The sequence below is a fragment of the Podarcis erhardii genome (genome assembly GCF_964252035.2).
Source record: "Podarcis erhardii genome assembly, chromosome: 11".
Taxonomy (NCBI): Eukaryota; Metazoa; Chordata; class Lepidosauria; order Squamata; family Lacertidae; genus Podarcis; species Podarcis erhardii.
The window spans coordinates 23,136,602-23,280,780 of NC_138501.1; the positions used below are offsets into that span (position 1 = coordinate 23,136,602).

A 144,179-nucleotide genomic window follows, 5' to 3' on the forward strand; every position below is an offset into this window, starting at 1 on the left:
TAAAGTTAAGCCAACACAATTCCTGCCATTCCTTCTCATTTTTAGAAACCACTAAATCCTTTCTTCTTTTCTTTCTTTAATCGGGATTGTGTGTTTTAAATGTGGCAATTCATAACCTCCTACAGCATCTCGGTTGCTTCATCTTCCTATCACCCCTTTCTCCCACTGACATAGGGTGTACTGACATAGGGTGGGGAAACTCAGGCTCGAGCTCCAAATGCAACCCTCCATGTTTTTCTGTCTGCCCTGGGGACATTTTTCAGACAATAACCTTCCTCAGAGGACGCAGGTGGCGCTGTGGTATAAACCACTGAGCCTCTGGGCTTGCCGATCGGAAGGTCAGGGGTTCGAATCCCCGCGACGGGGTGAGCTCCCATTGTTCTGTTCCAGAAAGCACGTCAAAGTGCAAGTAGATAAATAGGTACGGCTCCGGCGGGAAGGTAAACAGCATTTCCATGCACTGCTCTGGTTTTGCCAGAAGCGGCATAGTCATGCTATCCACATGACCCGGAAAAACTGTCTGCCGACAAATGTTGGCTCCCTCGGCCGGTAAAGCAAGATGAGCACCACAACCCCAGAGTCGCCCGCAACTGGACTTAATTGTCAGGGGTCCTTTACCTTTTTATATATATATATATATAAATATTTATTAAAGTTTTTGAATACAAATGCACTAATAAACAACCTTACTTATATCATAACGTGGTTTCATCGCTTCTTTGGACTCCCTCACGTCTCCCGCTCCCATTTACATCATAAAAAGGTTTTTCCAAGCAAATTATCAACTTGTTTACGATCTTATATCCACTCATTTAAATATAATCTAGCAATTCTCCAAAAAAATTATGTTTTCTTTAATCTCACTTATCATCAAATTCAAATCTAATTTAGTGGTGGCCAATTTTTTATACTCTAGCATCCTTCTTAACATTCCTTTACCTTTTTAACCCTCCTCAGACTACACTCATCCATGTCCACAGCAAAACACTGAAAGGAGACAATAGTGTGAGAGAGAAATAAGAACATTGCCCTATATCTCAAGTTCCACAAGTGCTAGAAACCTGTCTTTTTTCAATGAAAGATAGGAATCTGGGAATTTACCCCATATGGATGTCCATGGTAATCACCACCCTACTACTCCTGTTCCATGTCCTCCTATACTACTAGTTGGAATTTGTCCTTGAACTATGGTAATACCTTTTGCTTGCCTAGATTGTGGATTATTATTTTTTGTAGGGAGCAGGAAGGAGGATACAGAAACTTCTAACCTTTGTATGACTGGTATGTGGCCTACTGTACATGGGCAAATCATGTATCTGCTGCTCTTCTCAGTATTTGCCTCCATGACTGGCACATGGCTGTTGGAAGGCTGTTTATGAGGGAATATGTCCCTCAGATTGAAAAAGGCTCCCCACAGTTCGGCTGATGATCGTATTGTATTGCCAATCATGGAACCTCAGACCCTCCAAGTGTCCTTATTTTCCAGGGACAGTCCTGGATTTACAGAAGTCATCCCGGTTTCTGATTTGCTCCCAGAATGTCCTGCTTTTCCTTAGGATGTCCCTATTTTTAATCAGAGAAATGTTGGAGGGTATGGATTTATGCAACTCCCGAGTCAAGGAGATAAGATACCACCTTTAGAAGAAATCTGAAGGCAGCCCTGTGTAGGAAAGCTTTTTTATGTTTAATGTTTTATTATGTTTTATACGTGTTGGAAGCCACCAAAGTGGCTGGGGCAACTCAATCAGATGGGCAGGGTATAAATAATGTTATTATTTATAAATATATTGTTTGTTTGTTTTGGAATAGGACGTCCCTATTTTCATTGGAGAAATGTTGGAAGGTATGGGACATTCCTGATACCTTTACAAAAATTACCGTAAGTCCTCTGTCAGACGTATGGGGCCGTTTTGCACTCTCCTGAGAAAACATACAAAAGGAAAGCCGAGCTTGCTCACTGCAGCACTTACTTGGGCATCTTGTGTGCAGCCAGCAAGCACTTGAAGCCTGGAGAGAGTATTATCCTGTCAGGATTATGGATGTTTCCACTGCCCCAGAGACCAAAGGAGACTGCCTGGCTGACCCACAAAAGACAGACTCAGTCCCTTTCCAATGCTTTATTATTACACACATAAGTATAGGTTCCCCTAGCACACAAATCTTAACACTAATAATCTAGCAGCTGATAATATAAATTTACTCGATCAGTCTGAAAACACTCTGGCTGGTTGCTCAGACCAACCAGAGGGCACACATCTTACCAAACACTGCAGAGAAATGGGTGCCAGGAGAAATCTGAAGAGCTGTTTCGTGGTAAAACACAGGGGGCTTTTAAAGGGTTAGAGCTTGATGTCCCCAATAAGTTGGTCAGATGACGAAGCTCAGTATAAATTGCCTTGGGCTTAATGGAAAAGGAGATTCCTAAATTAATCTATTAATTATTAGTAGTAGTAATAATAATAATTTAGTAGTAGTAGTTTAGTTGTAGTAGTAGTAATAAATGGCTCAGTTGCTCTTCAGTAAAGCCCTCTTTAAAATACAGGTATATATAACAGACAAAAGCCCAAACTCTGTAACACAGAGGAGGTGTTTATTGTGCAACCTATAATCATTTGTCTGTTGCATCAGCAAAGACTGGTTCCAAGGGTGGCTGAATTATTTATTCAAGAGTCAGAAACTGCATTGTAAGCCACAGAGGGGGAGAAACGGTCTTGAACAGTAGCCACCTGGAGAAAGCACTGTTATTGCATACATACTCAGGAGAGCTTCATTTGCAAATTGGGAGGGTTTACGGAAGCATCATGGGAGTTGAGTTCAGGTGCTGTAAGCTGCCTGTCTTAAGAGTTAGCTGATGTTTTGGGAAATTAATTTGGAGGATGTTTGGAATGTGGCTCTGCTTTTTTTTTTTCCCCCTTTACAAGGAGGAATCTGCCTAAGAAAGCACACAGGCTTTCTTAAAAAAGCGCAATAACGCTTCTTTACAAAACAAAAAGCCACTATTCCAAACCAAAAATGAGGGTGAGGTTGGGGGCTCTCTTATCTGACAACAATTGAAAATTGACTATGGTTGTCACAAATTCGAATGCAAAGCTTCCTTCTCTGAATCCTAATCCACGGTATCAAGTTGGGCTTCCCACAGAGGATTGCTAGCAAAATGACAAGAGAGAATCCATGCTTATTAAAAACGCAGAACAACCTTGCTAAGCCGTACACCTTATGATTCACCAGACGAAAGCTCTCTCTAATTCTTAGCAAATACGGTACAGCTAAAAAATCTAGAAAGGTGTTCCATTTCCAACATGCCCTCTTATTGTGGTGTCCCTCTCTTTATTCAAAAGTTCAAGCACTCTCAACCTTGGGGTGTTTTAACCCACTTGAGCGTGTGACACTTGGCTTAAAGTTGTGAGAATCCAGTAGGAACCACACCAGGTTTTTGGAAGATCACCCCTTCTACTGGGGTGGGCATGGCTCCCAGATTTATTACGTTCTTATTCCAGCTTGTCTCTAAGAAGCTCAGAGCAATGAGCCATGTTATCTTCACAATCATCCAGTAAAGTAGGGGAGGCTAAAATTCTTCTTTTTTGCTCTGGCAAGCCTGCTCAGATGTGTACATCTGACATTTTAATATCTAATTTTATTTTATAGTGTATGCATTTTTAAAACAGCTGATTTCATTAATATTTTGTCATTTTTTTTAGATCAACTTGTGTTTAAAATCTTCTTTTATTTGTATTTTTAATGTATATTCTATGTAAACTGCTGAGGGGTTTTTATTATTAAGCGGTGTTTAAATCCTGTTAAATAAAATAAAGATACTGGGGTCACATTTGCACATTATGCTGAGCTATAGTTAAGACACAACAAGCTTTGTAAGCTAAACAAACTGTGGCTTATGTTAAGCTGCAGAGCTAGGCTTGGATGATCAAACAAACCATGTGTATTTACTACTTAAAATGTTAGTAAATCATGGCTTAGTGTTATGTGCAAACCAGTCCAATGACTGTCCAAAGGTCACTCAAAATAAAAATAAAAATCCTCCCAGTAGCACCTTAGAGACCAACTATGTTTGTTATTGGTATGAGCTTTCATGTGCATGCACACTTCTTCAGATAAACTGAAACAGAAGTCACCAGACCCTTATATATAGTGAGAAAGTGGGGAGGGGTATTATTCAGAAGGGTGGTGGGAATGGGTGATTGGCTGATAGGTGTGGTAAACCTGTTGACGACTGTTAACGACTGCAATTGGTCTTACAGGAAAAAGCAAGGGGTGAGATGGCTCAAAATAGCTTTATCATGTATAATGAGATAAGAATCCAATCCAGACCAGGTCTCTCCATGGTTTTAAATTTGGTAATAAGTTGCAATTCAGCAACTTCTCTTTCCAGTCTATTTCTGAAATTCTTTTGTAATATGACAACTACTTTGAGATCTTGTATAGAATGTCCTAGAACACTATATTGAAGTGTTCTCCTACTGGTTTCTCTGTCTTGTGATTCCTGATGTCAGATTTATTTCCATTTATCCTTTGGCATAGGGTTTGGCCTGTTTGTCCAATATAGAGAGCTGAAGGGCACTGTTGGCATTTGATGGCATACACAATGTTAGAAGACGAGCAATTAAATTGTCCTGAGATGGTATGTTTGATGTTGTTGGGGCCAGTAATGGTGTTGTCCGGGTATATGTGGCAGCAAAGTTGGCATCTGGGTTTATTGCAGGCTCTGATACCGGTGTCTATGTTAAATCTGGTTGTTGTATTATTGTGGGTGAGGAGTTGTTTAAGATTGGGTGACTGTCTGTAGGCAATGAAAGGTCTTCCTCCCAGAGCTTGAGAAAGAGAACTGTCATTGTCTAGGACAGGTTGTAGATCTCTGATGATGCATTGAACTGTTTTAACTTGGGAGCTGTATGTGATTACTAGTGCTGTACCACTCCCCACCCTCTCACTATATATAAGGGTCTGCTGACTTCTGTTTCAGTGTATCTGAAGAAGTGTGCATGCACACGAAAGCTCATACCAATAACTAACTTAGTTGGTCTCTAAGGTGCTATTGGAAGGAATTTTTTAATTTTGTTTTGACTACGGCAGACCAACATGGCTACCTACCTGCAACAAAGGTCACTCAGTGAGATTTATCATCAATGAGGATTTGAAACTGGCTCTCTCTGCTCTTAGTCCAATGCTCTAACCATTATGCAATAACTGCCTCTATTTGTGTTCAATAAAATGTGGTAATAGAAGTGCAGTTAAGGCTTTTGCATGATAATGCTTTTTCTTTTTTTTTTTTACGAGATATGTAGGCATTCCCTAAAACGCACACTGGCTGTGCTAATTAGCACATTGTAATTTGAATAGCTTAAATGTACAATTATTTCTATTATTCACATTTGCTCTTTCAGGACCACTTCATGAAGCAAACTGTGTCATCTTTAACGGCCATGAAACTGGATTTTTCTCAGCTGGTGTCTTCATTCCTTTAATTGAACTATTTAGCATTCATACATAGAAATGATTCATTTGACACAAGCCACATAATTTATATTTCAATAGTCAGCTTTGCTATCAAATAACTGGCGTTGTTTGGAAACAGGGCTTCCATTTCTTGTCACTTTTGTACCTTCCCACCACTGGAACACAACTTAAAAATCAGAGTCACACATCTATTGGGATACTCCACTTCACAAGTAACACCCACCCACCCACCCACGCAAGTAAACATATCTCACAGCTTTTGGAGAACTGTTATTGATTTTATTATAGGCTGAGTTTGGAGATGGCTTGTGCAGTACATTATTCTGCCTGAATTATTTTTTTGTTCAGTAGATGTGTTTTGAATTGAAATAAACATTATCTTTGAAAATTAACCATATATCTTGTGTATGAATGCAATGGGACTCTTATAAGTGCATATATAAAATTGCTCCAGAAACATGTCACTGGTTAATTAGCTATATAATTTGACATGGAATTTTATTTTGAATTAAAGTTGAAAATACAGACAACAAATACTCAAAATACATGTGTTTACTACTCAACTATGCCATGGTTCAGAAGTAATGTTAAATCAGGGATAGCCAACATGGTGTTCTGAAGATGTATTGGGCTACAACTCCCATCATCCCCAACCAATGAGTATGCTGACTGAAGATGTGAGAGCTGGAATCAAAAAGGTCTGGAGGGTACCACATTGACCATCCCTGTGCTAAACCATAGTTTCGTGTTACCTGCAAGAGTATGGCCATGAGGAGGAGACAGGACACTTTTGCTTCTGTTTTCAGTTGACTGGTTTCTTATTGTTTAAATTGGGAACTATGGTTGGTGCCACCTATAGTTTATTGAAAGAAGGGGTAATTATCATTCATGGTTCAACGTTGGCTTATTTCAATCAATAGCTATTAATTATCTCAGTTGGTCCAGATTTGGATGGAACAAGAAACTGTGATTAGTTGAAAATAGAATCAAAGCTTCCCATCTCCTCCCTCTTACAGCTGCAGTAGAGAAGGGGAGAGGAGTGTGCGTCAGTCCAAGGCTAGTGTGTGCAATGCTGAACTCTGGTTGGGTTTTATGTTGAATCTAAGACACAGATGCACCCATCACAGACTCTACTAATAGTCCTCACAGCATAGGAGCCAATTTACAGGGGCTGTGGGGGACCCTAGAAATAAAATATTTGAGCGGGGCGGGCCCCCACAAAGTTGATGGGCATTCCCATTCAAATGGGGTGTGTGCACTGTGTCATGCGATCAGTGCTTTTCTTCTGGGGGTGCACAAGGGTACGCATACCCCTAAACATTTTGTGAAACTAGGTTTGGCCTCACTGAGGGGCAGTATTTCAATATGAGTAGGAAAATGAGAGTACCCCTAAACATTTTTTTCCAGAAAAAAGCACTGCATGTGATGAATTATGTGGGGTGGGGCTTACCTGGGCCCCCACAATATTTTATTCAAGTTGGCACCCCTGCCTCACGGTTGTCCAGTTAACATCCCCAGCCATCTCAAGCAAGAAGAATTGGGGTAGGTATTTCTAGAATGGCCCAGCCTTTGAGCCTGAATTATTTGCTCACTTGTCTTTGAATGTTTTTCTATACCACTGAGTCCCAGCTATAAGCAGCCTGGAAGTTTGGAATGCAGCTTAATCCAACCTAAAAGCCCTTGAAACCCGTCCTGGGTTGTCTGTTGAAGCTTGACATTCAAAGTCCACGCACACGGATGCGTTTATTGAACACGGTTATATACAACTCCAAGGAAAGATTTCTCCTAGTGGGATGGGGGGGGGGGAGAGAGAGAGAGAGAGAGAGAGAGAGAGAGAGAGAGAGAGAGAATGAATGGAGGCTGGGCTGTATTTACAGTGCACCATAACTTACTGCACCTCAATATAACACAGACCCAGCCGTGAGTCTGCTCCAGGCTGCGTTGACAGCACAAGCTTTTCGGCACGAGACCCTTAACCTCAGGGTCGTGGGTTCGAATCCCACTTGGGGCGAAAGATTCCTGCATTACAGGGGTCGGACTTCAGATGCGTCCTCTCCAACCATCAGTTGTCGTTCACATCTTTCGGGTCTCTACGAACAAAACCGGGCAGCGAGCTGCAACTAAGGATCATTCCTCCCGAGTGCAAGGCAGCAATCCTGCGCAAGCTCCCTAAGCCCCGCTGCGTTCATTCAGAACTTATTTCCGAGCAAAACTGCGCCCCGGGACTGAATTGCAACCCCTTAGATGGAAGAGATGCTGCTCGCGTTCTAGAGATCCTTTTTCCTCTCCGCTTTGGCGAGCAGCTCCGAGCCGGGAGCTGTTTTAAAGTTCGGGCAGGCGCCGTCTCCGCCTCCTCTGGCCCCCTATTGGCCGGGCTCGGCTCATCATTTCACCGCCAGGAGGAGGGCGGCGCTAAGTGACGCCCCGGAGACTGGCGGCTGCCGCCTCTGCTGTTACCTAAACTGGAAGGCAGCGTGAGAGGAGCGCGGAGAGGCTGGAGCGAGGAGCTCGCGGGAGCGCGTGGGCAAGAGGACTTTGCCCAGGGGAAAGAGCCGCCGCCGTCGCCTTTGATCCCTCCAGCATCCCGCCGGCTTTTGATTTTTTGCTGCTGGTCCTTAATTTGATCCCTTGCTCTTTTTCTCCTCTCCTTTTTCAAAACCCATCCTGCCAAACAAAGGAAACAGAAGGAACATACACACAAACGCGCGCACGCCTATTTGCCGGAGGAAGGAGACATGCGTTCGATTCGGAAGAGGTGGACTATCTGCACGATAAGTATCCTCCTGATTTTTTACAAGACAAAAGAGATTGCGAGAACGGAGGAGCACCAGGAGACACAAGCCAACGGGTAAATGCAAAGAGTCTGGATGTCTGTCTGTTTGTGCACACCTTTTATTTTATTTTTCTTGACCAAGGGGGAAAGAGCGGGTAAGATGCAAGCGCCGCGTTCGGCTTGCCCCCCTGGACCTCGCCGCTTCCCATTCATCAGACCTGCCTCCTTTTGATGATGTTCGTGTGCTTTGATCTGTAGCCTGAGAACAACCCCCCCCCCCAATTAAGCGTTCCGATGGGATCCAGGAGGAGATGCGGGGGTAAAAAAAAACCGTGGTCTCAAATGATTAATGCCGGTTGGGTTAATTTGCAATTGATGAGCTGAACAAAGCGGAGGGATGGGGTGCGGTTTTTTGCTTTTTAGAAAATAAATTAATTTCTAGCTTTTGGTACGAAAGTAGTGGGAGGTTTGCAATGCAGAAAGCGGTGTCACGCCGGCTTTGTTATGTTTCTGTGTTGATAAAGGGGGAGTGGCATTTCTTCGAAGTTTGGCTGGCACCGATCTTTTTCCCGGAACTCCTAGCCGGATCCTTGTCTGCTGTGCACTGGGAGTTACTCCCAAGTAAGTGTGCACAGGATGGTGGGCTTTGCCATCTCTCTCTGCTGTCCCAGAGCAGCGTTCCTCATAAGTCCCCCTTGTACCCCGCCCATAGTAGGGGAGTGAGCCTTCCAAGAGCCGTTGCGCAGCACGATCCTAAGCGTGCTAACTTCGAAGTAGTTACCCTTCGCAAGTTACCCTCAGAATGAAATGAATGGGTCGACTAGGAGGATAAGAAGGCCGGAAAGGCGATTTATCTCCAGGTCCCACTGACGGGACTTGCTTCTTAGCGAGCGTGTTTGAGATTTCGGCCTCTCTTGATCCCCTTGAAGTTTTATTCTTAGCTAGTTCAATGGCACGTAGGATAAGTTCCCTGGGACTCTAAATACTATTCCCTCTCCGTGTTTGTCAGTGACTCGCTATAAAAACACGCGCCTCATCTCTGACAAAGACCCCCGTCTGTTTCTTTCTTGTCGCTCTTTTTTATTGCCCCAAAACAAAACAAAAAAACCAAAGTCTCTTGCGGGTTCCCACTTAGGGCTTTGTTGTCCTTTCTCTTCTGTCAAGCGTGGTGAGTTGTTTTGTTGTTGTTTTTTGTTTCGTTTTTAAAAGCTTTAAAACCTCCTGTGGAAAGTTGCTTTGGAATCACAGAATCGTATCATTGCAGAGTTGTCTGAGTCTTGGAACAAAACCCCCACTTTTTAAATTTATTATTTGATTTTCGCAGGCTTGCCGAACTAGCTACACCAAGGAGAGAGGGAGTGGTGGGGATGGTGGAATCTGGAGGTTGTTCTATTTATGTCGGCGGCGGCAGCAACAAACCGGAGAGCTTTGATAGCTCCGCGGAGGGTATTTGTTGCTGCATTATTTCATTGACGCCTGCAAGCGTTTCCAAGCGTGGCAATAATAGGTAATTCTCAAGCAGGCTGGTTTGGCGTGGGGCGAGTTGGGATGTGTGTGTTTGTGTGCTTGCCTTGCACAGATGCTGTGGAGAGGGTATATGAGGCGCCTAGGAAATCCAGCATGGATCATTGTGCAGGAAAAGAAAAGCAAGCCTTTAGGAGTAACTGCAACCCTCTGCCCATCCAATGTGCGATTTTTTTATCCTCCCTCTCCCTCGCCTTTCCATGCGTGGCTAGGCGAAGTGGTAGCGCCTCGTTCCGAGAAGGGAGGGATTGAAGGCAAGCGTGCGCAAGAGGGCATCGCCTTCCCTGTATGGGCAGCCTCATCCCCGCAGCATCTTTCCTCGAGTCTAATGGGACATGCTTCCAAGAAGGCTGCAACACCCCTCACTTACCCGGGAGTAAGTAAGCCCCGTGAGATTCAGTTGGATTTGCGCCTGTATAGGCGCCTTGAAGTTTATGCGCAGTGCGTTTAGGATCGCGCGCGGCGCTGCCCCTCCCACGCGGCATCATTGCGCACCTGAGCCCAGTTCCAAAATTTGCCGGCGAGCTACGGATCGTGTAGTCTGTGCTGGCGCTCTCTCTCTCTCTCTCTCTCTCTCTCTCTCTCTCTCGGCTTCACGGCTTTCTAGGCAGCCTTGCCAAAAAGGGGAGGCGCGTACGTTTGACTGCCCACCGCTGGGGTTCCTCCGCTGCCTCCATCTCTCCTGCCTGCCGCTTGCATCCCGGGGCTACGCCAGGCCAGATGCGCACAACTGGTTCCCAGCGGAGAGCACGCAAGCAGCAGAAGCCAGCCCTCGGCAGTGCTTTTCCGCGAGCAAAAAAGAAAAAGAAAAAGAAAAAGAAAAATAGGCGGGGGAGGGGGCCTTTGCGCTTCCTCTGCCTAAAAATCCGCGCGGCGGTTTTGCGAGGTTTGCACAAACAGGAAAAGGCTCTCCGCTTGGCTTTAGATCGGCGCTGGTTTCCCGTGTACGAAAGACAAAAGACGAGACTCTTTGTTCCACTGCAAGCTAGATAGGAAACCTCCTGCTTCTCGTCTCCCGTGAAGAGTTTGCGCAACCCATAGAGCACGAGGCCTCTTCCTCTATTAGTCAACTCATTACAACTCTGGAGGGGGTAACACATTGTGCAGAGAACCCTTCTTTCATTTTTCACCCATCCTTCCTGTTTTGAGTTCGTTTGCAAAATCAAAAACTCCCAGATAAGACTTCTGGAGGCTATTTACTCATTCCAACCCAGAAATGAGGAACTTGTGGTTGAATTAGTTGAATTAGTTCCCATTATCTGTGGCCATTGATAATGCTGGCTGGGACTGATGAGAGTTGGGGTTCATGAGTATCACAAGTTCTCATCCCTGTTGGCTTTCCTGTCCAAACTTTGCTTGCTTCCAGGTGATCTGTTTATTTGGCATTCAACCTGATGTTTCTGTCCAACATTTGCAGGCAGTTTAGATGACCTATGTGATCTATTGATTCCTTCCAATTTTGTTTGCAGGGAGGTTATATGACTGTGCAAAAAAACCAAAAACATTATCCCACACTGCAGTACATTTTCCCCCTGCTGTTTCCGACTTTGTGGAGTGCCAAATTGGCTTTAGTTGTAACACCTGAATTTTCCACTATGTGATTGAATCCCACCTGATAATAGCGACAGTTTGAAAGTGCCCTTGATGTATTAAAAGCATAGGTTGAGTGCATATCAGGGTGTGTGTTTTTTTTGGGGGGGGGAGGTCCTCCAAAGCTTTTAAAACGACCTTCTGTGCACAAGATCTCTTTAACACCCTTTTACTATTAGACTCGTAAAGGCCATGTGCTTTCCCCATCCTTTGACTGCAAGGTTTCAAGAGAAGGGAAAATAGGGGCAGAGATGTAGAATCAAGAGTTGGTTGCTCTTTGCTGGGTACTTGCGATGCTACTTAACTTTACAAGACGTAATTGGCAGGGCAAGGACTTGCATAAGGTGATGGGACCTTTCAGTGGAGCTGCAGCTAATCTTGTTTCCATCGGTGACAAAAAAACCACAACCACATTGTGAAACACATGTGCCCTAAATCACAGCAAAACTGGAGTATGTATTCCCTGTCTCCTTGTTGCTTGTAAATGGAGCAATCAATACTCTTGTTTTTTTGGAAAGCCTTTTGCTCCCCTGCTAGCTTCCTCCTGGATCATGTATGCTGATGTCACTTTTCTGTGGGCAGAGGAAAACAACAATCCACCTGCCTCTTGTTTACTAACCAGAATAGTGGATTTTGTTACTAGCTCTCCAGTCTGAAGCCCTTGGCTTGAAAGTTCCATGAACACCAGGAAACTTTCTTCCAAGTCCTTTAAATATTTGTTTAAAAGATTGGCTTTTTAGAGAGCTGCAGCTAAATAATATTGCAAATAGGAGCATCAGCATATATTCATCCTCCGTTTACATTTTCTCATTTTATATCTGCTTTTGTAATTCTTTAAATGCTTATTTAGTATCTGCTTGAAAGATTTTATGGAATTCATGGAAAATAAGCCTATTTTTATAACATGAAATAAAAACGCATTGAAGTAAAATAAATGTATCTACAGACAGCTTTAGCATCTTCTGAATGAAATAACCACTATTTCCTCTTGCATAGTTTTAGTCATAGCTTGCTTCCAAACTTCTGTTTGCCTTTGAGATATTTTGTAGTGCAACTTGGTATAAGAAACTAAGACTTCCCTTTTTACTAAGATACCTAATCTCAGTAAAGGCTGTCTGCTAGATATAAAACCTACATTTTTTTTGCATGTGGTGCAGATGTTGAACCTGGTACTGTTTTTGGCATGATGACATCTGCCTATCTCAGGAGACAATGGAGGATGTGACTTTGGAGGTGAAGTCAAACTGTTGGACCTGCTATTTGAGAAGTAATGTTACATGGTATCCCTCACTCTAGACTTCTGGTTAAGTAATGTGCAAGAGCCTTTTGAAACAAACATCCATAGCAATTAGTTTTAACGGTGTGCTTCTATGATTTGTCTTTTAAAAGTTAATATCCTTTATGTTGTAGAATGTACATATGATGTTGTAGAAGCAATGGTCAGGGCATTGGTCCTAATCCTGCAGCCATAGCTTGTCAGCTTGCATTCCAGGGTTGTGTTCTGTTCATTTAGTTGTTGACCTCAGTGACACCTATTTCTGAGTAAACTTGCTTAGAATCAGGCTGTAAAAGTCAAGTTCAGGGAAGACGAAGCAAGGACTCCTGCCCCTTTAATAGTTGTATAGGAGAGGGAATTTCAAGCAAGTGTAGATTGCGTGAGAATCTACATGGGTTAAAATCCCTTCTTCTATGCAGCTGTTATATATAGCCCTATGCACCATTGAAGTAGCACTTGAGTTACTTTTTGGACAACTTCCTTACAAATCTGGAAAGACATTCTTGTTCTGTGTATGCTCTGCTACTTGCCACAAACAGCAAAGCATGCTTTCTTGTGTTAAGAGTGTTGTGTTATGCTGACTGCTGATAATATGGATGATGCGTCTAGATGAATTGTCTTACTAGATTTGCCTTGGGTTTAAAGCTAAGCCTGGTTTGCCCTTTTGTAGGATAAGAGAAGCTTGCTTTTAAACTAGGGTAAGGCTTTGCTGTGGTGAATAAAATAAGAAGAAGAAGAAGAGAAGAAGAGTTTGGATTTGATATCTCACTTTATCACTACCCGAAGGAGTCTCAAAGTGGCTAACATTCTCCTTTCCCTTCCTCCCCCACAACAAACACTCTGTGAGGTGAGTGGGGCTGAGAGACTTCAAAGAAGTGTGACTAGCCCAAAGTCACCCAGCAGCTGCATGTGGAGGAGCGGAGACGCGAACCCGGTTCCCCAGATTACGAGTCTACCGCTCTTAACCACTACACCACACTGGCTCTCTAAGCAATACATAAAGAGAGATTTTGCTTAAAAACATTGGTGGGGGTCATAAAAATTATGCTCAGTAGCTCAAGTAAGAGAGGCATGATCCAGCTAACATTAAGCACACTGAAGTCCCAGTGGGATTTAAAAGCAATCAGATATTGCTGAGATCCCAAGGACAGTGTCACAGTTTTGCTGGTTGAAAGAATGTCTTTTAAATGACAAAGTGAAAGTAAACATGAACCAAATGCATCAAGAACATCTCCTTGAGTGGGGATTTGGAGAAATGTCTTAATGATAAACAGTTGGGACCTGGAGTGCCCACAACAGATTTAAGGTTGCTTTAATGTACTTTAAATCTGTTGGTGGGCACTCCAAGTAAATTGTGAGCTCCTGGGTCTGCTGTATTTCAATGAAGCATTAGCACTTTTACGGACAAAAACGTTGTGAAAAGCTAACCTCTGCTCCCCATGCCATTCACTTCCTGAAAGTTCTAATGGGCTATACTTAGTCCAGCACAAGCAAGAATCCTTTCCATTGCAATTTAATGCATTTTCTTTCTTTCTTTCTTTCTTTCTTTCTTTCTTTCTTTCTTTCTTTCTTTCTCTCTCTCTCTCTCTCTCTCTCCCCCCTCAGTGTATATTGCAATGCGGCAGAGGATAAAGAGGGAAAATCAGTGATGGTTGTTTTGTGAGGACTTTTTGGAATATATTGCGCATTGAATTAGAGGACGGAAAAACATCTTGTAATGAATCTCGATATTGCTCTTTCCCTCTGGATTCATATAAGTAGTGTTCAGTGAAGATCATATAATTTTTCTTCACGGCATGACACTTTAAAGACCATGGTTTTTAATTTGAAAACCTTCCCCATCCCACAAAAATAATTGTGTCTGAAATGAGGAGTAAAGTACGTTTGGTTTTTCAGTAGGTGGCACTCTTAGCTGTAAATCAATACTGCATATCGGATGAGGTGCAAATCCAGTATATATTAATGTATGATCATTGATCCTATAATTTCTTCACATAGTCAGGTTCCTGGATGCTTTTGAGCAAACTAAAGCCTCTATGCATACCAATGTATTGGGAAAGATTTCTACCTGTAGCGCACAGAATTCCACTGACTTTTAAAGTGACTTGCGATCTGCTGATGAGAGGCTGCTTGCGGATGTTCAGACCCAGGTTTGGTGTTCTCCTTCACTTGCCAGCACAGGAGCTGCTGGGCTAGTGGAAAGGCAATAAAAGTGGTTGAGCAGTATGAACTCTAGTGCCACAGTTGAACCAGCAGAAGCTGGTTGTGCAACAGGAAGTATTAGGGCTAAAGCAATCTGTTGAGCAACCAGCCACATGAATTGTGATGGCTTCTTGCACTTTCTTTTGCAGAAGTCATTCCACAAGCACAGCTGGTATACTGCTAAAGGACATTAACTTGAATCCCAGTGTGGTGTAGTGGTTCAGAACAGTGGACTCGTAATCTGGTGAACCAGGTTCACGTCCCCACTCCTCCACATAAAGCTGCTGGGTGACCTTGGGCTAGACACACTTCTCTGAAGTCTCTCAGCCTCACTCACCTCACAGAGTGTTTGTTGTGGGGGAAGAAGGGAAAGGAGATTGTTACCCACTTTGAGACTCCTTAGGGTAGTGATAAAATAGGATATCAAATCCAAACTCCTCCTCCTCTTCTTCCCTCCCTAAGTACACACACACACACACACACACACACACACACAGTGAATGTTTGGAGAAAGCACCACAGTTCATGTTCCAGGTTGAATAACCAGTGTCTCTAGTTAAAAGGATCAGGTTGTAGGTAACAGGGAAGACTCTCCTGGGAGCTGCTGGCAGTCACAGTGAACAATACTAGACTAGATGGACCATGTAGTTAGACCTAGCATATGCCTACCTAGAAGTGGCTGGACTTTCTCAATTGGCAAAGAAATATTCCACGTACGTATTTGATAAGAAAGAGGAGGTCTTTTTGGTAGGAAGAGCTTTCTATAGGTAGGAAGGTCAGTCTTACCTGTTCTTGCTCATTCTACTAGTTTTAAACATTCTGAATTTAAGAACTGCTCAGGTTAGAATGCAGAGAGAGAGAGAGAGAGAGAGAGAGAGAGCTGTGTTGCCTAATGCACGAGACTCTTGCCTCCTGTGGTTAATAAAGGAAAATAAGAAAATAAGAAGTTTGTACGTTGTTAGGAAGGAAGCCAAACAGGACTCCTACTCATACAGCCTAGCCCAATGATTTCATACAGAATAATTTCAGAAAGCGAGGCCATGTTAGTCTCTTGTGGCAAAAGACAGCCTGTTAGCATGCTATAGGTTTCTGCTTCAATGCTATGCAGGCTTGGGAGTAAGTTCTACTGTGTCAATTTGGCTGGTGAGGGCATGAATATAGAGTGGAGACTTAGTTAGTTTATTGTGACGTGAATTTCCAGGGGAAGATGTCAGCCAGATTTCAAAAACAGTTTGGCATCAAGGTGGGAACTGGGAAGTTGCTGTTTGTGTTGTCAAAATGTACGTTCAAGTTTGGGGCCATTGATTTAGAAATAGATAACAAGATTGCAGAATAGCTGTATGAATTCTTTGCATCTGTTTTCACTGTGGAAGTTGTGTCAGTTTCTCAACCAACTTCACATATGGAGTGTCTCGGTTCACACATAACACTAGCTACAAGTTGTTTCTTGGTGATAAAACAAATCATGGCTTGTTTTCCCCTCAGAATTTTATTGTTTCCCAGCTGCCGTTGTCTCATGTCATTATAACTTGGCAAGCACCTGCGGTGTGATGGTGAAACAAACCACGGTTTGGGAAGAATGCTGGGTTTACACGTAACACCAAGCCATAGATAAAACAAATCAAAGTTTGTCAGCCAGCAACATACTGGCTTCAGAACACATTTTGTTGGCAGGAAACAGACAATGGAGTTATGCTGCTGGGCAAGATTCACAATAAAATGCAAGCAGAACTGAATTTCTCTCCCATCCCTTAATAATGGTATTGTTGCTAGAATAGTGGTTGGTGGCTCTTTGTTTTTGTGGCAGATGAATGGGCTGGAGTATCCCTTTCCTTTGCTTCTGCATTCCCAAGAAAATTGACTGTTGGAGCCAAGGATTCTTCCTGGCAGGGAGAAAGAAAGCAAGTCTCTTGTAGTTGCTTCTTTCTGGCTGATGGATGGAACCATGTTGGTTTCCCCTGTTCCATTCCATGATATTCTTCCTGGGAGTTCAATCATCCAGTGGTCTTTGGTCCCCTTGGCCAATGTCTGAAGTCAGAGTGTGCTTCCTTTCTGCTCTGCAATCCGAGAGCAATGTTGGCTGCATTCAGACTTCACATCATTCTGCTTTTCCTGATATTTCCTCACTTTGTGTGTTATGTAATCTTTCACACAATGTAGAAGCTACCTACAAAAATCTATCAGAAACTAGTGGATGTTCAGAGTTTAAAAAAATACACAACCTTGTTCTTCTACCGCAGCAGGGAAACAGCCAACTTTCCTATAGTACTTGGAAAAAAACAAAAACAGTTTATTGTAGCAATAGCTTTTTGTGGGCAAAAAACTAATATTTTTTTAGGATGCAGTGATGCTAGAGGGCTTGAGGGGCAACACCCTAGCAGGAAGCTTATATCTCTTGGGAAGGTGGGGGCAAATGTTTCTGAGGGTTGTTTCAGCCAAATAGAAAACAGTTTGTTTCTTTGAAGGAAGAGAGAGGATTTTTGGTAAATTCTGTCTCTGTAGGACAAGGAGCATAGGAAGCTGCCTTATTCTGAGCCAGACCATTGGTCCATCTAGTTCAGTATTGGCCACACTGACTGGTGGTGGCCTTTCAAAGTTTCACACAGGGTACATTCCCAGCCATACCTGATGATTCTGGGGATTGAGTCTGGCAGAAGCTCTACCACTAACCTACAGCCCTTCGCCTGAGTAAATTTCACAATGAGTAGGGCTGGGCGATATCAGCTTTTCTGCATCGCAGTGTAACACCAGCCAAACATCACAATATAGTGATACAGTGGTGCCTCGCAAGACGAAATTAATTCGTTCCACGAGTTGTTTCATCTTGCGATTTTTTTCGTCTTGCGAAGCACGGATGCACCCTGGTACTGTATTATGAACATTATTACAGTACTCCTTTTATAATGGGATAGTGGGCAAAGCACAAAGCGGGTCGCTCCCCAGCAGGAGGAGTTTCCCCAGCCTGGAGGATCTGTTGCCGGGAAGAGGCAAAGACACCCCCTCCCACCTCCCCACGAAAACAGCCCCCCTTCCTCTGTCGCCAAGCCTTGCCGCGTCTTCGCTCCGCCAAACCGCGTCCCACATCAAAGCCCCAGCCCGCTCCTCTCTCTCCATGAGATGCCAAAGGAAGTTTGAGCCCAGGAACCAAGGGCGGACGCACGAAGCGCCCGGCGCGGACTCTCCCTTGCTCCCCCCGTTACCTTGTGCCACGCCGCCAGGCTCCCCACAGTCTCGGCAGCTGCTCCCGGCTTCTTCCCACCCCCGCAAAGGCACCTTCGCGGCGGCCCAAGCACAGTGGATGCCTCCTCCTCCTCCTCCTTGGTCCCCCTCCTCCTGCCTTCGCGCAGTTAGGGCAAAATGGAGCAGCCACGTGGGGAGGGGGGGGAGAGAGAGAGAGAGAGAGAGAGAGGCAGAGGCAGAGGCAGCGGCGGCGCAGAGACCCAGCCAGATCCGCTGGATCCCAGCCCACCTGCCTCCTCTGTGCCCTCTCCAGAAGAGGATCCCTCTGCGTCATTCTGCTAGATCCCGCTTCTGTTGCGCCCAAGTCGGTTATTTGTTCTTTGGCTCCTTCTGCAGTCTTTCTTTCGTGCGCTTTTACGCACACGCTCTGTCTCCGGAGTCTCTCTCTCTCTCTCTTGCATTCATTTGCGGAGCGAGACGCTCTCCTTCCCCAAGGCTGAAACTGGAAAAGGTAGGTCGCTCCCTCGCTCGCTCCCTGCCAGCTCAGTTCCCGCTTCAAACTTGGTATAGTATTACAGTAACAGTTTTAAGAAAAAGGAAACAAACTCCCAAGACGTTTCGTCTTGCGAAGCAAGCCCATAGGGAAAATCGTCTTGCGAAGCAACTAAAAAATCGAAAAACCCTTTCGTCTTGCGCGTTTTTCGTCTTACGAGGCATTCGTCTTGCGAGGTACCACTGTACATTACAATGTTGAAAAGCGGATGGAGGAACAAGCTGCATCATCCCCGGCCCCACGGGGTGAAACTGTCTCAGCTCCCCTCATGGGGCCAGTGCATCTTGTTCCTCTCTCTGGGTGCTGGCGACAGAGGGAGTCAGGTGCAGGCAAGCCCCACCTGTGATATACTGTGGAGTGAAGGTGCCATCGCACTCTGGCCCTCAAACTAGTCCTGGGCAATGTATCAATACATTGCCCAGGCCCAACAATGAGTACAGAAGGATTTATTCATTAACTATATCCGCCGCAAACATATTTATTCATTGTGTTTATATACTGACTTTCTGCCAAGACACCCAAGGTGGCTTACAAATCTTTAAAGTCCTAAGATAACATGCAAACTTGCGGGGGGGGGGGGGGGGGAGAAGGAGACAGTTTGGCCGGAGCACGCCTTAATGTTGTCTGTGCCTGCCTCCCTGACATGCTTCTTCCTCATCACAGGGCAGGTAGTTACCGTTGGCCTTCAACATATAAATAGGTCTGGTATCAACAGTTAGCATTCCAGACCTGGTACTCTGGTTGGGACTACAGTGGTACCTCGGGTTACAGATGCTTCAGGTCGCAGGCTCTGGTAACCCAGAAATAGTACCTCGGGTTAAGAACTTTGCTTCAGGATGAGAACAGAAATTGTGCTCCAGCGGCGTGGAGACAGTGGGAGGCCCCATTAGCTAAAGTGGTGCTTCAGGTTAAGAACAGTTTCAGCTTAAGAACGGACCTCCAGAACAAATTAAGTTATTAACCTGAGGTACCACTGTAGTTGTGATGTTGACATCTGCCCTGTTCTTCCCATGTGCTCTCCTCAATACCTTGAAATGACCCCAGGTAAGGTGCCCCAGGGCATTGTGAGAAATTGAAAGGGTGGCTCTCAGTTACCCTTGGAGTAGGAAGTGATCCAGTGGGTGCTTGGTGCAGATCCATGATCCTACATGGATATAAATAAAACACCACTGCTGTTTGTGATGTAGATAGGGCAGGAAAAAAAGGTTTCTGGATGGCTAGTGCCAAGTGTCAGGGAACTGCCATTGGAGCCAGAGAGAGAGGGAGGGCTCCAGAGGGATTCCGGAGAGCGTACCAGGAGGGAGAGAAGCAGCCCATCTTCTGGGGAAGGAAATCAGCGTAACACTAGTGGAGAAGGGGGGCAGATGGGGGAATTGGTGAGGTGGCTCCATGACTCCTCGCCAGAGACCAGCGGGGAGAGCACGGGTCCTCCGCTGCCCACACCCTCCCTGCGCAGAAGGCTTCCACGCAGGGAGAGTAGGCGGAGACTAGGTGTCAAAGAGCTTCTTTGCTGGAAGAAGTTCAAGAAACGCCCACTGACGGATTCTGCCAGTGATTGAGACAGCCACGGGTGAGTGGCTGTCCGGACAGAAAGGGTTCACCCAGGTAACTCAGCCAAGCGTGTCGCCGATTTACGCACGAGCAACCCCTAGAACCATTACACCAAGCTAATTTTTAACGCTCTCTTTTTGTATTGTGTTTTCAGAGACGGTGAGCTAAGTTTAAGTAGATCAATGGTCAATAGCTCTGATAAAATAAACCAAAAGAGTGGCTCTTCAATGTTCCAGCATTCCGTAGAAAGATGGAAAATCAATTCTTCCTTGGTACTGGAAATAAGGTGAGTACCTTAAATAACGCACAGAACTCATTTATACATTGTGGTAGCTTGTAACTGGGTATATGCAAGTGAGGACTGGCAAATCTGTCTTTCTTTACAGCTGTTGGTCTTTACCAATGTGGAAGACAAAAGTTTGGGGATTCCAGTGTAAAAGGTGTCTCTTTAATTTTGAACATTCCTTCAGTAAAAACTGAATCCTTTACTAAACTAAATTCTTCATGCAGAATAGGGTCTGTATAGTGGCATCCAGTAAGTTTGACTGGATTGGTTGCAGCATTTCAATGTGCTGCATAATAAAGCACAAAAAAAGATATTAATGGCATACAGCTAATTAATATGTGCAGAGTTGCATTAAAAGAAATCTTCAGGAGGCCTCTAGTTTGATAGCTCTTGGAAGGCTTCGCCTGTGAATGATCCCACTGTTTCATCACTGTAAAAGCAAATGGCCAACAGTGATTCTGACAACTTGTACAGTATTTCAGTACACTTGACTGACTGATCTTTTCTTTTATGATCTTACTAATATCATTGTACACACTTGGTTAAGAAAAAAGTATTAGCAAATCACTTCTGTTAAAATCAAGTGTAGTTGCTTGCTTTTGAAGAGTTTGTGTCTCTGAGTCATATCTTTCGTTTTCCGTTGCATCAGTCTAAAACCACAATGGCAGAACGGGGCTGAGGAGGGGGGATTCCATTTTCTTCTGTGAGAAGGAAAAGGGACATCTTTTAAAGTGAGAAGTGTTGGGGCTCACATCTGGCTGCAAGTCTCTCCCTGGATACATCCACACATCGGTTTATTCTTTTCTCCTAATTTAATTTCCATGCTATATGTGAGCTTTCGCATGGAAACCATTTCTGGAAATCTAATGAAATATAGTGGGAGTTTAGTTCTCATTTCCATGTTAATTTCTTCCAGAAAACAATTCCCTTGCAACCCCATTATTTGCAGGAATAAAGTGGCAAAATTTGGGGTGGTATGTTAGCATATGGTTCTTTCCTGCTTAAAGCAGCATCATAGCACTTTAAATGTATGGTGTGAAGGTGACCTTGGTTACTCCTACAGTAAACACGATCAGTTCTTAGTGGTGCAGATTATACCCTGGACAGGACTCAGGCCACCAGGCATTGTGCAGCCTGATGTTTTACTATGAACTTTTCCATTATTGGTTATTTTTAAGGGCAGTTAAGGACTGTTTTCTGCTGTGCTGGGAGCGTTCAAACCCTTTGCTCTGAGAAGGCTAGTGCGTGTATCTTTTAAAGGTGGTTCAGGGTCAGATTTCAAGCGTGTTTTGGTCATATCTTCATCTGGGATTGATAGTTCATGCAATACTAAAGACTAAGACTGTTGTTTTATTATGCTTTTGTATTTGTTGGAAGCCATCTAGAGTGGCTGGGGAACGCAACCAGTTGAGGGGGTACAAATATAGGAAGAAGAAGAAGAAGAAGAAGAAGAAGAAGAAGAAGAAGAAGAAGAAGAAGAAAGTTCAGTTTTCTGAATGTGGATCTTTGTGTAGGCAAGACTGGGCCATCCCCACCCAAGAGGGAAGTACTGGCTGACTTGAAGAAACCTCAAAGTTTTCAAAAGACCAAAAATACTTTACTGTCCCCTTACATTTTCTTATAGCACCCACCAAGCAGATGAATAAGCAGAACTGAGCATGCTTATTGGTCATGGAATGTGGGGGCAGCAGGGTGAGGAAAAACAGGGTGGGATGGAGTGTCCTACAAGAGGACATAGCTGTGTGTATGGAACCCCAAACTGGATCACTGCACATAGCAACCTTTTGTTCGTGGGTCCCACTTATCCTTTTAGTTTCAAAGCCAGTTTGAGTCAGTCATAGGATGGCTGTAGCCTAGGAGGAGTTGCCCATTTAAAGGCAGTAGGGGGCTGGCAATTCAAAGGACACAAGCCATGATTGCTGTCAGCAGACATCTTTTTAATCCCTGCCATTATGGATTCATTTACCTCCTTTCAGCCTCATCCTTTCTCCTTCACACAAGAAGCAGTTTGCAAAAGTCAAAGTTCTGGAAAAGAAACCGGGCTGGGCTGAAAATGAAAATCTGTTATAGCAATCTGTTCATTTAGCATAATTTAACTTAATTGTAGAATTGAGATTCGATCATTGCTGGGTATTGATAGGTGTGAAATATCTTGACTAAAGCTGCGTGTCAGGCGTTCTCCTTTGTAGACATTGTGAACAGATGGCGTATCAGTAACCAGGCAGTCCAGATCAGTAGTGGCAGAAGAAACATTGCCTCACGTTGTTGCACGGCACCTATCACAGCGTCTTGGACCTGACAAGTGACAGCTCACCTGGATGTTACAGCATAGTCACTACTCCTGCCACACTTAACAGTGATGGTGTAAGCACATCACGGTAAACCAAACTTAATGGTTTACTATGCATGGCCTGATTGTGCCTGCTCCATTCCTCACTGCTAGTGCTGGTTTAGCATTTTGTCTGAATGAGGGGTTGTGTGTCATCATGGTAGATGAGCCAAAATCAACTCCCAGCTTTTCATTATGGTTTGTTGGGAGGAAAACATGCCCCTGAGTCCGAAAGTAATGATAAGCCATGCATTGTGCTTTGTTTCCTCAGTGTGATGTTGGGGAGGACCATTAAGTATGCTTTACTGTGGTGTGTGAACTGCATGGCTCTGCAGCACTGTGTGATGGCTTGGGGTATGTGCAGACAGCCTCTCGGTTGAGACTATAGCCTGATACACTTTCCCCTAATGGGTTCTATTACAATGGGTGCTGATTTCCATTGATCAGGGTTATAGGATTAAGCCACTACGAGTCTCTGTCCTGTGTTGGGCTGGAGTGAAGTTTTGCCTTCCATCTATAGAAGGTTTTTCATCCAGTGGAGTGATCTTACTGTCTGGGAATGGGTGACTTTTGTTGATCTTTTTCCCCCTGTCCCCATTAAAGGTTTCATGGAGATGGGGGAATCAGAAGCATTAGCTATCACTGGGACTAAAGTCTTCATACAACCTGTATGTATATTGTAAGCAGTTCTGTTCAGTGACCTCATACAGACAAAAAATAAAATAAATAAAAAATAAAGCATTAAGACCAGCTAACTGCCCAGGCTGCAAAGGTTGGGTTCAAGTAAAAAAGAAAAAAGAAAATAATTCACACATTTATTATTTGGGACCTATTTGGTTCAGAGGAAGTGATTTCAATTGTTAGAAAAATGATCAATGAAGTGAAGGCTTTGTTTACAAAGGTGCCTCATAGGATAAGTAAAATAATGTGGAGTTAGTTATAATAGTGGCCATTTGTCTTTTGGTAATCAATAACTCCTAGGAGAATCTAAACATAAATCTTCCATTTTCAATCCTCACAATAAATTAACTGCAACTCCAAAATACGGGAGCTTTCCTAAATGCACCTTCCGTAAAGCAGTTGTTGGGCCGTTTGTCTTCTTGGCAGTGTTATAGGGGTATGTACTAAACTTCTGATCTGCATAGCATAAGCCTTTAAAGAAGGAAATAATATCTTGAAACAAAAAGCCGATCAAGTTAAATGGTGCATTTTTCATTCAATGAAAAGCATTACCTTAAATTGTTAAAAGTCACACATTTCTTTCATTTGGATGCTGAAGACAGGACAGTTGGAATGCATTACCCCTTAATTATTTTCTTAATGTAGCCTCTTCATATAAACAGTCAAACTGAAATTGTAAGATCAAGAGCAACAACAAAAAGTCGCTTTCTGCACAACTTCCTTTTTCATTATAGTATGCAGGAGCTGTATCTCTCTGTGTTTCAGAACATAATGTTATCGCCCATTCATGTTTGCATAGCAATGTGCAATTAGAAACAAAGGTAATTTAGGCTACAATGTTGTGCACACTTTTTCTTGAACTTAATGGGGCTTGCTTCTGAGTAGTTACGCATCAGATTGCATTGTTAAGACCTCTGCAGTTTTGAGAAACTTACGTTTAATTGAGTACTTAGCTGTTTTACCCAAGACTGGCTACACACAAGCTGCAGCATTTCAGTAGAGAATGAAGGTCTTGTGTCTGCATGTTTGTTGTATCTGAAGTTGAACAACAGCCTGGTTGTTCTTGTTGAAATACTTTTAGAGGCTTTAGAACCAGCTTGGAGCTCCCCCCCCGCCCCCGCCCCCAGGCAGAAACTTAGTGAGTTTCTTTTGACTTCTGGCTACAGAAGCTACTTTTTAAAAAAAGCAGGTAGAGGCAAGACAGACAACTTCTAAAATATCTGCATACAGTCCATTTAGAAACTTTGTCAGCCCAGTTGAGCTTTCTTTAGACGATAGGCGAAAACATTCCTCTTCAACCAGGTCTTTGGCTGATTAATAGTCTACAGCCTTTTAAACGTGTCAGTGGGAAGGGGTGGTTATTGTTTTGCTGTTTTGCTTTACTTATTTTCATGTTTTTATCCTGTATTTTACTCTGTGAATAGTCCTCAGTAGACCCGCTGCATGTTGTTCCCTTTTACAGTGCAGGCATTTGCAGAGAGGGGGCTTTTGCATGTCTCTGCGTAGCTGAATCCATAAAGGCTTCCATGGGATCTGGGACCATAAGTGAGTGAGTGCAGATGCACGTGCAATTCCTCCCTTTCCCCACAGTTGTTTGCATTGCATTTGCAAATGCCAGGGGAAGGCACTACAGTTGTACCTTGGAAGTTGAAAGGAATCCGTTCTGAAAGTCCGTTCAACTTCCAAAACATTCGGAAATCAAAGGGCAGCTTCTGATTGGCTGCAGGAAGCTCCTGCAGCCAATCAGAAGCCGCGGAAGCCCCGTTGGATGTTCGGCTTCCAAAAATAGTTTGCAAACTGTAACAGTCACTTCAGGGTTTGCAGCGTCTGGGAACCAAAACGTTCAAGAACTAAGCTGTTTGAAAACCAAGGTATAAATGTACTTAGCAGTGTGGGGATACTCAGCACCTTCTGGTCATACCAGTATAACTTCTATATGTGTGTCAAGGCCCAAATGCTAACCAGACAAGGGAATTAAACTTTACATCCCATGAGAGGTCTGGGTTGCAAGTCAATTAGGATGTAAGGCTGCCTGCACAGTGGGTCTGGCTGATTAGCTGCAACGACTTGGTACTTCTGTTGAAGATTTCAAATGCATGACCTTGGAAATCTTTAAAGCATCCCCATAAGACAGGACAGCATGCTTATCACCATCACCATCTTGCCAACGGTAGGCTGAAGGAACTGTGTCTTGCCCAAAACCACAAGCAAGCTTGAATCTGAGGTGAACTGTGGGGGTTTCCTAGCTCCCACTCATATCCACCATGCTGCAGCAGCTCTCAAGATTAAAAGATCAAAAAGTCATTGCCTTCTGTGAGCCTTTTGAGAAGCTGTGCTGTGTGCTTCAGCTTGCAGAGCAAAAAGGCCTGTGCTCTGTTCATAACTTGATCTAGAGATAAGGTTTTCTCTGAAACTTATCTTTGATGCTGCACAGGTGTTCTGCTATATCAATAGGCCTCATTTCCTCCTTCGGAAAGCCACAGATCTAAGGCTTCTGTGTAACTATGAATCGGGGGGGGGGGTGTTCAAGAGTGTTTCAGTGTCAGAAGAAGCACGGGAACTCCCTTAGAGTTGGGGAGAAGCCATGGATTGGTGTTAAAACTTGTGTGTTGTGATCCTGGGTTCAGTCCCAGGCATCTCCAGATAGAGTTGTGAGATTGGTCATCTTTACTTAGTTTAAAGCAGCTTCCTATGATCTTCTTCTCTAAGAAAATATGGGTTATTTTGTTAGATGAGATCAATGGTCCATCTTATTGATAGGACTGATATCTGATTTTCAACACTGTGATACATCACCAGCTAAGCATCGGGATATACCAATACATATATCACAATGTCTAAAATAAGGATGGAGCTATGTAGAGGCATAGGGGACATGGGTAGCGCTGTGGGTTAAACCACAGAGCCTAGGACTTGCCGATCAGAAGGTTGGCGGTTCGAATCCCCGCGACGGAGTGAGCTCCCATTGCTTGGTCCCTGCTTCTGCCAACCTAGCAGTTCGAAAGCACGAAGTACAAGTAGATAAATAGGTACCACTCCGGCAGGAAGGTAAACGGCGTTTCCGTGTGCTGCTCTGGTTCGCCAGAAGTGGCTTAGTCATGCTGGCCACATGACCCGGAAGCTGTACGCTGGCTCCCTTGGCCAATAAAGCGAGATGAGCGCCGCAATGCCAGAGTTGTCCGCGACTGGACCTAATGGTCAGGGGTCCCTTTACCTTCACCTTTATGTAGAGGCATTGGTGATTTTTGCCAGTGCCTGCTCTTGTGATTTGCTGCCCCTTGCATGAAGCAGGGGAGAATTCACCCGGCAGAGTTAACAGGAGCTGCAGAAATTGAAAGAAGCATTGACTGGCTTCGTGGTTTTTTGCATCGCATGCACACACACACCTTGATATATTGCCAGATCAAAAATTATGAAACCAATGTCACGATATGGACTTCAAACCGCTTTGGGACAGTGTATCAATATATCGCCCAGCCCTGCCAACTGACAAGGGAGACTGTTGGCCCATCATTCCCACAAGGATTGCTTAGGGCAATACTGTGCTTGGCCTGACTCAGTTTAGAGCAACTCAGTTTAGTATGCCTGACCCTTTATAGCATGGACTCCTACCCTCATGCGCTCTGACTGGGGCTGATAGCAGTTGGAGTTGAACAGTATCTGGAGAGCCATAGGTTCCCAAGCCTTGCTTTATAAGGAAGTTTATAAGTCAGGAGTTGGCAATCCTACACAGTTCTCTTGCTATCTCATGTATTGTCCTATTTTAGGTCTTTAGTGCATTTAGATCAGTTCATTTCCTTCTTAATGTGTTTTCTCCAATATTTGATGGTCTTGGCATATTAGGCATGAGCAGCTTTTAAACCCATCTGTGTACAAGATTAAAAATATGATAAAAAAAATATAGTCTTTAGGTTTCAGAAAAGCAAAAATCAGGGAAAGGGAACCTTTGCCTTGACTTATCATTTATCTGATGCTCTAGGCACTTTGCATCTTAATATATCCCATTCTGCTTCATTACTATGTTGTCACACAAGCTCAGTTGTCAGATATTCTCTTCTCCAGCACGGCTTCAAATCTACACCAATATCCTAAAGAATGTGTTTTTCCTCTTCTATTTTACTGAAATGTAAGTTCCAAAATTCATGGCTCAGTTCCCTTAGGCTTAAAAAGTAAGCGTAGCATCCTCATTGTTGTAAAACCAAGTATCAGAAATCTCTTTGTGACTTGAAGCTTTGACTATGGCTTGTATGATATTACGATGCCATTTCCCTCTTTCCCAGAATGAACAAACACACTTAGGAAGTTTGTAGAGCCACTGGAATAATTAGGAGAGTTGTTAGGAGACACCAATTGCCCTGACAGATCTATAATTCCCAGAGTGGTTTAACAGTCAACCCCTCTTCCCAGGGAACTGTGGAAAGTGTAACTTTCTGAGGGGAATGGGGGTCTCCTAACAACTCTCAGCACTCTTAACAAGCAACAGCTCCTAGAATTCTTGGGGGGATCTGTTTAAAGTGGCATCACGGTGTGAATGTGGCCTGACTCTTCATGACAGCAAAGGAACTGTTACTATGGGAGGTGAACACTGCTGTCATGTTTCTAAAGACATCATTCACCAACCTATCTGCCTCTCTCGGCTTCTCCTGTTCAGCTACCCTGACTTCAAGGGAACAAACTTGTTTTCTGAGAACCAGGCGCTCTTTATTAGGGTTGCCATACGTCTGGGTTCCCCCAGACATGTACTGGTTTGGGGGGGGCAGCATGCCCACCTGGGCAGATTTTTATTTTTTAAATGAAATGTCAGGGCTCTTTGGGAGTGGGGGCAGACACATGCCACTGAAGAGTGGGAGAGGGCAGGCACTCTTCAGAGTCCGCCACTCTCCACTGCCTTTCTGCACTGCGGCTGTGCCCCAGAAGCAGAAGTGCTGCAGAGGGATCTGGAGCTCCACCACCACCACCACTCCTTTCCAGTGCCCGCTCCTGGCTGTGCTGTTTGCCAGACCTTATTTGTGCGAGGCTACAGCTTGCTGGTGCCGGGGGGTGACTCTGGGCCGCTGAGTGGCTCCGCTGTGGAGCTGCCTCTTCCTTTCAGGCCTCCTAGTGGTCACTGGCAAGGTCATGTCCAGGATCTGGCCCGGGGAGGAAGGCTCATTGCTTTGCGGCTTCTCTTGTCCTGCCTGAGCCTTCCCCAGCAGCAGTGGCCCCCCAATGGCTGCTCAAGTGTGGAAGGGGACACAGCTGCAGGAGCTCTATGGTCTCTCGGGTCCTACTCAATGCGGTTTTCCCTTTTCTTGCGAGGAATCCTATTTGGAATAAGGGAATTTCTCTTTAAAAATGGGAAACGTTGACAGCTATTGTTAGGGGTGCCACTGCTGCTGCTGGGGAAGGCCCAGGCTCAGTGAGGCACCAGCAAGCGGAAGCCTCTGCGCGAAGGGTAGGTCTGTCAATATGGCAACCCTAAGAGAGGGGAAGGGAAGGAGGGGGAGAGCAGGTGGGTGAGGAAGGGGTTAGCAGTAGGGAAGGGGGTGAGCGACAGAGATGCAGGATGGTGGGAAATACCCACATGATGGGAAATACCCAATGATGGGAAATACCCACATATTCTGTCCAGCTGGCAGACAGGCTACATATAGTTAGTTCTGCAGTACATTGGAAGCCACCCCCTTTCAATGTCTACCTAACTGTTTATTGGCCTCATTTATTTGGAAAGTTGAGTTATGAAAAACTCAATGTTACTTTCAGTGTCGTTCTGTGGGAAATGTCCCACTACTATGTCATATCATAGAAATGCTTCCATTTCAATAACCCTTTTGAAAGTAAAATTTATTAGTAATAATTGATAATCTTTAGTCTCTTGTCATGAATTCATGGGTCCCATCCTTTTTCCTGAATGAGTGGTTTTTCACCCCCTTCATGGAATAAGCACCTCTTTTTCAAAAGGATGATTTAGAGTGTGGAATTTTCTGTTAGGTCTGTAGGCCAATCTGGAGTTATGGGGACAACTTTAAAGGTAGAGGATAAGCCACTGGTTAGCTGTGAAGCTGTCTTCTAAGTAGGATGTTAATTACTAAGGTGCCAAGGGAGAAGAAAGGAATAACTGTGCTAAGACATAGATGTTCCTTAAGTATCTCTACTTGATGGGACATTTATCAGGTGGGCAGGATGTGTACTGTGTTTGAAGAGATAATGTGTGTGAGAGACAGTCTCCTGGGGCACTCTGTCTGTTTCCTAAAAAGTGACGTACCAGCCCGTTCTCACAGAAATCTCAGGCTGGTCTTTAATTTATAGATGTCTGGAATATCAAAAGGTATTCAAAAAGGCATTTCTCTTTCAGAGACCTTAGTTGCTCTGAGCAGTGGCGTATTGTGGGTTGCCACTTTCCGGGGCCGCACAGAAAGGGGGGAGGGAGGGAAACGGGTGGAGCACACCTGGGCACTGATCTGCCTAATGGTGTCTGCATCACCCAGGAGATCTCAGCTGCAGAGATAAAAAGAGCCATTCCATTGTCTGGAGAGGTCACTTCCTGGTTCACATGGAGAAACCGTTTCTCAACGGAGCCCAGCAATGGAAGCACACAGGTGTATTACTGAGGCATCACTGGCTGCGCCTGACAATTTTGCACCGGGGGTAACCTCCCCTGTGCCCCCACCAATGCTGCACCACTGCTGTGGATAGTTTGTGTGTATTGTAGCAGAAGAAATTGCGCAGTTAGCTCAGGGCAGAAGGGAAGAGTCTTTCTCATCTTCCCAGAGCGGCTGAATATTTAATACAATGGCTGTGCCATCTCCTGTCTTCAACCCCAAATCCACAGAAATGTCACGGGTCACCTCAGTGGTACTCAAGGACCTCTGGTGGTCCAGGGCCCACAGTTTGGGAACTCCTGGTTTAGGCCTCAGTGCTAATGTGCAGGATTAGCTTAAATGCGACCAGCATGTATCCATGCCTTGTGTTCATAAACAGTGCACTAATCTGCACCTCTGGAACTAATGTGCATATTGAAATTTCGTTATCCCTGGGATTTTCTGTTTCTCTGAATGTTGCAATATAGTCCTCTGGTGTTTAAATGTATCATAATATGCATTCACAGAAACATTTTGAGAGAGAACTTGAGAGAGCATGAACATTTTTATAGGTACTCTGAGAGGACTTTTTAAAAATTGCAGATTGATTAGGAAATGGGTAGAAATGTGGAAGTGGCCAGACCAGAATTTAATTCACCTATCTCTTTCTTTGCACAATTACTTAATAAGATGAGAATTTCATACGAGCCTATAATTTAGAATATTATAACCCTGCTAAAATCAATGACCATGTTGCTGCTGACTTCTATGAGGTTTTTTATTGTGCCTTATGTGATTAGAAACCATAAACATGCTGGTTTTGAGCCTGGGCTCCACATGTTACATTTATTTTCTCAACAATATTATTGAACCTGATTCTTGCTCTAGAACTGTTGATTGCTGTTTTGATTTTAAAAATAATAATCAATATTTTTTGTATAAAAAAATCAGTAAAGATGGATCAATGGAAACTGAGCTTTGACATTTTAAAATCAAGTGGTGGCTTTTAAATCATAGGTTTACAAATGCAGTCTCATCACGGTTTAATGAAACCCACAAAGTAACAGTTTTCATGCTTTGTTTTGTTTTTAAGATGTGTCAGCTGTTACTGGAAAAAGGAAAGTGATGTTGCACATTGAAGGCTAACTTTGAGGAGGCCAGAATTAGTGTGATCAGATGGATGAAGTGTATCTGTGAAAGGGTGGTTGAGGTTGGAATGCCAAACCATGGCTTGGTTTCATTTCATATGAATGAACAATCAAGGATTCTCATTGCTGTCCCTACCTCCTGATTTCCCTATGGTGATTCCTTCCTGGTTTTAGTAAAACATTTCATTTCTTTTGAATTGGAAATCTTCGATTGTGGCACTCGCCTTGGATATCAGTACCAAGCCATGGTTCGATGTTGCATGTAAACCTTTCTAAAAGTCCATGCAAGATTACGCTGCAATTTTGCTCCAAGCAATGGGCTACTCTTTTGGAATACAGTGGTACCTCAGTTTTTGAATGTAATCCATTCCGGAAGACCGTTCAACTTCCAAAATGTTCAAAAACTGAGGCGCAAAGGGCAGTGTGCAATTTCAATGGAGAAAACTGGAAAAAGAAACTTAGCGGAAACTGTTTGACTTCTGAAAAGCGTTCAGAAAAGGAATCGATAACTTCTGGGGTTTTGGCGTTCTAAAACTGAAACATTTGGCTTCCCAGATGCTCAGAAACTGAGGTACCACTGTATACTTTGCAGAGGTATCATAAATTTTCATTCTTGTTTTCAATACAGGAAGAACATTCTTCGTTTCTTGGATGCAGAAAGAGATGTCTCAGTAGTCAAAAGTAGCTTCAAGCCAGGAGATGTAATCCATTACGTGCTAGACAGACGCCGCACACTAAATATTTCTCAGGATTTACACAGTCTTCTTCCTGAAGTTTCACCAATGAAGAACCGCCGATTTAAGTCATGTGCTGTTGTAGGAAATTCTGGTATTCTCCTTGATAGTGGCTGTGGAAAAGAGATTGACAACCACGAGTTTGTTATAAGGTGAGCATTCATCTCTCACTTGACAGGTTGTCTTTTACTTCAGCAGTAATGAACACAAATGTTTTAACTTGGAACAATGATTTGGAATTGCTAAATGATAACTTTCACTGTGTGGTGCCCAGAGTTAAATATATTTCACAATAAAAAGAACAGGTCCGTCTTTTATATTGCAAATGAGAATTTGCACTGTTGGAGACCGCAGTGAGATTTGTAATATTGTTTTGTAGGTTCTGGTTTTGCTCTTTATGCAGGCAAAAATCACTATTCCAATAGCAAGCTGGCTCTGCAAAATGAAAATGTTTTCATTTTCTCCTTTCTGCCAATAGTCATAGCAGAAAATCACCACCTTTACTTATTATATATGCACTGTATGGGGTACAATTTATGTGAAATGCATTGAGGATTAGCCAGATAGCTCCCATTAAGGGAATTGGAAGTCACACATCTAAACCCTTGTGTGCTGCACCGAAAATATATTCTGGCTGCATCTGCAAATGTATTCACATATTTTAGTTTAAATAATTAGTTTGTTTGTCCAAAACAAAGTGTTCTACTTTGTCAAAGGTCAGCGAGAAATTGAAAGGAGTTGTGGGCACTGTTTAATAGACTGTCACGTACGAATGTAAAACAAGTTTTAGTTGGAAATACAAGGCATTGGGTGCCATCCAGAACCATTAAAAATCAATCTGAGTCTTGCTGTTGGCTTGAGTGGAATATGGTTTATGCCCACTATGCTTTTAGCAAGTCACAGTTTTCCATGCCTAATAGAATGGACAAGATCCTGCCACTTCTATCTGTCTGAATAGCATATTCTCAGCTCTTGTATTGAAATCAGTGGGCCTAAGTCTGCAGTCCTAAGCAAGTTCAGTATTATGAAGGCTCAAGTTCAGTGGGACTTACTTCTGAGTATGTATACCTAAGTCATAGCTGTCAACGTTTCCCTTTTTTTAAGGGAAATTCCCTTATTCCGAATAGGATTCCTCACAAGAAAAGAGAAAAGTTGACAGCTATGACCTAAGTACTTACTATGTAAGTAAGCAAACACTATTGAAATCAGTGTGAATTGTTGCTGTGCCTCATTTTTGTGAGGTTTGGCTTTTGATGTGAATGTTGTTGTGTCAGACTATAGAATGAAGATGTCTGTGAAAAATTCAAAACTTGCTCTTTGCACATTTATGGCACCTATTTACTGCTATTGTTGCCCTAATATACTGCTGCTTCATCGCCCTGTACATTCTGGCCCAGTTAGTCATCTACGTGTGACTTGGCTGGGACAAGGGGAGAACAGCCAGATTGCCTTGGTCATGGTGACACATGCCCTCATATTGGATGTCCTGTCCCCTCTGCCTCCCAGAACAGTACCCGTGCTTTCACAAAAGGCTGTATGTTTCATGGGAAGTAAACATTTTCCTGAAATATGCCCCATGCCATTTTAGCTTTGCGTTACTGAAATCATGCATAGGATTTCGCTGTTGAAAGCGCAGATGGATTGAACCTCTGCCCCCTCTCATCACTGATAAGTACATCCAGGACTAAGTGCAGTGAGAGATGGAATGATATCTCAAAATATTACTGCACCTTTCTTTTCTTAATTGCGGAATGCTGTTCTTGATTAAGGGACTTTAAAAAGATCAAGAATGCAAACCCAGAACCCTGCAAGGCACTCCTTAGTCTACATGTTAAACGTGATGTTTTCTCAATTGTTTGTTAAGATGGGTGCACCTGATACCTTTTAAGAGTTTTAGACCTTAAAGCATGTAAGATAAAAAGAAGTTAAAATGTACTTGCTTTTTCTATGTATACAGTGAAAGAAACAGTAAGTGAAACAAACATTAAATAACTCCAAGACATGCGCTGTTCATCCATCGACTCCATCTAGGGTCTTTCACAAGCATATACAATAGATTTTTTGAGCTTATATTAGAATAGCACAGGGGTCAGCAAACTTTTTCAGTAGGGGGCCGGTCTACTGTCCCTCAGACCTTGTGGGGGCCGGACTATGGTGTGTGTTGTTGTTTTTTTTGGGGGGGAATGAACGAATTTCTATGCCCCACAAATAACCCAGAGATGCATTTTAAATAAAAGGACACATTCTACTCATGTAAAAACACGCTGATTCCCGGATTGTCCACAGGCTGGATTTAGAAGGTGATTGGGCCAGATCCAGCCCCTGGGCCTTAGTTTGCCTATCGATGGAATAGCATATTTGAGGCCAGGGTCTTTTATTAGTGCCACCACCTGTTCTCCTAACTTAGGTTCTCATATTGCTCTATTTGGACACGGAATGCCCTGTGATTTACTCTTCTTTCATCTGTGACCAATGCAGACCCATTCCTGCTAGCCATAATCTGGGAATGCTCTTCTTATTTGCATGTGTTCAGAAAGGGGACAGACTCACAGGAGTCATTGCTTGTCTGAAAAATATAATGCAGGCAGCTGTCTTGGGATTCAATTTTGAAAATAATATCACATTCAATACACTGGATACAAGTCTCTCAATGTGTTAGTCAAGTTAACTACTATAGTTGGCATGTTGGAATCCAGGGATGTATAAACTTTTAATATCTGCAGAGTAATTCCAATTTATCCAGCAGTGAATCTGCTAAAGTAAGATGAATGCATAGTATAGGATATTCAAGGATGCCGTGTGCGAAGTATTTGAAATCAGCAATGTATGCATTTATTATATTCTATTAAATGAATCTGGATTTCTATTTTTAAAGGGGCTAGACTTGATAGATCTTGCACTTCTGTAAGATAGCACAAAAATACTCCTGTACTGTTCCTAGGGCAATTCTCTGGAAGCAGTCTGTATTACAAAAGATAAGAAAATTTATTGCTAAGTCTCTGTGCATCTGTAAATGGCATGGTTCTACTTCATCCTTTCCCTACATGCTCTCTTGCAAGAGATTCAGTCAAGAACTGGCTAGATAGTTAAGTTGAAATACCTACCATTAAATTGATCAGATAGGTCACAACTGACTTTATTGATGAATTATATGAATAAAATGATAGGAAAGTTGCACTCCCCCACCAGAAACGGCAATCAAACATTTGTTCAGTTGATTAGAGCATCCTTGCTAGTGTGAGCACAAATCAGCTACTGACTTTCTGTTGCTCTTCTGGCTCCAATGTAAGAACTGAATCAGGCATATGTGAAATGCCGTAAGGGAGGACAAATAAACCTGTATGTATGTAGACAGGAATGTAACATAAGACTGAAATAACACAGAGATGAAGTCAAAAGATGGAACTTCTGTAGATTCCGTTTAGATATACTTTCTTTCTCCCTCTCTTTCTCCACTCCATCAAATTTCCTGCCCACTGTTTTACAGGCAGAGTTTAATAAACCTGATTCTTTAAGTGGCCTGTGTACCTCAGAAGAAGCCGCATTTTTCATTCTCTAGATTGATGTGTGGTCAGTGTTTTAAAATTTTTTATGGGGTGTCATTGTTGTGCTAGCTAATGATGCCATTGCACTCTACATGGTGGGAGAAACTTGCTAGTATTATTCGAGATAGTCTTAGTGTCTGCTACATGGCCAAGTATAATGTCTAGATGGGCTTAAGCTTTCTTGACTCAGGAGGAAGGCCCATAAAATAGCCATACTTAGCGAAGACTCGGGAAGTAACAGATCCCTTCTGAATAAAGGAAATTGGTCTTCAGCATATTTGGTTGCAAGCAACACTTGTGCTCTGCCTGCGCAACAGATTTTCACTTGTACAGTGGGACTTCCCTTTCCTCTTGATTGCAGACACCACCACACCTCAAACCCTCAATATCTGTTAGGGAGAAGATTAAGGGGGATACAAGGAGATGAGGAGAAGGAGGAAAGTTCTGTTGTGTGCTCATGCAGTGTTGAATATAGCCCATTATGTCTGTGTCTAAATATCACTCAATAACAAGCATGCATGCAAAAAGATGGTAACTTGTTGGTTATGTAATTCCAAGCAAGTAGTTTATCTCTGCTTCACAAAATACTATTGAACTAGTAAAAGGTAAAGGTACCCCTGACCCTTAGGTCCAGTTGTGGATGATGCGGTGCTCATCTCGCTGTATATGCCAAGGGAGCTGGCGTTTGTCCACAGACAGCTTCTGGGGCATGTGGCCAGCATGACTAGACAGCTTCTGGTGAACCAGAACAGTGCACGGAAACGCCATTTACCTTCCCGCCAGAGTGGTACCTATTTATGCACTTGTACTTTGATGTGCTTTCGAACTGCTAGGTGGGTAGGAGCTGGGACCGAGCAATGGGAGCTCACCCTGTCGCGGGGATTCGAACTGCCAACCTTCCAATTGGCAAGCCCTAGGCTCAGTGGTTTAGACCACAGTGCCACCCGTGTCCCACCACTATTGAACTAGGTCATATTTAATAAGTATGCTTACATTTTTATTATCACTAAACATACCTAGAATTCAATGTAACACCAAGGAGACAAAGCGACGCTCCCCTGTACTGATTATAAGCGGCTGGTCAGAAATGTCATAGCAGCTGCTGCCCATGGTTCTGATGTTTCATGGCTCTTCAATGGAGGAGAATGTACTATTGGAGGAGAATGGGGTGGCATGGCAGGCAGAATTTGGCCCACAGGCCTTAAGTTCCCCTCTGCTGTACTAAATCATGCACTATTCTGATTCCCAGTACCTCTGCAATTTCCACAATACCTGTTGCAGATTATACCCCAACATCTTACATTTATATTATGTGGATCTATATTTTCCATGCAGCAGATCTTTAGCTCTCCAGCTGGTGGTCTCATGGGCATATAAGTATTATCTGTATAATCTTTACATAGCAAAGCAGATAGAATGATAATGTGTATGTAGATTTGAAGAACTGGATTGTAAAGTTAAAAAACAACAACCAGGAATAAAGTGTCTAGGCCACATCTGCTTGTTGAGGCAAACACTCCAGTCTCTCCTACAGAAAGCATTAAAGTAATTTCAGAAGGTAGATGTATAGATCAAGGATGACAATCATTATTTGATGCCGTGTTATTTTTGCTACCTGTTATTCACATGGAAAAACTAGCCTTTGAAGCTGTCACACAAAAGGCCATGCAGGTCCCCAAAGACTCTTTTATATCCAAAACGGAAAAAGTCACTGTAAAAAAAAATTTAAAAAATGAGTGAACGTGTTGTTGGCCCTCCAAAAGAGATGAGATTTTGCAGATCAACAATGAGAGACTGAAATGAGTGACAACTATTTTTAAAATGTTCATTTTCGTTAAAAAAAGAAAACAGTGGTTCAGCCTGTTCTTCATATAGTCTGAAAATGTCTTGCTTTACCAGGCAGGTTTTTAATCTTGCCTAAAGACCAGACGGCAGGACTGGAGAGGCTTTCACTCTCAAGAGACTTGGGTGAAACATGGGTGAAACTGGCTACCTTATATTCTCTTTTCCCCTGAAATTTAAATATATCCCTTTTGCTTATTTTTTTCATGCCCTTACAAACTACTGGCTTCAACAGATGAAACAATCTGAGAACTATGTTTAGCATCCTTCATGCAACTCAGAACTGAGAATGTGAGTTCTTTCCCCCACTTTGTTCTTTCTTCCTCAAACTAATCAATTGCAGCATGCTGAAACCACTGCCACTGTTTTTAGCAAAGCAACACACTGTCCATAAATAGGTACTGTAAAAAGATAAAATTCACTTTCCTAAATTTGTTTCTGCACAGCATGAGTGGCCTCATGTCTGTAGATTTACTTACTGCATGGTTGCGAGAGTGGGGACTCTCAAGTGACGTTAATGAAACCTCAAAATATAAATGCAAAATAAAATTTTGATGGATTTTAGTAGCTTACTTTTTATATTGCAGAAGAACCAACTGCAGTTGGCTCATAGTATCAGGGCCCCAGAGTCACACAAACTGGCTATTGAGTGTCAATGGAAAAGAAATATATTTCCTCTTTTTCAAAATCCAGATTAACAACAAGGTCTATACCAGGCTTCCTTAACCTCGGCCCTCCAGATGTTTTTGGCCTACAACTCCCATGATCCCTAGCTAGCAGGACCAGTGGTCAGGGATGATGGGAACTGTAGTCTCAAAACATCTGGAGGGCCAAGGTTGAGGAAGCCTGATCTATACATTAGGCAAGCAGCATGCACTTACAGTCCTAGTAAGGTTAGCTCAGAGATGTAGATCCTGTAGCCCTCCAGATGTTGTTGGAGCCCATCAGCCTCATATAGCATAGCTTAATAGTCAGCAGTCATGGGAGTTGTAGTCCAACAATGAATGGAGAGTCCTGGGTTCCTTATCTGTAGGGTAATAATAATAATAATTTATTATTTATACCCCGCCCATCTGGCTGGGTTTCCCCAGCCACTCTGGGCAGCTTCCAACAGAACACTAAAATACAATAACCTATTAAACATTAAAAGCGTCCCTAAACAGGGCTGCCTTCAGATGTCTTCTAAACTTTCGTAGTTATTTTTTTCTTTGACATCTGGTGGGAGGGTGTTCCACAGGGTGGGTGACACTACCGAGAAGGCCCTCTGCCTGGTTCCCTGTAACTTGGCTTCTTGTAGCGAGGGAACTGCCATAAGGCCCTCGGCACTGGACCTCAGTGTCCGGGCAGAATGATGGCAGTGGAGACGCTCCTTCAGGTATACAGGACCGAGGCCGTTTAGGGCTTTAAAGGTCAGCACCAACACTTTGAATTGTGCTCGGAAACGTACTGGGAGCCAGTGTAGGTCTTTCAAGACCAGTGTTATATGGTCTCAGCAGCCGCTCCCAGTCACCAGTCTAGCTGCCGCATTCTGGATTAGTTGTAGTTTCTGGGTCACCTTCAAAGGTAGCCCCACATAGAGCGCATTGCAGTAGTCCAAGCGGGAGATAACTAGAGCATGCACCACTCTGGCGAGACAGTCTGCGGGCAGGTAGGGTCTCAGCCTGCATACCAGATGGAGCTGATAAACAGCTGCCCTGGACACAGCTGAATAGGGTGTTCCGATTCATATCTTTTTTGCAGCCATTTCTTGATCTCTCATGATAACTGTTGTTTTTTTCATGGCCTGCTTCAAAACTTAAGAGATGACATGTTTTATGATTTGCTGCATGCATGAACTGTTAAATAAAATATCCGTTTGTATCCTAAGTGTCAGTGCCTTGACACTTGAAACTTTGAAGTTTAAGTTCTGTATTCGTCTGGCCCATAAGAATTCGTTGGTAAGGCTAAGACCAGTAAAACAGCAAAAGGGTTTAGTGTCTGTTTTTAGTTAACCTCATCACTTTTAACACAGCAATATGCGCATATGTACCACAGGCTTTGTATGGAAGACAAAACCCGGGAGGGTATGCTGGAAAAGTGTAACTCATGAAATAGCTGGACACGGAAAACCTTGAAAAGAGCTCTTTGCTTCTGAAGAATAGTATAGAGGCAAATTTGTGCAATGATATACATAAAGAAAAGCAGGAAAAGTGCTGGGGGGAGGAAAGTGGTGCTACAAGCTGTGGCTTAAGTATGTTACAGTGGTGCCCCACAAGACGAATGCCTCGCAAGACGAAAAACCCGCTAGACAAAAGGGTTTTCCGTTTTTCGAGGCACTTCGCAAGACAAATTTCTCTATGGGCTTGCTTTGCAAGACGAAAATGTCTTGCGAGTCTTGCGTTTTTTTCGCTCCCCCCCTTTTTCTAAGCCGCTAATAGCCGCTTAGCCGCTTTGCCGCTAATAGCCGCTAAGCCGCTAATAGCGCTAAGCCGCTAATAGGGTTGCTTCGCAAGATGAAAAAACCGCAAGACGAAGAGACTCGTGGAACGGATTCTTTTCGTCTTGCGAGGCACCACTGTACATTGGCCAGACAGATGCTTCCAAAAAGTGCATCCCTGTATAATATTCTCTGATACAGATCTACGCACAAGTTACAACATTGTACAAGTACTTACACTTTTTTTTAGGGGAGAGGGCTCTATCATAATGGGAAATTCTTCTTCTCTGACTGTGGGTAACTTATAAATACTCATTTACTTGATACCTACAAAGTAACCCGTGTGTCTTGCCTAACATTGGAGACAGGTCAAAAGAATGATATATAAGTATACAGAGATGGGGAATCAGCCATTGTGTATTTCTCCCCCACCCCCCTAAAGGCTGTGGTGCAACCTGAAATCTCCATAGCACCCACAGTCTATGTAGTCTGAATGTCTGCCACCTTCTTCATAATCCACCTTAACACTCTTTCAAGATGACTTTACATCATCCAGCTTTTCTTCTCCATACCTTTGCTTTGTTTATTTTGCCTGATGAGTTCTTACAGAAGTGCACTTAAAATATGTATATGCCTCCAACCCTCCAATATCTAAAATGTACTGAAATTTTCTGCTCTGGAGAGAAGCAGCAACATAGAACCCTTATCCTTTTTCTAACTATGTTTGATAGTAGCTACGGAAACTCCCAATTTTTGTTTCTGTTTCATTTAGTTGCAATGCATTTTTTTTTAAAAAAGCATCACTAATTTTCCCATTGTGAAACACTGATGTTAGCTAAAATAGTGAAATCTTTCTAAAGTTCTTTTGCTGCCATTGTTTCCTGGTTGCTCACAGATTGCGTTTTAAATCGTTCCATAAACATATTAATGGAAGGTTCTGCAACAAAGGTATCAGTAGCATTGCAGTCTTTCACAGGAAGTGATGAATCACTGATACTCTTGCTGTTCATATTTATAGTCATGCACCTGCTTCCTTGAGTCAATATGCAGTCTGAAGAATGGCACTTATTTCAGATATGTGCTCATGGTGGAATAGACCATGCTGCAAATGGCTGAAATATTTACAGGAGTGTTTTGTAAGATGAAGTGCTTTTTGAAATAGAAGGAGAGGTGGCTAGATTATCACAACAACTGAGATTTTAAATAACAAAGCTGCCCAGAGATTATTTTGAGCAGATGCAAAGGAAAGCTTTTCTTCCTTCTACCTTCTGAGTAAAAGAGACATTAATTTAGATGGGAAAAGTAAAGATTAGGGTGTAATCTTATTTACAGTAGGTGGTTGGGTGTGATGATCTAATACTTCCAGTGCTCTTCAGCTTATACTTGGCATTTAGAGAACTCCGGCCTGGTAGCCATTTAAGACTTGTGGACATGTTTTTTTTTTAATGATAATTACTGAAAACCTATGTGGAGTTTTGCGGGTTGTACTTTAGTTGTACTAAAGTAACCATGGTGGGTCCAGGATGCCAGGGGCATTGCCTCCTCTTCTACCAACCTACCTACTTCCCTAATATGAGATGGAGAGGCCCTTATCTGTGTGTGTCCCATCTAGGATGAAAGCGTGGTCGGTGGTGGCATGGGATAGAGCCCTTTTAGTGGCTCCCACCATCATTGTGGAACTGTCCAGGGTTCAGCCCTTCCCAGCCCTTAAACCTGAGGTCTCCTCAGAAGAGGAGCAGAGGATATGGTGAACCAGGTAGGAACTTCAGAGCTGCATCAAGCATGGTTGGACTAGCTGGATGCGAGGCTACTTGAGAAACTGAGGAAGCACCTGCTCAGATCAGGGCTGGCTGAGAGCTTGGGAAGGGGCAGAGCTTCCAGATCCTGTAGAAGCTCCCAGTCTGAGATGATTCATTGTGGAGGCAATAGTTCTTACTCAAACTCCATTCTGCCTGACCTGGGGAATATGGACAGGACACATTGTCCTGAGAAGACTAGATGTACCCCAGTTACCTATAGCTTTTTAAAATGGCAATGATTTTTCTAAACCTGAATCCAATCCTTAGCAGGAGACTTGCAGAACAGACAGCTAAATCATATGGAGAGGCTATTGTCCCTACTTCCTAAAGGAAGCAATAAGGTCAGTCCCTCAGTAGCCTTTGCCATTGATGTCAGCCTGTGTCCCCTGTTCCTACGTAATGATGCCTAGAGTTATACTAGGTTACCAGTATAATAAGTATAATTGCTATGCCCTCATGCCTGCCTTTGCTTACAAATGGCAACACATTTGGGATTTTAAAATAGAAAGCTGCCACTTATACAATGGCATTTGAGGTTTTTTGGAATATTTGACAGCATTTTACAATCTTCAAATAATAAGCAGTCAGTTTATGTCAACTAAGTAGCATGGCAACCATTTTTTTAAAAAATATACATGTTTTTACAGATAAATATGTGAGCAGGGCTGCCTTACAGTTTGAAATACCAGCCGTAGAATGATTAATTTGATGGTTCTTATGACCGCATTCTTATCAGTTCATCCTGATGGCAACTGTCGAAAGGGTGTGTGAGTGAGTGAGTGAGTGAGTGAGTGAGTGCTAGGGATGAATCCTTCTATTCCAATCTGTGTCAGATCTGCCTGTGCTCATCCATAAACCCATTCTGCCCATTTCTGAATTAATATATGAAATCTGCAGGGGAATGTGACACTTTTTGAAGCCGAGAACTGTGTTGCAAAACTCGGAGAAGTGCAAAACCCCTAGGATAATTGTGTGATGATTGACACATTAGTCTGGGAGGTGTTGATCAGGTTAGTCCGCATTGGAAATCAGAGAAATCAAATTCCTCTAGAACCCTTTCTGGTACATTTAGAGTAAACAAACACTCTGTTAATTTCAAGAGCACTGGTTAGTTCCTTACAGCCTAACTATAAAACATTCTTCAGAAGTTCATTGCATTCATCGAAATGGTGCTTATCTTCTAGGGAACGTACTTTAAATCAGTGGCCCATTCATTCAGCAGGTATGCTGTTCTTCGTCTTGCTTAAGTGCATCATAAAGTAAGAGGTCCTTGTTGATTTCAGTGGGATTGAAGATGCTTCTGGATTTCACCCAATATTTTTCAGATGGTTAGATGCCACACAGTGCTTTGTGAAAGCATGTGGGACGCCACAGCCTTGCACGTTCATTTTCAGCCTTTATTTCACGCACACCTTTTTATCTGAGTTAATGTTTCATATTTATTATTTTATTTTTTCCCATTAATCTCTTCCTCTTCAGGTGCAATCTAGCTCCCGTGGTGGAGTATGCTGCCGATGTGGGGACTAAATCAGATTTTATTACCATGAACCCATCAGTTGTACAAAGAGCATTTGGAGGCTTTCGGAATGAGAGTGACAGAGAGAAATTTGTGCATAGGCTATCCATGCTGAATGACAGTGTCCTTTGGATCCCTGCTTTCATGGTCAAAGGCGGAGAGAAGCATGTGGAGTGGGTTAATGCATTAATCCTTAAGAATAAATTGAAAGTGCGAACTGCCTATCCATCACTGAGACTTATTCATGCTGTCAGAGGGTAAGTGTCTGGAAAAGACTGGCCTGTCCTTGGCACAATAGAACTCATAACTAAAATTTTCACTAGAGTGAAAGAATAGCACTAGAAAGGTTTATGATAATTCTGTTCTTAGCACAATGGAGTACGCTTTCGATAAAGTCATGCTTGTTTGCCTGAAAACGTTTCCCACTCATTTAGTCCAGGCAGAGGCAAACATTGGCAATGATTTGATTTGGTGACCTCCTCTTTTTATGGGACAGAGCCACTTTATGAGGAATTATTTGAAACCTTCAATTTTATAACAGAACCAGCTAATGCCAATATTAAACACTCTTATTTGAAAGTTGTGTTTCTGTCCTCCAGCTGTATGCGTTAAATTTCTTCTTCTGAAACAGGCCTTTAGTAGCCATAATTCTCCTGTACAATCAAGAAAATGGATAAGCTTAACAGCCCAGACATGGAGTACCTCTTCGTGATTTGTTTTTCTCTCAATCCTTCTTGTACCTCTTTTTAAATCCCCCCCAAAAGTTTCTGTGTCAATTTAGAAAATATAGACAAAGTTGCTATTCTAATTTCAGCTTACCTGGTTGTGTAAAAATCATGTCTAGCTCCCATTGCCCTACTTCCTCTGTTTATGCATTAAGAATTGCATTAGTCATTTTGTCACAAAAGTCGAATTCTTGTCTGTTGTGATCTATTAAGTCTTCCTTAGAGACACTTCTTTCTAGAATTTATTTCTTCATTGTGCTGCATTGCTGTGCTGTGTGTTTTCCTGTTTCGCTTTTTCCTCTTTTCTTCTTTAAAAAATTGTATCACAGCATATTTGTGGCTAGAATTAGCAGTTTTTCAGTCCATTAAGCATTGCTTGCTTATTAAATGGGAGATACCCTGTGGATTGAAGATGCTTTATGAAATGATAGGATTTTCATACTGAACTTGCTGTCAGAATTTGTGCCCTATGCAAATTTAACTGTCAAGTATATAGTGGGTCGGATGCAGAGAAATGCATGCATAAGGAACTGGAAGAAGCACAGTTTGATACCCCTCCTCCCTGGCAGAAAACCTCCCCCATGAACTATGGCACAGGGGTCCGAGAGAGCAGGGAATATCTGAAAACAGAGGTTGCCCTCAGCCATTTTTTTCATAACCCCTCTTTTTCCTCTCAGCCCACTGCTTTATCCCATCCAGCAATGTCCCCCGATCCCCTGGGAAACCTTCTCCAAGAGCTTCTGGTGGAGAAGGTCCTATTAAGCACACATTTCTCTGGATCCAACAGAATATTTTCTTCATTGATAGAATGTTTGAATGATATTAATCTAATACAGGCGGTGACCATATTGTGTGTGGGGATTCCATTTCCAGTCCCTGTGCATGTCGGGTGTGTTCATAAGCCTGCCCCATTCCACCCTGTTCTGCCCTCTTCCGAGTCCAAAATAACTCATGTGTCGGCAATCGCATGTCAGTTGGACACACCTGAAATGTTCACCGCTTGTATAAAAAGGTAAAGGGACCCCTGACCATTAGGTCCAGCGGTGACCGACTCTGGGGTTGCGGCGCTCATCTCACTTTATTGCCAAGGGAGCCAGTGTGCAGCTTCTGGGTCATGTGGCCAGCATGACTAAGCCACTTCTGGCAAATCAGAACAGTGCACGGAAACGCTGTTTACCTTCCTGCCGGAGTGGTACCTATTTATCTACTTGCACTTTGACGTGTCTTCGAACTGCTAGGTTGGCAGGAGCAGGGACCGAACAACGGGAGCTCACCCTGTCATGGAGATTCGAACTGCCAACCTTCTGATTGGCAAGTCCTAGGCTCTGTGGTTTAACCCACAGCGCCACCCGCGTCCCATCGCTGTTTGTATAGATCAGCTTTCAAATCTCATTCAAAACATTGCATCAATTTGGAGATTGACTTGGCTCTGCCACCACAGTTAAAAGCTTCCACATGCCCATTGCTGGAAACGGCAGGACAGGAGAGTCTTCTTGGGCTGGAGTCCTGCTTGCAGGTTTCCCATAGGAATCTGGGTGGCCGCTATGAGAACAGGATGCTGGACTAGAATGGCCATTGGCCTGATCCAACAGGCTCTTCTATGTACCCCATTAAAGCCATTTTAAATATGTACCAGAAGGTTTTGTCCATTTTCAAGTATCCTTGATATTGTTATGATGGGGCTCTTTCTTATATCCGCATAGGTTCACAAGTCATTTCAAAATTTTAAGTATATTACACAAGCACAGCTATCAATCAAATGAACAATCTTTTTGAAAAAAAATTAGCTCTAATGCAGTAAATTGTTTTTTTTAAAAAAATGAAACAATCTAGAAACAAATCAGGCATACATTAACTTCCACAGAGAACTCTCCTTTCAGCTTTTCCGTCATCTTCCCCAGTCTATAGTTACCCACAAGGAAACAAACAAAACCCTTCATATTTTTCCTGTGAGAGTATTGATAGAAGTTCAACTTCTTTCCGCTCGGATAGGGATTGAGCATGGGAGAAGGATTTGATTCAGTTCTCATTTAAAGGTAAACCTGCTTAATTTCCAAAACATTGCATGAACTGAAATACAGCCATCCTTTGAAATGGCTGTAGTGTCTACAAAAATGCCTATGTGAGGGTAAAGTGTGCAAAAAAAATGCATATATTCATGAAAATGACATACCAGAATGCATTCTATCTGGAGAAGTAGCTTTGCAAAAATGTGTGGATTTGGAGAAATTTGCACCAATTAATTTTCACGGCAGCTGACATGGAAATGGGGAGAACTGAACAAAAGATTAGAGAAGTGAGCAACTTAGAGAAACTACAGTTGACAGATTCTCTCATCCCTGTTCTTGATAACACATGCTGGCAATATTTGCATTATTTGCACTCAGAAGCAGAGGGTAGAGCCAAACATCTGAATGCCTTTTCCAGTTGTTCTCTGTGTGACTTTTCTCACAAGTAGTTGAAAGGATTCAAATGCAGGCCCTGTTTTAAAAGGCTGGGGTTTTTACTCAGCTGTAATGTTTAAGCCAGTCTTTTAAATTCAACTTTCCCCATCTTCCCAAGAAGAAAAACTGTGACATTCCACACAGCAACATGAATGATCTTTTCACTCTAGCATCTGAACATTTTTCAGCAGCACTTTTCTGAGGCCCTTGCTCCCCATAGCTTTGTTGATTACTCTGTTAAATAAGCTCATATCACCTGTTAGTTACAGAGGTAGAGAGTTGCCACCATTATACCTGGTAGGACTCCTGTAGAGCTGCACAAAAATCGAGACAAAAAAAACAGAAATGAAACAGTTGCAGGGTTTTGGGGTTTTTTTAAAGTCTGGTTCAAAGATGCAGTGATGGAAGAAAGCTATACATTAAATTCTGTATGTCATACAGGTATTTTGTTTGCTGTTGGATTGTTAGGGGAGAATTTAAGACCATCAGAGCCTTTTATGGAGGGTGGGAATACATCAAACAACAAAGCAGACAGGCTTTCAGAATTAAAAATCAGGATTAAAAACTAAAAAGCAAAGATCTTTTCCTCCTTCTGAAAGGAAAAGAACTCTACAGTTCTATGATTCTATAATTCTTGGGAGAGTCATGGTGTTCCAATGGAATAGGTCCTGTACTTGCTTCAATTTCAGTTGTGAAGGGACCATAGGGGGCCATTTGTGGATGGTCTTAATCAGAGACGCTTGCAAAGTTTTCCTGAGCCAGGTTTAGGGAAGTCTTTTAGGAACTCATAAAAAGCATGCTCCAAAGGCAAGGCTGACATTATTCTGTTTGGATGAAAATCCATGGCAGAAAAGATGGGCCAGCTTCCCTGGCTGATGAATGCTTTCCATGGCCAGAAGAGAATTGGCTCCCGGCTGAGCAAAGCTTTATCAGCCAGGCATAATGGCAGCAAAAGATCCAGTTGAAAATAGTTTTGGCATGCTGAATATTCGGCTGCCAGAACCTCTACCAGCCACTTACTTCATTACTGTTTAATGTGATGGAACAAGGTTGCTCCATCCCATTAAATATCACCAGAATCAAGAAGTACAGGGGCATTAGAGAGAGTAGGGAAGCCAAACCTTCATGAAGGACCTGCGTAGGTTGGTGTTACTCTCCCATTTTTGGACTTGTGTCCCTGCCCCTCTTTTCCCCAGCCCTCTCTGATGTACTGAGTTCACTACTTAAGTGTTTATGCCACCAGATGAACCCACAAAGACCTGTATTTTCCTAGCTAAGCAGAGGGAAAGTGTCTCTTTAACTTCTTGCTTAAAAGCAGTGATGGGGCACACCAGCAGAGCTCATCTGGCAGGCCTGCTTGGGCATCTGTTAAACCCTGTCCTTGCCACCTCCCTGCCCCAGTTCTGTCCATGTAAGTTGTAGCAATGCCTGTGTGAGGAGTGCAGTCCCACATCTTTGCCCCACCACACCAGCTGCTACTGAAAAGTAGGCCTTTTCTGAGATGGTGCTATAGGAAAAGAATGCAGTGACTAGAAAAACTGGGAAAGCTGCTGGCTCTGATTGGGAACAATTCGTGGAGTTGATACTAGAGTTGGGCATAAATGATGCTGGGTCTTTGGTTGAAGCAGTTCCCTTTTCCTAACTGGACATATTTAGTATTTTTAGTGTCATATTTAGCAGAGTGTACAACAGGACTTTTCAGAAATAATGTTGCCAAGAAGAAAATACATGAGTATTATGTGGTTGTTAAAATTTAGAAAAATGTAATATTTTAAATGAAATTGTACATTGTGTGTGTGTGTGTGTGTGTGTGTGTGTGTGTGTTTGTGTGTTTGTGTGTATCCCCTTCTCTTGTTATGGAAACCTTTAACAACAACAACAACCTTCGTAATTGATCTGCACTCATCCATAAGAGCTTAGAAGTGCAATACTTATTAAGCTATGCTGACTTTAAAGAATATTTAAATCAAATTATATTATATGAGTCTTGGATTCTTGGGTACCATACTTCCTTTCTGTGGGCAGAACAGTAAGAACAAACTGGAAAGTACTACATACATATTGCCCTGACCACAAAAATAATGGAACTTAAAAATTGTATGGCCTAGGGGAAACTGTTTCAGAAAATGTCGCACATCCCTATTCATTTGTTAAGCCTTTCCTCTCCCCATTGGAAGAAAGTAGGTGTGTGTGTGAGAGAGAGAGAGAGAGAGAGAGAGGGAGAGGGAGGGAGAGAGGCAGAGGGTATGTGTGCGCGGGCGCTTTTCATGCTGGGTTGAGAATTTCCTCTGGGATGCAATGCCTGAACAGGCACAGTGTTGTGTTGTATTCTATTATGAATCAAGCCTCGTATGCACTTAATATGATCTGTGCACGTCAAAGCAATCTTGCTCTTCCGACAAAAGGGAGTGATATTGTTGTCGGCTTCAGCTGCTATTGAGCACAGCAAGATCTTGAAAACATGAGCCATTAAGTTACTATCTAATAAGCAAATTATGGCAAATTAAGGAATGCAAATTTAGCAGAGGCATAAGAAAAGAGTACAATGGGGAACTGAAGATTGCTGCTAGGCGGGGTGTGTGTGTGTGTGTAAGAGTCAGGAAATAGCAACATACTCACTGAGGCCTTGCCTTTTAATTGAAGAAGGGAGGAAGCTGTGAAAAAGCTTCTTATGATGTTCCCATTAGATAATACCAGTTATCACTGGCTGCGCGACAACACCAAGAGGAGATAATGTGGGTGCTACTGTTGAAACTAACGGCGTTCTGTGTGCTGCACTGGCTCGCCAGATGCAGCTTGTCACGCTGGCCACGTGACCCGGAAGTGTCTTCGGACAGCGCTGGCCCCTGGCCTCTTAAGTGAGATGGGCGCACAACCCTAGAGTCTGGCAAGACTGGCCCGTACGGGCAGGGGTACCTTTACTGTTGAAACACAGATGAATTTGATTTGTGGGAAATACGAACCTATGGTAGTTAGTCTAATGTATATACTCTTAGACCACCCATCACCATGCCCAGTTAGTAGATGGCTCTGCGTACTATGGGAGGAAGGAGGTGCAGATAAGACTAGAAGAGCCATAGCTCCATGGTAGAGTGCACACTTTGCATTCAGAAAGCCCCCAGCTTCTTCCATTAAAGCAGGGGTGGCTAATATTGCTGTATCCCAACTTACAACATTCCCAGACAGCATGGCCAGTGGTAGGAATTACTGTTGCTTTTCCAAAGCCATCACTTCACCATTGGAGGCAGTGTTAGAAACTGAGATATGAAAGGCTAGGAGCGAAATGGGACCTTAAACCTAGGTTATGCGTAAAGGCCACAATCCACCACCCCCCCCGTGAAATAAAGACACAATGACACGTGATATAAGTTTAAACATTAATGGGCAAAATTTGGCCACAACTTTATGGATTACTGAATGTGAGCGGTATTGGCTTAGGCATTGGCATCCAAACTATAACTGATTCTGCCTGCCTTGCAGGGAGACTGGTAAGGGTAACCACCTGAAGAGGGAGCTTGGTCGATGGCAATCAACTCAAGCACTACTCCAAGCTCCCAGTGGGACGTGGCATGGCCCTTACCCCTCTGCGGGCTTCAGATAAAATCCAGATCCCTCGGATTCCTTTAATGGAATACCCTTGATCATGGAGGGGCAGGTGATAGCCGCACTTCCCCTCCCCCCCACACCACTAATCCAATGCCTAACTGCCACACGAGTCACTCGCTCGCCGCCAATACCCTCACACCTGCCAGATATGAAAGCTAGGAGCTAATGGCACCTTAAACCCAGGTTATGGGCACAACAACAGAATGTCTAGGCACACTTTTTTAATAACAATAATACAAAGCTGAAAATGAATGAACTGAAGCCAAAATATTATGTTCATTTTTTCACATGGTCTAGTCCTTCCCCTTCCCACCCTCCCAATATTCTTAAGAGGGTCTCTTCTCCAGTCGTCAGAGAGTAGCTGGAAGTGGGGAGGCAGGAAAAGGTCCTCCTTTCCTTCCACTCTGCAGTTATAATCTGAAATCTTAGGCGCAGTACTGCGCCCAGAGCTCAGACACTGCTCACGCTAATGAAATTTTGTGTCACAAAATGCGCCTCAAACAATGGCAGTTTCAAACACTGATTGGAGGTGCTCAGTCCATAAACCATGGGAGCTGTCTCATAGCTCATACTAACATATTTATAGACAGTATTGCATATTTATAGACATCATTGGGGAGAGGTTGTTGGTGATGCTGGGACACCTTGGGCCTGTTCTTCCTACAAATCAAAAGCACTCTAGTCTTACCTCATTGATCACTGAAGGGATGAAGTTTAGCCTTTGGGAAAACAAATCCCCTCAAGTCCACACATGCCTGCCCTGGGCATGGACACAGGCACCTGGAACAGCTGCCACTACCTCTTCGAGCCCAGGCTGTGTGGAAGAGGGTTCCCGAGTGAATGACTGGCAATGTCACTTGCCTGTTCAAGCTTAAAAAAACCATACACAGCCCAACAAGCCAATGACAATAATCCACCAACAGCATACAAATCAATATGGCTAACCTGATCCAAAACACCCACCCACCCTACTCACACATGAAAAAAAATCACCTCAGCCAATCACAAACAAACAACCACACCCTAGGCCAACCCCAACCTCTCTCACCACCAAATAAACACAAATGAACAGCAGAGAACCTGCACGAGCAATGCTGACACCAAACCCCACATATATTAAGTAAAATAGAAACATCGCCACCCTCCCCCCCATCTTCCCCCTCTCCCCCCTCCCCCCCCAATGTCTCAACAAATGAAACTGATTTGTAAAAATGTTACATGGAAAAAATATGAGAGACATTGCACATACTTCTGTAAAACAAGAAAATCTAAATAAATAAATAAATCCATCCATCCATCCTGAGCTAGGTAATAGTTGCAGTAGTGGTAGCAGTGCCTGCTGGATTTCTGTGTTTGTGGCACAGTGGAAAAGGAACACAGGGCTGCTCTGGAAATGACTAAGTAGTAAAGCAAACAAAGGGAGCAAAAAGATGGGCGATTAACAAAGCGGAGAGTCTGTGCCAGCCAGAAAATGGGTGAAGCCCCTCGTTGACCTCAGAGTTGGGTAAAAGAACAAAGGCCTGTGGCAGAGTTCCAGGACTGCAGTTTGTCCTTGGAAAAATGTTAAGACACCAGTCAGTTTGGAGTTAGCTCGGCAGTTTATAATTCTATGGAGGGAAATAAAGATGTAAGATTGCTGCAGTTTAAAGGGCAAGTGGCCACGCCCAATGATGTGGGTGGCATCCCTCCGCCCTCCAGCTGGGTCACTAGCTGGTCCTGGGTGCCCTCCCGCAACACCGCCCCCCAGGGAAGGGGAGCGGACATGCAAGATTGAATATGTAGCCATAATCGAAGGAAACCATGGAAGGAAGGATGGGAAGTCAACTAATTGTATTTCCCCCCTCCTTTTTGTGCTTATTTCTTTCTTTGTTTTTTCTTTCTGTATTTACCAATCAATAAATTAAGGTTATAGCATTAAAAAAAAAGCATTGCAGTTTTCCCTGGTGTGCTCTAGAGGAAAGGTTAGAAGTTAACCTGTGAGCAGGAGAGCAGGGCAGTCTGCTAGGCAACAGACAGGACTGTGCCTGTGGGAAAAGCGAGACCTTCTTGGAGTGTAAAGCTGGGAGCCCTTCTATCCTAGGTTCAGGCTGTATACAGTGGTACCTCAGGTTAAGAACTTAATTTGTTCCTGAGGTCTGTTCTTAACCTGAAACTGTTCTTAACCTGAGGTACCACTTTAGCTAATGGGGCCTTGTGCCGCCGCCGCACGATTTCTGTTCTCATCCTGAGGTAAAGTTCTTAACCCGAGGTCCTATTTCTGGGTTAGTGGAGTCTGTAACCTGAAGTGTCTGTAACCTGAGGTACCACTGTATATGTGCAAATAAACCATATATTATAAAGATACCGCATTTGTGTGCCATTTCCAAAGGAAACATGAACCCTTGAACGCCTAGAACTCTCTGGAAACTCACACTGCAGTGGAGATTGTGGGTGGTGTGTAACAATATATAGTAGACTGTACAGTACTTAGATTTTTTTTTTTAAAAAAAGCAGTATATAAATGCTTTTGCATGCGTACATACATATATACATCCACTCCCGGTGTTGTAGATCACATCACCAAGTGTAGGCTAAGAGACAGGCTAGCAGTATTATCACCTATGGCCCAAAGATCAGGAAAGTCCTTGAATGTTGAAGGAACTTGTCTCCAATACCACCAAGATAGCAGGTGGGTAATCATATCATCTCTAATGACGTCCTGATGATAAAGCAATTGCCACTTTAGTAGCAAAGTTGTGCTAACATGTAAGGCATACCCTAATTAATTAATATATTTTATCTGGAAGGTAAAGGAAAGCTTCCCTTTTTAACATTTGCAAACAGTTTATTTCATTCTGATCCATATTAGCAGCCAGGCACTGCCTTGTGTTTTATTTAAAATAGGAACATTTGCATAGAACATCCATTTACAAAGAGTGTTGTTGTTTTTTAATTAGATTTTAATGATGAGGTTGTTAGTCAGCAAAGTCACAGAGGCTGTTATGGCACTTTTTAATACAGAGAAATGAATCCAGTGTCATTTTTTTTTTTTAGAATAAATAAATGCAGGAATCTTTCTTTTTAAGCTCTACCAGAGGCACATCATTAGGAACATCTCCTCAAGTAGCAACCTGAACTCAAATCGATATAATCTGAGTAGGGAACACATAAACAGGACAGTATTATATTTAATAGCCTAAGTGAGTCCATTAAACTGTTTTGGAGTAAAGGAATATTTATCTCTGATAGTAACATGTCCCTTTGTGCCTGTCTAACAGGCTCTGTTTTACCTTCTGAAAAACACAACTGCTCAGTAGATACTCTGGAAAAGAATAGAATTCTTTTTTCACCCTGTCTTTATATAACATTTTATTATGAGTTCTATCTCTAAAAACTGCCTGAACACACACAATTGAATTGTTTATTATTTATATCACAGTAATGTCAAAGTTTCCAGCTGAGCATATGGCCCCATTGTTCTACATTTTGTATAAAATACAGCTCAGGATATTAGTGGCATGCAGTCAAAGCATGAAAATTTCATTGTCAGCAACCTTTTATATTCAGATTATTTTGCATCCGCTTCTATATCTAGAGCTCTTTGGTGTGACCTTGAGTTGACTTACTGTAGCTTGAAGTTTGGAGGCTTTTTTTGACTGAAAAGTGATATACAAATAAATTGGAAAAATAATTGATTTGATTTGATTTGATTTCATCAATTCTTGATACCAGCACATGCTGGAGCATACAGTATCATTAAGACAACCAGAAAAATCTGTTCAAACAAATAACAAATCAGATAAAACATGCGAAATTGGTATAGATAGATAACATTTAAAATTAAAAAATACATAATGAAACACCAATTTACAACTTAAACATCAGGTGCCCTCCATAAAAGCTGTCACCAAAAGGCTAGATGGGCTGACTCCAGCCTTTCTGCAATGAGGAGGGAATTCTGCAACCAGGGGGCCACCATGGAAAAGAACCTGTTTTATGTTGCTGCACCATGATATATTTTAATAGTAAATGTTTATCTTAAACAATCTCTTTGTTTAACTTTAAGTTATGCGCCTCTCTTGATTAGAAAGATCAATAGTTTATCCCCAGTAAACTATTTTGCAGACAAATAAACACAGTTTCTTGTAACTATTGTATTGCAATAAATGCTGTGTGTTCATTCCCTTTCTTTTTCTTTTTTTGGGATCAGAGCTGTGCTCTGGATAACTGTGCAACATGTTTGTGCATTGTTTCTAAATAGTTTTTGCAAAATTTTGTTACATAATTGTGGGTACATTGTTGAAAACATAATTGGAATAATCAGTGCACTGCAGTGTTCATTAACAGTTGAAAGCAGTTGCTGAAAGGTGACATTAAAATTATTACTTTCTGCATCTAGACTTCAGTGTCAGGTTAATTGCAAAGTCATTCCAGTTTCCAGGATAGAAATGTAACAGTTAAACATAAGAGGAATTTGATGGATGTTTTTAGGGAAATGAAATGCATTGCATCCAGACTTCCTTGAATGTAGATCTCCTAGCCGAATTCAGTGGAAAGAACATAACATATATGTATAGTAGTAACCCTTAATACTCCACAGCCTTCCATAATGATACAGCTTGCTTTGAGCCAGGAATCTCAGACACAGTGGTGTAGTATGGATTGCTGGCACCCGGGGCAAGGCAAGTGTTGCCCCCCTTGGTGGACTGGGCAGCTGTTGTAGGGGTGCACGCTGGGGTGGTGGTGTGTGGAACCCGCGCAGAGGGTGAATGGATCCCGCCTCCAACAGGCTCCTCGCCCGCTGCCTCCACCCACCCACTAGACCAACCTGTCTGCCACTGCGCTTCAGTTTCCAGGGCTCTGTGCCTGTCATGGGAGCACTCAATTTTGCCCCCTCAAAAATGTGTGCCCGGGGCCTTGGCTTCCCCATGCCACACCTCTGTTCACACAGCCACAGGTCACTGAGGCTTCAGAGTTTCAGTACCACTAATGTGCCCTGTATAGTCCTGCTATTTGGCAAGACATGAGATAATTCTGTAAGGGCAAACATGTATCCTTTTGTTACATGAGAATATTTTGTGTCCTTTTGTCTGCCACCTATACTTTGCCAGGGGTGAGGGACTTCCTTGCATGCCTTATTTTAAATGGAGGAACCCATGATGTTTGTTTGTTTTTATAATTTTGCCTTCAGCAATCTAGGAGGACCCTTTGGGACTTTCCTACTCATTCCTTTATACAAGGAACTGCACAAAGAGTATCCTGTTCTCCCCCTCCACACACACACACACACACACACACACACACACACACACACACACACATACACTACATTTCCAACTCTAGTTTGTGAAAGACAATAGCGTTATGCCTCCGTATTTCCTACCAAATGCTGGGAATAATTTAATTGAGTATGTGCTCAGGAAGACTATGGCTATTTATGATTACTTTTCCAGGGGAAATTCTCCCCCCCCCCTTTTTTTGGCAAAACTTCAGTTAACAGCTATGCTACAAATCACCCATCTGAGGAAGTTTAGCTGCCCCATTTTTACATAGGTCTTTGTAAGTTCTAACTAAAAAGAATCCCATGCTTCGACTGTGTATAAGAGGTACGTCATTGCCATCAATTCTCTGTTTTGCTTTATTTGTTTATTTGGTTGGTTCATTTATGTCCCATCTTTTCCAGAAGGAGCTCAAGGTGGTGTAGATGGTTCTCCCCCTCCTCATTTAATCCCTCATTTAATCCACAGCAATGTTGTGAGGTTGGCTAGGTTGAGAGGCAGTGACTGGTCCAAAGTGGCCCAGTGAGCTTCATGGTTGACCAGGGATTTGAACCCAGGCCTCCCAGGTCCTGCCCTGACACTCTAACCACTGTACCACACTGGCTCCCATTCCATTCCATTGTTTTTTTCTTCCAAGGCAGAGGATGTCTTTAGGAATATGGCTGTGGGGAGATATTTAAAGACTGGTCTCTAATCCACCCTCTTATTTTTTGTGTGCTGGGCTTTCCAGTCTCCTGCTACCCACTCTTACCCAGATCTGTGTGCTGGTCCCAGGGGGTTACTGTGCAGCGTGGTCCGAGTCTAGTCTGAGGTCGAGGGTGTGGTATGAAGGCTGTCCGTCAAGGCTGAAGTGGGGTCCAAGGCAAGGAGTCAGGTGTGGTCAGGAACTCTGGCAGAAGAGCAGGACACGGTGCCGGCAGGAACAGGTTACCAACAATGTTGCTCCCGCAACCTGGGACTGGGCTGGCTGGCTTTTATCTGCCCTGAGGCATAGGACGGTCCCGGTCCACAGGTGACTCACCTCTCCTGGCCTGGAGGCGAGCACTCCTCCTGCAAGAACTTACTTCCGTCCTCTTCTCTGCCCTGAGCCTCTGCAGCTCAGGAGAGGCTGGAGGGTTACTGGACCCTGAGGCAACCTCACCTTCCCCTGACGGGGCTGAGAGTGGAGCACCTGCAGGCAATGGGTCCTCAATCACCTCCGGAGCCAGAGCAGATTCAGCTGGTGTCTGCTCCTGAGGATCCGGCACAGGTGAGGGCCCTTCAGGTTCAAGCCCCAGCCCCAGCTCAGCTGGTCCTGGAGGCGGGGACACCCGTGCAGGCTGGGATTCCTCAGGTTCAGCCTCTGAATCCGATTCCCAGACCATCACAATCTGTCACTTTGCAGACATCTGGGAACACAGGATTATTCTTGTGCTGCAGTTTAACGCCAGACATAGAGCAGTTAAGACACCCTTCTTCTCCTTTCCCCCCTTCAGTAATGTACATGTTTGGAGGCATCAAGCAAAATAGACAATTCAGAAAGGAAGAGGTACAATTCCTTTTCTCTCATCTAACTGCCTTGGTGGAAAGGTGGGATACATACATACATATATATATACATACATGCCTATCTATCTGATAGTTCCTTGAGAAGCTGGTCCTAAGATTAAATTTAAAGTTAAGATGCAGACACATATTGATGAAGGACCTTCTTCTTGAGAAGTTTCCACACCATCCCCAGAGGCGAAACTCTCTCTTTTTCCAAAAGACAATCTCCTGTGGCCATGTATCCCACAAAACAAGTCAGGTATGAGGTTGATGACTGAGCATCATGTAAATTTTGACCAGCTGGTTTTTGAAGTTGTGCTCTGGAGAGAGTGTGTTAAATTGCTGCAGGCAAATGAGATCAGGAAAGGACACCCAATAGAGACTGCTACAGAATTGCTGATACATATTGAGCTTTTAAGCTGTTTATCACTTGGGGAAAAAATGCACAGGAGATGAAGGTAGAATAGGGGTGAGACCTTGAGACAACTTCACTATTTCCTGGAATATGAGGTCAGTGCGAGCAGATGAAAGATGATTTAAGAGCTGTTTCTTTGTTAGTCCTACGCACATGTAGAATACATATGAAGGGAGGAGTGGGGCCACACTCTTTGGCTTTGAATCTGGCTCCAGCACATTCAGTGGAATGTCAGACATGAGACCCTAGCCTGTGTGCATAAGGTCTCCTTTCTGGCATTCCTCTTGCAGACATCAGCAGTAGGAAGACCGCACATGAATGCACAAGTGGAAACAACATCCTGTCCCTCCTCCTTATAGAACTTAAAACATGGCTGCCATCTCTTTCACACTGAGCTCCATAGAACAGCATTTCACCCAGTCCAGGCACAAGATTAGGCACATGGTTGGTTCTCTCACTGAAATATTTCAATTGAATATATTGATTAAAAAACCAGGTTTCAAAAGCAAAAACTACCAATGACAAACCACCCCCAACTCCAAGCAGTGAGACATTTCAGGGATTTCGGTTTCCATGGAATGAAGGCCACTGGAAAGTGTGGTGTCTTTTCGATATGCGATTTTTATTTACACTGATATACAACCAGAGCATAAAAGGGAAGAGCTTGCAGCATTAACACTTTAACATATCTTGCTCATTGGGTCTCTAGGAAGGCCCCTTCCCCTGAAAACTATAGCAAGTTAAAGGTAAAGGGACCCCTGACCAATAGGTCCAGTCGTGACCGACGCTGGGGTTGCGGTGCTCATCTCGCTTTATTGGCCGAGGGAGCCGGCGTACAGCTTCCTGGTCATGTGGCCAGCATGACTAAGCCGCTTCTGGTGAACCAGAGCAGCACACGGAAACACTGTTTACCTTCCCGCCAGAGAGGTATCTATTTATCTACTTGCACTTTTGACGTGCTTTCGAACTGCTAGGTTGGCAGGAGCTGGGACTGAGCAACAGGAGCTCACCCTGTTGTGGGGATTTGAACCACCGAACTTTGTGATCGGCAAGTCCTAGACTCTGTGGTTTAACCCACAGCGCGGGCGTCCCTAAACTTTTGCCATGTGTATTCCCAACTCCTGTCATTCTCCTGCTAGACAGATATGGCATCCAGCCAGGTCAGTGCTGTGCGGAGGTCTATCTGCTCCTTCTGAAGGTCTCTCTAGCTAGTTGTTTCTATGGCAACACATCTGCACCTGACTAACTGTTTAAAAGGCTATCAGCAAATAAAATGGTTTGACTACTTCAGGAGTTCCTTCTACCACAACCTATGATATTGCAGATGCAAAACTTATTGTCATGTTCTTATGTAGAAGAAAACAACTTCTTTCCATTGTACCTTTCTATCTGCATTAGAACAAAGATACATTAATTAAAACAAGAATTAAGACTTTCCAAAGGGAAAGACAAATTAGTGTATACTGGTAAATGTATTAATAGCTATCTTAAGCATTATGTGCTCACTTACCAAAAAATACTTACCAATGTATTAATAGCTATCTTAAGCATTATGTGCTCACTTACCAAAATAGAAATGGATAACCAAGTACTGCCTTCTGTTTTGAGTTTCGGGTTAAGATGCTTTAATTCCTCTTCCTTGAATTTTCAGCGAGCCGTGGAATAATTTTTGTTCTGCTTGTGTAGAGTTGTTGTGCTCATGTGTAAGTTGAAGATGGCATAGCATGTAAGGTAGAGATTCACACCAACAAAGCTTATGGACATATAGATGTTGCTGGACCATAACTGCTACCACCTCAGGCCTTGCAAACTGGGGCTGATAGGAGCGGGAGCCCACAACATCTAGAGGAAACCAACTTGGCAATAGTTGGAATACAGCATCAATTGCAGTGGCTATGAGGGACAAGAATTGGGGGGGGGGAGGGCGGAGCCAGGACATACTTTTTGATGACAGCTGCAGAAAACTGATAATCCAGCTTCTTACGTTTTCCTTTCACCTTTGAAAATTTCATATCGGGCTCCGAAAGTGTAGTGTTGGTTACTAAATAAATAGCCTTCAATATTTCCTCTCTGTCTCCTGTTGTGGAGTGTTTCTCCATTGATTTTGTTGAAGATCAGGCTGTGAGTCTGATTAAGTAGAACGGTAGTGCTTGACATCCTGTAGTGAATTTGGCACCTTACTATTAGTTTTCTTTTTTAAAAAAAATGAGCTCAAAGTTTGCTTTCTAAATACTTGAGAGAAGTTCAGTGACAAAGCTCTCTTCTTCCAGGCAGTTGCTCAGAGGAGCATGTGACATACCCCAGGTGATGGCCCACCCTGTATTTAGCCATTTAAGAGAGAAGCGAAGTGTGCAAGCCGAAAGCCATTTTGGTGCTCTTTAGTGAACTGTAGGGTTCTGAGTGATACCTTGGCGCCTGATGGGGAAAAAACACCAGTTCCTCCTGGCCTTGCAAGCATGCTTGACTTCCTGACTGAGATAGTAACCAGGTAACCAAGGCCTTAGCTCAGAATGTGGGGTGGGTGGGGGACAGAGAGAAAAGGTTTTAAGGTCTGAGACTAGAGGAGGAAACATACATGTGTACTCTGCCTGCCTGCAATCTAGTTGTCAGATTTTATCAGAAAACGGAAATTAATTATATTTGCAGGGAGGATGAGCCAAATTGAGAAAAAAAAATGGTACAGGGCTTAGTACGCTGAAAAGCATAATGGAAAAACTGATAACAATACCATATACAGTGCAATCCAGATTCAGCTAGGGGCCGTAAATGTACACACCTGTAAGGCAAAGGACCCCTGGACGGTTAAGTCCAGTCAAAGGCGACTATGAAATGCGGTGCTCATCTCGCTTCAGGCCGAGGGATCTGGCGTTTGTCCACAGACAGCTTTCCAGGTCATGTGGCCAGCAGGACTAAACTGCTTCTTGTGGAACAGGGCAATGGGGCAACGGGACACCGTGACGGAAACCAGAACACATGGAAATGCCCTTTACCTTCCCACCAGAGTGGTACCTATTTATCTACTTGCACTGGCATGCTTTTGAACTGCTAATTTGGCAGGAGGTAGGACAGAGCAATGGGAGCTCACCCCGTCACACAGATTTGAACTACCGATCTTCCGATTGACCAGCCCAAGAGGCTCAGTGGTTTACACACCTGTATCCCAAGATGGATAGGAGATCAAGCTCAGCTTGCACAATTGCCCACCTTTATCCTCAGCTGGAACAGAATTTTTGTGACCGTGTAAAAGTTGGACTCACCCAAAGAATTTTTCATCACTGCGTGGATACATTGTTTATTGTGTAGTATATAAGCCTTTAAAATAAATAAATGTAGAAATAAATTGCTAGAAATAAATTGCTGTTGATACTGGACTATACACATACTATCCTGGCAGCTTTGTGACGGATTCCCAAGTTTAAGTTGTATGCTTTCATGATAATTGATACTTCCTTTGTTTGCTTAAAGGGTCATCTTTTATATTAATGCACTGTGGTTTTTCTGGCTGGCAATTGTGCCCAGGCACCAGTGGGATACACAACAGTAAAATCAATAGCTTTTATATCTGATTAATCTAACCTGTTTAAAACTTAAGCATCTGTAAATGGATATTTGATACGATAGGGCTTTGAAAAGGATGTTTTGCATTACATTGATTGAAGGGGAAAGAGGTCAGAGTTTAGCAGCATGATAAATTAATATTAAATATGTGATTTTATCAGGAATACAAACCACACTTGATTCATAGCAGTGTGCCTGAAGAAGAGAATCCTGGGTAGAATTTAAGCCCCAGAGTTCTATCATTGCTTTGCAATTATATTGAAGCCATGAGCATTTCTCAGGTTTCATGTTGTCTATAATTCAGAACCCTAAATGTTTACAGGCCTCCCATTGCTGACAGAGATTATGACTACCCTTTCCTGCAATGAAAAGTCTGACTTGCAGATGCAGGACTAAATTGGTGGGTTGCAATTTCTGTCATTGGTGTGCCCAGTGTTGTTGTTTTTCCATACAGTCATACCTCTTGTTACGTTTGCTTCATGTTACGTTTTTCCAGGTTGCGTCCCACGGCGACCCGGAAGTACCGGAAAGGGTTACTTCTGGGTTTTGCCGCTCATGCAGATGTGCAAAATGATGTCACGCGCATGCGCAGAAGCAGTGAATTGTAACAACATATATATATGTTGTTGTTGTTGTTTAGTCGTTTAGTCGTGTCCGACTCTTCGTGACCCCTTGGACCCGAGCATGCCAGGCACTCCTGTCTTCCACTGCCTCCCGCAGTTTGGTCAAATTCATGCTGGTAGCTTCGAGAACACTGTCCAACCATCTTGTCCTCTGTCGTCCCCTTCTCCTTGTGCCCTCCATCTTTCCCAACATCAGGGTCTTTTCCAGAGATTCTTCTCTTCTCATGATGTGGCCAAAGTATTGGAGCCTCAGCTTCAGGATCTGTCCTTTCAGTGAGCACTCAGGGCTGATTTCCTTAAGAATGGAGAGTTTTGATCTTCTTGCAGTCCATGGGACTCTCAAGAGTCTCCTCCAGCACCATAATTCAAAAGCATCAATTCTTCGGCGATCAGCCTTCTTTATGGTCCAGCTCTCACTTCCATACATCACTACTGGGAAAACCATGGCTTTAACTATACGGACCTTTGTTGGCAAGGTGATGTCTGCTTTTTAATGACAAACCTAGACAGCATATGTGTGTGTGTGTGTGTGTGTGTGTGTGTGTGTGTGTGTGTGTTTAGGGGTACTCTCATTTTCCAACTCATATTGAAATACTGCCCCTCAATGAGGCCAAACTTAGATTCACAAAATGTTTAGTGGTATGTGTACCCCTGCGTCCCCCCAGAAAAAAGCACTGGGTGTGCCTGTATTCTATGTTTGCTTTAACTAATAAAGCTGGTGGAAAATAGAATGGGGACCAACCTCAGGAAAAAAGACTTGATTTAGTGCTTTTGTGCCTGTTCCCTTCAGGAGGCAGGTGGGAAATTGCACCCTAGAGTGTTTCTTTCGTGTCAAAACCTTCCTGGCTGAATCGTTGGCACATTTGGAAGAAGAGCATTAGCTTAACTTTTCCTCTGAAATGCGAGTTTTCTAAACAGCAGTTCATTCATTGGTAACCTCAAGCCTTGATTACTTTAACAGGTTTTATGCGGAGCGGCCCTTGTATCCGATCCAGAAGCTGCAACTGGTACAAAATGCAGCAACCAGGTTGCTCACAGGCAGTGGCGTAGCGTGGGTTGTCAGCACCCGGGGCAAGGCAAGTAATTTGCACCCCCTAACCCGTGGATTTGCGCCCCCTAACCCTAACCCCCAGATGTTGTGCCCGGTGCGGCCGCCCCCCCTGCACCTCCCATGCTACGCCACTGCTCACAGGAGCAGATTGCCAGCACCATGTTATTCCACTGCTGAGAGAGCAGCACTGGACCAGGATCAAGGCACATGTGTGAATTCACAAAAGCCCTAAACAACTCAGGCCCAAAATACTTTAAGGAACAAGGAACACCTGATCCCTTATGTTCCACCTTGATCACCGGGATCCTCTGATGGGGCCCTTCTGGTGGTTCCCCATACCCCTGAGGTTTGGTTGGCCTCTGTTAGGGACCATACCATTAGGGTTGCTGGCCCTGCCCTACGAAACTCCCAAACCCTCCAACTTTTGTCTTTTGATGAAAATAAAGCAGTCCTATTCAATAATAATAATAATAATAATAATAATAATAATAATAATACCCCACCCATCTGACTGACCCACTCTGGGCAGCTTTCAACATATATAAAAACATAATACATCATTAAACATTAAAAAAGAAACACTTTCCTATAAAGGGCTGCTTTCAGATGTTTTCTAAAGGTTGTACAGTGGACGCTCGGGTTGCGAACGTGATCCGTGCGGGATGCACATTTGCAACCCGCAGCGGCACGTCTGCACATGTGTGAGTTGCAATTCGGCACTTCTGCACATGCACAAAGCATAATTTAGCACATCTGCGCATGCACGACCGCCAAAACCCAGAAGTAACCTATTCCAGTATTTCTGGGTTTCGGCAGTCTGTAACCCGAAAAAACGCAACCTGAGGTGGCTGTAACCCGAGGTATGGACTGTATAGTTACTTATCTCCTTAACTTAGGGTTCGCATAACTCCATGCCCTCCAAAATTTATCCGATCAAAATATTGATGTTCTAAGGAAAAGCGGGACATAGCAGGATCAAATCAGGAACTGGAACAGCTTCTGTAAATCTGGGACTATTCCTGAAAAATAGGGACACTTGGAGGGTCTGAACTCCCTACTTGTAGAGGTTCTTTGGGAATTGTCCCTGCCTTCTTTTGAAAACTATTGTGTAGACAGGTATTTGGAATATGATTTCTTTTTCTTTTTAATTGACCATTATTTACTGATGTTTTATCGATGCTTGTATTTATGTTTTTACTCTTGCTTTTACTGGTTTTATTACCTGTATATTGCGTACTGCCTTCTTGTACTGGTAATGAAAGCGCAGATTATCAATACTTCAATGAACAAGTCAATTCAGGGAACTTTTCATGAGGGGCAGTATTCAGAAATGCGATTCCTGTATATGCATATCCCCCTCAAAGAATGCAACCCCAAGAAAGTTCTTTTGCACTTAATATATGTGTAGGTTATACCATTTTTAGAGCAACACTGGTAGTTGTGTGTGGGACCTATTATTATTATTTTTTAATTTGGATAAGTTCCTTTATTATTTTTAAGGCCCTTAACATCTTGGGTCCAGGACACCACTCCAAACAACAGTTTGGCTATAAGCCTAGGACTTCCATCAACGTCTAATGATTTTCAGCCTTCATCACTTAGTCTTACATTTCATTATTTTCACTATTACTTTTAATAGTCCATAACTTAAAATCCATTCTCCTAATTTCCCCCTGCAAAATTTCATATAGTTCTCCTTACAAAACTTCTTGTAATCCTACAAGCATAGTCAATTGATTACAATTGTTTCTCTTTTTTTTTTTTTATAATAATTTTTATTGGTTTTACAACATAAAGAAAAAACAAAACAAACATAATGCGACTTCCCCAGACCTCCCCTTCACTGCATCCAAATTTCAAAATTTTTAGCAATTCTTCATCCCATTTTTATATTTAATTCTCTTTAAAAAGAGTTTCTGCTTTATAAATTTCGATTTATAGCTGTAATTCTTAGTGTCCAATCCCCTGACATCTTAACATTCCGAAATTTTACAACAATTTTTAAGATAGATTTTAAATTTTTTCCAGTCCTCCTCCACTGTCTCTTTCTTCTGGTCACGGATTCTGCCGGTCATCTCTGCCAGTCCCATAAATTCAGTCACCTTGGTCTGCCATTCTTCCAGAGTAGGTAATTCTTTAGTCTTCCAATACTTCGCCAAAAGGATTCTTGCTGCTGTTGTTGCGTACATAAAAAAGGTCCTATCTTTCTTTGGTACCAATTGGCCGACCATGCCCAAGAGAAAAGCCTCCGGTTTCTTTACAAATGTCCACTTAAGGATTTTCTTAATTTCATTATAGATCATTTCCCAGTAGGCCTTAATCTTTGGGCAGGTCCACCAAAGGTGGTAAAAAGTTCCTTCACATTCATTACACTTCCAGCAATTGTTATTGGGCAAATGATATATCTTTGCAAGCTTGACTGGGGTCATGTACCACCTATAGATCATTTTCATTATGTTCTCTTTCAGGGCACTACATGCCGTAAATTTAATACCTGTGGTCCATAACTGCTCCCAGTCAGCAAACATAATATCATGACCAATATCTTGTGCCCACTTAATCATGGCTGATTTAACCGTTTCATCTTGTGTGTTCCATTTTAGCAGCAGATTATACATTCTAGACAAATTCTTAGTATTGGGTTCTAGCAATTCTGTTTCTAACTTTGACCTCTCCTTCTGAAATCCTAGTTTTCTGTCCTGCTTAAAAGTTTCATTAATCTGGTAATAATGTAACCAATCTCGGACTTTAGGTTTCAATTTCTCAAAACTCTGTAGTTTCAACTTTTCACCATCATATTCTATAATTTCACAATATTTTGGCCAGTCTGTATCCATGTTCAATCTTTTTACCGCCTTAGCTTCCATTGGTGACAGCCACCTGGGGGTTTTACTTTCAAACAAATCTTTATATCGATTCCATACATTATACAATGCTTTCCTAATAATATGATTTTTAAAATTTCTGTGTACCTTTACCTTGTCATACCATAAATATGCATGCCAACCAAAACTATTATCATAACCTTCCAAGTCCAGAATATCTGTATTCTCAAGAAGTAGCCATGGTTTCAGCCAGCAAAAAGCTGCTGCTTCATAATAAAGTTTTAGGTCCGGCAGGGCAAAGCCCCCTCTATCCTTTGCATCAGTCAAAATCTTGAATTTAATTCTGGGTTTTTTGCCCTGCCAGACAAATTTAGATATATCTTTCTGCCACTTCTTGAAACAGTCCATCTTATCTAAAATTTGCAATGTCTGGAACAAAAACAACAATCTCGGCAATACATTCATCTTAATTACAGCAATTCGGCCTAACAAGGAAAGTCTCAATCTTGACCATATATCGAAATCTTTCTTCACTTCAGCCCAGCATTTCTCATAATTATCTTTAAATAGATTCACATTCTTAGATGTTAAGTTCACCCCCAGATATTTTACCTTTTTAGTAATTTCCAAACCCGTTTCTCTTTGAAAACTATCTTTTTCCCCCACCGTGAGATTTTTTTCCAACACCTTTGTCTTGTGTTTATTCAATTTAAAACCTGCTACCTGACCAAATATTTCAATAAGTTCCAAAACTCTTTTTGTGCTAGTTTCTGGCTGTTGTAGTGTCAAAACTAGGTCATCTGCAAATGCTCTTAGCTTATAATGTTTAGTTCCGACCTGTATACCTTTAACCAGCTGGTCTCTTCTAATCATGTTAAGGAAAACCTCCAGTACCGATATAAACAATAGAGGGGAAATTGGGCATCCCTGTCGTGTCCCTTTCTCTATTGGAATTTCATCCATAACCATACCATTTACAATAAGTTTGGCCTTTTGCTCAGAATAAATTGCACTTATACCATTTTCAAAGTTCTTGCCTACCCCCATTCCTTGGAGATTCCTCTTCATAAAACTCCAACAAATATTGTCAAAGGCTTTCTCTGCATCCACAAAAATCAAAACAGCTTTTCTATTTATGTCAGTTTCCAAAAGTTCTAGAATATCTATAATATTCCTCACATTGTCTGACAAATGCCTGCCTGGTAGAAAGCCTGTTTGGTCCCTGTGAATCTCCTCTAACAGCACTTTTTTGAATCTTTTTGCTAGAATGTCTGCAAAAATTTTATAATCCACGTTCAAAAGTGATATAGGGCGGTAATTCTTGACTTGATGTTTCTCAGTTTCTGTCTTTGGTATAAGTGAGATGAATGCTTCCTTCCACGATTCGGGAGCCTTTTTCCCCTCCAAAATTTGGTTGCAGACTTCTTTCAATGGTTGTATTAACCAATCCTTCAATACTTTATAATATCTCGCAGTTAATCCATCTGGCCCTGGTGATTTTCCCAACTTCATATCCTGGATGGCACTCTCTATTTCTTGGTCTGTAATTTTCTCGTTTAAACTCCTTCTGTTGTTTTCAGAGATTTTTGATAGTCCGTATTTTCCAATAAATTCTTCTATCTCCTGTTCATTTTTTGGCCCTTGTTTGTATAATTTCTTAAAGAAACTTTGGAAACAATTACTTATCTCATTTGGTTTATTAATAGACTTCCCATCTACTTCGAGTGATGTCACTGTGTTCAATTTTTGTCTCTTTTTCAGTTGCCAAGACAGTAGCTTCCCACATTTATCTGCAGATTCAAAAGTCTTTTGTCTCATTTGTTTAATTTTCCATTCTATTTCCTGGTTCGTCAATTCCATATATTGTGTTTGATAAAATTTTATTTCTCTTAATATCTCCTGGGATTTAGGCTTAGATCTCAATTTCTTCTCCCCTTCTTTTATTAGATTCCAAATTTTCTCTTTCTTCTCATTCTGCTTTTTCCTCTTTATTGAATTCTGTTGTATTAGGAAGCCACGCATCACGGCTTTACTTGCGTCCCAAATGATTCTTTTTTCTGTATCTGATCTCAAATTGATCTCGAAGTAGTCTTTAAGTGTTTCTTGGGCCTTTTTGCAAATTTCCCCATCTCCAAAGAGAGTGTCATTCATTCTCCATCTAAAGGTTCCAGCTGTTGTCAGTTTCATTTCCATCTTGACAGCATTATGGTCAGAGCAGGTCTTTGGGCAGATTTCTGTTTTTTTAACCTTTGATGCCAGATTACTAGAAATCCATATTTGATCAATTCTAGTCCATGTCATTTTTGCTTCAGAGAAGAAAGTCCCCTCCCTTTCCAGAGGGTTCCTAGTTCTCCAAATATCGATCAGATCCATAGTGTCAGTCAGGTCAAAAAAAGTCTTTGGTAGTCTTCCGTCATTAGATATTGTTTGTCTTTGGGCCTTATCCATGTTTGTAGAGACGACTCCATTCATGTCACCCATCATTATAATTTTAAAGTCCAAAAAGTCCATTAAAGTCTCATGCAACTTCTTAAAGAATTCAGCCTTCCCCTCATTTGGTGCATAAACTCCGACAATCAATATTTTTTCTCCATAAATTTGGATTTCCACTGCCAGGTATCTTCCTTGGTCATCCTTAAAGATCAATTTTGGTTCAAATTTTTCCTTGACATAAATCACAACTCCTCTTTTCTTGACTCTATCTGATGATATAAATTCTTGTCCTAATCTCTTGTTTGTTAAAAGTTTTCTATGTATCCTGGCAATGTGAGTTTCTTGTAAACAGATTACGTCTAGATGTTCCTTCTTTAATAAATGAAATACTTGGCCCCTTTTTCGAGGGTGGTTCAAACCATTGCAGTTCCAGCTAAAGAGTTGCAGAGACATTTTGGTTACTGGGTAGACCTTCCACCGACTGCACCAAGTTGTTGTTCCTCCTCGGTCGGTGCTCGGTTCAGTCCAAATGATAGATTTGAGATGTCCGGTACTTCCTCCTCGCTGACAGTTCCTTTCTGAAGATCCTCTTGATTTCTTTCCAAAAAGATCTCTTTATCCTGGTTTGTTTTTATTTTAATTTTCTTCCCTTTGTAGCTAAAGGACAGCCCTTGTGGAAATTCCCACCTAAATGGGATGTTATTCTTCTTAAGTAGATCAACTAGTTCTTTAAATTGAGATCTAACCTCCAAAAAGTATTTAGGAATATCCTTGAAGATTTGAATCTGAGAATTTTTAATGACCAAGGCCTTCTGGAAATGTAGGTTCAATATTTTGTCTCTTTGTTCCTTTGATCCTAAGGTAATTAAACAATCTCTTGGCTTCTTCCCTTGCTTCCTGCCAATCCGAAAGGCTGAGGTTATCATAAATTCATCTTCCTCTCCATCTAGCTCATCATTCCAGAAGTCTTGAAATTTGTCTATAAGGAATTCCCCGAGCTTGTCCTCTTCCTCTTCTGGAACCAGTCTTAATTTCAGATTCTTACTTTTCCTTTCCAGTTCTAGTAGGGCTAATGCTGAATCATGTTCATGTACTTTTTTTACAATAGGCGCAAACTTTCCTTTGGTTTCTTCAGCAGTGGACCTAGCACTCTCAGCTATTTTCCTTGTTTCCGTAGATTCTTGAACCAAACGGTTTATAGAATCTGTATTAGATGAAATTGTTGTTGTATTCAGGTCTAGTCTTGTTGTCAACTCCGTCAATTTCTTTGAGTTCTCTGTAGACTGTTTAGTGAGTTCTGCAGATTGCTTGGTAAGTACTTCTAGTGACTGATTTATTTTAAGCAGGGCCTGTGTCATTGACTCCATTGATGCTGCTGTTATTTTTTCTTGTGCAGCTGCTGCTCCTGATAAGGAGCCTCTTTTTTGAGCTTGTTTTTGAGCCTGCTTTGTTTTACCTCTTGTTGAAATCTCTTCTGGCGGGTTGCTCATAACTCAAGGTCATTCACACAGGAAAGTTGCAAGTGGAAAATCCCACTGGATACTCCGTAATGTAGCTAAAGCCCTCTAGAGGAGGAAATTGTAACCATCCAAAGGCACCCAGAACAAAGAAACAGAAAGTCCAAAGGCAAAAGTCCCATTAAAAGTCTTTAGTTTGTAGCACTTTACTGTTAAAATTGTAATCCACCAAAGTCCCGAGTATGTTTCAAAATAAGTCTTATTTTGTAGCCGCTGTCCTTTGACAGCTCACTTGACAGTTCCTTTTTTCAGGCGATCGCTGCTCCGGCAGCCTGACCAGAAGTGTCAGCAGCAGAGGTTTTTTATTCCTTATCCCTTTCTTTTGCAGGTTAAATTAATTCTGTTTCCTCCCCCCCTTCTCCTGCACTACAGGGGGGAGATCCTTTCGATGTCTGGTTTAATAAGAGTTAAGAGGAAAGTCCGTTTAATCACAGCTCAGTCTTTCATTGCTCCGTTAATCATGCAGATCCGGGAGGCTGACTTCCTTAATTTTTGCCTTCCCGTTTTCAGCCAAATCTTCTAGATTTTTAAGTCCCGTTTTTAATTTTGCGTTTTTACTCACGGGTATTGTTGTTGCCAATCTTTAGTTTCAGAAAGGAATCGGCGCTCTCCGTTAATGGCGACGCGGCTTCACTCCGTAAGCTGGGTAGCGATCCTCAGCACCGCGCTCACCCCGATGCCGCTCCGGAGCCTTTAAAAAGGCTCTTTCACGATGCCGGGGGGGCGCAAAGGTGCCCACCGAATCTCCTTGCTCACAGGCTTCAGCGCCTGTGATTTTAGGGGTCCCCCGCTTGCCGTAGCGGGTAAGACCCGAACTTACGGAGCAGTCCTGCCTCGGAGCTCGAGGCTAGGACCGCCATCAAACGCTGGCGCCGACCGGAAGTCTGTCTGATTACAATTGTTTCTCAAATAGTTCACATATTTGCTCCAAGTAGAAATGCTTCTGGATTATTATTTTTTATAAATGTCGATTTCAACATCTTTTTCATCTCATTATATATCATTTCCCAGAAGCTTTTCACCTTCCTACATTCCCACCACAAATGATAGAAAGTACCTTCTTTTTCCTTACGTTTCCAACATTTATTACTTGTTTTGTGCATTTTAGCTAATTTCACTGGTGTAATACACCATCTGTACATCATTTTCATCACATTTTCTTTCAAAGCATTGCATGCTGTAAATTTTATTCCTTGTTTTCACAGTTTCTCCCAGTCTTTTAACTGTATATTATAACCAAAATATTTGGCCCAATGTATCATGACCGACTTTACTTCTTCTTTACTTCTTTACTTCTTTACTTCTTTACTTCTTTACTTCTTCATCAAAGTACCAACTTTTCAAATGCCATTTGTATTTGTCCGGCACCACATATGTCAGGGCTATCATTTCCTCTTTTGTGTTATCGTTCCAGTGCACAATGTGAACTTCCCTGTAATGTGTTTGTGCATGCCTGTGTGTGTGTAAAACATTCCTTGATGGAGAGCTGAATGAGACAAGCTTTGTGTTTCTTAGGAACATTGGATACCCACATTGTACTTGTGAGTGCCTCGTGTTTTCAGAGCAAATAATCGGTTGAAATAGGCTTGAGAGATATTTGTGTAATACTTGCCTTTCATTTAGCGTTTATGCTTCCAAGAAGATTGGCCTCATGCTTGTTAGTTCCACAACTCTTAACTCATCTGAATTACAGCACTGACACCCTGAAATCGAGACAGAGCACTAGTCTTTTAACATCTGGCAATTGTGATTTAGATTGGTAGTTCAAACAAGCCTGGAGGTCCCTGATGTGTGTTTATCTACTTCAAAATCACAAGTCTGTGCCGTTTATAGGCTCTGACCTCAGATCTGCAACCTAGCAGTATGGATTGATTGAGGTGTTGCAACGGTGTGTGGTTCTGTTCTGTTATACTTTGCAATAATGTGTTCAGTCAGCAAGGTACATATATATTTAAAAATCTTAAACTCCCACCATATATATGGCGTGGTGCCACTTTGCAGCTTTTCCTTTCCTCAAAAGGCAAATTTGTCCACAGCAGTTCCAGCATTCACTTAATCCTTTGGGTAATTGTACCCAGCAATTGTACCCAATTGTTGTATTCTTAGCAACAGAGGGTGTCCATGTTAGCAAATCACTCCTCCGTTGCTAACATTGTGGCTGGTGTGTCACATGTCTGTGTTCCCTGAGCTGGGAAAGTTCTGAGGACAGAAGTTACGTCTTATCTCTTTTGTCATGTTGTGCTGTTGCACTCTTTCTTTCTCTCACTCTCTCTGTTGCTGAAGAAGAGAACAGATGCCATTATGATTCGTCCTGTAAATATCGTAGAATAAATCCTTAGGATGCTCAGATTCACACTTCCAGTCATTACTGCTATCTCTGCTGATTAATAGCGTGCACAGGATCAGCCAACCTGTGTCGCTGGGTGCACCGGGATGAAGATTGATGGCGATCCCGGGGGAGCGCAACACTGGAGGATGCCCGGAGAGGTTTGTCTCATACCGGGGGCTGCGGGTGCCCCCAGCTCCTCCAGACAGTCCATGGAGGGCAAGTGGGGGTAGTCCCTGTGGAATTTCCTCCCACAAGAGGCAGTGATGGTCACCTACTTAAGATGGCGCAGGAGGGTTTTGATACCCATCCACCCCGCGTTCCCAGAGCCCACACCATTCCACAATTGCCGCCGCCACCAAGAATGGCAAGCAGTCCCCCCCCCCCTTATTTTGAAAAACCAGGCTGTGGATAGAGCAATTATCATCTATTTCATAAGAAATCTGCCAGTGTATGTTGCAAAAAGGATGTTTCTGTATTCAAGTATGCAATGACGATTTATTTATCTATATAAAATTTGCCTGGAAATATGATGAAAGGTTAATTTATGACATCGACCTTTGCAGAAACAGGTTTCTGAATAGTTGATCAACCCACCTCCTTTCCTAATGCATTGATAGAATGGCACCACTTTATTTAAGCTTTACTTAAGTAATTTAAATTTCATTTGAACACTCCTGCCAGCTGTACTACAAGAATCTAGAGAGCATACAGTATATGCTGTTTGGCATTGGTACACATTGGCAAATCATATGGCAGGAGGCTGATTGAACTATCTCTTGCCTGCAGATGTTCTTAAAGGAGCCGATATGCTTTAAAGAAATATGAAACTCCCCCCCCAAAAAAAAAAAATATTCTTAGAAGGCAACTTTGTTCTGCAATACTTCAAAGGGCTTCCTTAAAACCCACTGTGATGTTCCCACAAACTAATGGAAGTTCTTTATGAAAGTAAAGTTTTACCTTCTTTGTTTTGTTTTGTTACACAAGCATCAGTTCTTGGCAAGAGCAGAGTATATTTTGGTATAGAGAGCGAGTCCATTGTGCATAAAGAAATGCATACAGTGTACTGGTAAGAACTGTGCTCTCATTTTTATTATTTTTGTATGGAGAACTGCAAAGCAAAGATAAGTGGGTTTGGCACTCATGCCACCCAGAAGTCGCAATACATTTAGCCTAACAACAATGGTACTGAGTTGCTATGCATGAAGTTATAGTAAATTGATGGGTAGCTTAATTTTTGTGTGTGCACACACATACAGTTGTGTGTGTGTGTGTGTGTGTGTGTGTGTGTGTGATATTCTCCAATATAATATTGGCATGAACCAGTTTCTAGCCTACTCTCAAAATTTATTCCTGTGCCTACTGTCATCAAAGTCTCTTCCCTAACTTAACAATAATCCTAGTATTCTCAGAGGGACCGTCACAATACATTTATCAAAGCAAGAGAACTTCAGAAAAGCAGTGACTACTGAAGGCTTGGGTGGGTGTGCAGATAATGAGGAGTGACAAAATTCCAGGCACAGAGAGCATTCTGGTATGGCTTGAGGCACTGAGCCATGCTTGAAGCTCCAAAGGCATTTCTGAAAAGCTGTGTTCTGCAAACATAACTGCTCTGAGGGAGCAACAAGAACTCAGAGTGGCCTTGGACATTAATGATATTATCTATTAAAGGCATGTTATAAGCACTTGCCTCCCTTTAAATGTTAATATTTGAAAATACACAAAGTGTGGCTTGGTCATTAATGTCTAAAGCCACTGAAACCAGATGAGTTTCACAGCGTTTTCAGGGGAATTCACTTGTTGAAGCACTTGCAAAGATAGGCAGAACAGCTCCAAAGGAATCCATCATTCTCAAGGCATTCAAAGGCCTATTTGAGTACTAGCACTTCACACAGTTACCGTTCTGTGAAGGAGAGAGCAGGGCTTCACTTGCTGCCCCCTCCCTTGTCATAAAAGTCCTCACCAATATGCCCACCACATTCCACATGTTGTGGGGGGGGGGGAAATCTATATTTTTGGGCTTTCAGACCATGTGAGGAACCTACATACAGAGAACATGTTCCCCTATTCAGGCCTAGCCCAACCCAAGTGGGTCGGGAGAGTGATGTGGTTATGGCTTGGAAAAGGCAGTCTTACTCTCTGCATGATGTAATAGTGTTTGCACATTGCTTTACATGTGAACATGAGACTTCACACAAGTCCAAGTGAATTTTGCAAATGACTGTACCCATGTTGTTGTTTTAAATCAACACTGCTGCTTGAGCCCTCAAAGTGAGGGCACTTCTGTACTCACATTGTATGTGCTTGGATTTGATCATCTGCAATGTTGGTGTGTGAAGCAATAATGTCTGAAATTGAAAGTATGACTATTCTTAAAATGCTTTATTAGTTCTAGTAAGAAGAATGTGCAGTGCACGTGATGAAGTTTGTGGGTAATGAAATATTATGGGTAATCACATTCAAAGCAGTGCCATTGTAACCACACACCGATCCATCTCCCTTAAGATGGAAACAAATATGTATATGTGTAATAATATTCTCTACAGTTGGCTCCCCCTTTTGGGGTAACTTGGCTACCATACTTGCCCAAAGCAAACCTGTTTCTCTTCCAGTCATCTCAATTAAAACCAAAAAATGTAGGAAACAAAAAAGTGTAGGGGAAATCTGCAAAATATTTATTGAAATTGGGCTGAGGTACACATGCCCTCAGTATTGTGTATTTGTTAAGAGTGTCAGACCAGGGTTAAAATCCTTACCCAGCCCTGAAGGTCACTGAGTGACCTTGGGGCAGTCATGATATCTCAGGCTGACCTCAGAGAGGTAGAACCATGTATGGTACCTGGAGTTCCCTGCAGGAAAGGTGGGATATAAATGTAATAATGAGGATGCTGTTGTTGCTGAGACTGCCCTATAAAATGCTTGATAATGTGCTTCTTTCTGAAATATATGATGAAAAATAATTCTGTTTCAGCATTGTAATTAATGCATTCTGTAGGGAAAGGGGAGGGAAAGAAATTATGTTGCTAAGGCGCCATAGTTACAGATGAATAGCCAATGTAAGGCGTTCCACTTTTGTTGGGGGGGGGGGGAGTGTTTCCACACTCTTATTATTTACAATGCTATTCCTGAGTCCTTAATCCTAATTGCCATATTCTCCAAAGAAAAATGTTTTTTGTGTATGTGGAGAAATAATTTAAGAGCTGCTCCTTGCTAATTTTTTTCAGCTTGTGTCATTTAATTTCATAGGTCTTTACAATGCTTGAAATATTTATTTTTAATAAGAATAGGCAAGTTTCAGGTAAATACGGAAAGCAAAGGTGTTGGGGGAATTAGTAACAACCAGGTTTTTGTTTTGTTTTTAATTGGGGAAAAAATACTACTTTTTTAAGGCTGCCAAATTTTATGCCCGCATCTTGACAGAAGGTTATCTTTTTAAAGAGGGCACATACATTTGCAATGACGGATGTTGCAAAGGCACTGATAACTCCCCAAAGCAAATGAAAGCAAGGAAATTTCCATGGAGAGAGTAGCTCTCTGCCAAATGAAAGGCATTAGGTTTCCCCAATGGTCTCATCTTTCTCTACCTCTCAGCTTCCAAATAGTATCTCTCCTGCCCATTCTGTCAAAGGGGTTCAGGGGCAAAGGGTGGACATATGTTTCCTCTGTGAGTCTGTCTCTCCACCATCTTCTTCTGAGATGTGCTTACATGGACCAGTATTTTGAGTGATGAGACTGAGATACAGTGTAATTACATTGTTGAAGTCCTCCATTTATTTTTAGGGAATGATATCCATTGCTGTCCATCCATTTGTGGACAGCTCATTGATCCAGTTGAGGATTCCCAAAAATGGAAGGGGGAGGGATACAATTTTTGCTGATTCCCTTACACCCCCATAAAAACCCTGGTCTAGAGAGTTGGGGTGCCCTCTAGAATGTCATGAGAGGTGGCATAGAGGACTGCAGGAGAAAGGTGAAATGTGGAAAAGTCCTTATGAGGATGACAGGACAGTGTTGGCTACAACCCAGTGTTGTTGTTTTTAAAATGACTGAATAAATGAAACCATCCTTGTACCAGGGATTTATTTAGGGAACAGTCCACCGCAAAGCAGCTAAAATAATGAGAGATGTGCAGAAATGCAGTTGTGCTCTTGTGCATATCCCATTTATTTCACATTTCAACCTCTTTCTTTCTTGAAAAATAAGAACACTTTATTTTTGTCCTGGGGATGCAAGTCAGAGTGATTTATCGTGCCCTTAAGGTCTGTCGGATGTTGCTCATTCAGTCAGATGCTTCAGTAGTGCTGCTGACACAACTAAGGAGAGGGAAATACCTACGAGAGTGGGGGGAAACATTTGTCTGCCTCCCCCCCCCCATATAGATAAGAAAAGTGGTCATATGAATTTAAAATTTAACCTATTAAAATGTATTTAATTTTGGCCTGCTACCATGCTGAAACAAACATTTACGTAGACATATGTGCATCTTTGTCACACACCCACCAGTTAATAACTTTGTCATGATGATCGCAAACATATTTATTGTCTCTCGGTTTGTTTTGTTGCCATTTTATGTGTCCAGATATTTAGTTCCTTTCGGTGTTCACAATGTTATATATATATATATATATATATATATATATATATATATATATATGCAGGTTTTGGTGTCCTCGGGTGTCTTCCCGTGTAAAAGTTGGGGTGTCTAGGCGACGTTTCGACGAGGTCTCACTCGTCATCTTCAGGCTGGTGCTTTCGGCTTCTTGTTACTGGAACAGAGCCGAAAGCACAAGAACAAGAAGCCGAAAGCACCAGCCTGAAGATGACGAGTGAGACCTCGTCGAAACGTCGCCTAGACACCCCAACTTTTACACGGGAAGACACCCGAGGACACCAAAACCTGCATTCCTGTACCCGTGAAAATCTACGAAAGCATATATATATATATATATATAGTAGTACATTGTAACATAAAGGTTGTAATCCAACAGCCAAGTAACACATATGCCTCTGGTACTTTCCTGTCGTCAGCTATGAAACAACATGTAGCAGTGTCTCCATAGCTATTGATGCTTTTGGTCTCACACATCCTGAAGTGTACTGAGTATACATAAATGCTTTGTCTTGCCATATGACAGTTACTTGACATGACACATAAATTACACTCTTTGTCATGCAGTTTTCATACCGTGTTTGGGGGAACCCTGAGGTTCCTTGGAATAAGCATTGGCTGACTCATTGGCTGAACTCAGACTCATTGGCTGAGTTCTTGAGAACATTTTTGTTCTTTGCAAGCTGGGGAAGAAGCTCCTGTCTGTGCATTCCACATGCTCACTGTATATCTTAGAATACGCTCATGCAACCTGACAATCTAGATTTCCATGGGCCATTAAGCAGACAAGTCTATGTAGAACTGGATCCCTGAACATACTGTTGCAATGTTCTTTTTACAAGCAAATTCTCACACTCTCAAGTATTGCGTGCGGAATTACCAATAAAGAAAGTACAGCTGTACTAATATGAATCAAATCACTTGAGAGAAGGGACTTTATAAAAGTGTAGTTTGCTTTAAAACATTGGACCATATTTACAGGGAAACAAGATATGAAATGAGGGCATAGAACATATATTTTAAAAAATGCATTAGTGGTAGGTGTAATAGTGGAAACACATTTCAACAGCTTTTTAAGCATTCTTAAAGAGTAAGGTAAAGGTAAAGGTACCCCTGACCATTAGGTCCAGTCGTGGACGACTCTGGGGTTGCGGCGCTCATCTCGCTCTGTAGGCCGAGGGAGCCAATGTTTGTCCGCAGACAGTTTTTCCGGGTCATGTGGCCAGCATGACTAAGCCGCTTCTGGTGAACCAGAGCAGCGCATGGAAACGCCGTTGACCTTCCCGCCGGAGCGATAACTATTTATCTACTTGCACTTTAACATGCTTTCGAACTGCTAGGTGGGCAGGAGCAGGGACCGAGCAACGGGAGCTCACCCCGTTGCGGGGATTCGAACTGCCAACCTTCTGATCGGCAAGCCCTAGGCTCTGTGGTTTAGACCACAGCACCATCCATTCTTAAAGAGTAAGCCTTTCTTTAAAAAGTCTTTCCCAGATTACCTCTGAGATTGCCCCAAAGGAAGGGAAAAAGCCAAGGTGATATGAGGGGGCAGGTGTCAAAACCATCCTGACATATATTGTCTTAACTGGCTCGAATATGAGCTTTGCTAGTTTTATGTCTGACCTAAAAGGGTCTCCTGTAAGCATTCTTTAACACTAGATTATTTAAGTTACAGGATATGACCTATAGTCCTATAACCTAATATTTCCTGATTATATTATTGAGCAATGTGAACCTTCCTGATGATCCACAACAATCCACCTGCCAGGAATGTAACACTGGAGCTCTACTCCACCTGGTAAGCTTCTGCTTACATTTCAGCCTTTTAGAAACAAAGAGCTTCCAGAAACTTAACCAAGCTTCTTCTGCCTGAAGCCTTTCTTGACTCTTTCTGGAAATAAGACTAGAGCAGACAAAATTCAGATGAATAGAAGTCGAATCATATTTTAAACTGCTGGGCTGAGAGTTCAGCAGTAAAAAGTACAGTAGGTTTCTAGGTCAGAGGTTGCAGCGTGAGTCAACCAGAGTGAATGAGTCTGCTCGAATCAAAATTATTTCAACTTCTATTCTCACTTTCCCCTCTTAATATCTCTGCAAGATCATTAACAACACTCCAGTCATTAATAATAATAATAATAATAATAATAATAACAATAATAATAATAATTTATTATTTATACCCTGCCCATCTGGCTGAGTTTCCCCAGCCACTCAGGGCGGCTCCCAATTAAGTGTTAAAAACAATACAGCATTGTTTTGTTTGTTGAAGCAAAGATTACCAGGCAAGCTCCTAAGCCAGCAAGAGTTTACAAAAGTAGTTTTAAACTAAGTGAAACAATATGCTGGAGAAGAAATTTCTGGGATAGGAATAAGTCTATTTTTGTCTCCTGTCCATTACGCTAGAAAGTGTGAAAATGATTGGTGTAGATCATTGCTGAACTGTTTCACAACTCATCTCTTAATTGCTATTAGATTGCTGTCTAAAAGGCATAACTGATGACTCTTAGTGCTTGGCAGAGAAATAGAGGCACATCTAACCATTGTGAAATGACATGTTCATGCATACTAGAAGGCAACCTTAAGGTACATGTATCTAAAAATAATTTCAGAAGGAACCATGAAAATTGAAATCTTGTCCTAACAGTGAATTAAGTGGAGTTAGTATTGTGCTATGTCACTAGAATAAAAAGGAACATTCACGTGTTAGTGGAGAACTTAGAATTGTCCATACATATGATTGTCTTACAACACAGCTCATTTATCTTGGTATTTATTTATTTTGAATTATTGCTAACATGCTCTTCCTCACAAAGAAGAACCCAGTAAACAAAACTAAAATCCAGTGTATCGCAGTACAGCAATATAAATAAATACCAAGAAGAAAGTATCTAGCTGACTTTATGTGACTTGCTTACATTACACAACCACAAGGAGGAATAAGGGTGAAATTCAAATCAGTGTGCATTTATAGACAAATCTGCCTAATTTACATTTTCTGAAGCACAGCTTTCTTTTGAAATGTGCTCTTCTCTGAATATTGCAATGCGGTATTCTTCAGCTATGTAATGTGTACAAAAATGCATATATTAAAGAGTGCATATGAATGCATATATTAGTGAAAATGACCTATATCAAATTTGTGTTTTTTTAAAAAAATGAAATAACATATAAAATGCATTATATAAGGGGAAATTGTTTTGCACATTTGTGCATATTAGACAAAACTGCATACAAAAATGAGTATATTAGGAGAAATCTGCATTAAATGCTGCCACGTTTTCATTAGGACTTGGGGGGGGTGCGGTTCCCTCTAAAAAAGATTGCAAACTGAAGTGGAAATGTGGAAATCTGAATTTAAGGGTGGGAAACTGAGAAACTGAAATTGATTGGCCCATACCTAACCGCCAGTGTTCAGTTAAGATTCAGCTGCCAGTCCAGTTGCCTTAGTCATGTGGAACAGAGAGAAATACCATACTGACTTGCAGCAAAATACCTTGGCCCAGCTCTGCTGAGCACACTTATTCAAAAATAAACCCATTGATTCCAAATGGGTTTACTTTCTAGTAAGGACTGACTTCCTCCTAAGCAGACATAGGATTGTGCTACATGTTCTAATTGGCTGTAAAGCTGCAGTAGCTGAAGCTTCTTGTTCTGTAGGAGAACAGGGGACATAAAATTAAAGGCCATACTAATGGCCTTTTCATTCAATATCTGCTTTACAAACAGGAATCTTGTTGTTCCTGCAATATTTAGCAGAAACACTTAGCATTGACTGAGGTCAAAGTGGGAAGGAGGAGGAGGAGGTAGTATTGATTCACCGAGTGGAACTTGTCATTAAAGGAAGATTGAATGTTTGACTCTTATCTCCCTTTATTACAGTGTGTTTTTACCTTGCATAAAACAGCTGTTTGTCTTATTTTATGTTACCTACTTGAGAATGCTCTTTAGCTAATGCTCATATGTTGAGATTATACTGACACATTCATATGGTGCAGTTTGGCACACACTGGCTGCTGAAACCGTCACTTGGGTGACACATTATCTGGACCTGAACCAAAGACCATGATAGTGAGCTGCATATATGGAGTGTGTGGTGTTGGACTTTTTGGAACTGGGTCCACCAAGCCAGTAACTCCAGATACGATACAGTGGTACCTCGGGTTAAGAACTTAATTCGTTCCAGAGGTCCGTTCTTAACCTGAAACCGTTCTTAACCTGAGGTACCACTTTAGCTAATGGGGCCTCCTGTTGCCGCCATGCCGCCGCCACGCGATTTCTGTTCTCATACTGAAGCAAAGTTCTTAACCTGAGGTACTATTTCTGGGTTAGCGGAGTCTGTAACCTGAAGCGTCTGTAACCTGAAGCACCTGTAACCCGAGGTACCACTGTACTGAGAAGCTGGTTAAAAACAACAACACGGGAGCAAATTCCAGGCACACAGAGCTCTTCCGCATGTCTAAACACAATCAAATTGCAGATGTATAGACAGTTTCATTGTGTGGATAGTTATTTGTATATCTAGCTAAACTGCTTCTGCTACTCACAAATTGCTACTTTCAACAAAAATCACTTTGGGGTCATTTTGAAAACAGCAAGTATGGGTATGTTGATTATTCTCCTTCTTTTTTATCTGTGTTTATCAAACTTGGGTTTCCAGCTGTTTCTGGACTACACTTCCCATCATCCCTGACCACTGGTCTTGCTAGCTAGGGATGATGGGAGTTGTAGTCCAAAAACAGCTGGAGACCCAAGTTTAGGAAACACTGCTTTATATTGTACCATGACTGTGCATTGTTGTTTTACAAGAATGGAACCTGCAGTCAGGGCCTAACAATCTAGAAACCAGGGGAACCTCAGGCCCGTGGCCAGATCCAAACCTTCAGGCATCTCTGTCTGGCCACACTCCCTCCCTGAACACACTGTCTTTCTCCTCGCCACACCTTTCACTTTGCTTCATGTCCTCCTTGAGCATCATTGGCTGGCTGGAATGTTTCCTTGAATTCTGACAATTATCCTTGCTTGCTTAGATAGAGGGTGGGGAGGGGTCTGTGATTGTGTGCAGAAACCCGTCTACTGTACAAAGGTCAAAGTTATATTCATGGCTCTGCACACTGTTGCCTCTGGCACCACTGACAAGTGCCCAGAAAGTTGCCCGGGGGGGGGGGGGAATGTGGCTCATGTACTGAAAAAGGTTTCCCGCCCCTGCTATAATTTAACAAAGAGAAAACAAAAGAAGCAGAAATAAACAAGAAAGGGAGGCATGGATAAACAGCAGAAAGCAGATGTGTTTATTTCAACTGCATGTGCTTAGGCTTAGTTATAGTAGGGCATGGGAACTGGAGAGGGAGGGGCTGTGCCAACCGATTCACAACAAAAGTGGGATTTGGGGAGAGATTTGAGGAAAGGATGAATCAGCTTTTAAGGAATGCACTGGTTTATAAAACCTTCTGCAATATTTGAAATATACTTAGGCTGGGATCCAAAAGCTGCTTTAGGCATTGATTTTTTTTTTTCCTATTGAAGAGATCTGCATGGCACGTCACAAATAACTTTTGAAAGTCACCTTTGGTTCAAAAGTGATTCGCCATGTGACATAAGTGCTGCTGTTAAGAGAAATGCAAGCCCATAGTGCCATTGATCACACAGGACTAGTATCACGGTTATTTGGACCCCATATTGATTGATTGATTGATTGATTGTTCAACATTTCTCATCAAACATAATTCTCTGAAGAGGACCAGGTTTACATGGGTTGGGGGTTGCTAGAAAGTCCATGGTAGACCTTCTATGTTTTGACACTCCTTAAATACTGTTGTGCTGAGCTGATTTCTTATGACTGTGAATATTTGCTTTTACAAGCATCTCCCCCACAGTTCCTTAAATTTATTTACCCTTCCAATACACAGCTGACCAATCTACATGTTCCTCATCTACAACTGCCAATAACATCTAATCTGACTCTTACATGTCAGTTGTTAAATAGGAAGTAACAATGCAAGCATGGGACTTCAGTGTAATAAGGTGGAAAGTTATGTTTCAGGAATGTCTACTTCTTGAATCAGAAATGGTGTGGCATGTTGCGTGTTGAGTCCCACAGTGCCACCCCCCAAAAATTCACACATCACACGTTAATTTTTGTTTAAGGTTTTTGGCATAATTTTTGGCCACAACTTTATTCAAATACAAAAAATGTGAGTGGTTGCTTAGGCATTGGTTATGACTATCTGTCCTTGCCCCCCAAGGACAGAGCTGGCACTTCCGGGCACCACCGGAAGCCAGCGTGGGAAACAAGTATTGGGAGAGAAATGAGGCTGGGAATCAGTCCAACACCTCTCACCCTCATGTTCCGGTGGGGCTTGCGCGGCCCAAGCCCGGCACCACGGACAAGGACGAAAGAATGGCAAGCCCCTGGATTCCTTTAATGGAATTCCCTTTCGCATCATTTGGAGGGATAGGCACCTTACCCCTCCAAGCACCAATTTAACCAATGCCTAACCGCCAACCTTACAAGTTGTGACGATTTGCTACGCAGTAGGCAAAAACCAAATGGCACCAGCCAATCAGCCAGATGGCAAAATTCCTACCAGGCCCCCGCTCAAAGGCGAACAACCCCATGACAGGCATAGCAAGGTCAATTGAACCCAAGAACCACCCTATAAAAAGGGAGGGGGGCAGGTGATCCGATGCAAAACGGCCAAGAGGACGTCCTCTCGTCTGTCTCCTATATTTATAGACTCTGACCCCTCCTCCGAATTGGCAACACTCAAAAATCCCCAGCAACCCATTTAACCCTTTACAGGCTTGGGTTCCCACCAAATTTGCCTAGTCATGATGGTGGCCTGTTCCCCAACCGCAACACGTGCTCTCTGCTAGTGAGAACACGCTATGCATTGTCTCTCTGGATTATGTTGCATAAATGTACATTCTGGGCATTCAATATTTAACTAGCATTTCTCTAAAATTGGCTGCTTCCCCAAACCTGCTCATAGCTGCCTGTTATGTGTAGATGGTGCTATTTTGGCTACACAAAGGACTGTGCTTACTCTTAAATTTTAGGATTCCTTACCTCCTGTTTTAAACTTAAACAAATATCTTTGCATTGCTACCAAGGGAAGCTTTTCCACTTTTCCACAGATCCTCTTGTGAGGAATGCGTTCCAGAAAGTATGAGCTTCTGGTGCATCTGCAGAGCCAGATATAACACACACACACACAAAAATTCACCCATCTCGCCCACATTAAAACATTAAAACAGGTAAACGCAATTTAGAGAATTTCTAACAAATTTATATTCCCCTCTTTTTAGGGTGATGTATGTTTAGGACTTCCCCATGCTAATTGCTAGGAGGAAAAAAATCGGTCAAAACCTCAGCACAGCTCAAAATTTTCTCTTGTCTCATGTGCCATGCCAGATTTTGCAGTATCTGAATAGTCCTTAAGGTGAATCATATTGCAAAGCATTGCTCTAGATTAGTCAGAACAAATCTAGTCAATAATGGCAGTGTGAGCAATATCTATTTTACTTCACCAGCACCCATCTAACATAATTCAAATTCACATCAGTCATTCGGTGTTTTGCATATGAAATCTCACCAACAGAGCTTGGACTCAGGATATTTTTTCTTTAAGGGGAAGAAAAGTGTCTAAACTTTCTCCTTGGTATTTGTTTGCATCTTCCTTGCTTCCCTGTTAACTGCTGCAGGCTGTATTGATAATGCATTCTTTCCCATTAATCTTTTCTGTCCAGAGGAATATTATGGGTTCATTTGTCATTTTAGGGAGGAACTAGGCATTACGCTTGAAACATGAGTGCTCAAACTGAGTTATCTGCCTTCCTCTTCAAAATATTTAGGCACTCTGTGGTGTGATTTTACATGCTTTTCCATACCCCCAGGCAAAAGCAGGCAGTGATATAGAACAAGTGGTGATGTCACAGCATGCATTACAGAGAGAGGTAAAAGGTAAAGGTACTCCTGACCGTTAGGTCAAGTCATGGACGATTTTGGGGTTGCGGCGCTTATCTCACTTTATTGGCTGAGGGAGCCGCCGTTTGTCCACAGACAGCTTCTGGGTCATGTGACCAGCATGACTAAGCCACTTCTGGCAAACCAGAGCAACACACGGAAACGCCATTTACCTTCCTGCTGGAGCGGTACCTATTTATCTACTTGCACTTTGGCACGCTTTCGAACTGCTAGGTGGGCAGGAGCTAGGACCGAGCAACGGGAGCTCACCCCGTCACGGGGATTCAAACTGCTGACCTTCTGATCGGCAAACCCTAGGCTCAGTGGTTTAGACCACAGTGCCACCGCATCAACCAAGTTCAGTTCTCCCCTTAGATAATGAATGATCGGCTTGCTTATATTTCTGAAGATTTGATAAAGACTGATACAAAATTCTAGAGTCAACCATAGTCAAGTCTGAGGTGGAGTACCTAATTTTTTTCATAAAACAAACTGTTTGCATATAAAATGGGCATCTATTATACATCAGTTCTAAGTTGTGGTTGGTGGTTGGTGTGTGGTCTAAACCACACAGCCTAGGGCTTGCCGATCAGAAGGTCGGCAGTTTGAATCCCCGTGACGGGGTGAGCTCCCATTGCTCGGTCCCAGCTCCTGCCCACCTAGCAGTTCGAAAGCGTGCCAAAGTGCAAGTAGATAAATAGGTACCGCTCCAGCAGGAAGATAAATGGCGTTTCCGTGTGTTGCTCTGGTTTGCCAGAAGTGGCTTAGTCATGCTGGCCACATGACCTGGAATCTGTCTGCAGACAAATGCCGGCTCCCTTGGCCTATAGAGCGAGATGAGCGCTATAACCCTAGAGTAGTCCACGACTGGACCTAACGGTCAGGGGTACCTTTACCTTTGCTAAGTTGTACATAATGATTACTTGATCATATATGGATCATATGGTTATATACACAGATTTGTATATATTGAAGGCACAGCATCAGTTCAATTTACATGAATTTGGCATCCTTTTGAGATGCTGGAACTAGTAGAGGACTGTTGGTATCTTTTTCATCTTCTTTTAAATATCATATGGCAGTTGTTTGACACGCTGAGACATTTGTGTTTCCCAGAAATAACATCAACATGTGGCGCATTCAGCAACCCTGTGGCATTAGAGCCTGATATTTTCAATCTTCTATGCTCTGGATAAATCGGTGCTATCAGTTCCTAAGAATAAGACTTCAGATGATAAATAGTCCAGGCTGCATATTTAACCTTGTCTTCCTTACAGTCCTATTCTGGGAAATAGATCCCACTCCGTTTGGTGGGGCTGCTCCGGGGTCATTATAAGTTAGGTTTTTACCTTATTCTTGCATATAGTGTTGGGCACAATAATGGTGGATCGCAGCTTATTCATTCCCTTCTTCTGGTTCCGGATATTCTGTATGGCACAGCGGAGTCTGTTTCTTCCTTTGTATTGTTCACGTGTTATTTATATGCAAAAATACACAAGTTGCATTCAGTGAAGGCATGTGCAACATTGAGAAGTTTCCTTAATTGGGATCTCAAGCCAGCACTTTGAGACAATTAAAGCCAGATGAGAATTTCTGCACTTACCATAAGTGCTCAGAGGACAGAGTAGAGACAGGTACTTAGCATCTCTGGAAGAAGTCCTTTACTTTCCTTGACATCAGCAAGGACACCTACCAAGTGAGCATCTATGCACCTGCATGGTGCTGAGTGATTTGCTTCCCAGTGCTTAAACACAGGACAGAGAATCTTTCCGGCCGCCCACCCTTGGCCCTGCGGTGGTGTGTAGCAGTTTGGCAAACTATCTCACCTTTTAAAGAATCACCTTAGACTCATGTCAGAATGTAAGTGAAGTTGACAATGGGAATGTGAATTCCTCCTGTAAGAGAAGTACGTATTTTCATTGTGTATTGTTGGTTTGTGTCAGTTATTTTCATAAACTTCTGATTGCTCAAACAGGCTTTAAAATTGGAGGCACATAAGGAAGCCTTAAGGCCTCAAAAGGTTACTTTTGGGCAGTGTTATTAAAAGGAGGCTGGCTCAGAGTAGTGACTCAAATAGTGCTGCAACAGGCATCTTCTTCAAAGGTGAGATAATTCTGCCATGTCTTTGGATCAGCAGCAGGAACCCTAACTTTCCCAGTGTTTATTGTTGGTGAAGGGATAAGGTGATACAAATCTCCACTAGGCCTGAGCAGCAGTAAGCTGTGGTTGCCAGTCCTCCATTGTTAGCCAGCAGAATAGTCCTGAAGTGGAAGGAATGCCTGCTTTGACATGCCTGCAACACTACAAATTCCTTCAGTGCAATCCTGAGCACACTTACTTGAAGTTAAGGGGACAAGGGGTTGTATTCAACTAAAGCCAGTGCTTCTTCAACCTGGGTCTCCAGTTGTTGTTGGACTACAACTCCCATCAACCATGACCACTGGTACTGCTAGATAGGGATAATGGGAGTTTTAGTCCAACAGCTGATGACCCGAGTTTGAGAAACACTGAACTAAACTTTACCTAGAATTGTTGTTGTTTAGTCGTTTAGTCGTGTCCGACTCTTTGTGACCCCATGGACCAGAGCACGCCAGGCACTCCTGTCTTCCACTGCCTCCCGCAGTTTCAAACCCTAGAATAGACCCACTGCTTACCTAGAATAGACCCACTGAAATAAATGAACATGACTAAGTTAGGTCTATTAATTTCAGAGGGTCTGCTCTGAGTAAAACTTTGTTGGATATCACTCTTAATCTTGAGTAAGCAAGCTTTGGATAACATAAAGAAAACTCTTCCAAAAACATCTTTCCCCCTGGGGAAAATGAGATCAAAGACAAAATGAGGCTTGTGCAGTGACAGATGTCAATTATATTACTTAATGCACTACTTGAGGTCCATTGAATAGATTAACAAATTGTGACAAAATGACAAGTACATTCTGTGGTGATTGATGAATTGATGTGTTATCAGGGTCTTCAAACTGCCAGACCCAGAAAAATAGAAATGGTGTGAGATCAGTGTGAAATCATTGCTGAGCAAATGCTGTTACTTATTTTGTATGAATAGGCTGGATTGTTTTATCTTTTCCTGATAATTTTCTTTTTTATTTATTATGTTTATATTCTTCCTTTTGTTCCTTGATAGTCTTATGTTTAAGGCAGGGACCAGACCCAGTGCCTTCCAATAATGCCCCGACATTCCCCAGCTTGTACAGTAATCCAAGGATGTACGAGGTGGGCTATGTTTATGGTGGTTGCCAACCAACAAGGAAAGCTCTTTGTGTACAAGTGGCTATGTTTCCCCTAAGTTTCACAGATAGAAGACAGCTCACAATGGCTTCAACCACACCAACCTGATCCTTCATCATATCAGCCATATGGGCAATAACAACTGGCAAAAAAATGGCGGGCCTAGAGTAGATCTGCTTGAGGTGGACCTGCAAGTTATTGCAAGTGAGGTGGCCCCACTTCCTCCTTCACACCACTGCATTTACACAGATGGATTCAACGTGGTGTCCATGTTTAAGACTTGGAAAACTTAGTTTTGTTACTAATCATAGTTTTCACAGATGACACCATTTCCATCATTTTTCTCAAAGGATCTGCTCCAAAAATACTGCTTTCATTATGAGAAAATGACACATGTGTAATGAACAGCTGTGGAGCCATTTAAAGGCATGCATAACGTGCGCCCTTTACTTCCCTCCCCAACACAATCCAGATTGTTCTGATCCAGATATACTCTCATGCATCTTGTTAACAGATGGTCAGCAAGGACTGGGAACTGCATGGTGGACAGCCTCTTGTGTGTGTGCATGTCAGTAGCTAATGTGCAGATAAAACAATTGTTGGATCACATGCACAGGAGATTTTAAATGGGACATTTTATCAGATAATTCTAAAGTGCTTGCTCCATGCCTGTTAAAATTTATGTCCACTGAGGCCTCAAACTGTTTCTTTCCCCCTCCCAACCCCCAATTCCTGTTGGGTCATTGTCTTGGTAATTGTAGTGGGAAGGATTTCTATAAGTAGAATCTGTGTCTTCAAAGAAACACTGCCATGTCAGGATTTCTTAATGACCAAGAATTACCTGAATTTACTCACCCATAGGACAGAAACAGTGCAAGCAGACTATTAATCAAACAATTACTTTTCTGGTTAAGCAATTTTCCAATAATCAGATTTGACTGATCTCTTAGGCAGCAATGCTGTTCACTAACCGGTTCAGTTGCATGATCTAGGAACAAATTATAGAAGCCAAATAAACCCACAGGTCAGTTTTAAAATCATTTAAGCAGAAACTGGAAGCCAGGGATTTACTGGGATGAGATGTGTTATTGACTGATTAATTACAAATTCAGCTTCTGGAAAGGGATTTAAGTTCTAAACTGCAGGTTAAATGCCTCAAGTCATTTTTGTTACTTGGATGCACTTGGATTCTCTCTGAGATGGTTAGAAGCTGCAAAATTTCACTGTGAATTTCAAGGTGTCCTAGATTTATAGAAATTGAGATTGAGCCTGAGCTCCTTTCTCATTTATAAAGTACCCAGCCGTTATTTTTGGTTCTGCCTTTTGGCTTAATATCACCACATCAAGACTTGTGCAGAATGTGGGAAATGTGTCTTTTGTTTGTTCATTTCCCCTCTTATTTTCCAAGGGTCAACTAAAACTACTGAATTTCTTCACGCAGTTGTGTATACAGGTACATAGTCAAGTGGAGAAAAGGGTAGTGTGAACCAAGCAGGCAGCAGATGCGATGAGCCAGCATGCATCTGCATTCATTTCAAGAAAATGCAAATTTCGTTCATCATGTGTGCCACCCACTCATATATTTTAATGAGTGAATGTGATTACATTAGACCCATCAATTTCAGTGGGTCTGTTCTAAGTCTGTTTTAGTTGAATACCATTCCATTTGTGGAACACATTTCCATTCTCTCCTTCCCATGCAGCCACAAATCTGCCCTGGAGGGTTGGGGCACCTTCCAGAGCACCTTTGAGGAGGCATGAAGGACTACAAAGAGTAGGAGAAGAAAGGAAAGTCCCCTTGCGCAAGCCCTAAAAGTCTCACCCCCTTTTTATAAGGAAATTGTGTTCATGGCAGCTCACAATATACAAGATAAATGGTCAGTTACACCAGTAAATAAACATGAACAATGCACATTTCAATGGCAACACATTTCTGATCTCATAAGGGCATTTCAATGATGTCCCAAATAACAATTCATAATTTTTTTAAAAAAATAATCAAACCGATATTTCTTCATAGTTATTAAAAATCACCCACAACCAGGAGTTGTAGAAAAGACTGAAAACAGAGGGGGGAAGTCTCCCCTCTGGTCTGCTTCCCAGGCCACACTCCCTTGGCCCACCAACAATTGGCTCAAGCCATGGGTGGGCTCTGACAGCCCCCGCAGCCAAGGAGGAAATGACATCATCTGCCAGCTGTGCAGGGCCCAGAAGGCTGCTTCGGCCCAGGGGCAGGCCGCCCCGAGCTGCAACCACCACTCCCTGACAAGAACAAGGTGTTTCTAGAAGCAGCTGCCACTTGGAAAATCCTGAAGCTGAGCCATAAGGCTGATGGTAGCCAAAGAGAGAGACTTTCTCAGCCTCACTTTCTTCCACTCTATACTTTCTCCAGTTAGCTCTTTGTGTCTCCCCATGTGGACACCATGAGCCAGGATTTATTGCTAGGTTATTGGGTTGGTGCTGGTTGGCACTTGGCAGTCCTATAACTTTTTTAAGCAAACGAAAAAACATTTTGTCCATTCTCAAAGGCATTGTCTTGTTTTTGGAAGCTCTGTGGGCAAAATGTTGTCTAGGAGGACCTACTGACAAGGATTTTCTTTCGCAAGCACCCAATAAAACATGGAACTGGTTGTGCTAAGCATATGCCAGCATAGTAAATCTGAATTTGCAGTAGGCACTAGAAATCTAGTCCAGGATAAAAAACTCAGCAGATGTTCACTCTAGGCATGGGTCCAAGCAAAGAAAACTGGGCATTGGCACCAGCCTAACCAAGGAAGCTAGCCCAAGGCAGGGCAGTGCATCTGGCAAATCCCAGATGCTCTATGAGATTCATGTAGAAGGAAGCTGATACCAAGTTCCAGCTGATAAATCCAAACTTCTGTATATGGGACAGTGTGTGTGAGTGTGCCATCTTCACCTTTCATTTTAAAGTTGCTTCAGCTCCATGGGACCAACTCCACTTTTGTAAATTGCTTGACTACAATGCAAAATGAGGTTGGGTTATTTCTTCTTTCCCTGTGATATGAATGCCAGGATTATTTGAGCCATAGAAACATATTCTACTGCATTCCTGGAAAGCTGAGACTGTTCATGTTACAAAAAAAAACTACAGCCATCACAAGATTCTAGTTTCTGCTGGCTAAAGCTGATCTTTCCCAAAGCAACTTCTGCTTGAGAATTGAATGCCTGGCTTGGGATCCAGAGTTCCATTTCCTTGCTGCTCTTTATTTCCTCTTTATTTCCTTGCTCAGGGTTGAATGCAGGTTCAGTACAGTGGGCAGCCAGTGCTGGCATGAGGTTCTCCTGCCCTACACAATGCCTGTTGAAAGAGGGACCATTGTTCCATCCCCACAGCCAAAGAAGGAGCTCTGTACTATAGGCACATGATGATCAGAACGTCTGTCCAAGCAGGACATTTATAGAAGCCTGCAATCTATTTCTCTAACACTTGTAGTGTTTCTGCACACAGTGGCGAAGTGACAATGTCTCAAATATATGCAACTGTTATTTCATTATTTCTGCCGCTGTGCTTTTATTCAACTCTTTTAGTAGGACCAAGGAACAATTGCCAACAGAGTTTCCTCCCAGTGTTGGAGGAGCACTTCCTGACATGAGCTTTATATAGCAAATGGGTTGTTCAGATCTATTTCCCCCCCCCCCCCATGTGTACAACTGGTGTGTTTGCATCCACACAGTCCATTCTTCTCATTCCTTGGCGTTCACTGCTATTTTGCTGTTTGCCATCCGCACCAGTAGGGGGAGCTTGACTGTTTGTCTTTACTCTGTTACTTTGTTGCTCCTCCACCTTCTCCCATTCTGGACATGTATACAGTTCTCGAACTCAATCCGTTCTGAAAGTCCATTCGACTTGCAAAACCTTCGAAAACCAAGGTGCAGCTTCTGATTGGCTGATTGGCCCCGGAAACAATGCCAACAGCCGGAACAAACCAGAGCACTTACTTCTGGGTTTGCGGCATTCGGGAGCCTATTTGTTCATCAACTAAACCGTTTGGGAACCAAGGTACCAATGCACATGTTATTTCTGTACCTGTGCATGTGTACTTTAAAAAAAAAAAAAAAGATCACCAGAAACAGGCAACTATTACCACCTCGTAGGTATCATTTTTCACAATGGACAAAGCGGAGGCTTGAAGTTTTGGCCCTTCAAGACCCATTTCTATGGAGGTTTTGTACACGCTTGATATCTGGCTATATTTATCTGCTGTTTAATTTTGGGGGAGCAGAGAGGCAGTATAAAAGTCCCCAAGAATACCTTGAAGGACCCCATAACAGTTGAAAGACAATCACACATTTCCCCCCACAAAAACGGGGGGCGACAAAATTAGTCTTCCAGAAAACCCCCATATAATAACTTTTTTAAGGCCAGTGTATGTACTGTGATTACAGACCTTGAGGCAACCATCAGTTACCCACATTTACTGTGTGGAAATCCTCCTTTGAACTGGGTTGTTGAAATTCGGAGGTGCCATTACATTGCAGCAATCGGTGGAAGTAGGTGTCAAATACACAATTCGGAGTCACACTCACATCATTTAGTATTGGGGGCTAACTAAACCAAATGGATAGGCTGTGATTTGATGGTGAACAAGTGGGAGTAGGGGACAGTTCTAGAGAACACCCCTCAAAACATCGCCACACACATATCCTGCCCCCAAAATGAGGTGGGGGCTCCCCCCCCCAGTAATGACTTCCCACACCAGCAGTGACTATGGCAACATAATAGATTTTCCTTTTTTTTACAAATTGGATTTTTCACAGTAAGGGAAAATCCGGATTAAAAAAAGAGTTGTGCCTGGCATTTTGATGACGATGATGCCACAAAACCTGTATACATGAGCTGCTGAGATTGCAGAATAAATTCCTGGCTGGAAGCATCCAGAGCCTAGTCTGGAACCAAAATATGTATAGCTTTATGTGTCTCATATTCTGCTTCTAACAACAACAAAAGAGCTCCTGGTTGAACTTGTGAAATGGTAAGAAGCTTGAATAAAAATCAAACTTCGGTAAGACAAGTGTTTTGGCTCAGTGTCTGTTTTCAGACTACATTTCTTTTAGGTTTATTCATAGCATACCAGAAAAGTGGCCCTTAATTATCTACTGAAGGATTTGCTGCGAGTCAGGATTCTCCCTCCCTCCTCCCCCTCTTAACAGACAAGAAAATAACTCTAAAATTAGCAAATGCTTCACATATTCCATCCCCTCCCCAGGTCTGCTACTGTTGCTTCAACATTTGCTTTTTAGAGGTTTCAAATCACAACTAATGTAGGCTTTGAAAGAGGGGGAAAAACCTGCCCAACATGTGACTGATGACAGCCAAAGCTAAGCCTGGCAAAACAGATTTAAAAAAAAAAAAAATTGTTGCTAAATTCAGCTATATTCAGAAGGAGATTTTGCTGAAAACCAGAGAAGGGCTGAGGCGCAGCATTAACAAAAGAGATAATCCTGTTTGATCGTTTCTATTTTGCACAAATACATTTCCATGTGCTTAAGCCTTCATAGAGTGGGAATGGCATGAGCAAAAGGCTGGTTCTGAGTTCTGGACTGATCATTCTAAACTATGCAAGGAATTACAGATTTGTGAACTGATCACCCTTCCCTTAAGAGTTGTTGTTTTTCTAAGTAGCATGGTGGAGGGTAATGATGGACTGCATTGCAGCACAACAGGATGGGTGGGTAAATCCAATCTCCTTGCCATCTTTATGCCCCTCTTCCCCCAAGCTGCTATTTGCCTTATTGGGGAACCCATATTGCATCCACATACAGTGGTACCTCTGGCTGTGAACAGGATTCGTTCCAGAGGCCCATTCGCAACATAAGCAGAACACAACTCACAGTGGCGCGTCTGTGCACACGTGGGTTGTGACTCGCCGCTTCTGCACATGCGCGTGACATCATTTTGTGCATCTGCTCATGCACGAATGGTGAAACCCAGAAGTAACCCTTTCCAGTACTTCCGGGTCACCATGGGACGCAACCTGAAAAAACATATCATGAAGCAAACATAACATGAGGTATGACTGTACATTTCTCCAAAATGAGTAGGAGGAGAAATTATTTGCACATGAAAACAGTGGGGGAAGGGTTAACACCCTTCTTCACCCAGTTGGCTTTGGTCTGTCTTGGGAGACAATGGAGGGGTACAGCTTTGGGATGAAGTCAAATTGTTGGAGCTTACAGTGTTTTGTGTTGTGTATGAACCTATTAGGTCCGTAAATTACCATATAGCATACGTTCAACACACACAAAAATGACAATTGGTTGTTGACAAAGGACAGCTGGACATATAAAGGACTCTATTACCTTCAGTAGCTTAGGGCCTCATCAAACCTAAATCCGGCCCTGTGGAAGAGACATGTTTTGTTGCAGTTGGGGCAGATGAAGACATCTAGTTGTGCTGCTGCAGACGCACCCTGGTGTTTCTAGCCATCATTCCTCCTCTGGTCACTGCTGTGAATAGACAACCTGACTGTTGTTGTACTGTGGTCATCTGCAAGGAATTCCCACAAGGTGGTTCTGATTCAATTTGGGGCTGGAGGCATGGTTGCTATAAAGAGATGCTAGAGCCAGTCACATATCTCAAAAGTCGCAACTGGTTCATCGCATACATACACAGCACCTGATTGACAGTTGCCACTGTCAGCTGGTCACTTGAGCTGGAAGGAGGCTCACTCCAGATTCTTTCTGCCCCTCCACTTTTCCTCCGCTGAGCAACAGAAGGCTCAAATTCAATCTCTGTGTTTACTCACTGCTTTGAAAATACCATTCACCCAAATAATGATGATGATCGCAATAATGCACAAGGCATATATTGTATCACAAGTGCCCGCTTTACTGGTGCAACATTTCTGCACCTGATTATGGGCAATTCCCCCTCCACACTGCAGGCCTCTGCCACACAGCTTGTTCAGGAAGGTCCTGCAGCTCTGGGAAGAATGTTTTCAGGGCCACACAGGACTGCAAGGGACAAAACGACAAGGTATCTTCAGCTCATGCAACCGTTGGGTACAAACTGTTGCTGATATTGTAAGTTAGCCCAGTTGCTCTGTTGATCTCATATCCATACTTAGCAAGATGTACAGTGGTACCTCAGGTTAAGAACTTAATTCGTTCCGGAGGTCCGTTCCTAACCTGAAACTGTTCTTAACCTGAGGTACCACTTTAGCTAATGGGGCCTCCCACCACCGCTCCCGCGCAATTTCTGTTCTCATCCTGAAGCAAAGTTCTTAACCAGAAGTATTATTTCTGGGTTAGCAGAGTCTGTAACCTGAAGCGTCTGTAACCCGAGGTACCACTGTATAGTCATAATTGATTCTGATGGTTTGTTGGGTTGTGCGTGTGGGAGAAAAATATGGAGGTGTTATGCCTCACCCCCAGGAAAAGAAATAGAATGCCAATCAACGAAGAAGCTAAAATAGTAATATGCTTGGGAGGTAAGTGGCCTTTATACTTGAACTGTGTACCTGCAAAGCGTATACTCCTCCTGGACTTTTCCACTAGTGATGTGTGAGTAATTCAGTCTTTCTAGATTTCAATATGAATTGACCTGTTCTGCACCTCCTCAGCTACTATTTGGATTGAACTTTTGTTATCTACCAGCTTTCTCACTTCTCAAATGTTCCAATGCAGTTCTCAGCTCAAAAACTGTATCAAAATGCTCCTTTTTAAAAACAACAACACAAAGTTTACTCTAATAGAAAACACATTTGCAAGCGTGTTTCCTAAAAGGAACTATGTTTAACAATACATCATTAATAGGTTTAATTATTTTTTTAAAATTAAAAATCAGATTAATGCAGAAATAGGATGGGATGGGCCACAGAAATAGGATGGGACTTTCATCTCCATGGTGATTACAACATTTGTAATTATCAAAATGCATTCAGTGTTGTTATAATTTTATTTATTTTATTTGAGAGAGAGAGAGAGAGTTGTGCATGCTGAAGTGGAAGCAAGATATCCGAATAATCAAATGTGCATCTCTTGTTTTTCACTTCCCTTACAGTTATTGGCTGACCAACAAGGTTTTCATCAAGCGACCTAGCACAGGACTCCTCATGTACACACTTGCTACGAGGTTCTGCGACGAAATTCATCTCTATGGATTCTGGCCCTTCCCGAAGGATATAAATGGCAAGCCGGTCAAATATCATTATTATGATGACTTAAAGTATCGATTTTTTTCTAATGCCAGCCCACATAGGATGCCATTAGAGTTTAAAACTTTAAGTATGTTGCATAACAGAGGAGCACTTAAATTGACAACGGGGCGGTGTGCGCAGCAATAAAGCACAAGTCGAGGACTAGGAGAAGTGCCGGATCTGGGCTTCGCCATGCAGATTTTATGGAAGAGCAGTGGGATCAAAACAGTGGATTTATCCCTGTGCGCTGTACCAAGCCATTGGAGAACAAGGAAGTGGACCAGAACTCCCATACCAGCGAACATTTTTACCTGTTGAAGTGCTAAATCTTTAGTGCAATGGTTCGAGTAAGTGCCACTTTCTCTAAGAGCAAAGCTTGAATGTATAAAATCAGTAGTGTTTACAAGATCCAACAATGCATTCATCACCTGTTAAAGAAGCAAATAGTCCATTTACTGCTCATTTGCCAACACAAAGTCTGGCAGCGTGTAACGAAATACCCAAGAGGTGGGGTCTGCCCTGAAGGAAATACTTTGCATTTGGCAGCAACAATCAAGGCGGAATTGGCAGAGCAGTGGATAACATCACCAACATCAAGCAAAATACCTTCAGCCGGGGCCGTCCCTGGCTTTGTATTATAACCTTTTTCTTTTTCCTCCCTGTTTTTAAAATTGTCATTCATTTTCTATGGTGTTTGGGTATTGGAGGCCCTTAAGGGATTTTGACAAGATAATACTATGAACATTTTAAGTAATCTTCAAGAAGTGGTCTTAGAAGATCTTATTTTTTAAACAAAATCTTCATTGCATCTTATTGCTCAGCTTACGCATCACAGCTGAAGTTGCCTCCACATGACAACTTGCTGCTGCTGTAACACATAGAGCCAGTCATCAGGTTTTGCCCCCACAGCCCCATATCTCAGCACCAGCCACTGCTAGGAACATGTTCAGCTGATGGAGGTGATGTCGGGACGTGTATGGGAAATGGGAGTGGGGAGGGTCATCTCACTAGGTTGTTCTGGATGGTATAGCTTGTTGAAAAAAGCTTAGGATCTCCCAACTGCTTTTAGGTGCTTCTTTTAGGGTGAACTGCATGTTACAATAAACACACGACAAAAGTGTGCTCAAACTTCTGAACAAAAAGCAGCTGTGTAGTCACAATCTGGACTGGTGACACATTCCACATCGGGGCTCCAAACTACCGTATTTTTCGCTCTATAAGATGCACCAGACCACAAGACGCACCTAGTTTTTGGAGGAGTAAAACAAGAAAAAAAAATATTCTGAATCTCAGAAGCCGGAACAGCAAGAGGGATCGCTGCGCAGTGAAAGCAGCAATCCCTCTTGCTGTTCTGGCTTCTGTGATAGCTGCGCAGCCTGCATTCGCTCCGTAAGACACACACACATTTCCCCTTACTTTTTAGGAGTGAAAAAGTGAGTCTTATAGAGCAAAAAATACGGTAATTTTTCTGCTAACCTCTTCTCTCCAGCTGCTGATGGCTCCTGAATGTATTTAGGAAAACGCCATACGAAATACATGGTGTGTACAAACTTGTATAGAGTGTACATTTTTATCTTTGGGAGACAAATCGCAGGAAGGGCAAGGAATTTTCCACAGGCTACTTACTGTCCTGATATAGGTGTGTGTTCCAGATCCCAAAGTTGCTTTTTCTTCAAAACAGAAGTAAGTTTAAACATACTTATTTTCCTGAAAGTGTGTTTATCGTAACATTTAGTCTGGCCTAAAGTACAAACTTAAGAGAAGCTAAATTGCAAGTTAGCACTTTTAAACAATCTGATGTTTTGAGCTGTCTTTAAGGCAAGATTTTTGTTATGAAGATGATATTGTTAACAAGCAGGTGCCCTTACATTTGGTACCAAAGATTATGCTGATTTTGTAATCGATGTACATTTGTTTTCCTTCAAATGATGAAAACATGTAAAATTTAGTACTTGTTGCTGTGCTGCTTTAGAAACTGTTTTCAGTCATTTTTTTGTTTATTTGTTTACTGCTAACTTGGTGTCTAGATTTTGTTTGAAGGACAAATTCCTTAACTTGACTTTGCTTTTTATATATGCCTTGAAAATCTGAAACAGATGTTTTCCCTTTTAAAAAAATCAGACTATGACCATAATATTCTTGAATCAAGATATTTAATCAGAATTAATGTAAATTATAAATATCATTGAAATGTCAAAGTCTGTATAGTTTAGTTGGCATAGTGGATTTTGTTTTTAGTTTACAAAACCACTTTATAAAATGCAGATTCTTCATAGTGCTGGACAATATGTGCATTATTCCCATTCTATAGCATCCTGATGAGCAATATGTGAAAATACCACTGATGAGTTCCCTTGCCTTTTCACTTCTTTGAAGCTCCACTTTCTATATGGGGCTGTGTTTTTTGTTCTGAGACAGCAGACAATGAGAATTATTAATGCTTTTGTATGAACAGAAAGGGTTGTAAACAGAATGGCTGTAAATCTAGAGTATCAAAGCACAATTGATGGAGTGACTTCAGAAATGCATGCTGGGGGAACAACCAGTGGTTCTCTCATGTGGTTTCACCTGCAGATTTCTGCCATATAGAAGCAGAAGAAGAAGAAAACAGAAGAAAAACAAATGCAGAATAAATCTTCATATTAGCCCTTTTCAGATATTCAGGGCCTTTTCACACACACTCATATGACCTTCACATATTTAGTGTCTTTAAAGGAACAGACAGGACCTGCACAGGTTTTAGTGCTCAATGCATAATAATCTGAGAGGGACCTCGAGACAAAGGGAGTGTAGCCTATGTGCATCCCTGCATCTCACTACTCTTTTAACCCTTATGTGTTCAGACCAGTGCCTGAAGAGAGTGATACAATGCTGTGTAGAAGGAAGGGTAGGCTGATTATGCCATTGCCAAATGCATGGAATAATCTGCAGGAACCTACCAGGCCAACAAGTCTGTACCTAGTCCAGCATCCTTTTTGCTGCAGTGGCCAACCAGATGTCCACAAACAAGACAAGCCTTCTCTTTTCCTTTTCCTAGAGTGCATATTCAGTGCCATTCTGCCTCTTTTCTCATCAGGATATTCATGCATTGGATGAAACGGATAAACCCATAAAGGAATGTGACTTCCCCTGCCCACAGGAAACTATGAAGAGTAAAATACTGCTTGTTGATTTTGGCAGCATAGGCAGTGAGCTTCGCCATTGTTATCATTAATTTTTACTATTCTTTTCCTTACAAAAGGAAGCCCATAGCAGAGAGAGAGAACATTTTTTGAGGAAAGTGTAGGCTTAAGGATTGCTTTTGTAAACTCCGAAGATATTACTGGAAAACGTGTGGTGTTTAGGATGACACATACACAAAAATAGTCCAAAATAAAAATTTCTTAGGCTGCTTAATGACCATAATAGTAATGTTGGCATGTTTCCTTTTGAAATAGAGTAATGTTAGAGCAGTCTAGCTAAACTGATTTTCCATAAAAGGTGTTAGATTTCACACAATCACCTTAAAGAAGTTGAGACTAGTGCCTTTTTCATCCTCAGGCATAACTTCAATCCTATTACTTAATTCTTTTGTGTCATGTTTTCCTCCCCTTATCTAGACTATTTCCACATGTCTATAAAGGGCTAATAAACTAGTTAACAAAACCACTTTTATGTTTTGCATCTCAGGGAAATATCAGTTTTCCAATATAAACACAACAGGAAAGGATAGAATTGAAAGTGGATGAAAGCCTATCATATTACATAAAAAAGAAGAAGCAAGGTTTTCATGTAATGAATGAGGCTGCAGTCCTATGCACCTTGGAAGAATTCAAGGGGACATGTATGGGATTGCACCATCAGGCTGCAATCCTATGCAAGTTTAGTTGAGAGTAAACACCGCTGGGCACAACTGGACTTACTTCTCAGTAGAAGTGCATAGAGTGTGAAAAAAAGGCACTTGGGTGAAGAATAAGGATGATTTAAAAGATGCTAGTAAAGATTTAAATGATGGAATGGTCTGCTTAAAATACAACGTTGCAGTGTTTGGCTCAGCATTTCATTTAGGTCTTGTTTCACTGAAAATCTAAAATGACAGTAATTTTAAATCCGGATGTCACAACTGTCTTTTTTTATGCATACTACCATTTTGTGTCCTCCAGCCCCTTCATTGTTTGCATATTATGCAGAGATCATGAGCTTCTTTCTCTTTGTCAGAACTCTGTTCTTAGTTACATGAGCACAGATTTTGGAATTTTCCCTGGATGACAGCAGCCCTGCATTTCACCAATGGGATGTTGGCAAAAACTTATCACATCCTGCTCTGTGTCTTTGCCTTGAGCTTTTCCTATATATCCCTTCTCTTGAGTAGTAAAAACTATCACCATTTAAGATCTACATTCCCCATTGAGATCAAGCCCTAGAGTAGCCATCCACAACCCAACACCCTCCCAATGTTTTGGATGACAACCCCCATCAGCCTCAGCCAGCATGACCTTGTTGCTTGGGTCTGATGGTAATTGTAGTCCAAACAACTTGGAGAGCACCAGAATGGGAAAGGCTGTCCTAGAACTTAAAGAGTCAAAAAGGTAGCCTATAGAAACTTTTGCAAGGTTACAGTTAGTGGGATTTACATTTGCTCATCACATTGCAAAAAATTACAAGTGTTCAAATACAGGTAAGGAATAAATGGCTTCTTTGTTTTCATAATTTTCCCATAACATATATTTGTTGCTTGTATCACAGCTACTGTGATAGAGAATCATAATTGACCAGCACTATCTCCAACACATACCCAGTGGTTAAAATATGATCCCTTAATGCAAAACTGTAGGAACAGTCTCTTTAGAAATGCACAGTAAGAAAGGGAATTTGTTTTCATTCGGATAATTTTACTTGTGGAGACTTGTAATTCATAAAGTGGTGTTTTATAATTTGTGTTTTTCTTTTTGTTTGGAGCTCTGGAGCTCCTCAGATTAATGAAGATAAATGTATAATATATTCATGTTTATCCTTTGAGGAGATTCTCCTTCTTATTCCCTTTCTAAAATGTGAAGACTACTCAACGTTTCAATTGAGTTTGGAGTCTCTCTCTTCAACAATGCCAGAATAACCTCCCACGAAAAAGAAATACAATGTAATGGAGCTAAATGAAAATGAATGCAATTGCCAGCTAGTATTCTGTTTGCATGTGCACATTTGATACCTTGAAAGACCATAAAAGCGAGGATTCGAATTAGTCTGCTTTGTGGCAACTTTCAATACTGGTTACCCACTGCCTTCAGCAAGTGTGGAAATTATGCAGCCTCTTAGATCCTACAAGGCTTAGGTAGGCTGTGATCCAATGAGATAACATCTATTCATACAAGCAATAGTGGTGTGTGCACTGACCACAAGTTTCCATTTTGCTCTTCAGAAAACAGTTTTGCCCTTCAGAAAACAGTCCAGGGACCATCAGCTCAAGGACCACCCAAATACCTGGTGTTCCAGTCCATCACCTCCACTCCACCATCTGAATTCACTATTGGGAAATTTAAAAACAGCTACATCTCATTTTGACAGTGGATGAAATTTGCATGTCCCTCCAGAGTGGATAGACCTTCAAAATTACTAGCACATTGGTTTTCGAGCTTTTGTGCTGGGCACAATTCCTTTTGTAAAGGAGATATCTATATTATTTCATTTGGAGGGCAGAATTGGAAGAAATTTATAGACAATATTGCCCCTTCTCAATGTATTACTCTTGCCAAATTTCAGAAGAATTTCTCTTAAAGTTTTAGGATAGGTAAAAAATAAATCCCTTAATCTCCCAGGCTAGTGTCTTGAGGGCAATAGGTCTGAAAACTGTAGATATGAAAGCTGCCTTTGGGTAAGAAACCAACCACATTCCAGGGGAATAGGTCTGGGGCTTTTGTGTTATGCACCTGTGGCATTTATTTTGGGGGGCAGATGAACAAAACAGTTTTCACTTTTGGAGTAAAATCACTCCCTCTGATTATAATCTTGACTTGACATTCATAGCAGAGCTCCTCCTCTGCCCCCTTCCCACCATGGTGTCTGCTGTCCATTTCCCCATCACTTAGAGATATTACTTTTGTTTTTATCAGATGCTTGTCCACAGCATTTTTTGACATTTGGATCGCTGAGGTGCCGTGAAATGCTTCAGGGGTGCCTATTTTTATTCATGACACCTTGAACAGAGCCTGCTTTGCTTCTGTAAAGCTCAAAATCTCTCCAAGGCATCCTTCTTCAACTTGGGGTTCTGATTCTGATGCACACCCCTAATATATTTCACAATTAGCCTTTCCGTATATATTCCAGTATCTCAACTGCTAAAGCTCCGGTCCTTTTTCTTTTTTTGTAAATGACGTGTGTTGCGGGGTAAAGAATGGGGAAATTGACTTTTAAAAAGACTGGAAAGTTTCATTATAATTTAAAAATATGCGCTCCAATCCAATGGGAGGGGACAGTTACAAACAAGTATTTGCATGTGTGTTTCCTGGGCCAAAAGGTTCCAGTATCTGGATCAGACATTGAGCTCTATGAAACAGACATTCATTATCTGTTTCTCCTATTAGATTGAGTTGGTGGACACATATCTCTGGATCTTGGTGCAATTTCACATTCTCCCCCCCCCCCTTTTCCCTTTCTTTTTTCTTTTTAAGAGCACTGTTACCCTGGATAGGCAAAAGCACAATTGTTTTAACTGTAGATACTAGAGGAAGCAAGTTTGCCAAAACCAGCCTTCCTGGACAATACTACTGCTATTGAGCATACCCAGCTCCCATTTGTGTGCACTGTTGAGATGTATTCTGTCAGGATCATCTTGTCTGATGCTTTTTTTATCATTATTTTGTGTACAGGAGTTGTTGTTAATTCTTTGTTACTTGTACAACCTGTAAAATAAATTAAAACTTTTTTTCCAGTACTTCTTTTGTTGAGGTTTTTGTACACAATAATTTCGTTTCACCAAAAGCCATAAATAGAAAATTAACACATATCAGGATCACCTCTCTCTGTATGAACCTTCCCATCCTCTGAGACCCTTTTTCATGTGCCTCCTCCATGAGAGGTCCAGAGGGTGGAAACACAAGAACTGGCCTGTTCTGAAGTGGCTTCTCTTTTGTGGAATGCTCTCCCCTGGAAGTTTTGTCTGGCACCTTCATTATACACCTTTAGGCACCAGGCAAAGACATTCATTTTTAACAAGGCCTTTTGGGCTGATTGACACTTGATGCCTTTTAAATGTGTTGCGCACTGAGGTCCCCCAAAACACCCCTACCCCAATAACTCACACATCACACATAATTTTTGTTTAAGGTTTTTGGCATAATTTTGGCCACAACTTTATTAAACATACAAAATGTGAGTGGTTGCTTAGGCATTGGTTATGACTATCTATCCCCCCCCCACCTGGGGACAGAACTGACTCCCGGATTCCAGCGAAAGCCAGTGAGGGGAAACAAGATCGGGGATAACTGGAGCTGCGACCCAGACCCTCAGCTTCTCCCCGCATGCTCCCAGGGGCTTACGCAACCCAAACCCGATTCCAGGGGTTTGGACGAAAGGATGGTAAGCCCCTGAATTCCTTTAATGGAATTCCCTTGCAGCAGCAACATTGGAGGGGCAGGCCCAGCCAATCCATACCCCTCCTCCAACCAATTTAAACCAATGCCTAACCACCAACCTTTCAAGTTGTGACGATTTGCTACGCAGTAGGCAAAAAACCAAATGGCACTCACTAATCAGCCAGATGGCAAAATTCCTACCGGGCCCCTGCCCCAAAGCAGACGACCCCATGACAGGCATAGCAAGGTCAAAGCACAAGCCCAAAACAAGGGAGGGTGGGTGGGTGATCCGGTGCCCACAGCAAAAGAGAAAGCAGATCACTGTGAGCACTCTGTTCCCACCCCCAAATTGGCAACATCAATTTTACCCCAGCAACACAAACAACCAATGCTTGCCAGGTCCCTCAATCCTAACCTGCCTGGCAACTACAGGGTGTCTTGCTTGGCCCCATCCGCAAAACGCGCTCTCTTTTAATGAGAACACGCTTTATGAGAGGGGGCATTATGGATTCATTTTTGCTTTTATTTCCATTATGTATATTGTGTTTTTCATATTGTGATTTAATGTTGTGAACTGGCCTGAGATTTGCGGCTATAGGGCAATATACAAATTTAATAGATAATAATAATAATTATCCTGTTAGATTTTGTAACACTTCTGTAGAATTCTAAGGCCTAATATATAATGAAATTAACATATTGGTTCCACATTAACAATGTGGAACCTATTCATTGGCTTTGGTGCCACTTACTATTGACTTCTCTGCTTTTCACCCTAGTGATCTCAGTGGCCACCAGCCACCATTGCATAAAGGTGATTTGCTGTTAGGAAAAAATGGGCATGCAATTGCATAGTTTGGGTTTTCTGCTTGAAGCTATTCAGTACAATGGCATAGGTGTCACTGAGCACAGCTGCGTAAGACTTTACCAAATAATTGCCATCATTGCAATCAAATGGTACACATGACTTGACATTCACTGTGCTAGTCTTCACACTGAAGGCAAAAGTGTGAGAAGCATTACTTGCAAAGAGACAAGTGACACTGTGAACACACACACACACACACACACACACACACACACTTACCATCATGATCCATCCATGTTTTCCAATATAAACAAGCAGGGTATCTATACTGGCTTCAGATTGTAAAACCAAAAGTGTCTTCTACGACTCCTTCAAAATGACCTTCATATTGCTTCTTAGAAAGCACCCTTCCACATGCTTAGAACAACCCCTCTTTGTCCTTTCTTGTTTGATACCTCCATTTATGTGAGGGATCAGAAAAACAACTGGAATACTGAATCATCTTCCTGCCCTTCAATTTTCCCTTTTGCTTCTATTCTCAGCATTTTATTTATTTATTGGTTGATTGATTGACTGACTGACTGATTGATTGATTGCTTGATTGTCTCCTTCACTTTCTTGCTGTTAAGCACTTAGTAGACCAGAACACATGGCTGGTAGGTACGCTTGAAGACTTTTGCCTGGTTGGTCCAAGGTGAGCCCTTGAGAATCTGAAATCATCACATGCAAAAGTGTTGGTTGAGTCCATCACCAAGTTTTTTTGTGGACCTGACCTTATTCTGGATATCATATTGCTTTAAATGCTTGCCAGAAAGAAAACAGCCGATGGACCACTTAAATTACTGGGAATCGTATATCGGAAAGATTTTTTTGTTTTGTTTTTGAAGATTACTCTTATTTTAATGCACCACACCATTATGTTAATTTATACCAGGCTTCCTCAACCTCAGCCCTCCAGATGTTTTGAGACTACAATTCCCATCATCCCTGACCACTGGTCCTGCTAGCTAGGGATCATGAGATTTGTAGGCCAAAAACATCTGGAGGGTTGAGGTTGAGGAAGCCTGATTTATACCATAAAGCAGGGGAAGAGACATGTTATCTGGGTTCATCATTGTAAGACACTGCTTAGGGGTGAGTTCATTCTGCCAAAAACAAGGATTAAAGAATCACCCTGAAAAAATATATATTTCTCTGATATTCCAAATCTTTATCCAGAATCAATAATAATAATAATAATAATAATAATAATAATAATAATAATAATAATAATAATAATTTATTACTTGTACCCCACCCATCTGGCTGGGTTTCCCCAGTTGATTCAGCCTGTGCAAGGTCCCTTTCATAACTCCAAAACATTTGTTTACACCAAAGCTTTATTTAGCAATAGAGGGAAATGTTTAACTATCCATTAGGCTGACAAATGCATGAACACCATAAAAAGACAGCTTGCCTCAGCTACCTCTTAATTTGACAAAATTAGAGAATTAATGTAGCCTTTCCCCTCTAAAATACATGATTCAATCAGAGGCCCCCACCACCTACAGCTTTTCCAGTGCATAATGCTTTTTCAAAGAAATTATCTCATTGTAGCTGGCTAGTTTGGAGGGAAAAAATTACAAAGCCATCCATCACTGTCCATGAATGAGATAACAGTATTAATGTGGAACCTGTTTATCTCCATTCAGGTATAAAATTACAATTATTTTAACATTAATTCTTACCATTCTGTGTTTTTCTTTGCTCTCAAGGGTTATCAGTTCACAAATTTGCTCCTAATGCATAGCTAATAGCAAATCTTTTTTCCTCATTAAAATAGGCCCGTGATATTCTCTCTCAGGAGCTCCTGTAGGTCTGGGCTATTACGCAGAGTGCACAGCATGCTAAACCGCCATCTTAAGTTCACGTTGTTGGTGACAGCAGAGCTTGACAAAAGGAATACTGCCAAAAAGTAATAAAATAATGCCCAAGAGAAAATATGCAGTCAAGAAAATATACTGCAATGCCACAAAGTTACAACAAACCACCATCAAATAATGCAAATCATATTTTTGTGGCTGCTTTGTAAATGTCAGGCAAGACTGGGCCCACCATCAGACACAGTGAGGAGCTAATTTGGGGTGTCGTGAAAGGCTAGCTATTTTTTTATATTAAAAAACACTATCTTTTATAGATATTATACAGAACAATAAGATTCAATAAGCTCCTCTCTGCCCCACTTGGAAGAACAGATTCATACAAGAGATACAGAAAAGATATCATTTGAAAGTCATCCTACTAAGAGATGTTAAATAAAATATCTGTAATTTGCTGTGAGTTGCAGGTGGTTGACAGTCATGCTCTTTGTATAAGCATATGCATATATATATATATATATATATATATATATATATATATATATAAATCAAATCATGTGTTCTGGAACATGTCTCTCTTGTCTATTCTTTGTTCACCTAGTTTCCAGTCAATTTATCCATTAATGCCATGTCCCCGATTTGATTCAGCCACATTTTATATAAATCAACATTTAGAGTTCTTCAGTTCCTGGCAATGGCCAAGTGAGCAGCTATTGTGAATTGTAATAGAAGCTTTTTAGATGAAAATTATTCAGCATCTCCTTCAATAATAAATAATAAAGGAATATTGGGACTGAGAGCTACCTGTTGTTTACTTACGGTACTTATTTCACAAAAAACATTTTTTCCAAAATGAGAAGACAAATTCACCACATGTAGGCAAACAAAGCTACATTTTTAGAGTTTCTCCAGCAAGTTTTTGGGAGAGCGTCATTGATTTTATTGAGTAGTACAGGGTGCATAAACCATCTATGAGTGAGTTTTAGTGTGTTTTACCTCACTTTATCTGAAGAAGATCTAAGAGAAAACTTCTCCCAGATTCTATTCCAGGAAGCCTCATTTATAGTATCGTTCAAATGTCTCTCCCAGTGGAGTTTCAGAGCATTTAAAGGTTTGGAAGAAAAATTGGCCAATGAGCTGTGGTATATGTTATATTTCCAGGGGAGTTAATGACTAGGTTGCCTGAGGTGTGATTCCCCCCCCCCCCCAAGCACATTTTAAATTTAAAGTCTTTAATAATAGGTTTAAACTTTTCAAGTAAAAGTAAGTTTCTTGGAATCAATGTACCCAGATATTTTGTATATGTTTTCTCAGTGCTAAGTCCAGTAATGTGTAATTTAGCTCTTAATTCCTGTCAGGTGTGAATACCTAGCAGATCAGAGTTAGATACATTTACGATAAAGCCCAAAACAGAGCCATACAGTTTTAGTTCCTGCATCACTGCCAAAAGTGAGATTTCATATTTAGTAATAATGCTACATCATTGGCAAACAGGTTGATGAGAAAGGCTAGCTAATTAGTTCTTTCATGTATTGTCTTGCAGGGAGAGGAATAAGCCCTTGTGTAACATTTTCTTCTGCCTCAGCTGTCATAATATCTTGATTGGCTTGGGCGCTATATACCTTGACTTGGAAACAATGAATTCATTTGCTGCAGCAAATCTCTTCAGCAGCAAAATGTCTTGAGCCAACCTTACAGTCAGGGCAAAAATACAAGAAATGTCCTTACTGCTACTGGCTGAGAGAAGCACATTCTTGTTAGTTGTATTGGTCCTAACTAAGGATGATCAAATATGTCAATCTTGGTTTCTCTCAGTTTTCCATTTTTCCAGTTTTTAAGCTAAGTTCTCCACATTTCCATATCATCTTGTAGCCTGAGAATGAGGAGCAATGCCAACAATGAAAGAGAAGAAGAAGGAAAATAACTGGATTCATGTGGAAAGTTTTGTGGGGTTTTTTATTTTATATGTATATTATTAGTTTTCCGATATAGCCCCAATAATAGCCAAATTATAACAATAACAATTAATTCCCAAATTATACAATTATCAAAATGCCAGTCAACTTCCAATTAGCACATTTTAGATAAAGTCACCCCCCACATGGTAATTTGGGTGCAGTTCCGATCTTATATTACTGCGTTCCATAATCTTAATTAATGTCAGTTACATTTCAGTTATAATAATAATCCCTTAGTCAACAGCTACATAATTAATGATTTCCATTCATGATGTTACAGTATATATATATTTAAAGCTTTAAGTGAGGAACTCAAACTATTATCTTTATTCTGCCCTTTGTGTGAAAACTGTTATGTCCATGGAGATTCCTTCTGTCCATATATGGTGTTGCCCTCTCTCCACAGGAGGTTGCCAGCCATGTGCATTTTCCTTTGTTCCTTACAGGAACCTGGATAGATATTCTCGAGTAGTTTCCTTGAAAGAATGAAATTCCTGCATTCCGCCACATTGCTGTGAAAAAGCTCAGTATAAAAACCACTGCTACTGTTCCAACCAATGCATTTTTAACCTTAGTGTGAAATGGGCCATAAATAAGAAATTAAACTCCTTTCCAGAATGCCACTTTCCTCACCTGAGAACATTTCTTGTTTCGAAAGGTTAAAATATAAATGCAAATACCTGAAAATACCACTATTGTGATTTTTGAAACAATTACTGTAATGCCAGTTATCTGCTAGGTACTAGGGGTGTGCATCAATGACAAGATTCAGTTCAGAACCCTCTTTCATACCCTCCAGCATTTCTCCAATGAAAATAGGGACATCTATCATCATCGTCGTCGTCGTCATCATCATTATTACCCTGCCAGGGCCAGATTTAGGTTTGCTGAGGCCCTAAGCTACTGGAGGTAATGGGGCCCTTTATATGTCCAGCTGTCCTTTGTCAACAACAAACCAGTGATATTTTAGGGAGCAGGCTAGCAGACTTACATCATAGGAGTGTAGACAACACAAAACACTCTTGCTGTATGTAAGTTTTATTTTATTTTATTTTATTCTATCTTATATTTTGGAAATGTGCATCCAGTTTTTTTCCCTTTAAATTTTTTTGGGGGGGCCCAAGAGAGTGGGGCCCTAAGCTGTGGCTTGTTTAACTTATACGTAAATCCGGCACTGTACCCTGTCCATCTGACTGGGTTGCCCCAGCTACTCTGAGTGGCTTCCAACACAGTTTATAACATGCATGCCATGGAGAAACTGGATAGAAAACTTTTTTCTCCTTCTCTCATAATAATGGAACTCACGGACATCCAATGAAACTGAATGTCAGAAGATTTAGGACAGATAAAATAAAGGATTTCTTTAATGCAGCACATCGTTGAACTATGTTTCTCATTCCTCCAGGAGGCAGTGATGACCACTAACTTGGATGGGTTTAAAAGAGGACTGCACAATTTGACGGAGGAGAGGACTGACAATGGCTATTCGGCATGATGATTATGCTTTACCTCCACAGCTGGAGGCAACAAGTTGCTGGAAATCACAGAAGGGGAGAGTGTGTCAGTGTTTGAAAAAGAAAAGGTTCTGACCTCCTTTTTACTCCTTTGCCTAGTCCTCAGACCTTAGTTGGCACAAAAGAGTCTTTGAGAGAGAGTATTGTGCTTCGAGCCCCAAAACCCATCCCAAATGGAAATAAAGACACAGTGGAGACAGAATTTAGTTTAAATGTTAATGGGCAAATTTTGGCCACAACTTTATTAAAATACACAAATGTGACTGGTATTGGCTTAGGCATTGGTATCAAACTATATCTGGCTCCTGCCCCACCCTGCAGGAAGCCTGGAAGGGTAAACAACCAGCAGGGGGACCTCCGTCAGTGTATATTGACTGGTGCTCACCGCTGGGGTTCCCGGGGGTCCTGGCATGGCCCTAGCCCCTCTCCGGGCTTCGGATGAGATCCAGACCCCCAGATTCCTTTAACGGAATACCCTATTCATTGGAGGGGCAGGTGATGGCCGCACCTCCCCTCCCCACATTCCCCTAAACCAATGTCTAACCGCCAAACCTTACAAAGTTGTGACGATTGCTAAGAGGTAGGCAAAAACCAAGTGGCCAAAGCCAATCTGCCACATTGGGAAAAAATTCTATCTGGCCCCCATTCCTAAACAGGTGACCAACCAAAATCCAAAGCAAGGCCAAACATGACCTAAACACGACAGGTGTTCGGCAGCACAAAGCAAAAGGAGGTCCCTACATCGCGCTGCCAAATAGATACCCCCAACCCCCAACCTTGCTACGCTGCTGATTGGCTAAAGGCTATTGGCATAACTGTGGCACCACCGGCTTGGAGCGGGGCAAGCCCCACCCACAAGCCGCTTAGGGAAGAGTTTCAGGGCCGAGCACAACATGGACCCTCTGTTAGGAGGATCCATCTTCTTGCAGAGCATTGCCGCTTTTATTCTTAAAAAGTCTTCTTCTCCAACCACGACCAACAACTTTTACACACACCATACACAACCAGCTTTCTACCATCCAACCAACCCACCAACACTAACATTGACCATTCTACATATACAGGTACAATTTGGTGAAAGGTTGCATGAGTCATTGACTCATGCTGACTTAGTTCTTTTAGCATTAAAGAAACAGCGGCCAATTTTTAGCCGTGACAGAGTGCTTGAGTGCAGCTCCCTAGTTTCCCATTGACATCTGATTGGCCACTGTGAGAACAGGATGCTGGACTAGATGGGTCATTGGCCTGATCCAGCAGGCTATTTTTTTGTTAACATGATTTTTTAATATCTATATATGAAATGAGGAAGAGCGGTGGACAAGTACAAGTAGATTCAGAGCTGATGAAGCGGCTGGGCCAAAGCCAAAAGGACACTCAGTTGCAGATATGCCTGGAAGCGAAAGGAAAGTCTAATGCTGTAAAGAAAAATATTGCATAGGAACCTAGAATGTAAGAACCATGAACCTGGGTAAGTTGGATGTGGTCAAAAATGAGATGGCAAGAATAAATATTGACATCCTGGGCATCAGTGAACTAAAATGGACGGGAATGGGCAAATTCAGTTCGGATGACCATCATATCTACTACTGTGGGCAAGAATCCCATTAAAGAAATGGAGTGGCCCTCATAGTCAACAAAAGAGTGGCGAAAGCTGGATTGGGATGCAATCTCAAAATGATAGAATGATCTCAGTATGAATCCAAGGCAGACCTTTTAACATCACAGTAATCCAAGTTCATGCACCAACCACTGGTGCTGAAGAAACTGAAATTGACCAATTCTATGAAGACTTACAACGCCTTATAGAAATGACACCAAAGAAGGATGTTCTTCTCATTATAGGGGATTGGAATGCTAAAGTAGGGAGTCAAGAGATAAAAGGAACAATTGGCAAGTTTGGCCTTGGAGTTCAAAACGAAGCAGGGCAGCATCGAAATCAGATTGATTATATTCTCTGCAGCCAAAGATGAAGAAGCTCTATACAGTCAGCAAAAACAAGACCTGGACCTGACTGCGGCTCAGATCATCAGCTTCTTATAGCAAAATTAAAGCTTAAACTGAAGAAAGTAGGAAAAACCACTGGGCCGGTAAGATACAATCTAAGTCAAATCCCTTATGAATACACAGTGGAAGTGAGGAACGGGTTTAAGGATTTAGATTTGGTGGACAGAGTGCCTGAAGAACTATGGGTGGAGGCTCGTAACATTATACAGGAGGCAGCAACTAAAACCATCCCAACGAAAAGGAAATGCAAGAAAGCAAAGTGGCTGTCCAACGAGGCCTTACAAATAGTGGGGGAGAGAAGGCAAGCAAAATGCGAGGGAGATAGTGAAAGATACAGCAAATTGAATGCAGATTTCAAAAAAATAGCAAGGAGAGACAAGAAGGCCTTCTTAAACGAGCAATGCAAAGAAATAGAGGAAAACAATAGAATGAGAAAAACCAAAGATCTGTTCAAGAAAATTGGAGATAAGAAAGGAACATTTCGTACAAAGATTACCATAATAAAAGACAAAAGTGGAAAGGTCCTAACAGAAGCAGAAGACATCAAGAAGAGGTGGCAAGAATACACAGAGGAACTATACCAGAAATAAATTGATGTCTCATATACCCCAGGTAGTGTGGTTGCTGACCTTGAGCCAGACATCCTGGAGAGTGAAGTCAAATGGGCCTTAGAAAGCACTGCAAATAAGGCCAGTGGAAGTGATGATATTCCAGCTGAACTATTTAAAATTTTAAAAGATGATGCTGTTAAGGTGCTACACTCAATATACCAGCAAATCTGGAAAACTCAGCAGTGGCCAGAGGATTGAAGAAGATCAGTCTACATCCCAATCCCCAAGAAGGGCAGTGTCAAAGAATGCTCTAACTACCGCACAATTGCACTCATTTCACACGCTAGCATGGTTATGCTTAAAATTCTACAAGGCAGGCTTAAGCAGTATGTGGACCAAGAACTCCCAAAAGTGCAAGCTGGATTTCAAAGGGGCAGAGGAACCAGAGAACAAATTGCAAACATGCGCTGGATTATGGAGAAAGCTAGAGAGTTCCAGAAAGACATCTACTTCTGCTTCATTGACTATGCAAAAGCCTTTGACTGTGTCAACCACAGCAAACTATGGCAAGTTCTTAAAGAAATGGGAGTGCCTGATCACCTCATCTGTCTCCTGAGAAATCTCTATGTGGTACAAGAGGCTACAGTTAAAACTGGATATGGAACAACTGATTGGTTCATAAATGGGAAAGGAGTACGGCTGTATATTGTCTCCCTGCTTATTTAACTTATATGCAGAATTCATCATGCGAAAGGCTGGGCTGGATGAATCCCAAGCCGGAATTAAGATCGCCAGAAGAAATATCAACAACCTCAGATATGCAGATGATACAACCTTGATGGCAGAAGGTGAAGAGGAATTAAATAACCTTTTAATGAGGGTGAAAGAGGAGAGCGCAAAATATGGTCTGAAGCTCAACATCAAAAAAACGAAGATCATGGCCACTGGGCCCATCACCTCGTGGCAAATAGAAGGGGAAGAAATGGAGGCAGTGAGAGATTTTACTTTCTTGGGCTCCATGATCACTGCAGATGGTGACAGCAGTCACAAAATTAAAAGACGCCTGCTCCTTGGGAGAAAGGTGATGACAAACCTAGACAGCATCTTAAAAAGCAGAAATATCACCTTGCCAACAAAGGTCCGTATAGTTAAAGCCATGGTTTTCCCAGTAGTGATGTATGGAAGTGAGAGCTGGACCATAAAGAAGGCTGATCGCTGAAGAATTGATGCTTTTGAATTATGGTGCTGGAGGAGACTCTTGAGAGTCCCATGGACTGCAAGAAGATCAAACATATCCATTCTGAAGGAAATCAGCCCTGAGTGCTCACTGGAAGGACAGATCCTGAAGCTGAGGCTCCAATACTTTGGCCACCTCATGAGAAGAGAAGATTCCCTGGAAAAGACCCTGATGTTGGGAAAGATTGAGGGCACAAGGAGAAGGGGACGACAGAGGACGAGATGGTTGGACGGTGTTCTCGAAGCTACAAACATGAGTCTGTCCAAACTGCGGGAGGCAGTGAAAGACAGGAGTGCCTGGCGTGCTCTGGTCCATGAGGTCACGACTAAACGACTAAACAACAACAATATGAAAAAGCTATGCCTTCATTACTCTTACAGCTCTCTTTAGAGGCTGTACACTATGTGAAAGTAAATAAATAGGAGACACAACTTGTGGTATAATTGGCTCTTAAAACAACAACAGACTACACTTGTGATACTATTAAAGTTTAAAGTCTGACATAAAAAAAACTTTCGGTGGAAATCTGGAATAACTGGTTTCTAGTTAGGGTTAGCACTATATAAAAAAGACGTGCTAACCCTAATTAGAAAGTATAGCATTAGGTCTCTACTTCAGGCAGCAAAATGTCTCGGCCTACCACTGTGATGATAAAAAATACAGAATGAAATATGCTCACCAGCAATCCCAGAATCAGAAATCTATGAAATAAGTGAGGAGCCTTTTCTTCAGCTTCACTAGGATCTACACTATTTCAACAAGATGCTTGGGGAAGTTTCATCCAACATTAAAACATGTGTTAATAAGACCTTAACATAACGTGGCCTTGAAATGAGAGTGCTTTGATTGTATTTTCATTTACTTTTACTGCCCCATCGTTTATGTTGCTGTATGTAGGACCCCATCAGCAATAAATCTGTTCTGCCTCAGTTCCTTAGTTAGTATTCCAGAAAGATATCTGCGTTTAACTGAATCAGACCCTTTCAAAGGCAAGCAGCCATATCCCATCTGAAGCTCTGCAGCTGATGCCTTCCTAACAAAACAATATCCACTTTTTAATCAGCGGCTCGAACATATGATTGCATTTCTGGCTCTCAGTCTATAATTGCACTGTCGGCTGTGAGTTGTATCATAGGGGACTGTGAGAAAGACATGGCATCTTGGGGAGACATATGTGTGCTCCAGCTGAAGCAACAATAAGACTGCTGATTACAATCTTAGCCTACTATGGAGTGATCCTGAAATGTAGTTTGATATAAAAATAGCTTTTTCAGCCGTTGTCACATAATAGCACGCCAAAGTTGCAGGGCTTGGACAACCAGGGTGAGTGTGAACTTCTGGCTTGCCATTCTATCTCCCGCAATTCACAGCACAATGTGTGGGAAGACAACTGAAGTCTGAAGATGTCTCTCTTTTTTATTCAGTGACCTGCTGAATAAAATGAATGCACTTTGGGGGAAGAGATTACAGCTTGGCAGTACAAAATATGGCTCCAAAGGCAGTAGGTTTATTTTGGTTGACGTATTATTACTTTTTACAGGAAACTATGTGTGCATATGCATGTGTGTGTGTGTTTTAGTGGCATTTGGAAGTGTGCTATGTTATAAGCAGGGAACCTCTTGGTCAACAAAAGAGGTTTAAAGATTGTCTCAAGGCAAATCTTAAAAAATATAGTATAAGCACCAACAATTGGGAAACACGACTGCCAGCACTCCCATTGGAAAACAGCCTTTACCAAAAGTGTCATGGGCTTTGAAGACAATCAAACTCAGGACGCAAGGGAGAAACGTGCTAAATGGAAGACATGCTTGGCAAATCCACACTGTGATCAACTGCCACCCGGAAACCAATGTCCCCACTGTGGAAGGATGTGTGGATCCATAATTGGCCTCCACAGTCCCTTACAGACTCATTATTAAAACCGTATTTATGGAAGACAATCTTACTCGGCTACGGGTGATGAAAGAAGAAGAGGAGGAGGAGGAGGAGGAAGTGGGGAAGCACTGTGGGGAAAGAAACAAGGACCACAAGTTGGCAGCTCTTGTGTACGTCTGCATCTACGCATACATAGATGCTCCCCTGGTTTCTTCTAGGAACAGGGAAAGTTCCCCACATGCAAAACATCAGAGATGTTTGTAGAGTGCTTGTTTTTATAGAAGACACAGGGAAGCTCCAGCATATGAGTTTTGGGGCACACCAACAGCATTTTAAAAGAAGAGATGCATAAATGTTTAAGCATCTACTTGGACCTGAGTGTCTGTGTTGATGGAGATGATAGTGTAACACCTCATTTTGCGATGGCTGACACAGCAAATGGTATCCGATCCTCTGCATTTACCAGGTGGCCCTAAGAAAAACCTCTTTGTGTTGTAGCCTTATCCTGTATCTGATAAATGATTACAGAAATCATCTATGTGAAAGATTTTAAAGATTTGAAATGCACTGTAAAGATGTATGAAGATGGGTACTTTCACAATATTGCAGGGGTAGCCAATGGGGTGGTTTCCAGATGTTTAGTGTTAAGTTGTGGGCGAACATATCAGACGACACAGCGATTCTTCAAACAGCTCTCGTTTATTCAGAGGCCAGAACTGAACTGAGCTGAAGGGCTCAGTCAGCCTGCTTATATAGAGCTCCAGAACACGTAACTGTAGCAACTTTCTAAAACTATCCAATCACTGAACGTCACTCTCGATCCTTCATTTGCATAACTATCTACAGTATCCCCCTGCTGGCCCAGGGTGAGAACTTCAGTACATAACATTTAGGACTACAACCCCATCATCCCCAGCCACTGGCCATGCTATCAGGAGATGATGAAAGTTCTAGTCCAAATTGGGAATCTAGAGTATTGTGTGAATGGAACTTCTTGGGTTACTTCATGATGCACCAATACAACAAGTTGTGATGTTGGACCTGAAATGGGGGACATAACAATTTGTTCTCACTGATGCTTGGCTCAGGTAGTGGCTTCAAGGTTCAGATTACTGACTTTCTGGCATGAAATGAGAGATCCCAGCACCCATTATCTAGCGTCATTGTTATGAAAATGTGTTTATCTGTGTATTTACTATTTGTTTAGTACAGTTATGTACCACCTTTTCAATTAATTGTCCAGGACTGTTTACAGCAAAAATATAAATCCCTAAAACAAATCACAAAATGCCATGTAACAAAAGCAGTCATAAAACCACTGGCAGTAACATAAAACAGAATATCAGCTTCAACAGAGAAAACAAGGGGAAAGAAAATAGCCTTTACATGGGGACTGAAAGAGAGCAAAGTAGACATCTTGGAGGAGGGATTTTTAAAAAGCACTTAATTATTTGCAGTGATTTCCATTGTAATTTTTTGCCATGGGTTTTACAGCATAGAATTGGGTAGAAAGATCTAAAAACTCATTTATTAAGCAGGTGCGATAGTTTTGGTGTTGTTGTTTTGTTTTGGTAGTGGCGCTTGCCCTGTGGAATGCCCTCCCACCGAATGTCAAGGAAAATAAACAACTATCTGACTTTTAGGAGACACCTGAAGGCAGCACTGTTTAAGGAAGTTTTAAATGTTTGATGTTTTATTGTGTTTTTAATATCCTGTTGGAGGCCTTCCAGATTGGTTGGGGAGGCCCAGCCAGATGGGTGGGGTATAAGTAATAAAGTGTTGTTGTTGTTGCTTAAAAGTATAATAATGTAGAGAGGAGGCCATATCTGGATCAGGAACCTGGTGGGCTGGCAGCACTAAAAGGGCTTTAACCATTTTCTCCACACTATAGCCCCAGTTCAAATCAGGGTCCCACCCTGCATATTAGAGGCAAGCATATCACTGAAACACTTTACAAATTGTGTGAACAACCTCATGTATACTTTGTCCCCAACAAAGTAAGTCTGTGCTTTAATGATGATTTCCCATTTTGAATCTACTCAATGATCAGAATATTTTTCAATTATCTAAAGAGTTGGATATAAAAGAATATAAAAGAATATATGTTGCCATATTAAAGACCTCATGGCGTCCCATTTTTGAGTATAGAACAGGACGTTTATATTCGAATGCCATTTCAAGCCTAGACAAACTGATATTGTGTTTACAATTTACTGCCCTCCAGTTTTTATATTCCTCTTCTATAAAACAAAAATGCTAATGACCTGCAATCTCAAGCAATTGTAGGGATACAGAATACAAACCGCTTCTTACACCTAGGAAATGCTACATAAAATATTCATAATACAACAAACATTAGGACTTGTTTATGCATTTTGAAAGCATGGTATTTTCATTCCTGACTTTGTGTTACAACTCAGCTGTCATTTTGAAAATATCTAAGTGTTAAAACATCAAGAAATGTCAACAGGGACAATTAATCTTTGTGAAATGCTCCCAAAAGTCACATAGGTGAAACATTGCCATGGCGTATCCAACCTGGGCTGTATTGCAATGGATTAATATTGAACTACTACTAAAACTGTGTGAATTTGATGTTTGACAAGAGACTGGAGGCTGAATGAAGAAGAAAAAATGCAGAAACAAATAAAATATAATACAATTAAATGACACCCCACCCACATTCTAATCTTGAATTTGACATCTATGGAATTCAGATATACATGCTTTACTTTGCTGCATATTTTGTGATTTTAAATCTCTGCTGGGGTACTTCGGCCAAACTGGATCCTGGCATCCAGGAATCCTCCTTTTATATACCTCTTCAGGATCTTCCTCCCTGAGTTTCCCAAAGACTGGATTAGGATTGATAATATGCGCTTCCTTCTTCCCATCATCTTCATCTGGCCAACAGCCCCTGCCCTCCACAATGTCTCCTTAGACAAAGACTTATTGACTTTGCTGCTGGGCCACCTCTTTGAGTGTCTTTGCCTGGCTGGAATGTGTCCTTGATTTAGGTGAATGCCTCCAGACTGCCTGGAAACCTCTGATCTACCCACAGCCCTGCCCGCAGCTTCCTTACACATATTTTGCCCTTGTTTCAATTGTGCCACATGTTGAGAAGTTTCCTCAAATTTAGCAGATTTCTCCTCAAGTTCCTTCACTGTTTTATCCATCCTTTCTATCTGCTGTGAAAGTTGGGCTGTACTATCTTCTATTTTCATGCTCGTTTTTTGGAACAGTTCCACCATCTTTAATTCAAAATCATTCCTTTGTTGAGGAAATTGCTCCATTGCGAACTCTGTCAAATCTGGTCTGTTTTTTCAGTGTCTCTTCCTGTGCAGAGCCCCTTCTGTCTGCTTTCCCCCTAGGCCTGGAAACCTCTGATCTGGAGAGATTTGTGGGTGTGGGTGTAGCAATATCTGGCTTTGGTGTGCTTGGAATGTAGTCAGCTGTACAAGGGAAGAATAACACCTGTGGGTTCACTAGCTTTTGTGTCTGACCCCACCAATCACCAGCATGTGGCCTACAGAAGGCTTCCCATGGGATAATGGAGCCAGACTCTGCTACACAGAATCAAGAAGATTGTTCTTCCCTCTGTTCCATCCTCTTGTGCTTGGGCTAGTTCCAAACTCCATCTTATCCACAGCATTATCAAATACCGAATGTCAAATAGAGAACATCCAAAATTAGATACCAGGTGCAATGTTAAATTGGGCAGAATGCAGCAAGCTTGCTTTGGCAATCCCTTCCGATCAATGACTAGCTAGCCTCTTCTGCCATGGCATTGTGGTGCAATGGATGTTATTCTTATCTGGGTATAGTAGGCTATATTGAAAAGTCAGAGGGAGCAATAAGTCACGGTTCAAGGAAACATTCCAGTCAGGCAAAAGTACCTGAAGAGGATACAGATTAAGTATGGTGAGGGTTGTGGCCTGGAGATAATCCAGAAAGTGAGAAAGGCCTGGTCTCAGGCTGCATTATTTGGCTGCAAATAATGATTTGCTGCAATGGAATCCTTGATCTGGACCTTGTGCAGAGTAGAAATGAATGCTCTCCACCACAAGAATGAGTATGCAGCCCTATCTTCTGTTTAGTCCTGAAGGCAATTCAATAAACTTACTTCTCTCTGGTCCCAGAGAGAAATCCTAAGTTACTTGCCTGTTTTATAATTGCAGAGCATAGCTTCTGCTGCTACGTGCTGCAAGCTCCTTCTCCCAACACGCTGAACTGGGTCCCTTCCGTGCTTGATCCCTCAGACTACAGGGAGACACCGAGCTCTCTTGTTTCATTAGACACTGTTTTGGTTTCCGGTGATGATTTGCGTGTTGAGTCCCACAGTACCACCCCCCAAAAATTCACACATCACACATTAATTTTTGTTTAAGGTTTTTGGCATAATTTTGGCCACAACTTTATTCAAATACATCAAATGTGAGTGGTTGCTTAGGCATTGGTTTGACTATCTGTCCTTGCCCCCCAAGGACAGAGCTGGCACTTCTGGGCACCACCAGAAGCCAGCGTGGGAAACAAATATTGGGGAGAAATGAGGCTGGGAACCAGTCCAACACCTCTCACCCTCATGTTCCGGTGGGGCTTGCACGGCCCAAGTCCGGCTCCACGGACAAGGACGAAAGAATGGCAAGCCCCTGGATTCCTTTAACGGAATTCCCTTTCGCATCATTTGGAGGGATAGGCACCTTACCCCTCCAAGAACCAATTTAACCAATGCCTAACCGCCAACCTTACAAGTTGTGACGATTTGCTACGCAGTAGGCAAAAACCAAATGGCACCAGCCAATCAGCCAAATGGCAAAATTCCTACCAGGCCCCCGCTCAAAGGCGAACGACCCCATGACAGGCATAGCAAGGTCAATAAACCAAAGAACCACCCTATAAAAAGGGAGGGGGGGCGGGTGATCCGTTGCAAACGACCAAGAGGCCGTCCTAACCTCTGGCTCCTATATTTATAGCCTCTGACCCCTCCTCCAAATTGGCAACACTCAAAAATCCCCAGCAACCTAATTAACCCTTTAAGGCTTGGGTTCCCACCAAATATGCCTAGTCATGATGGTGGTCTGTTCCCCAACCGCAACACGTGCTCTCTGCTAGTGAGAACACGCTTAATCAATTAGCCTAAATGCTCAAACAGGAAATATCCAACCTTTCCTTACTGTATTTGCTTTAGTTAAAACTCCTGTCAAACGTAAACCTCTCTTTATAGTGGTTCATATACAATGCATGCAAACGCAGCATTTTATGCTTATTAACTTGTAACTTTAATATGAGATGCCCATCCACTGATCTGGGTCTGATGGAGAGGTCTATTCACCCATCTACTAGTTGTTGCCAGGCATTTGAATCAGAGCTTCTCTACATGTAAGAACATAAGCAGGACCTAAACACAATATCACTTTCCCCTCCTGCGGTTTCCAGCAACTGAAGAAAACTGCCTCTTACCACAGAGCCAGAACATAGCCTGTCATGGATGTAAGTACAGTCATACGTTGGGTTACAGACACGGGTTACTTCCAGGTTTCGGCAGTCGCTCATGCGCAGACGCGGTGCTGTGGGTTGTGAATGCTGTGGGTTGCAAACGTGCCTCCCCCACAGATCACGTTCACAACCCAAGCGTCCACTGTATAAGTGGCCCCTTGTTGAGCGGCCATTTTTAAGATTTATAATGCTGTTGGACTTTTACCTGAAATTAGCTTTATAGGAAAGCTCAGAAAACTTCTGTTGTCCTCTGTGTTTACGCAGTACTTGTGCTAAAAATATTGCTTTAATTGAATTTGATCACTGAAATCTTAAATTTGCTTATAGTTTGCTGCAAAATGTAGGTGCTTTTGACAGATGGTGTTCTTTTGTGTTTTTTAAAAAATAATTTTCGCAAGCAATTCAGTGGAAATGGTCGTGGAGCCAAGGCAAACCCATTCACCTGTCAAAATGAAGTTATTCTAACTGGTAGTGGAAATAAAGTGGGGGGGGGGAGGATAAAAGACATCTAATTCACCTAAAATTGCTTTTGTTCTTCTTGGATTTAAAGTAAACTGTGTATATCAAGTAATCAGTTTTGGTACAGCACATTTCATTGTTGGAAATAATGGATTTTTCTTTCTGATGAATAATTGGAGGCCAGACTATTTTTGAATAAAATATATATTTTTTATTTTTCTGAAGAAACCGTAGAATGACAGCTCTTAAAATCTTGTCGTATATAATGAAAGCTGAAATTGCTTCTATTGTATTATCCTGGCTGTACTATGAATTAAGAACATATACCGTGTCAGAATAAATAGAAAAATTACTTTCCTGTCCACTGCCTTTTGTTTAAATGATGACCAATTCACTAAAACCATAATTGGCTCTTGTTTTGCTAGGCATAAAGAAGATGCCATTCATCGATAAAGGCTATAATTAAGAATTCTGCTTTATTAATTTTATTTCCCTTGTAGTATTTCCTTGGTCTGTGCTTTCTCTAAAAATTAGACAGGAATGAAATGGAAAAAAGAAAGAAAGAAAGAAAGAAAGATACATTTCCACTGGAATGTAGCCATGATCTGTATGAAAACCATCCGAAAAATAATTTCTCACCAACAAGGATCCATCTATCCCCAAGTCCCGCCCCTATCCTGTTCAGATGTTTTTACCAGGGCATTTCAGGTTTATTCTGTGTGATATGCATCCTGCTTGCAGGCCTATCAGCAAGGTCAATTAAGCTGGTACATTCAAGACACAGGGCCTCCTCGTTGTTGGTCCCATATCTATGTAATTTTCTCCCCAAGAAGATACAAATGGCTCCTTTCCCAAACTTGTAATGCTATACTATTCTTCTATTGGTCTGCATTGGGAATTGCTTCATGCTGCTGTTTTAGTTTCAAAAATTGATATACCGGTTTAAATTTTTTTTATGATACTGATTGTACAGTGCCTTGTGTAAACTTTGGGTTTTCAATGGTAGCATAGAATCCTTATACATTTTATGAGGTTTGTTTGTTTCTTTATATTTTTTCATACAACCTTTTAAACAAACCTGCCACCTGAAGTTAACTGTGATTTAAACACAAATATATTCCCTTAAAACCAATGGGAAATGCTCAAAAGTCATGTCCATATTCATAGCTCTGGAACTATCTTTTCTGCTAATTATTAAGCCCATTGTCATTCTCAGAGCCATTTTTTAAAATCATCTTTTTACTAGCCAGCAAACTTGGGGATATATGGAGGCAGGCATGTATACATGTGGGCTGCTACTTTTGGTTCTTTTCCCATCACTTCAAATTCTATCACTGTGTAATTCCTAAAAAATGATTTCTCCATTATCTCATTGCGTGCTCAGACACAAATTGGCACAGATGGGACAGGGTGGAAAATGGATGCATCAGTTGGCGGCAATTTTATATTTCCTTTCATATCTTTCATTGGTATCAAACAACTGTATGTGGTTTGTATTTTTGCTTGAGTATATTTTCTTTATCTGTTGGCTGCAGCTGCTGGAACTCAACCAAATCTAACCTTGTTTTCTTAGGGCAGCTTTGGAGATGTGTTGCTCTAGCTCTAGTCTGCAATTCCAGGCGTAGAGGAAAGATGAGTCTCAACGGTGTGTTGCTTTCAGTATGTTATTAGAAATAAGAGCTTGTTCAAAGCATTGGACTTTTCAGCGTGGCATGAGGAACCACGCTTACACAGAAATATGCAGCTAGGTCAGACTGTATGCAGAGAATCCATACAGGAGTCTGGGCCAAGAAATAGCCATAGTGTAGGGCTGCTTTCATAAACTGAATCTCAACCCAAAAGGAGCTGGAGGGCATGGCAGGATACCCACAGTGTAGTATCCAATTATGACATTCAACATACAAGTAAACAGCTGAATGAGGAGAGAAGCCATTTTCAGCAATCCACCTTCCCCATAGGTTAAAAAAAAAAAAAAGGTAAAGGACCCATGGAGGGTTAAGTCCAATGAAAGGTGACTATGGGGTTGCGGCACTCATCTTGCTTTCAGACCAAGGGAGCTGACGTTTGACCACAGACAGTTTTCCAGGCCATGTGGCCAGCATGACTAAACCGCTACTAGCACATGGAGGACCATGACAGACAAGTGCCAGAGCATACGGAAATGCTGTTTACCTTCCTGCCACAGTGATACCTATTTATCTACTTGCACTGGCGTGCTTTCGAACTGCTAGGTTGGCAGGAGCTGGGACAGAGCAACGGGAGCTCACCCTGTTGCGGGGATTCAAACCACTGACCTTCCGATCAGCAAACCCAAGAGGCTCAGTGGTTTGGACCACACGGCACCTGTGACCTCCCGAAACCTGTGTTCTGCACAGTCCTCCAACCCTCTGAGGCTGATCTGGGGTATGGGAGTTGTAGGGGGCAGAAGGAATCAACCCAAAAATGTTTTCCTTTCCATTCTGCTGATAGAACCTTTGTCATCAGCCGAGCAACACTACTGGGGTATAAAAGGCAGGAAACAGATGAGAGAGTATTTGGGAATCTTCCTGAAAGTTGGTGGGAATGATTTAACCATTCCCATTAACATCTGAGAGAGTTTTGGTGTCAGGAAGAAGCAACAGAGATTAGTAAATCATTTCCTTCCTTCTTTTGACCGAGATCAGCAAAAGGATAAGGGGAAGTGAAGAGATTGTCCCTAGTGAAGTACCATCTCTATGGTAGTATCAACACAGTATATTCAGAAACAGTGGCTTTTCCAGATTTAATAAGCCTCCCAAATAACTGTCCTCTTCTACAAAATAATGCTTTCAGTACATATTATTTGCATCGGGGGGGAGGTGCTGGTGGGGGTTTGTTTTATTTTAGTGTGAAGACTCACTCTTCAATGGGTATTGCTGCCCCTTCCATAACCCACTCAATCAATAATTGTCTGTATATGAAAGGTATATAAAGCCATATAATCTTACTTTCCCCCATCATTCTTAACCATGTAGATAACCTTTTATTCCCTTGCCTACACAATAGAGATCTCCAAGGCACCTATTGTGTGCCTACAATAGGTTCACTGGATGGCTTTGAAAGAAGATTAGACAAATTCATGGAGAATGAGACTATTGATGGCTGCTAGCCATGATGGCTGTTTACCATATCCAATATAAATTATATGTTCATAAGTCACACTTTTCTCCAGCAAATATTGCTATTTGTTGCCACCCCTTTGAGTCATTAAAAAAAAAAAGTGAAGAGCTATAATTTGTGGTGAGGGAGAGAAACAAGAAGTCCAAGTATTGCGGCATATAATATCATTTTAAAATGGTCTCTCTCTCTCTTTAATTGACTAATTTCTACAGTTCTGTCTTTTTAAACATTTCTAGCTGCTCTGAAGAAAATGGAATTGAAAGGGGGAATAAAACTCTTGCTGTTGAGTTGACTCATTTGGGCTGTTGCCTTCTTGGATTGGCTCAAAATGCTGAATGTGTGAAAAACTTGAGTGTGAGCCAGGGGGTGGTGCGTAAGCCTTAATACTACTGCATCAGATTAGATCTGAGAGCTTAATTCAGTTTTGAGAAACACACTTTCCCATGACTACTCCTTTTTGTTTTCCCTAGTCGACTAGGGTTTACTAAATTATTTTCCTTAGCTTTTGTAGGCTTCTCAGGACAAATGCATTCTAGAAGCGGAGAGCAGATGGTTTAGAATAACACATTAGCTAGTTTACAGCAAGGATTGATTGCTTCAGACCAAGAAAACAGGTTGATTAGTAGAAGGGTGTTTGTTTTCCAAAGACTCAAAATGTAAAATATTTCATATCCATGGGATTATTTTAGCTAGAGGGTAGGCCATGGGAATCTAAACAGCAGCTTTTGCTTTATACTTGGGCAGAAAATGAGTGCTCTATTGCCTCCCACTATCTGACTTTATTTTCATTTCCATCCTACTAAGTAGAATACTAATGTTTATTCATGAAACCAAACAAAGGACAATCTGCCCATCATTTGGACATCAAACGATATTTCCCTGCAATTAAGAAAAAAATGTTTGAATCAATGGAATCAGGAATCTGCTTTGCTAAGAGTTTTACCTTGGTATTATTTTCTCTCTCTTTTTAACCATTTCATGATGTATTTTAGTGCTCAACAGAAGCAAACATACAATCTAGGATTAAGTGCCATTTAAGGGAGCAGCTTCTCATCTGACCACCAGCTTTGTAACCAGATACTTTCTCCAAAGGTAGGAGCAAGAATAACCCCTCTGCAGCATAGCTGTACCACACAGGAATATTTGGGGAGATTGGCTCACCAACAGTTCCTTAAATCTGTACAATGGACAATGTGCTGCTTACTACAAAGTGCAATGACTTATTAGGGACAATAACTTGTTGGCGGAATCCAGTGTCAGTGGGTTGCCGTTTGCTTATGCAATTGGACTTGTGCTTCCTCTCACCTGCAGCTCCCCCAAAATGCTCCAGAAGATTGGTGCCTACAATGGGAAGAAAGGAAGAAGCAGACCTGTTGTGCAATTAGAAATCCTTTGTGCAATCATGGGGACATCATTGGCTATCATTCATTGAGTTTTAGCAGCTTACTGTTTGCATTTCATTTTCATGTCTCCATTGTGGCACCTGTCATATAGCCTTATCTTCTCACTGAGTTGGGTGTTTTCATTGTCAATTGCCTACATACCTCTTCACCCAGACTTTTTCTCATCCTTAATATTACTAATACTTCTTCCTGATGTCCATGGTCATTGTGATGATTTTAGTAATTGCATTGACCAATACTGATTTTTATGAGATGTTATTATGCTTTATTATAGGATGAAGTGGTTTGATGTTTCTTTTTGTAAATGGAAAGTGCCATAGAAATCCTTTAATTAATTAATAAATGTCTGGTATTCAGTAACAGTAGACTCAAATACATACCCTTGATTTTGTAAATAGCCACATTAACAATGTGTACGAAAAGGATGTATAGAAAGACTGAAGTGTGTTTTGAGTGCAATTTGTGCAAATAGGTAGAGTGCTGTAAATCTTCCACTCTTACCAAGGAGAAAATTTCAATTCACCTGTGGTGGAACAACAAACCAGCAACCACTGGTTTTATCTTTCAAATGCTGAAATTCTTTTGGCAGGCTGAAGATGGAGAAGGAATGAAGAGGTGCAGGCATCGTTTATCATCTAATCTTAGCATGAATGGAGTCCATATGATCTGCAGTGGGAACATTAATTGCACAAAGGCTGACAGCATCTGAAGATTACTTGGGCAACTGCCTGCATCAAAGGAAAAGGTGGCACTGTGCAAAATATTGATTAGGTCTATAAAATAATATTGGTATTTGTTGAAATAGCCACAGAGAGGCCACACAGAAGCTAATATGTTACCTAGAAATTGCTGTTACTCTCATACACAACCACACTGGTATTCTAAAGATAAAATGCCCCCACAATACATTGAAATGTCATTTTCAAAGCAGCAGATCTATAATTTACTTTCACTCACAACATTGCTTTTATTTCCACCCCTGCCCCATATTTCATCCCATGTACCTTTCGTGACTTTTCCAAATACAAGTATAGTAGTTATAAAAATGTGATTTCCTCACTAAAATAGGAATGACATACATAGCACCATTTAATTAATGTATTGCCAGCTAGGAAAACAGGATTAGAAGATGGCTGTATGATGTTAGCAATGGTATGGAACAGAACAGACACAGTCCTTAAATTGGGGGAATGTTGTAACTCAACAGATGAATCATAGAATCATAGAATCATAGAGTTGGAAGAGACCACAAGGGCCATCGAGTCCAACCCCCTGCCAAGATGAACTGATATCTGTTTTTCTGTTCCTTCTGGGTTTCACATTTTTCAAGTTAAATACCATTTCATTTTTAAAATGTGGATTGTTAAGAATTCTCCACATACAGGTTTGCTAAATTGTGGATAATATATTTTTTTATTAAAGAGTGCAAAGAAATATTAATTCAGGGAAGCAGAGAGAATTTAATCCCCAGTGTGAACTATTTCCGCCATTTACTGTGGGTTACTTTCCTTACAGAAGAGGGGAGGGTTTCGTTTGAAGATAATCTAGAACTATTACAAGAGTTTATTAAACACAAACACAAAAGAACTAGCGGAGCTTTCTAAGTGGTTAATTAGGAATAGCTGGTGTGTGTCTAATGCCTTTCTGCACAATCTTTTGAGCAGCAAATCATGATAATATATGTTTAACTTTTCTTCCAGAGGCACAGAAATGCATATCTCATAGGTTTGTCAGATATTGTAGGTTCTTTTAAAGAATGCAGCTATTATGTATGTTTTAATATCTCACTCAGTTTAAGAGGAAATGTTCATAGCACAATTAACCATAGATATCTTCTCTGGACTGTATGCTTTTGATATCACCAAAATAAAAATGAGATCTCACTCACGTAAGTAGGGAAAATAAGTTTTCTGTTCCTACATATTACTCTGTAACACTTCATTGATACTTATGAATGGCCCATCAATGTCAAGCTTTTCTTGGCACTAATGGATCAACATCATGACTGATAAGTTAGGAATCTGCTTTCTCTCTTAAGTAAGTTCTTAAGTAAGAACTTCACACAGACAGCAGTGAGCAATGTTAAAATTAATTTTACTCAAAATAAAATTGCAGATCTGAATGTAATAGATGGGTAATAAGTTGCATGGAACTCATTCATGAAAGAGATATAATTAAAATGATGGATAGAGTTAATAAAGTATAACAATGAAAAAGCCCTGAAAGATCTTTCAGTATAAGAAGCCAAGTGTTATTCAAACGAGTTCTGGTTTTTTGTATTATGTTTTACTAAGTTTTACTCACAGTAAACCCACTGAAAACAATACACCCGAGTTAGTTTATTTCAACGGATCTGTTTAATGAGCAATGGGGAATACATTCCTAGAGGAGACTATCTGATTGCCTAGCGTAGGATTGTCTAATCTTTAATATGGTGTTTTAAATTGTTGCAGCCCACCCTGAGACCTTATGGTGAAGGACAACTAATGCCTAAAATTAATAATGTTAATAAAATAATACTAGTGGTAGCAGTAGTAAAAGCAAGAGCATGAACCTGACTGGCAACAGCTCTCCAAGATATCTAACAGAGGAAGATGTTTCTCTTCATTAAGGCTCCCTGATTTGTCTAACTGTAGATGCTAGGGACCGAACCTGTGACCTTATACATACAAAGCGAATGCTTTACTACAGAGTTTAATTAGGTTGGCTCCTAGTTTAGTGAGTATAGGCTCACAACCCGAACCAGACACAACAGCCCAGGAAAAAGGGAGGAGAAAATTTGCAAGCAGCTTCTCAGAAAAGAGAAGTGACTTCTCAGTAATGCTACTAGGTACACAGCCTGAGGGAAAGAGGTTAAAAAAAGAAGAAGTAAAGGACCCCGGACAGTTAAGTCCAGTCAAAGGTGACTATGTTGTTGCCACCCTCATCTCGTTTTCAGGCCGAGAGAGCCGGCATTTGTCCACAGACAACTTTCCAGGTCATGTGGCCAGCATGACTAAACCACTTCTGGTGCAACGGAACACCGTGACAGAAACCAGAGCGCACGGAAACACCGTTTACCTTCCCGCCACAGCGGTACCTATTTATCTACTTGCAATGGCATGCTTTCGAAATGCTAGGTCGTCAGGAGCTGGGACAGAGCTCACCCGGTTGCGGGAATTTGAACTGCCAACCTTCCGATCGGCAAGCCCAAGAGGCTCAATGGTTTAGGCCACAGCTCCACCCACATCCCTAAAGGAAAGAGGAACTACCCTTCAAGCCACTGGGAGTATAAGCAATAACAACACTCTGCCTTTCTTAAAGAACCCTGGCTACCATTGTGTGATATCATTGTCCTAAGCTGAAGCTGTTTTTCCTCGTAAGAGTCCAGGAGCAATTGAGAGGCTTGTACCTTTGCTGATGATACCTTCCCTTCTTGAATTGTCTCTGATTCCTCCATGAAGACCTGGTGATAAAGCTTCCTGGCACATATTTTTCTGGCAAAAGTTTTCTCCAGATGCTTTTGTAACTCTGAGCTTCCTGCTAAGTCTACAGCTCCTTTTGAAGTTGGATAAGGAGTTTACATATGGTTTGTGTTGGGGAGACAGGTAAGATGTCCAAGTCACTAGGAGTAGGGTGGGCTCTTCCAGGGCACCAGGTGTGCTGAGCTGCTCTATGGAATTCCACACCTCTTCCTTGAGGAGGTCTCTCTGGAGTCTTCATTGGTTGGGCTCCTAATGACTACATGAGCCTCACCAGCAATTTTTGGCAGTGAGTACATGCAGGTGGTGCTGTGGGTTAAACCACAGAGCCTAGGGCTTGCCAATAAGAAGGTCGGCGGTTCAAATCCCTGTGACAGGGTGAGCTCCCATTGCTCGGTCCCTGCTCCTGCCAACCTAGCAGTTCAAAAGCACATCAAAGTGCAAGTAGATAAATAGGTACTGCTCTGGCAGGAAGGTAAATGGCATTTTCGTGCACTGCTCTGGTTCGCCAGAAGCGGCTTAGTCATGCTGGCCACATGACCCAGAAGCTGTATGCCGGCTCCCTCGGCTAATAAATTGAGATGAGCGTTGCAACCCCAGAGTCATCCGCGACTGGACCTAATGGTCAGGGGTCCATTTACCTTTACCTTTTTACTATTCATTGCAACAGCATTTACTTCCAAAACATGCTTAAAATCAGAATGTACATGTAGAACCACCAGAATAAACCGAAGGGTTTAATTTTGCCATCCTGAAGCATTTCACTGAAATACCATTTAAAAAATCCTTTGCATTTTATTATACGTAGGGCATAGGAATGAAGATGTTGGGACTTATCTTCTTTGCCATCATTAAGAAACTTTGCATGAGCAATTAATCTTAAACAAAGTTGTAAACATGGATTTCAAAAGGCAGAGTTTGCTCTTACCTTTCTGTGTTTTCAGTTTGGTGGTGAAAGGTGGATGAGAATGGCAGGGACATAGTATCAGGAAAACATGGTGGAGTTTTATCAAAACATTTCATTCTTCAGTTGAGAATATGAAATCACAATGTTATGGGCATTCTATGGCGAAAGATGAAATCCACTCTATTTCTCTCCCTTCCAGTTGTCCCTCTCTTCTGGGAAATACAAACTATCTCCTGTTTTTGTTATTATTATTCATATATTTTCAAGCCTTGTGTGATTTCATTTAGACATTTGATATTCACAAATGCCAATTTATTCACTCTGTCTTCCACATTATTCACTTCTTCAGTTCCACTGACCCATGATATCACTTTCCTAATCTTCTTGTTAGCTCCATCAACTATTTCTACAGCATTCATCAACTGGCTTAGTAATTTCTTATAGCCCCATCCCAAATTGCTTTTTAAATGCCATGTAATGTCAAATTGTAATCTCTCTCCACAAAAGTTATTATTTACTGCAACATCCTCATGATTGATTTTGGTAGGAGAGGAAAAGACATTGTCGGGTACACATATTTTTTCTGACAAAACTTTTCTCCAGCTGCTTTTGTGACTCTTGAAACCATCATTTTGATCTCAGTCGCAAGAATGTGATTAATAATGTTCCTTCTCCTTGATAAGTAAAGCCAGCTTCATATTCTGTCTGCATTTTAAATGAAATCTTTAATAGAAATGCATCCAGATAATAGTGAATATCAGTTTCTCCCACGTCAGGAACAATGACCTAGATTATTTTAGTTTTTGGCTGTTGCAAATTTTAAAACCCTCTTTATCACATTCTCTTTGCATTGTTTTTAATACTTAACATGCAAAATATAAACACAGAAACTTCTGCCTTATACAGAGTTAGACCAATGGTGCATCTAGCTGAGTATTATCTACATTGACTGGCAGCAGCTCTCCAAGGTTTAGACGGAGGACATTTCCAACGTACCGGGAGATGCTGAGGACTGAACCAGGGACATCCTTCCCCTATGCTGTTTTGGAACGTGGGAATTACATAGACTCACCTTTGAATGCAAACTGAATCAAATTTCTCCTGCATCCCTTCCCAAAGTTAACCCCTGTGCACTTTCCCATTCTTTTAGGAAATCACTGACACAGGCAACCCCCAATTTGCACGGAGATTGTTTTCCAGATCATTGCGTGCATAAATTCACCCGTCCCCGTTCCACCTCCATTCTGCCCATGCCTTGTCTCCACCATCACCACCCCAGTCCTCTTCCAGGTCCAAAAATGGTGCAAGTGTGCACGGTCATGCATGCTTTGAACGCAAAATGCTCGTTCCCTGTACTCGAGTTATGCTCTGAGTTTAGCTGAAACAATATGTTGTCCCTTCTGTATCCAATTATCAGTCATGAGTGTTATTGCTTATGTAGCCAAAATGGCAACAATCGTGAAAAATGGGACATGCAAGCAGGCCTGGGGGAAAGCCAAGGTTTGCCGAAGTAGGGAAAAAAACTCTAAAGAGGAGAACCTCTAATACAGCCTGTTGAGGACTGAGCAATCTTTGCGGACGTGAAATGCTGGCTGGCTGCTGAGGGAAGAAAAGGAAAATAAGGGGCAGAAAAGAAAGGAGCAGCTGTATTCCTGAAGAAGATCACTCCCCTTGATCACATTTTGTTGCAGGTCCCCCTTGCACAATTGAAGATCTGGTGCTGGGCTTGTATAACCGGGTTAGGGCTGCCATGTCCTACTTAATTTCACGGAAACATCTGCTTGGCTACAACTGCAATCTGAGTGCTAGGCTAGGTAGTCTGATTGAGCAGCGTGCTTCTTATGGGCTTACAATTGTATGTGTATTTAATAGAGTTCCTACCGATGCATGAGATTTGTCCTATTAAAGATGATTTGATATGCTGCAAACAGGATTTGAAAATACTACAAGGATACAGTTATTGCAAAAAAAATCAGATGAAAATTGCAGCAGGGTGAAAAAGTAATGAAGCACTAGGGTTTGAGAACAAAACACATGTGGATTGCAGTCAGTCTCTCACAGTCTTCAGAATAAAATCTGGAATCATCAGAACCTTTGTATGCCATCCAAACTCTGCTCTTTAGTCAATGCGAATTGCGAAGGAACCGGGTTCAATTTGTTTTGGTGCCTCTACTAACATAAGATGCATTGTTGCTAACGTAGAAACAATCACACTTTAGTTTGGGTGAGTTCAACAAGTGAAAGATTCCTGCCTCTTAATTGCTTCCAAGGATGTTTTAAGGTTAATTGCACTGGGCATGTCAGAGAAGTGAAGAAGTCTAGGAAATACAGTAGACCGGTGGTAGCAAGAGGGCAAAATTGACAGTACAGTATTTAGTTTTCTGGTATGCTAGGAAGAAAAGAGAAAGTTGGCCTTATTAGCCAAAGGGGCAGAAGGGAATGACAACGCGCTCTGTTCAAACAAACAAGGGCAAGTCAGCCTAGCCACAACTGAACACAAAATAGGAATGTGGTAGAAAGTCGGTTCAGATTGCGATTTAATGTGAACCAAGCTAATCTTCACTTCCTGAAACAACACACCAACAGAAACTGAGCTGTCCTTTGAAACTCACACTTGTCCTCATGGGCATAGCCACAAAAAATATTGAAAAGCATTGAAAGTACTCAATTAACTGAGGTTCTGCTTCCCTCCCCAGCAGAAGCCTGCCCCCCCCAAACCTGCCCCCTGTAATGTGTTCCTCTTGGGGTGACCTCAACAATTTTGGCTGTCCCCCCAAAAGAAAAATCCTGGCTATGTCAATGCTTGTACAGATATTAGGGGAGAGTGCATATTAGGGGGAAGTGCACATCAAAATACATTCTGTTAGGGAAATTGCTGCAAAAAATGTGTATTTTAGAAGACACTAAAATGCTGGGGAATTATCATGAGGACTTTTAAAAACAGCATTTGCTAATGGGTGTGGTAAACTGAGTTTAAGATTGAAAAAAATGAGAAACTGAAATTCACCGGTTGTTCATTCCTGTAGCTCACCACTTAATTTGGGCCTTGAAGTACTAATCTCCTACCTCTACTGTTTCTTTCCATTCCCCATCTGTCCTCTTTTTCCCCCCTATTGATGTGAGTAGCTTTAAGAGACCAGGTGTTTTTTGTTCAGATGTCCATCAACCTGGGATCAAGGAGTGGCACAGTGGGTAGCTCTGACCCAAAATCTCATGCTCCTCCCCAACATCCATTCATACAGCATGAACATCTCCTTTTTATTGTTCTAATTTGGATTGCTTTTCCATGAACCACTTCAACTGATGCGACTTTCTTGCTTTCTAGGAAGGCCTCGTTGTTTCTTTGAAAAACTCTGTTGCTTGCACAATTGTGGCACATAGCTCTGTTTATCTTCTGAGGTCAAATGACACATGGCCTGATGATCTTCAGGATTTGAAATAACATGGTTTAGCAACATGTGTTTCTTTGTAACATCCAAATTAGAAGCTGCATGGCAGAGGGGAAGATGATCAAGGCTGAGACCAGAGGGTGCTGGGGGCAGAGTTTAACCCTTTCCCATCATACTATGTCCTGATAAAAATATCTCCCTTTTGAAGTGAGTCCAAGCTAAGCCTCCTCAGAAAAATTGTCATACCCTCACCCACATAAATTCGTCCCTCATAGTGGACAATACTGTAGACAGGTGACCTATTTGCCTGCTCAGCCTGCTGTCCAAAGGCAACCTCAAGACTCCTGCTCTCCCTTCATTTGTTTCTTCATCTTTAAACCAGAGTTCTTCAAATAAATGAATGTATTCTGCATATTAGGACACATGCCCACCCTAATTCCCAAGGAACAGATCCCTGCTGAACTTTCTGCTCTTTCAAAGTTGGCACCTTCTTCCTCTGTTTTCAGAGGTTGAACTTTTGTTCACTGCTGTTGTTGTTTAGTCATCTTAGTCGTGTTACCCCATGAACCAGAGCATGCCTTAGAAACTCTCACTTTCTTCTCAAAGCTTCTGCTTTTTTTGGGGGGGGGGGGGTCCATGGAGTTTTCTTGCCAAAATACTGGAGTGGTTTGCCAGTTCCTTCTCCAATTTTTGTTCATAGGACATATTTAATTCAAGTAACTTTTAACCTTCAGCAGAGTGGATACAAGTACCGTATTTTTTGCTCTATAAGACTCACTTTTTCCCTCCTAAAAAGTAAGGGGAAATGTGTGTGCATCTTATGGAGCGCATGCAGGCTGCACAGCTATCACAGAAGCCAGAACAGCAAGAGGGATTGCTGCTTTCACTGCACAGCGATCCCTCTTGCTTCTGAGATTCAGAATATTATTTTTTTTCTTGTTTTCCTCCTCCAAAAACTAGGTGTGTCTTGTGGTCTGGTGCGTCTTATAGAGCAAAAAATACGGTAATCAACCAGCTTCATTGTCCCACAGTATATTTAACTTTTGAGGGAATACCAAGGGGCTGCAACACTGTGGGGCATTTATTTTAATTTTTTTTGGTTCATGGCTCCATCTGTCCTCAGCTTTTTGTTATTTAAATTCTCCCCACATAGGCACACTTACTTTGCCATTAAAGCTCATCAGACAGATCCAGAGAGCTCTCATTCACTGTCCTTTATTTCTATGGATAAGTGGTTAAATAGCAAGCAGGAGGGTTGGCAATACCAAATGAGCCCAAGATTTGAGAAGGGAGAATGCAAGGTGGTTGAAGTACTTAAATGACAGCAATTAGAACAATAATCAAGGGATGAAATGGTGTGTGTTTTTTTAGTGCAAACGGAGACACTAATATGCTTTTCTCCCCCTCTCCAGAGTTGTTTTTTAAAAAGAAAAATACAAAAATACAAAGGATAAAATGAACACCTGCTGAATGCTTTCATCTCAGATTGACTTTAATGAGAGTTGTAAGCACTCAACATCTCTCTCTGATTGGCCAAAGGAAACCATAAACACTTTAATTTTGATCCCATGACATCCTTGCATCTTCACATCTCAGCAAGAAGGACGGTTGATTACTGCTGCATAAAACATTTAGTGCTTAAAGACAGCATTTGGGGCAGAAAACAACATTTTAGAAAGTTACTACATTTCCCTATTTTGTATTTGTTATCATCTCTGGAAACAATCCTTTTCTTTCCTGATTAGTTTACTGAAGCTCACCATAAAAAGTAATAATTATCCTCAAAGGCAACATTTTTTTTAAAAAAAAGAATTGGTTCAAGTTATAGCTTATGATAGACATAAGCAAAGCATTACACCGCTTCACTATCCATAACAATTAAAGGCGAGAGACAGATGATGTTCTCCTGCAGAGATACACATAAACATACATATATATCTTTCTTTCTGTGCCTCTAACAGCTTCACAGTAGGCAGAAATCACACAGGTGAATCTTTGCCCATCATTGTATTCCCACTTGGGGGCCTGGTGCATTATTTTTTTTCAGATGATCTTTATTGAATTTTAGTTACATACTGTACATACACATACATTATATTTCACATTTGTTCTTGCTATCCCGAGCTGACTTCCCTCCTTCCTTCTTCTGGCTTTTTTGTGTCCTCTTTGACTTTTCGCATTGTCTTTGTCCATTTTCTACAAGATTGTTCTTCATTTTTTTCCATTAAATTTTCTTAAACAAATAAATCTTTCTATATATACAAATTCTTGCTGTCTGCCTATATTCATTTACAAATATTGTTCAATAATAATCCTAATATACATTTTTAATTCATGTTGATATTATTATCCAGTAAATTTCTTGTATTTTCCTGTTATGAGATATTATTTTAATTCTACTGGTTTCCCTATTTCACATCATCTTCTCTATATATAACATAATTTTCCCCCATTCTTTTTGATATGTTTCATCCCCCTGATGTCAAATTTTTGCTGTTAATTTGACTATTTCTGCATACTCCATAACCTTGTACTGCTATTCTTCTATTGTAGGCAATTTTTGCTGTTTCCATACCTGAGCCAGCAATAAACTCAGGGGGCCTGGTGCATTTATTGAATTTCCGGCTATTGCTCATGCAACATATAGTGTGTGTGTGTGTGTGTGTGTGTGTGTGTGTGTGTGTGTGAGAGAGAGAGAGAGAGAGAGAGAGAGAGAGAGAGAGAGAGAGAGAGAGAGAGAGAGATGGATGGATTATGATAATATGTGTAATGCACTGCAATAAAAAGTGTTCTGGGAGTTTCAGCTGGTCAATATAATTCTGAAGCATTTGAATATAAAAACCGGATATGTCTGTAAAGGAAAGAGACACCGAGTTCTGTGTACAACAGATACACCCTCACCATTACAATCTGGGACCAAGAGATGGGATACAGTTAAATGAAATACAGAACCCACTGGGCAATCTCATTCCAGCTGTTTAATGCCTGCTGGCCACAATGTTTCTAATACCTTCTGGCACTTGCAAAACTTCACATGGTCTATGAGCATGACACATCATCAAAATGAAAAGGACACATCATGGAACAATGGCGGCAAAGAGGCCCAGATCACTCAAACAGCCTATTAGCTGTAACCTCGCCATGGGACAGGTGCAGAGCTGCCAAGAAAATTGCTTGAGCCATCAGGTGAGATGCTAGATGCTGCTACTGCGAAAGAAAGAAAATATGTCATCCGCCACTCTTGAGTTCAGTGATAGTTACTGCCTTGGGAGAAGGAAAATTATGATCAATACAATAAGGAGGATTTGTGGCACCATCACTGAAAGATGCACCTCGTGTATGGGATTTGGTACATGTAGCTTCTTGACCATTCTTTTAAAATAATGTTTGTGCCTTATTGTCATGTTTGTAGGAGGCTTCCTGCTGTAAAAAGAGAGAGGGATAAAATAAATATAAGCTTCTATCAACTAAATCACTCTACTTTTATAAATGCCCTTAATAGGTTCCCAGCATGAGGCTGGTGCCAGCACTCACTGTTTGGTGCAATCAAAGCTGTCAATGGTGTGAAGAGCTGGTTACTTTGCTGGCCACTTTTTGAAACAAAATATGAACAGCTGCCCTTATGGATTTCTGTTGAAGATCTGAAGGAAATAGCTGCAGGCCACTGTTTCCTCTGCTTGTACGCAATCAGCAAAGCAGTGTTGGGATTTAAAGACCCATGGTTGAATTGGAGTGTGTAGTTGCGCCTTCAAACCACAATAGGATAGCAATTTCGAAACAGCAATTTATTTATCTGTTTACCTAGTTTGCATGCTGCCTGATTAACGGTGTCAGCTTACAATAAAAGGTCTTTTTAAAAAATCATAAAACCAGTCAATGAGAACCATAATAATCAAACAGAAAAAACCTCAACTGCAGCACAAAACTAACTCAATATATAAAAACATCAATGACATTAATACTGCAGCGCTAACAGTACTGAATATCTTAAACCAATCTTAATATACCTGGAAAAACACAAAGGTCTTCACCTGGTGCTAAAAGACCATTACATAGGTGCTAGGTGAGCATACTTTGGGAGCATACCAACTGGGGCACCAACAACATAAAGGCCCTTTCTCTGGCAACCACTGACCATACCTCATTTGGTATGGTCTGAAGAAGATCTTGGAATCTGATTAGCAAGCCTCCTATATAGACACATGCCTTCACATACACACATTCCAGGAATCTCGTGAATTAGGATCTTTTGGCATTGGCAATAGTGCGTCTTGGCAGATTTCCCCAGTAATTTATAAAGGTATGTATAAAGGCCTTATCCTGCCAACCTAGCAGTTTGAAAGCACGTCAAAGTGCAAGTAGATAAATAGGTACCACTCCAGCAGGAAGGTAAACGGTGTTTCTGTTGCTGCTCTGGTTCGCCAGAAGTGGCTTAGTCATGCTGGGCACATGACCCGGAAGCTGTCTGCAGACAAATGCCGGCTCCCTTGGCCAGTAAAGCAAGATGAGTTCCGCAACCCCAGAGTCATCCACGACTAGACTTAACGGCCAGGGGTCCTTTTACCTTTACCTTTATAAAGGTATTAAATACTGGGATGTTTACTGAGAGCACAGGCAGAATCAAAATGTGTGCTTTCACCTTCTTGTTTAACTTTTCAATGTTTTCAACTTTTCAATGAGGAAAAGCGCAGTAGCAATATGCATATATTTCTGAGGTTTGAAGAGATTAGTGAAATAATCATAACTACAGCTAAGTAACACACACATGCACGCAAGAAGGTACAGTGGTACCTCGGGTTAAGTACTTAATTTGTTCCGGAGGTCCGTTCTTAACCTGAAACTGTTCTTAACCTGAAGCACCACTTTAGCTAATGGGGCCTCCTGCTGCTGCCGTGTCGCCGGAGCACGATTTCTGTTCTCATCCTGAAGCAAAGTTCTTAACCTGAAGCACTATTCTGGGGTTAGCGGAGTCTGTAACCTGAAGCGTATATAACCTGAAGCGTATGTAACCTGAGGTACCACTGTACTAGCACACAAGGAATACTGTAAAAGGAGGGGGTTGCTTTCAGCACAAGCCTTCTCTCTCTCTCTCTCTCTCTCTCTCTCTCTCTCTCTCTCTCCTCAGGTTTCAGACTAGGTCCCAACTATAGGAGCCAACTCCTAGGGGCTGAGTCCCTTCAGTCCCCCCATAAAATATCTGAGGGGGCCAGGCCCTCTCAAAGTTGATGGGCATTGCCATTCAAATGGTGTGTGTGCACTGTTTATTGTGATCGATTCTACAGGGTGGGGCATATCTGCCCCCCTCATATTTTATTTAAGTTGGCACCCATGAACAATTGCCAAACTGGGGGAAACAAAACAAAACTGATGCTTGCAATATAATACAGTGAATTAGAGGACCAATTATGACACTTACTTGCACAGATATATGCATATATATTTAATGATGTTTTATTGATGTGTTGTTGATATGAATTGTTAATCATGGCAGGAGGGAGATGCAGAGGGGGAATCACTTTTCTCTGGCATTTAGCCTTGCACTGAACATGCTGTGCCTTGACTGGCATTTTAAAGGGCAGTCAGTACAAGATGAAACCTAGCAGACTAACCTCATTTCATTTCACATTCTGCTCTCCATTCTCACTCGGAAGTTCTTGTAAATCTTTTTAAGTAGACAATTCTGGGAATATTAAAAGTGCCTTGTTATGTCCTCCTTAAAAGGCGTTGATGAATTGGCTGGCTGTGAATAAAGATAAAGTGATGCTAGTATTAGAAGGGTTGTCATCATGGCATCAAATTTACCACCATCAGTAACTAACTATCACATGCAATAAGCATCTCAATTCCTAGAAACCTAGAGCTACCAGAAGGCAGGCAGTGTCTAGGATTATGAAGTTAGAAACCATGGACTATGGTGCGATTCTGTACTCTCATTTATGTCAGATACCAGACACTTATCTAGGGTGGTGTTAAACTACGATTTCCCACTAGGACCTTTCCCTCTCCTACTCCCATGTGTGCCCCATGCCCTCCCCAAAGCTGCTTCAGAGGACAAGGGGACCTCTCCCATTACAGATTTAAGCTGCTTGCAGGGGGAAAGAAGGGGATGAACTATTGCACAGATGGAAGGCTTACTTAGCTTTACTCAAAATTTTCTGCATTGTGGAACCATAACATAATGGTGAACCTGTCGTTCTGCATCTCTGCTATACGTACATTGCTTCAGCTGTTAATGTTGAATCACAACAAAATAATTCTAAATCAGAACTAGTCGACATGGTGTCCTCCACAGGTTTTAGATTACAACTCCCATCAGTCTCAGCATAGTCAGGTATCATCATAATCAACAACAACATTTCCAATACTCTAAAACATTTCCCCTTGGTAAAAGGATTGCTGGACGGTTATGTTCAGTCAAAGGTGACTATGGGGTTGCGGCGGTCCGCTCGCTTTTCAGGTTGAGGGAGCTGGCATTTGTCCACAGACAGCTTTCCGGGTCATGTGGCCAGCATGACTAAAACATTTCTGGAGCAACGGAACACCATGACGGAAACTAGAGCACACGGAAATGCTGTTGACCTTCCTGCCACAGTAGTACCTATTTATCTACTTGCACTGGCATGCTTTCTAACTGCTAGGTCAGCAGGAGCTGGGACAGAGCAACGGGAGCTCACCCTGTCGCGGGGATTCGACCTGCCAACCTTCTGATTGGCAAGCCCAAGAGGCTCAGTAGTTTAGACCACAGCATCACCCTTGGATACAACCTTGAAAAAGCCCATGAGAAGCCAAGATCTCACATGCTGTAGCAGCAGATTTCTTGCATCGGCAGGACTTTCGACTGGATGACCTTTGGTTACCCTCCAATTCTTTGTCATGGCAACAACTGCAGACAGCTGGGATCTGCTGCAGTTGCCCAAAGGGCAAGTTAGACAGGATGATGGCAGAGTCAAGGTTTTATAATGCGGCTTGCCACCAAATTAATTACTATAAAAGCAGGGCTGGGTAGCAATATAAAGAGCAGACGGACTGGTACAAGAAGCATGATGAACTCTTTCCTTCCTATACTTCCCCCTTCCATTTCCCCCCCTAACTGGAGGGAGGTGATTACTGCAACACGTTATACATGTACTATGCTGGCTCTTCAAAGTATGCATAAGCCTAGCAGGGACACTTGGCCTTGATGGCCTTGATGTTGAAGGATGTTTGCAGCCAGTCCCCTGTATTTTAACTTAAGCCTAGCATTTTGTTTATAAACAATTATGTATATGCATTTTGTGTGTTTCTTTGCCAAGTTCCCAGATAAAATCGCTGGAGAGGTAGCAGCATCTGAAGGCAGCCCAACTGGGAGGACAGGCATGGCAAAAGTGAAAAGAAAGAAAAGATGGAAATTGACTCTTCTCTGCATTTGGTCCCACAGAGTTGCGCTTGCTGCTTTCTGATAACGTTTCGAACAACAGAAGGACAGCTCTATTCAGAGCGAAGGTCAGCAGACTCTAAGATTATGTACATCAATTCCACTTAATTAGCTTCTTATGTGTTTCACATTTCCAATACATTAACTAATTAGTCGCTCTTCCAAACCATTATTTTTATATCCTCATGAGTGAGCTGACTAGCTCAGCGTCCCTTTGCATTTCCCATCTCGTTTCATGCAGTAACTCACTTTTGAGGCCCAACTCCCTCGTGACATGCGATAACTCTCCTTATAGCATTGTGCAATAACTCTCCCCTGCCCCCATGAGAGGCAATTTAATCTATGCAATTAACTGGAGTTTGTGTAGCTCTCTATCGGAATGACTGCATGCGCACGAGTCAATATTTGAATACATCAATGGGATTTTATGATTCTTGTCGGCCATTTACAACATGCATGATCTTCAAATTAAAATAATGCCTCACCCTTTTGTTAGGCAACCGAAAGGAAGATGCTGAGGAGATAACATCACTGTCCAGCTGCAACCTCTTAAACAAAACCTACAAGGGAGTAAGCCTCATTAAGCACAGCAGGGCTTCCTTCTGAGTAAACATGGATAGAATTGCAGTGCATGAGACTCCGGCAGGGTCAAACCTAGCTGAAAGAATGAAAATCTACTGGGGACTTAGTGGCTACTTACCTAACTGCCATTGTTTATTGTGCCAAAGTCTCCCGCTTTTCCAGCATTCAAGGGATCAAAGCAACTTAACAGCGTGAAATGTAAAAGAAGCAGCTATCAATAAAAGCTAATTAAGCAAGAGAATGGCATGGACAACAACAGTGTGACTAATTACTTTAGCCACAGTTGTGTGACAGTCATCTCCCTCCCCCAAGAACGCTATGGAAAGACACTGTCCCCGGAACATTCTGGAGAACACAAAACAGTGGTCAGAGCAGTTTCCTTCTTGGTATCAGTGGACATGCCAGGCCAAAGTATTTATCTTCTTGCCTTATCTCTAGTTCTTTGAATACCCTAATGGACATCATGAAGTCTTTGGGATAGAGAGATGGCCACCCTCCCAAATAAAGGACACCATCGTGGATAATCATGAGGTAAAGGCAAAAAGAGTACAAAATCTATGGTTGATTCAAATTATGGGTGCATTTCACCACATGGCTTCCATTCATACTTATTGCATCTTCATTATCCTTTGCTATGGTATATCTCCAGGCTGTGGCCCATCAGATATTGTTGAACTACAACTTCCATCATCTTTTACCACTGGCCATGCTGGATGGATATTGGAGCTCTGGGAAGCATCAGGTTGGAGAGGCTGGTATATATGTTTGATGTATGAAATTGCCTTTGCCATACTTTTAGGGAACCTCAGGATACTCTCATATAGCATTTGGAATTAAACTGGGGTGGGCCCTAGCTGGTGCTCCTTCAGGAACTGTGATTCCATCCAACTCATAGACACTACATTGTAAGAAGGTGGCTGAGGCATAAGGCAGAGCAAGAAATTTACTCTGGATTTGCAGCTTCACCTTCTAATAATTTTCAAAAAAAATTCCCCATCCCTTCTTGGGTTACAATAGGTGCCCACAACATGTCATTTCCGGAAACAACTGAAAACATTTTTGTTTCGACAAGCTTTCCCAGCTGTTTAAAAATAGTTTTAGGTCTCTGCCTTGAGTATTCTTTTAAAACGTATCTTTAGTTTATATGGGATGTGATTCAAGGTAAACTAATTGTCTGGCTCTACTTCAGCAAACAGTTTTCTGTTTCTATCGAACCAGCTTTGCAGAATTTGTGGGTCTCTGTATAAACTGAATAGCAACACCATACAAGTTTTATATTCCCCGGAGCCTTTATAAACCTACATTGCATTGTTTTTATTGTTTTAAAACACATTTTTACTTTTTAATATGGGATTTTCAATTGCCTCGAAATTTATATGAAAGGGAAGTCGTGAAATAATTAAATAATAACAATTGCCTGGCTCTACTTCAGGAAAGAGTTTTCTGTTTTCACCGAACTAGTTTTACAGAAGTTGAGGGTCTTTGTATAAATTTAAAAAACAACAATAAACATGCTATATATACTCTTTGGCTTTTATAAACTCTTCAAGAGTGTATAGAGTACAAAGTTACTTGAATTGCTCCCTCTTCAACCGTCTTAGCTTGATTTAAGACCTACAGGATAAAGCAGCTGTATGATCTTGAAGCCACTGCATCTGTTTACTATCCTTATTTATTCTTGTTTGATTCGTGTTCTAAAAAATCACTTCTGAGAAGTTCTGAGCTGTGTAATTCCAATCAAACACTTAACAAGCCTTGGGGCCCTTAATTCTTATGACATACTTTGCCTCCCTTCCCTTTGAAAACTTCGTTTTGCCATTGGCTGTTTAGTGGAGGCATTAAATGTTCAACTCTGTCTCTAAGCAGCAATACATTTGATACCTTTGTTCATTGTCCATAAGGCACATTTATTGATTTGCATTTCTTAATTAAAATAGGAGAGATCTTTCCCACCAAACTAGTTTCCTAGCAACATAACTTCATTTCCTTAGACTGGTCTGCAATTTCGCCCGGACTGTGTCCTCAAAATGTAAACTAGTTTTTTTCCTTCTATTAATGTTTTTATATGTAAAGCTCCATTTCCAAATCCCCATTACCTAACTTACATGGTTTGTTTATTTTTAGTGCTGTGACAAAAAGTTATCCCGCATTTTCCCCATCCAGTCTTAATTGATTAATGAGAAAAGAAGTTGCATTCAAAAACAGGAACAGAAAATGTCAGTGAAATTCTGGAGGGTTTTGGTGCTGCTTAACTTATTTGCCAACAAAGGTCCGTATAGTAAAATCTATGGTTTTCCCAGTAGTGATGTATGGAAGTGAAAGCTGGACCATAAAGAAGGCTGATCGCTGAAGAATTGATGCTTTTGAATTATGGTGCTGGAGGAGACTCTTGAGAGTCCCATGGACTGCAAGAAGATCAAACGTATCCATTCTGAAGGAAATCAGCCCTGAGTGCTCACTGGAAGGACAGATCATGAAGCTGAGGCTCCAATACTTTGGCCACCTCATGAGAAGAGAAGACTCCCTGGAAAAGAACCTGATGTTGGGAAAGATGGAGGGCACAAGGAGAAGGGGACGGCGGAGGGCGAGATGGTTGGACAGTGTTCTCGAAGCTACGAACATGAGTCTGACCAAACTGCAGGAGGCAGTGGAAGACAGGAGTGCCTGGTGTGCTCCGGTCCATGGGGTCATGAAGAGTCAGACACGACTAAACAACTAAACAACAACAAAACTTATTTTTGAGGTGACCAAGGAGAGTTTGTGAGTCTCCATTGTTGTTGTTATTACAACAATGGCCACACTTTTAACATGGGGGGGGGGGGAGAGGTGCTGGTACTGCAAACCCTTGAGTACCCCCAGAGAAAAAGCACTGAATCCTTCCTGACCCAGGATTTTTACAGACTGGAGCTGACTGAGTTGTCCCACCTTGGATGCAACAAACCCTGTGACCAAACACAGCAGAGGCCTCAGACATTTCACTTTCTGGTCCAGAGTCTTGACTGTACAAATATGAGATCCGGTGTAAGGCATGCCTGGCAGTGAAAGCAACATCTGCCTCAGAGGTTCGCTCTGGTTTTATCTTTAAGTAACATATGTTAATTAAGTAGGTCAGGCAAATGCATTAAACATGCTCACCAGTTCAGCCTCAAGTGACAAGCAGGCAAATCTGTGTAGCAAACCTACTTGCACTGGCTAACAAGAGAGAAGCCGCTGAACTAGAAATAACAGGAGTTCAGATCAAATTCTTCCCACTGAATGTTGCAGAGACGAATGAATATGCAAGCACTTGAAAATCTAGTACCTGCAGGGGACT

The 144,179-nt window shown here is 41.9% G+C and overlaps 1 protein-coding gene across 1 annotated transcript; it reads left to right on the forward strand.

Moving 5' to 3' along the window:
• Positions 1-7,943: 7,943 nt before the first annotated feature.
• Positions 7,944-95,411, forward strand: ST8SIA4 (ST8 alpha-N-acetyl-neuraminide alpha-2,8-sialyltransferase 4; the record flags this gene model as incomplete). Its single annotated transcript, XM_081880555.1, has 5 exons — positions 7,944-8,320; positions 20,276-20,407; positions 31,754-32,011; positions 42,941-43,234; positions 95,129-95,411. Exons 1-5 carry the CDS (start codon positions 8,208-8,210, stop codon positions 95,409-95,411), a joined length of 1,080 nt encoding a protein of 359 aa, XP_081736681.1. The 5' UTR covers positions 7,944-8,207.
• Positions 95,412-144,179: the final 48,768 nt, after the last annotated feature.